The sequence below is a fragment of the Muscardinus avellanarius genome, assembly GCF_963383645.1.
Source record: "Muscardinus avellanarius genome assembly, chromosome: 8".
In the NCBI taxonomy this organism is placed as follows: domain Eukaryota; kingdom Metazoa; phylum Chordata; class Mammalia; order Rodentia; family Gliridae; genus Muscardinus; species Muscardinus avellanarius.
The window spans coordinates 113,926,434-114,070,612 of record NC_137794.1 but is presented as its reverse complement, the minus strand read 5'-3'; positions in this window follow the sequence as shown (position 1 = coordinate 114,070,612).

The following is a 144,179-nucleotide window of genomic DNA, read 5'->3' as shown; positions in this document are numbered from 1 at the left end:
GACATGTTACTGAAGGGAGGGAACCCTCAAAATAGCTGCGATCCCCAAGGATACAAATGTCAAATTCCAGAAGGGAAACCGCAGGAGCCAATGGCAGTGAAGAGGCGCGGTTCCCCGCCGGGGAGCTAAGTCAGACCTCTCGGAGACCACCTGCTCCACATGCTAAAGTGATGATGAACATACCAAATATTAGCATCAAATCCTACAGGACTATATTTGCAGTGCCGGGTCAACTGCTTCAGGGAGCAAGCTGTCCTGCTGTGACTTTATATTAATCTCTGGTTTCTGGCTGGTCACGGGGCGTCACATGCACTATAATTAGATTTTGGAAATGTGTGCAGGGAGGAGGAAATGGTATAATTAAGGTATCCTATCAGATGCCCGGCCGCATCCAACCGGAGCCCGAAACGCACACCCTCCCGACCGCTCCTCACGGTCCTTCAAGGGCAGAGGCAGCGAGCGCCGTAATGGCAGGAGCTCTGAAGCCACTGTGGCAAGGCCTGTTTAGGGGAACCTATTTTCCACACCAAGATCAATTGGGCGAGGTTGTTAGTTCAGGATGCATGTCTGGATGATTCCAGGGAAGAGACAGGCAGGGCCTCTGGAAACTTCGACTTTGCCCTTGCCTCTGGTCACCCCTGGGAGCTATAGAGGTTCGGGGGGGGGGGGGGCTAGCTTAAACAGTCACACAACAGGGACACGGGGTGGAGTCTGGGCTGGCGGAGGGAGGCATGCGCAGAGCGGGGAGGGGTGTTGGAGGGTCAGACAACACAAAGCACCTCTGGGGCAATGGACCAGCCAGGCTGGTGGCTGGCGCACTCCTGTCCTCCCAGTACTTGGGAGGATGAGACAGGAAGACTGCAGGCTCCAGGCCAGCTTAGCAACTTTGCAAGACCCTGTTTCAAAATAAGGAATTAAAAGATCTGGGGGTATAACTGGGAGGTAGTCTGCCTCTGGGTTCAATCTCCAATACCATCCCTCTCCCTGCAAAACCCAAACAAACAAAACAAAAAGCCAGGAAGTCATGTGTGGTGGCCCAGGCTTGTAATCCCAGTACTTGGAAGGTGGAGACAGGAGGGTTGCAGGTTTCTGCCAGCCTCAGCTACTTGGTAAGGCCCTCTGCAACTGAGTGAGCCTGCTGGGGGTATAGCTTGGAGGAGGTAAAAATGTCCCTGGGTTCAATCTCCAGTAAAAAAAAAAACAATGACCAGGAGACCAGGAGGAAGCTGCTTTCTGAAAAAGACACCACAGTTGAACGGCTAACTCCTGTTGATGGGCTGAGCTAAGCCAGTGCAGGCCCCAGTCCACCCCACTAGACTCAGTTCCCACAAACCCTGCGCTCTTTACCCCATCAAGAAGGACTAACCTTCAAAGAACTCTGTAGGCGATGGAAAGCAGACAGAAGGTAGAAAATAAACCTGGCGCTGCCTAAGGCCTGCCTACGTCCTGCCATGGGCCTGAGCACTCGCGGGTCCAGATGTCAGGCAAGGAAGGAGGCCGAGCCAGGCCTTGAACCAGCTTTGCAGTTGTGACACGTTAGCATTCTTCCTGCTCTTAATGCCAGCCAGAGAGGGGGTGTAAATGATGGCATCCCGCCAGCCCAGGGTACAGCCTAAAACAAGGCCTTCGGTACTTACAGAGAGCCCAAGACAAAGGGGGAAACATTGGACCAATAAATAAATAAATAAATAAATAAATAAATAAATAAATAAATAAGTAAATAAAAGAGACCCGACTCAGGGGCTAGCATCAACGGAAAAGCTGTGGGACAGAAAACCAACCAGGACAGATGATGGGAGTAGTCGCAGGATGGAGCTTGGGCTGTGGGGTCATCTTTTTGGCAAGAGAAGATGCCGTGGAGTCTTCCCGTCAGAAGGATTACTACCAGAGCCATTGCTAAGGCCTGTTCTTTTACAAAAATAAAAAATGGGCTTTGGACATGTTCTTCAGACTGTAGGGCCACGTCTCCTGCATGTGTGACTGCAACTTCTGTCGGAGTGCCCTCATCCATTCAGGAACCATTTATTAAACACTTGCGGAGAACAGTGCACAGTACGCAGGGAAGGGAAGGAAACGCTCCGAAGGTGCCTGGGAGGGCTTCCCGGTGCTGGGCCATGAGCACAGGTACCCTTCCCAGAGCGTGAGGGGAGGCCTGTGCTCCTGTTTGGGACTTCCTGACGGAGGTGGGCTGGAGGCACGCTGGGCCAGATGGGGCGGCCTCAGCTTCCAGAGCTCAGTCACTGGGAACCCCCGGCGACCGCTGAGTTGTAGGGATTTGTGGAGGAGCCACTGGAGACTGCGATACAATTTCCTGGAGAAATGGCCACGAATCCACTAAGCATAAGCCAACACCCTGCAAAAGAGGAATCGGATTCACTGACTCCAGAAAGAATTAACACTAGCATTACATTTCTCCAACTCAGAATAAAAGTTATTTTTGTTTCTAATCCACTGCACTGTCTCTTCCGACTCCAAGTAGCGTGGAATTAGAGAGGCCAAAGTTGGCAAACAAGGGCTGAGCGTGTTCGATTAGATTTGAACTTTCGAGAAGCAGTGAATTGTTTGTTAGGAGAATTGACCCCCAGTATTGCCAGGGCATTCTGTATTTTGTCTGGGAATACAGGTTAGAAGTCAGGGGGGAAATAGACATTTGAGAAAAATTCTGGCATTTGTGGGATTTGCTGCGTTTCACTGAAAGAGTCAAGAGAACAGTGTACCAGGATGCCAATGGGGTTTGGATGGGTGAGTGGCTGCCGCCCTTGAAGGAATCGGCCCCTCTTTCCGACCACATGTAGAGTTCCCAGAAGCCTTCTATTTGAAGAGATCAGACACATTTTCAGAGAGGACAATATTTCTACAATGGGGAGAAAGTGCCACCCAATAAATATGCTTCACATCTGTGGATTTGATTTAAATAAAGTATTTGTGGATGGTATTTTCTTTTTGTGTAAGTGTAGTGATGGGGATTGAACCCAGGGACATTCTACCTCTGAGTTACACCGCCAGCATGAATTTTTATTCTTTATTTGGAAACAGGGTCTCACTAGGTTGCAGAGGGCCTCACTAAGTAGCTGAGGCTGACCATGAACCCCGGGTCCTCCTGTCTCAGCCTCCCGAATGCTGGGCTTACAAGTGTTCCATGCCCGGTGCTATTTTCTTTCTTTATTTATTTTTTAATGTTCTTAAAGGGCTCTATGTAGAAAGCAAGCTTTTTGAACGGTAAGGCTGTGCAGTCCTGAAATAGGCCACCCAAAGTCACTGGGCCACCAAGATAGCCCCTGCCTGGGAGCTCGGCTGCAGTCTGCCTGGCCACAGACACAGCCCCATCCTCTCTCGCCCTGGACTTCTGCAGAGGAAGCTGGAGCCAGGCCTTTGATCACCCAGGATCTGCAGGATGAGAGGAATGACATGGACAACTTCAGGTCACAGCATAGAGGGGGGAGACAGGAGACTGGAGGATGGACTGGACCTTCCTCCTGAGCGAAGCGCTCTCTTCCTAACACCCAGAATCTTCACAGAATGAGCCTAGCAGAGGGATACCATTCAGGATGTGCTACCGCAACCCTAATAATTCTGACCTTTGTACCACACTTCACAGGGCCTAAATTAAACAGCAGAGAATCCAAGCGACGACACAAGAGAATCCAGGTCTCCCAAGAGCCAAGTTGAAGGCACCCAGAGGGACCGCACCCCCGGGGACTGTCTTGGGACACTCTGCTAGAAGCTCTGGACGAGAGAACAGCATTTGAGTTCTCCACTTAAAACTGTTTCCTGCATGCATTTGCCTGGGTGTGGCAGGCAGTAACCCTTGACAGCAGTCACAAGGCGCAGGTGAGCCGGCAGACTTTGTTAAAATGCAACCCAAGCAATCAGAACCATGTGTCTACTTCAGATTGGGAGTGCTGCAGTGTGTACATGTTCTCAGGAGATTTTATGTATTTTCTAGTAGAAACCCATATTGCCCACATTTACAGAGTGACTATGTGTCTAAATACAATCCCATAAGGACATTTTTCAAGTAGGAAAAACATTCTCATCATCATAATAATAGGATACTTTCCTTTAAGTGCTTTGATTTTATGAGAAAGGCTTAGTCTCATAATAGCTGTATGAGACCCGTTCACTTTTTCCTATATAGAATCAATACTTTATTCACCTATAAATGTAAGGTTTAAGCAATTCTTAAGTCATACTGTCAAACTGCAAGCCATTAAAACAAAACATACTCATAAACTCTAAGGAGAAACAATCTTTGTAAAATATGGTTGAACCTAGGTCTAAATAAAGTTATTTATTTGTGTATTTTGGGTACTGGGGATTGGACCCAGGGGCATTCTACCTCTGAGCTACACCCCAACCCTATTTTATTTTTTATTTTGAAACAGAGTCTCCGTAAATTGCAGAGGGCCTCACTAAGTTGCCAAGGCTGATCAGGAACCTGTGAGCTTTCTGAGTCAGCCTCCCACATGCCGGGATTATAATTCCAATGTGCGCTACCGTGCCTGAATTAAATATTGTTATTGATAAGGCTAAAACAGACACACAAAAACACAAAAACTCAAATTAATAACTAAAGAATTCACCAATAAATAAATAAACAGGTGTAGGGAAACTCTGTTATTTGAAATGCTCTTTTCATTTAAAAGCCCTGGGAAGTTCTGCAACAAAGAATCCCGTTTAATTGTATTTAATTCATCATTTCCAAAATTTACTTAAGAATATGACATTTTCTTCATGCATACCTATTACCAGCCTAAAAAAGAGTACTACTTTGAGAAATAAGAGATGATTTAAATGAATCTGGATGGGGCATTTGTCTTTTTTACCCAGACTTTCAAAAGGAAAGGAAGGCTATAAAAAAAATCCTCTGTGATCAAATTGACTCAGGCAGTCAAAAGCACGCTGCCCATTTTTCCCAGAATTGGCTCTGTAGGGCCTCCTGGCCTCCCTGGCTCCCTAGAGGAAGTGACCCTGGGCGGCCAGGGTTCCCGGAGCTTCCAGCAGGGGGCGCTGTCCCCCAGCGCAGGCTGAGCAGGACTTGCCGGTGGTTCAAGGTTAGGATGCCTCAACAATAACAAGCTATAATATCAGCCAGCCACCAGGACACCCGTAGGAAAGAACAGCCGCGGTCAAGAATGTTACCCTGAGAAAACCTGCCCTCCGAATTTTATTATTAGGTGTTATCATGCGCACATTTTCAAATAGACCTAAGAGTGTCCAGATGGAGAAAACAGATCAGATACCAAAGAATAGTCTTATCAAAATAATCATCCAATCATAGACTTACACTGGAGCCATTACAGGATTTGAAAATCTCTCTACGTAGTTGACAACTCACATATGCCAATTTTCTCTGAAGCATAGTGGAGAAAATGTGACCCTGCAAAGTTGAAAATAAACAGAAATAAATTACTTCTACTGAGATGAAGGACAAATGAAAACAATTCTTCAGAAACAATGTTTGTGCGTGGGCAAGGACATTGTTTTTTAGATGCTGCCTTTCGGGGAAGTTTACATCTGTAATCTGAATAGTTTTCCTTAACCCTCTTTCCCTTATCCTCCACATACACTTCCCCCAAATACACCAAAACAAAACCAAAAAAAGGGGCCTTAAAATACTTACAATTTGGGCTGTAAAGAACTCAAAACACTTGGTTCAAAGTGTAAGCCGAGCCATTTGCGCCAAGATAATTGGAAAGAGGACAAAAGTAGCCAGGCAAGATGAAGGATGCAGAGGAGATGTAACGACACATGAAAGTTTGGCTCTTGGGTCGGGGGCAGGATGGTGTTTCTGGAAGAGGCAGCAATCCCCACTGGGAAAGAAATCCTCAGCATGACAGGTGCTGCTGGCTAATGAACGACGGCATCTGCAGGAGCGTGGAACAGTTTATTCCCTCCCAAGGCTTACGGGAGTTTATATGTATTCCACACACACGCAGCACACGAAACATCTCATGAGTAAGACAGGCAGGCCTTTGCCATTCTTGTATCGAATGCCGTAACTCTCTCCATAAATAAAACAGACAGAGCTCTGTTCTTCACATAGTTCTGTGCTGATGATTCTGAGAATGTGATTATTTTTATCCCACATATTTTTTCTCATTAAAAATCAATGTTACAGCCAGACATGGTGGCACACGATTGTGATCCCAGTATTTAGGAGGCTGAGACAGAAGGATCACAGGTTCACAACCAGCCTCAGTTACTTAGTGAGGCCTCTGCAACTTAGTGAGGCTCTGTTTCGAAATAAAGAATAAAATAGGGCTGGGGGGGGGGGGAGGTGAAGCTTGGAGGGATAATGCCCCTGGGTTCAATCCCCAGAGAAAATAAAAAATAAAAAATCGATGTTAGATAAAGGTATTCTTCTTACATAGTTTGTGGGTTATTGACTTTTTATTTTCCCTAGGAAACTGACTATCAGAACATGGGCAAGGTACCCCATAAACTCTGTGCAGTTATGAAATGCGAGATAAATTCCATGTAACACTCGTAAGTGATATTCCTATAGGGAGTGATTGCTTGGCTTCAGCTAGTTCCCAGCCCTGTCCTTTGGGACTGGGACTTCGGCGGGCAGAGAAAAGCAGAGAACATCTAGCCCGCCGGCACACCTCACCCCAGCAAGGACCAGCAGGCCACAGGATGGCTATTTATAGCAGCTGATTATAAAGACCTGGGTGGAGCAACATAACCCCGGCTACAGGGAAGAGGCAGAGAGAGCCACAGAGCTCATCCGAAGGGCACGCGGCAGCTTCCTCGTCCCCAGCCGCTCAAACCCAGCTTGGAGAGTAAGTGTGACTCTCTGAGTCACAGTTAGAGGTAACCAAGAGCCACAGAAGATGGTCGTTTCATAGAGTCAGAGCAACATGGAATTTTCATGTAGAAAGTATCCTACATATGAACCAGGGGTGGGGGAAGCAAACTGGCAGCTCCTTAACAACAGACTCTTTCAGGAACAAAGACTGGGCGTTGTGAGACTTGCCAACTTCCACGGAGCACATGCTCCCACCAGGGCCCATGCAAGCCCCCACCATGAGGTCCCAATCGGGAAGAAAATACATGCAGATGGCTCTTGTTCCAGGTGTGCACAGGGTCTACCACAATGCGGGGTGATGCTAGTGGAGAAAAATCTAAGTCTCCAAGAAGGCTTTCAGACTCCAATACCAGGACACTCTGTTAAAACACAAAGCTAACTTGCATTAGCCTTGGACCCACAGTGGAGTTGGTTGTATTTTTTTGTTGTTGTTGTAAATGAGAATTTGTTTAAAACAGGTGTTTAAAAGGCATTCTGGTGTCTGTTAAGCCCCCCTAAGCAAAACCTATCATATGTGTGGTTGTGGGCATGGGGATTGAAGATTGAACCAGGAATGTTCCATCTCCAAGCTATACCCCAGCCCTTTTTATTTTGTTGTTTTTGTTGTTGTTTTTGTTTTAAAACAGGATCTTGCTAGGTGGCCGAGAGTCTCACTAAGTTGCTGAAGCTGGTCTAGAACTTGCAATCCTCCTGTCTTATCCTCTCAAGATTACAGGAGTGTGCCACCACACCTTGCTCAAAACTTACAATTTACGAATCGCTTAAGTTACCTTAAAAATAACTGACCCATGGCCAACCTTGCACTGTTGCTTGGTCCTTCCTATATTCTCCTGAGGGTGCTGTGTGGGGCTACGAAGGCGTGGCCAGAGCTCTGCAGCTGACCATTATTTAGTGCAGTCAGGATGGTGTGTGTGCCATGAATTTCAAGTGGCTTCTCGTCCCTCGTCCCCCTGGCCCCAGGGTCACTTCATCTGCAGCATCACATCCCCCTTAATTTGTTCTCACAGCATTAAACTCTTGAAATCAGAACCTGCTCTTAAGGAAGGAAGGACTTCAAGATGTTCTGGGCCAGGGATCTCTGGGGAGAGGAATAGAAGGGACAGCCGGGGCCACCAGAGTCCTCTCTAAGCCCTGGTCTGCTGAGCTTCCCAAGACGCCACGCTGGTCCAAGCCACCACGTGGGTTTCCACAGGCTTCTGTCCTCTCATCTCTTATTGCCATGTAAAAATGAAATTTCTCCTCATGCCTCTAGGTCATACATCTCTCACACGGCCATGGGAACTTCAAAGCATTTAAATTTCTTATGGGTTTTATGCGATTAAGTGTGTGGCCTACTGAATATTGCACAAGAGGATAGAGAAAGATGTACCGTGGGGAAAGACAGTTTAGAATAGCTCTGAGGGGAAATATCAAACAATTGGTTGGGGCCAGCAAGACTCTGGCATTCTCCTCTTTAAACTTTTAATCAAGTGTCACCAATGTCATGAGAATTTACAATAAACCACCTCCAAATGGTAAGCATTTCAGCTAAGTAAACCTGAACAAAATTCAAATTTTCAATTCATCTTTTTAACTCTTCATGTTGTTTCTGGGCTTGTTTCATTACATCAAACACAGGAGTGGATGGAAATCATTCCGTTATTTTTACTTTGTGCCTCTGAGGCTGCCCTGTACTCCTGAACACATTTTGTTCTTGGGAAAATATTAAATTCCGCAGGGTTGTGAGTATTCTGAGCATTCCAAATTAATACATTTTTTTAATTGGCTATAAGGAGCTGGGTGTGGTGGCCCAGTTTGTAATCCTAATACTTGGGAGGCTGAGACAGAGGGATCATAGGTTCATGGCCAGCCTCAGCTACTTAGTGAGCTAAGTAATTAGCTCACTAATTATAAATGAGTGAGACCATGTTTTAAAATAAGTAATAAGCCAGGTGTGGTGGTGCATGCTTGTAATCCCAGCATCTGGGAGGCTGAAACTGGAGGATTGCGGTTCGAGGACAGTCTCAGCTTCTTAGTGAGGCCCTTTGCAACTCAGTGAGACCTGTTTCAAAAATAACGTATATGTCTTCAAAACCAGCACTAGAGAAAATACTCAAAGAGATTAACTACAAAGAAGAAATAGGTAACACACATCAGAACCAGAGAAACAAGATTTTCCATCCAACAGACAACTAAGATTGGTTATCTGTGGAGATTCATTATTTATGTTAGTCTGTTACCTATCTCTAAAGGGTATTGTTTGCCTTTATTGTTGTTAATTTTTAGGATTTCTAGTTGGAATATTAATATACCTTCAGATATAGCATTTGGAAATATTTTATCCCATTCTATTAGTAACTGTTAACTCTGTTTACATTGTCTTTGGATATACAATTTTTTTTATTTTTTAGGGAGTTTGTATACTCTTCTGTTGCCTGTGCCATTGAAATCATAACCAAGAAATCACTGCCAATTTCAATGTTGTGAGGTTTTATGACCCAGATTTTCTCCTAAAAGTTTATAGTCTTAAGATTTATATTTAGGTCTTTTATCTATTTTGAGTTAATATTTGTATATGGGATTAGGTAAGGGTCCAATTTTATTCTTTTCCATGTAATTATTATTTTTAAACAATATTTAGTTAAGAGATTATTATTTCTACCACCAAATGTTCGTGGAAACCTTGTCAAAAATAACTTGACAATATAGGGAAGAATTTAGCTCTAGGCTTTTATTTAACTCCAATGGTTTATATATCTGCCTTTAGAACAGTACTACACTGTTTCAATTATTGTAGCTTTATATGGTTTGAAATCAGAAAATATATATCTTCTAGCTTTGTTCTTTTTCAAGATCGTTGTGGGTACCTAGAGTCCATATTCCATATTAGGATAGATTTTTTTTCTGAAAAATAAATATATAAATATATGATAGTTTCACCTAAAAAATAGAAAAAAATAGATTCTCTGGTAAGAAAGAAAGCAAAAAGAAATATTGAAATGTTATCTTTAAGTCATCAAAAGCTTGGTATCAGACAAAAAACTGTTATGTGAGATTATCATTTTTAATTTTGGATAAATTGCTATAATACTAGATGTCAACTACTAAGCCAAGCATAGGAGGGGGGGATAGGGAGAGAACGGGGTGGGGATCGGGTGGGGGCTGACTGGGCAATGTGTGCATGTATGTCTACAAAAGTATGTATCCCACTATGATGTACGAATACAGTGCACCAATTAAAAATAAATATGAAAAAAAAGAAAAGTAATTTTAAAAATAAAAATAAATAAAAATAAATAACGTATAAAAAATAGGGCTGGGGGTGTAGCTCAGAGGTCAAATGCCTCTGGGTTTCATCCCCACTACCACAAAAAACAAATATATAAAGAAAAGTAAATAAAAGAAAAGAAGTAATTAAAAAAAATGGGCTAGGGGTGTAGCTCAGAGATAGAATTGCCCCTATGTCAAATCCTTAGTACCTCACACACACACAAAATTGTCTACAAGGTAAAGCTGTAGACCAGTTTTGTGATTTTAAATGGTGGCATTTAGAATAACATGTAAATATGATAGGAGCTCAAAAGATTCTGCATAATCAATATGGGATACTCAAAACTCCAAGAAAGTGAAAAAAAGTCATAAAAAGGGCAAGATGGACTCTACAAAAATAAAAAATAAAGTACCTAACAATCTAAGTGCTAAGGAGTTAATGAAGATAATTATATATCAAGATTATTTTCAAAACAAACAAGAGAAACAAATCAGGACAAAAAAAAAAAAAACCCAGACATGCACTTAAAGCAGAAAAAAGAACATTAAAATTAGATAATTAGACCTAGGTGTTGGAGAAACCTCCCAGTAGCATTCTTTATTACTTTAACTGCTACCCGAAACAATGGTGGAAATACAAATATCATTCCAGTCAAGGGTCGCAGATAAAATGTGGTGGGAAGGAATAAAAGCGTACCAACTTAGCTAAAGAATGTTTTCGCAGCCTGACAGAATCGGAAGGAAGGAAGGAAAAAGAAAATACCAAGGGAGACAACTGCCATGCCGCTTCACTTCTGAGCAACCAACAACCAGAGGTCACTACCTCTGGGGACAAAAATATGCTCAAGGTAAGCTCCTGCTAGTAATGGGCTCTCGGGACACTCTATTTATTTATTATTTTTTATTTGGTGGTGCAATCTCTCTCTTTTTATACTCTCATTGGTGCATTATAGCCCCACACCATAATGTAAATCGTAGTGATGGTGACGTGCAAGGCGGCTTCCCGGCTCCCTCTCCATGTCCACTCCCCCTCCCCATACAGGATGCTGAGACTGACGCTGGCATCCTCACAGGTGCATGTCAACAGAAGCGATCCCTTTAATGATCATGGCCTCTTTCCCCTTCCTTTCCACCACCTCCCTGGCCCCACTGGAGTTCTCCTCCATTATCTGAGGTCTCTCTGGTATCTCAATCACTCCTTAGTTTCCACAGATGAGGAGAAAAAATCATACTAACCTTCACTTTCTGTGGCTGGCTGATTTCACTTACATAATGTTCTCCAATCCATCCATTTTCAGGCAAATGACATCATTTTGTTTTTCTCGATCGCTGAGAATTCCACTGTGTGTATATCCCATAATTTTGTAATCCATTCATCTGCTGATGGACACCTGGGTTGATTTCACATAGCTCTTGTGAACTGTGCTGCTATAAACAAGGATATGCGTATCTTACTATGACTTTCTGATCTCAGTCCTTTGGGAAATGCACACGGAGTGGCGTCATACGGGGGCTCCATTCCCGTTTTTCTGAGGAATCTCCACACTGATCACCATAGTGGCTGCGCTAACTTGCAATCCCAACAACAATGTATAAAAGTTCCCATTTCCCCACATCCTGGCCAGCATGTGTTGTTGTTTGACTTCTCGATGATTGCCGTTCTGAGTGGGGTTAGATGGAATCTCGGTATTGTTTGAATTTCTGTCCCCCTGGTGGCTAATGCTGTTGAACATTTCTTTCATATACTTATTGGCCATTTGTATCTCTTCTTTTGTGATGATGACACTATATTTAAAACATGAAAAATAATCCAACCCCAGAGCTGTGCCGAGTGCCTCTTCTCTCTCGTCTTTTTCAATGCAAAAAGCAAATAGCACATCTTTAAAGACTCACTGTGGGATGAATGGGTCCCAACAAAGGAACACCACTGACCATGTGTTAAAAAGAAAGGTAGAAGCTGGCAGGGACTGCTTTCTTTTTGTTAAACATTTCTGAATGCCTGACAGTTTTATGTAAATGCAATTTGTTGAACCCAGTTCTGAAGGGGGAGAAAAATTGTCAACTAATGGCTACGGGTGTTTTGTTATTGTAGCTGTTTAGCTTTATAAATCGACCACAGAATATAGAAAATCCAAATAAATAAAAAGCAGGATTAAAAGGCAACTGAGAATAGCAGGCAACTGACCTTCATAGAGAGTCAGCTGGCCAGGGACTGTGGCCACTGGGAACCCGTGGTCAACATCAGCCTAGGTTTTCAAGGTTAAAACTTTGATCAGAGTAGAGCTGAACCCCAGTTCAAAGCAGGTAAACCCATAAAGGCAGAGAGCTCTGTGTGAATCTGGGGCAAATGTAAACATACAGGCCCTGCAAATAATGCCCAGGGACTGTCCTCTGGCCCCTGTGCAGGGGGTACCACGGGAACAGTAGAACCTCAGGGCTGAGGTCTATGTGTGACAGGGAAGATGGCTTTGGAACCCTAAGTGGCTGACTATGGAGGCGTGGCTCTCTTAAACTTGATGTGGTCCTATATGCAGTGTTCTCCAACGTTGTTATGGTGATGATGGGTCAGGAGTACAACAGCCTCTAAGCCACCTCATTACTGTTCCGTCTCAGCCCTTCCCCTTCTGCAGCCACAGACAGCAGCTTGGATCATGCTCCCTCCCACTCTAAAAATCACAGATGGCTTCGGCGCTCAGCCCACAGATCCAACGAGAACTGGAAAGACATTGTACCCATCCATGGGCCTGGCTCAGCAGGTCCATGGCTCTCTGTGCTCCACGTATTAGAGTCCTAGTGGTTACGCAATACCACACTTATCCCACCCTGTACCCACCACACTGTGTCTTCTTGAACTTTCCTACAAAGATCTCAGCTACTTCTCTCACCTCCTTGCTCTGTGGTCTCAAGTACAATGACTTCTCACCTTTCTGTGCTTCTGCAGCATTTTCTTACATAGCCAGTCTATGCCAAGTTGAGATGTTCTCCAGCTGCACTGAAGCTTAGAATATGGTACATTGTATTACGGTCAGCATGAGTCTGCTTCCAGCTGGACTGCTGTCTCTTGGGGTAAGGACAATTTCTTCTTTCTGTCTGTACTCAGTAACTTATGCACAGTAAGTGCTCAGCTGGCCTTCGTTAGCCGAATAAATGACATCTTACAAGTTTTCCTTTTTTTTCTTTTTTTTCTTTTTTCTTTTTTTTTCTTTTTTTTCTTTTTTCCCTTTTTTTCTTTTTTCTTTTTTTCTTTTTTTTTATTGGTGCACTGTATTCATACATCATAGTGGGACACAAACTTTTGTAGACATACATGCACACATCGCCCAGTCAGCCCCCACCCGATCCCCACCCCATTCTCTCCCCATCCCTCCCTCCCATGCTTGGCTTAGTGGTTGACATCTAGTATTATAGCAATTTATCCAAAATTAAAAATGATAATCTCACATAACAGTTTTTTGTCTGATACCAAGCTTTTGATGACTTAAAGATAACATTTCAATATTTCTTTTTGCTTTCTTTCTTACCAGAGAATCTATTTTTTTCTATTTTTTAGGTGAAACTATCATATATTTATATATTTATTTTTCAGAAAAAAATCTATCTAATATGGAATATGGACTCTAGATACCCAAAATGATCTTGAAAAAGAACAAAGCTAGAAGATATATATTTTCTGATTTCAACCCATATAAAGCTACAATAATTGAAACAGTGTAGTACTGTTCTAAAGGCAGATATATAAACCATTGGAGTTAAATAAAAGCCTAGAGCTAAATTCTTCCCTATATTGTCAAGTTATTTTTGACAAGGTTTCCATGAACATTTGGTGGTAGAAATAATAATATTGTAACTAAATATTGTTGAAACATAATAATTACATGGAAAAGAATAAGGTTGGACCCTTACCTAATCCCATATACAAATATTAACTCAAAATAGATAAAAGACCTAAATATAAATCTTAAGACTATAAACTTTTAGGAGAAAATCTGGGTCATGAAACCTCACAACACTGAAATTGGCAGTGATTTCTTGGATATGATTTCAATGGCACAGGCAACAGAAGAGTATACAAACTCCCTAAAAAATAAAAAAAAATTGTATATCCAAAGACAATGTAAACAGAGTTAACAGTTACTAATAGAATGGGATAAAATATTTCCAATTGCTATATCTGAAGGTATATTAATATTCCAACTAGAAATCCTAAAAATTAACAACAATAAAGGCAAACAATACCATTTAGAGATAGGTAAAAGACTAACATAAGTAATGAATCTCCATAGATAACCAATCTTAGTTGACTGTTGGATGGAAACTCTTATTTCTCTGGTTCTGGTGAGTGTTACCTATTTCTTCTTTGTAGTTAATCTCTTTGAGTATTTTCTCTAGCGCTGATTTTGAAGACATAAATTCCTTCAGTTTCTGTTTGTCATGGAAGCTTCTTATTTCTTCATCAAATTTGATAGAAAGTTTTGCTGGGTAGGAAATTTTTGGCTGGAAGTTGTTTTCTTTCAGAGTTTGGAATATGTTACTCCAAGCGCTTCTGGCTCTCATGACTTGGTTTGGGAAGTCTGGAGTGATTCTAATTGGTTTGCCTCTGAATGTCACTTGGCCCTTTGTTTTTGTTGCCTTTAAGATTCTCTGCTTGGCTTCCACATTGGTCATTTTGACAATTATGTGGCGTGGGGATCCTCTTCTCTGATCCTCTCTAATGGGAGTTCTATAAGTTTCCTGTACCTGCGTATCGACCTCTTGCTCTATGTTTGGAAAATTTTCTGCTATTACTTCCTTGAAGAGATTGTTGATCCCTTTGGTTTCACTTTCTTTTCCCTCCTCTATTCCAAATATTCTTAGGTTAGCTCTCTTAAAATGGGCCCATATTTCTTCAATATCAGATTCCTGCTGTCAGATATTTTTTCCTAGATTAGAAACTATGCGTTCATTTTTGGAATGATCATCTTCTAAGAGCAAGATTCTGTTCTCCATGTGTTCTAATCGGTTGTTTGTGCTTTGAATTGAGGCCTTTACTTCATTAATTGCATCCTTTATCTCTTTTTGGCTCTCTCTGAGTTCTTTTCGAAGCACCTCTATTATTTCTACAGTTATTTTCCTGATTTGATCTTCTAGAAATCTCTGATTTTCAGTTTTATCGGGTTCTGATGTTGTGGGGTTGTGGGCATTCATTGCTCCAGTATTATTTCTCTTTCCCATGATTTCAGATGTTTGTGCCTTCTCTGGGTTCTTCCCTTGGGTCACTATGACTTCACTTAAGGTGTTCTGGATCTCGAGTCTGTAGTATCTCAGACCCCACTACTCCTTTACTGGGTTGTATCACAGAGTCTCTGACCCAGAGAGTCGATAGAGGCTGCTTTAGACTGTGGGGGGTGGCAGGTTGCACGTTCTCCTATGGTGTGATATCTCTGCCACCGCCCCTCCCCCACTGGGTCAAGTCCCAGGGAGTACAGTACTGGGATTTCTCCTCTTTGGCCTGCAATTTGACTCACTGTTCTTGAGTACGCAGATGTAGCTGTACTGGTTTTGGTGAATTCTCTGCTGCTGCCGCCAGTGGCAATATGGCGCCGCTGCCACGCCCTCGGCCATGAGGCTGGCGTATTTCTTCTTGGTTTTGATTTCTACTCTGAATCCCTGCAGCGTGTGCTGAGCTCAGCCACTGGGAGCTTTAGATTTTACCTGCAGCGAGAAATCCTGCCTGGCTGTTCCACAGCGGCTCACCTCAGCTTGCTGTAGCCGTCCGGTGAATTTACCGCTGCCGCCGGCAGTATGGCACTGCTGCCGCATCCTCGGGCATGAGGCCGGTTATCTCCTCTGTGGCTCTGAGCTCTGTTCTCAGTCTGCTTTCTCTCTGGAGCCTGGTGATTTTTTTGTTTCTGGTGATGGTGTTTTCTGGCTATGAAAGGCGCTGATTTTGTGGTAATGGAGATTGGTTGTTAGCAGGGCTCTTAAGCCCCGCTTTTCTCGGTCGCCATCTTCCCGGAAGTCCATCTTACAAGTTTTCAAGTGTGATTAGTTAAAGTTGGTGTTTCTCTATCTTGTGGACTTTGAACAGGCATAACCCTTAGAATCACTCATGGAGTTAGCAGACCTGTCCCTTAGCTGATAGACCCAGAGAAATTACGGAGATTTTTCCCAAAAAAGTCCTGCAAATACAACTTCTTTTCTGTAAGCAGGATAATCCATCAACAAGACTTGCACGAGAGAAACTTTCTGCAAAATTTACATTTCACTGTTCTTGTGCTTGTTTTTTACAAGATAAAACATTAGCACATAAAAGTTCAACTAATTTACTGGACTTTCTTGGTGAATTAGTGACAGAGCCATAGTTAGGATCCAAGATTTACTGAGTCCTAGTGTTAATCTTAGTCCATTGAATCATCCATCCTGTGGCCCCATGGAGCTAGACTCCAGGAAGAAGAACAGGGAAACAGAACTCTCTGTCACAGACACTGAGTCCAGGAGGCTCTGAATTAGTTGCTTTCCTGTAGGGGTGAGGAACCAGCCATCACCTACTCACAGTCTCTCGATAAGCTCCCCTTGATCTGAACCAAACTCCTGACAACCGGGTGAAACACAGCGATGCCAATGACTATTTTTTTGATGCTTGTTTATTTTGTACTAGGGATTGAAACCAGAAGCATTCTACCTCTGAACTATAGCCCCAGAACTTTTCATTTTATATTTTGAAATAAGATTTCACTAAACTGCTGGGAGACTTGCTAAGTTACTGAAACTGGCCTTGAACCCACAATCCTCCTGCTTCAACCTCCCAAACTAATGACTATCTTTAAATTCACCAAGGGCTGACCTTTGTAAAACTTGACTTTCCTAACATGTAAGGATCTATCTATCCTAAGCACTAGATTCCTTGAAAATTATATTTTACAGGAGAAAAAAAAATAAAACTTGCCAAGTTATGCATTGAATGTGACAACCTTCAGTATATTTCTATGTTTCTAAGAGATGTTTCCTAAATTACATTCAGATTTTCTGCATGCTAAGGAAAACAATTTGCATGCCATCAACAGAGACATGAAAATCCCAAGCTGTGGTAGAAAACTTCATAAACATAAACATTTGGTATGCCAAGTTTCATGCCTCAGTATCAAAAGAGTAAGTTACGCATGGCTCTGTGCTTCAGATGTCAGCCGGCTCAAACCGATGATGCATAATGGGTGTGGTGATCTCATTAAGGAGAAGGATGAAGACATTAGGCAGATTTGGGAATGCACAAATAACCATATGAGAAAAATAGGGGAAAATTTTGTAAGAATAGCCCTAATCAGTGTGAAATCAGTTCTCTTTTAAGCTTAACATTACACAGGAAGGCAGTGTGAATTATGCTTACATACACAGGTGTGGGGACACATCCTCGCATCTATCCTTCCTGGGAACTTCAGTGACTATGTGACATCTGGCCAGACACCAACTCTGAGCCTGGCTCCTGATTTATAAAGGTGAGAATCAGTATGCCTCCCTCAGAGCTCTTGAGCGTATTAAATGCACTGTTGTAAATGCGTACGTGAAAATCTGCTATCCTTATGGAAAGCTTTCTCTGTAGACAGGCAATCAATGCAACAACAAAACTAGCTTAAAGAGGTCCCAAATCTGCAAAGCTAAGACGATGCCAAGAAACAAGGGTATGGACGATCCATCCCGAGTGCGACGTCTTTCAACATGGCTCCACCATTTTCCACCAATTGTCAGAGGGTGACCCAATTATTTCTGTAGGCACATATGGTCAACCTCTTGAGGCAGGCTTTGGTACCTGACAGGTGTATTCCTCTGGCAAGCTCCCCATGGCCCCAGCCCAGTTGAGACCCACCTTCCTTGGGAAGTCTCACCTTCTTGCAGGTCCTGCCACCAAACCATCACAGAAAGGACAAACACTCCTTCTCTTCAGGGACAGGACTCAAGGAAGGGCCTTCTGAATTTTATTTATTTATTTATTTATTTATTTATTTATATTGTGGTATTCAGAATGGAACCCAGGGGCATTCTACCTCTAAGCTACACCCCCAGACCTATTTTTCTTCTTTAATTTGAAACAGGGTCTCACTGAGTTGCAGAGGGCCTCACTAAGTACCCGAGGCTGTCCACAAACTGATCCTCCTGTCTCAGCTTCCTAAATGCTGGGATTACAAGCATGTGCCACCACGCCCATCTCAGGAAAGACCTTCTGAAGAGAAACCAAGAGTAAGTCCCTGTTTCTGTCTCAGTGACCATTCTCTGCTAATCGCACTTTCTTCTCACTTTATTATTTCCATGTGAACTTATTCTATCATTTACTCTTTCCAGACTCTCCCTGTTTTCTGTATGGTTGGGATGTAGAATTCAACCCCCTTCCTAGCCCTCACATAAACCAGGCAGCTATCGTGGAGCTGAGGCTTTAGGAACTGTTCAAGTGCCATAAAGCCCTTCGTGAGCTCTCTCTTGCTCCAGGCCTTGGTGATGTAGAACAGAGCCCTTGCACTCTCTTTCTCTCTGCTCCCCCACCATGTCCTGAGTTCCACAGACTTGACCTGTCATAACATGGACTGAACCCCCGAAATCTCCTCAACTGTGGGCAAATAAATCTTTCTTCCTTTAAGTTGTGGTGACCAAGTTTTCGGGGTCAAATTTTTGGTAGCACAGCAGTGAGATGTTAGCTGAAACATCTTTCTCTAACTTTGATCTTCTCTTTCTCTTCTCTATTTCACTCTATATCTTCTTCCAGGGTCAATAGAGATGTAGTGACAAGGGTCCTTCCAAATATTTCAATTTCTTTTAACATCAGAAAAGAAATAGTGAGAGTCAAATATATTTTAATAAACAATATATATTGCAATATGTTAATACTTTTATCTTTATACCAATAGTCATAAAATATCATTGTTAATATATGGAAGAAAAGATTCATGGCTAATATATTGTCTCTTGGGGCCACAAAAGTCATAATATGACCCTTTCTTCTCCTTCCACTAAAACCTAATGACACTACTGCTTTACTTTACTTTTGTAGTAAAACCCAGCTCATCATTTTTCCAAAGCTTTCCCAGGTACAGACTAGGCAGCTGCCTCTTCTGTGTTCCTGTGCCGCTTTGAATGTATTCACAGCGTGGATCAGCAGTTCCTGGATTGGTGTGCTATGTGGGCCCTGGCCTATCTTACAGGGTCAGAGAACTGGAGCATGTTTCATTTGTCTACCAGTGACCACAGGGCCAGTAAGTGGCCAGTGGGTGGTAACACTGGAAAGGCTGCCCAGCCTCGGCACCCCGCAGGCAGGGACAGGTGTGTGGCCTCACACCTGAGAAGCCCCAGGTGCTGACTGACAGACAACAGGGTTCACATTTCCAAAGCAGCCATAACACATGGAGACCTACTTTTTTAAAGCCAGGTAATATTTCTTAGTTCCTCATTATTGTAGCTTGACACAGTTTAAAAGCACCACATGTCCTTCTGAATTGGAGAATGCACAAAGAAAATGTGTGTGTGATATTACTGCTGAAAAGAATCCTGAATGAGGAGTTGGAACCCTTGAACCTAAGCAAATGTCTTGATAGGTGGATAATTCAAAAGCTCCCAGTGAAAGAGGGAGGCATTCACTAAATCAGGACCCCGGTGAATGTGTGTCTGTTGGAGAAAACAGTTGCGACTTCAGAAAATTCAACTTGGAGAAAAAGAAAGTGCTGTTTTTCCCCTAGAACTTTCTGTTCTCATAGCTTCTTTTGTGGCCATAAAATTATATTCATTAACAAAGCTCCTGGGAAAGCCTCTGTCGCCCAGCAGCAGCTGGAAATAATGCTGTGGAATGAGACCAGCGCTGATCCTACAGTTTACACAGTCCCAAGGCCTCGGAAAGCTGACATATTAGGCCTCAGCCCAGGGCGGCCTTGCACCTCATGGGCCACCACTCCCACCCCAACCGGTTGTCCCCGGGAACAGAGGCCCCACCGCACCCCCTGCCCCTGCTGTCCTGGAATAATAAACCCAGCCTCAGGACACAAAGAAGTTGTCTGGCAAGACCCCCACCCAAAATAAAAAAAAGCAAAAGCAAACAAAAGAAGAGCCTCATCTCAGGTCCTCCAATGCTAGTGAAAGCCCGAGGGTTCAAAGGGCTCTCGTCTTTCTTCCAATTTTCAAACTTTATCAGCCCCTGTGTGCCCAACAGTGTTTCATTTCTTCCTCAAATGGAAGAACACAGACCTATGCTAAGTTTTGGCTGCTTGGTAGAACACGTGCAGGGTCAGCCTTCCCAGCTGAGACCGCCGGTGATGGGGATAGAATTCCCACCCACAGCCCACAGGGGACAAAACCCACTGTGCCTCCAGAGCCTTTCCTCCAGCCTCTGACTGCTCACTCCTAGCAGCTTAGCGTTCCGGTCCATCTGATACGGGCTGGGGAGGACTGGTTTGACTCGTTTGACTATTTCATTCCCAACAGAAACTCACAATCTCCAAACCTTTCAAGGTTCTGAAGAGGCCGCTGCACAGATGATGCAGGCGGCGCCTGAGATGCTGTGAACGCCAAGACAGGGCCCTGCGTGCCTAGTAATTAGGTGAAAGATTAAAATTGGGAGCTAGATCTTTTCCCTCTCTGCTAAACTCTCCATTTCACCAGCTGGCAAAGGAAAAGGTGATGCCAGGGACGACCACAGGAAACAGTTCCTCAAATGTCAGTGCTTTCTGTTAGCTTTTCCTTCTCTTTGGATCCGTTTTCACAACTGGTAAAGTTGTGGTCTGTGATGAACACCGATAAAAGCATCACCGTGCACCCTGCTTGCTCAGTCCCCACCGGAAAATGCTCTTTTACTGAGATATGACAACACACACACACACACACACACACACACACACACACACTGCAAATATATAAACCTCAAAGAGGTTATGTAAGGAAAAGCCTCTTCTCTGCCCTGAAAACCAGGGCTTTCAGCAACCTCGGTGGGATATACAGAAATCAGAGCCACGGCTCTGACACTTAACAAAGGATTGAAATTGACATGCTGGAGGTGACTAGCAGGAGACATCTTGTCCCTGGAGAAGGGCTCCACTTCATCTGTGTTTCCTGGCCCCTCACTGCTTACTCCTGGCAGGACTCCCTAGACCCAAGCACACCTAATAAACAGTAACCATGATGACAATTTCTATCTGCCCGGAGCAGGACAATGCCCTGCCTGTCTGAGGTCCTGGCAGAGCAGCACCAAGCCACAAAGGCAAGCCGCAGGTGGGAGCTGGAGGCAGAGTGTGAGGGATGGAGGGGCATCCTGCAGGGAGCCCCAAAGCCACTGCCTGCCAGCCAGGGAGGGGGACCACAGGGAAGCCGCCTCGCCTCCAGGGCTGCTGCACCAGACAAATTGGGTCTTCAGTCCGTTCAGTCATTTAATTAGACTCTCAGAAGCTGAGAAATTATTTAAGCGAGCTGTTTCACAAGGCGAAGATGCAGGCCTACAATCTTTTCTATTTAAAACATTTTTTTAATTGGGAGGAGCAAAAATAATCTGTTTTTTTAACAATTTCAAATCTGGAAAAAGTATCGAATCACTTGCATTCAGTGGTGCTGACAAGAACCGTCCTGTTTATTATGAGTCTAATTGTTTCGAGACTATTCGAAAAACTCACTTTCCTGTTAGAAATTCTCCTTGTTTACCGATGGTAGCTCAGCTCCATCAGCACAAAAGGGTGCCTGTCTTGTTCCTCCATAAAGATAAAAACATCCTGTTAGTACTTTTAAACTCTTTGACAAGAGGACAACAAAAACCCTAAACTTCTTTCTGCAACAAGCATTCTAATGAAATCTAACTGGGAAATGATGGAAATCCCAGGCTTTGGGGTTGCTTTTCTTATTCTTTTCTTTAATTGCCCATTTTCCCCTCGCACTGAGGCATTAATCCTCAAAGAATAGAAAGCAGGCTTGCCAGTAACCCAGCACAGAAGGGCATGGGAGTAGGAGGAAGGAAGCCCCTGGCCCCTTGCGGTGGGGGAGCCCCTCTGGAGCCCCTTTTGAATCCACAGCCATCTCTGCCCAGCCTGCCCTGCGGCTGCTCCGCCCGGCCTCTGGAATCCAGCCCAGAGCAGCATTGGTATTCAAATTAGGCTGCCAATCTCAGCCTGGCACAGCTCTTGGTGGACTGTCAGTACACGGCTTTGAAGAAAAGGTACCAGATCCCAAAGCCGGGGAGATCCAGCCAGATTTAAAGCTGGCCTGGAATCCACTGCATCCTCAGCACAGCATCCTCAGCACAGCATCCTCAGCTTGCTCACGGTGCGCCCGGAGGTGGGGGCTGTTTTCTTTCCTGTCGTCTTTAGTTTTATTAAAACAAGAATAACAAGAAGATAATGCATCTCCAACCGAGATTAAAAAAGAATGAGGAAGGGAGTCAAGCTACTCATTCAGAGCTGAACGCCGGTTTCTATGGGAACAAGAGCAGCTCTGTGTGGTCTGAACAACTTCCCTCTCCCTCTCCCCTCAGGACTGGTCCTCTGTCCCGGGATTGTGTGTGTGTGGCCAACTTTTTTTCAGCCTCATTCACTCTCCCTGCCCCCAGCCTAGCCCCAGCAACAGCACCCATGGCCACAGAAGCGAGAATGCAGAAGAACTCGCAGCCTCTGGGCTGAATTAAATCACAGTACAAAAGTATCCAGGCAACTGGGAGCCAGCTCGCTGCCCAGCACCCAGGGCCACCAGGTCCTCTTCACCTCCTTCCTGCCCCCTTCAAGCAACTTGTGAGCACAATTTCTTAACTCTTCTCATGCATCACACACACAATATTTAGTTTCAAGTTAAGTTTCTACATTCATAAAATGTTGTCAGGCCATAACATTGTTTAAAAAGTAATAACAGCAATCATCTAAACCATAAATGGTGGGCACTGAGGAGAGCATGCTTAAGGCCAACTTTAAGTCTTCCAAATGTTCATGTGTTTTGTTGGGTGCGTGCATGCAACAGTCTACAGGAGGGAGGGAGGGAAGGAGGAGGGAGGGGGAAGGAGGAGGGAGGGAGGGAGGGAGGAGGAGGGAGGGAGGGTCCCCAAAATTCATCCTCTGAAGGAACCGGCTCTGTGTTTAGACAGTGAGGTTGGCAACACCCAAAGTTCATCTTCTCTGTCTGACAAGGAACCTCGAATGTGGCTCTTTTTTTTCCTAATTCATTTTGACTTTTAAATTAAAAAAGGGAAATATTTATAAATCTATTAATCTCCTCGGAAACTGCCGTGCAAAACATTTTAGCTCATAAATCCTCGTCATTTTACTAGGTGTCAAGACTTTATTTTATGAAAGAAAAGGCATATTTCTTAACACCGTTCGTAAATCACCACTGAAATATTTAATGCCACCAGTTTCCTCGCCTTCAAAGATGCTCCTTTCTCTACAAGCTCAACAGAAGACTTCACAGTCGACCCTGGTCAGCCCGCTGTCACTCACAGGCAACTGCTCAGTTCCAAGGGCACTGCACCTGGTTTGTAAGTATTTATTTAGGAGATCTGCAACTCATTTTCCTTTGCAAGATGAAAATGCCTGTTTCCAAGGGAAGTTTAACCCACTTGCGAGTCACTAAGTGGCAGTCTTGCAGTTTTAAAAGGTGTCCTGGGAGATATGGAATGAAAGGAGATATTAAAGATTGAGAGCCATTTCCATCTTTGGTAAGAAATACGATTTGTTCATAAAAGTCAGAAATCATCCGTAAGTCTGCTTTCCCCATGAATAGAAGGCCTCTTTGTCACAAAGTGGGTCTGGTTTCTTGTGTTCAGCCGGCCCCTCTGTCCTGCCCAGGTGCGGGCTTTCCCAGCACTGGACATGCCACTAGGGTGAAGCATCTGACAGGAGGGAAGAGTTCTTTGGTTTCGGGTTTCAGTCCAGGATCAGTTGGCTCCTGTGTCCTGTGTTCTGGGCCTGCGATGAGACAAACATCATGGTGCGGAGGGTGTGGCCAGGCAAAGCTGCTCTCCCCTCAGCAGCCAGGAAGCAGAGAGAGAAGAGAGAGAGATGGGTGGGGACAAGAGATGATGCCCAAGGAGCCCTCCCTTCAATGAGGCCCTGTCCCGTCCCTACGGCATTCCCGGGTTTCGGCACCACTTGTCATGTTCCTAAGGCTCTGACCAGCAGAGCCTAGGGAAGAAACACGAACGCCGACTTGCTGATGAAGCTACTTCCTCTTTAATGCTTCCTTCTCCAATGCACACAGCAGGCAAATATATATCAGTCTCATAACCCCTCCCTCATCATTCCACCAACCCCAAGCTTCCCACAGCTAGGGCATGCACGTTTCTAACCCTCTCATAGGCGGGCTGGTGGTAGCACGAGGCGCTGCGTCACTGATCATCCGTAGGGCGCCTGATAGGGCTCACTACGCAGGCTCAGGGCACCGCCAGCCTCGTGAGCCTCGTGACTTGGCAACATGCCTAGGAGCCATCTTGAGCCAGCGCCCCATCCCGGTCTAGCCGAGTGGGCCCCTACAAGGTCCCACCTTCTAGGGTTGCTGCCACCTCCCACTGAGCTATGAATAATCTGTCTGTGGATTAATCCACCAAGGGCAATGTGCTCTGAGCACTGCACTGAGGACCCAGCCTTCAACCCACGAGCCAAACTGGATCAGTTCTTCCCCACAGACTCACAGGGCCACTTAAAAATGATTTTTAGCCAGGTGGGATTCACTGTAATCCCATTATTTGGGGCTGAGACAGGAGGATCACAGGTTTGAAGCCAGCCTTAGCAATTTAGTGAGACCCTCAGCAATTCAGCAAGAGCCTGTTTTCAAAATAAAATATAAAATAGGGCTGAGGGTGTAGCTCAGAGGGAGGAACAACTCTGGGTTCAATCCCTGGTACCACTCACATGCTCACAGCGGGGTTTCTGAAAGTGTTAAACCTAGTGAAAACCCCAAGGTCACTATTACATGATAGATTGTTGGTTCCCTGCCCTGTTTGTTTGTTTGTTTGTTTGTTTGTTTTTCCCTCTCTGAAACCCTCCTTAGAATAAACAAGTCGCAGAGAGCATGGTCCGAAGACCAGTGCATTTTTACTGGCAATCAGCAGTGGCTGATGAGTGATCAGGAAGGGCGCTGCTCTTCGCCCACGCCGGCTAGAAATGAGCCGGTGTTTCTGCCAGTCTTCAGTTCCAAGTCTGTTTGTTCCCCTCTCCAAGGACCCCGAAGTGGGTCACCTACTCACATCCCGACACCCCGCTGCCCTCGCGCTCTGTGCCTGTGGAGGCTGACTGGCTGGTGCAAGCAGGTGGCGCCTTCCCAGGCTTCCATGCTGGTGGGGCACATTGAGAGGGGATGCAGGCTCATCAGAGGTGTGCCAAGCGAAGGCTCTGAAGGGGGCATAGGAAGGGGGACACCACGAGGAAAGCCATTCTACATGGGATTACTCAGTGTCCCAGTTCTCTGCCTCTCTCTCCTCGGTATCCGCCTTCTGCCATGTCCAGCCTGGCTCCCCGCTGAACCTCCCTCCAGCACACTGGCTTGGTTCCCTCTGCCTGCCACATGGGCAGGGCTCCTCCGAGCTGGAAAAGTTCCCAGTGGCTCACAGCATCTTCTATTTGCCTTCTCTATTCATACCGTAAAAAATCATGTTGGAGACAGTCCTGGCTACTGTAGGCTGCCCAGAATCTGGGGTACATCCTGGAGAGCGCCCCGTGGGGCCATCGCTCTCTCTCTTGTCTCCCTCCAGCCCCAGTGGCCTGGTTCCCACCACCCATCTCGCAGTAGCAGGACCTGGCTCCTTAAGGTCCCCATGGGCAGATGTGCTGCGGTGGCCTCTTTGCTCTGCCTCCCTGTTTACCACCTGATGTGTAGCTCTCAAGTTTGCAGGACACTGGCATTTTCTGCCACGGCTCTCTCTTCCACAGTTTTATTTATTTTCCTAAATTCTGTCCTCTTCCTTCCTTCTTCTCACTTGCCCTCTGACCTCGTTTCTCCTTGCTTATTCCCAATCCTGCTTCTCCATCAGTTAACGATCCCTGTCTGTTCTCACACATCCTCAGCTTCCTTCGCATTCTAGGCCAATCACTCCTCTTCAGACCAGACACTGCTCTCCCCACACCGGTCACCAGCAAGGGCTCTCAAAGGCTAAATAGAAGCCCACAGGCTCAGGGGCATTCAAACTAAGTGGCTTACTGAAAATGACAAGGACATATGGTCTAGGAGAACATGCCTGTCTTGCTCAGCTTGGAATTTCTAGCAATGCCCTACTCATCATAGATCCTCAAGAAATTTATAGAAACCCGGAGCTTAGCGCACGCTGAAAGGTATGCGTGCATCCATTCATTAAAAAATACGCACCACGTGACTAATAAGCAAGACACAGAAACAAAATACATAAAACAGAATATCTGCATTTCCCAATCTAGTGGAGGCCAAGAAATAAAGGCAGCAGTCACTGAAGTAATGAACTAGTAATGAGCATGCTAGTATATATGTGCCTATCATCCCTATAATTGGGAGACTGAGATCGGAGGATTGCAAGTTAAGGCCAGCATCATAAATGTAGGGAGACTGTTTCAAAAAAGGGGGGATGGGTTGGGGCATCGTTCAGAAGTAGTATGCCCCTGGGTTTAATACCCAGCATAAAAATAAATAAATAAATAAATAAATATCCAAAGATTCCATCTAACTCCAGCTGGAAAAGCATTCATCAACAATACAAACAATAACCAATGATGGTGAAGACGTAGGGGAAAAGGAACTCTTAAACACCGTGGGTAGGATTCTAGATGAGTACGACGACTGTGGAGATTCCTCAGAAGACGAGGAATGGAGCTGCCGTAGGACCCGACTATGCCACTCCTGATACCTTCCAAGAGAACCCAGGTCAGAACACTAGAGTAACACGTGCAAACTCGTGCTGGTAGCAGCACAATTCAGGACAGCCAAGCTATGGAACCAAGCCAGGTACCCATCCACAGATGAACGGGTCAAGAGAACGTGGGATCTGCACACAGCGGAATCTTACCCAGCCGCAAGGAAGAACAAGCGAGGTCGTTTGCAGGAAAATCAATGGAGCGAGAGAATTTTATGCGAAATGAGATCAGCCAGCCTCTGGAAGTCAAGGCTTATATGTTCCCTCTCATAGCAGACGCGAAAGAGAAAGCAGGGAAAAAAGAACTTCAGGTAAATGAGGAGAGAGCAGTAGAACAGGGGGAGGGGCTTAGAGGAGGCCGGCAGGGGAGGGGTAAGAGGAGGATTGAGCAAGTAAGCAGTTCAGGCAATGCTGTGTCCACGCACGACGCCATTACCACCAACCTCGCTAACGTACACGGAGAGAGGAAGGAGACGGCGTGTATTACTTATGAAGAGAAATACACCAAGAGCTGTGTGTGCGCATGGTATCACTTTGAATCTCACTATGACATATAATTATAGTGCACCAATAAAAGTGTAAAAACCAAAAATAAGACAAAAATTAAAAATAAAATAATTAACTACAAATAAAATTAAAGAAAAAAGTACAAAACCCCATGGAATGGATTAGGGTAGTGGGCAGCAGGAAAATTCACCCTGGGAGGCTGAGGAGAGACGCGCGTGGACTTGAGGCAGGGTGGGTGGGAGCAGCTGAGCACTTGGGGCCACTAGAGGGACTGGGCCCCGTGGTCGGGAGGGGAGTCGAGGCAGCCGGGGAGGACAGGCTCGGGTCCAGATCCTCCTCACATTCAGCCCACACAGGGACCAGACCCTGCCCGGAAAGGGAACCTCTCTGTGCCTGTGGTGAGGGGAGAAGAGGACAGGGAGGGTGATGGTCAGCACTGAAGGCCAGGTCTGGAAGCAGTAGCCCTGGAGGCCCAGCACAGGAGACCCCCCTCTGGAGGCCCAGGCAGTGGAGGGGTGGGAGGCCCAGCACAGGGGACTCCTCCTTGGCCTCCAGAACGTGGTCATTTCCGGGAAAAAGCTATGGAGGCTTTGGAAACATTTTCTTGTCAGGATGGCAGCAAAGTCCCTGAAGGAATAGCTCCAGGGCTTCTGTATACACAGAGGCTCTTGGGGTGTGCCCTAGCGCACCCCAGAACACTTCACCGCAGCCTACATGTCCCTTCCATGGCCTCAAAAAGTAGGTACCATGGTTTCTACCTCCCCATGTCCTCACCAGCATTTATTACTGTTTGTTTCTTGGCTGCCATTTTAACTGCAATTAAGTTAGGTGGAATCTCACACAGGGCAGAATTTTACTCAGCCATAAAGAAGCATAAAATTATGTCATGTGGAGGAAAATGGGTGCAACCTGAGGATATTATGTGAAGTAATGTCTGCCAGGCTCAGAAAGTCAAGGGGTAGAGGTTTCCTCTAATATGTGGAAGCTGGGGAGAAAAAGACACTTTAGGTTGTAAATGAGGAAAGAGACCAGTAGATTGGTGGAAGGGGCTTAGGTAGGTGAAAAGGGAGGACTGAGAAAGGAAAGCATTCAGATAATGTAAGGCACATACACAGAGTTATCAATACCATCTCAGTGACATGGGGGTGTGAAGAGGGGAGGGATCCGGAGGGAGCTGTGTGCGAGCACATCCTGCCGCTCCCACCCTTATTCTGACGCTCGATCACAATGCGCCAATAAAGTATATCGTAAAAAGTAGATAAAAAGCCAGGCGCGGTGGTGCACACTTGTAAACTCAGCTTTCGGGAGAATGAGACAGGAGGATCGCGGTTAGAGGACAGCCTCAGCTACTTAGTGAGGCCCTTTGCAACTCAGTGAGACCTGTTTCAAAAATAACATATAAAAAATAGGGCTGGGGGTGTAGCTCAGAGGTAGAATGTCCCTGGGTTCCACCCCCAATACTACAAAAATAAAATAAAATAATAAAAAGCAAATAAAATTTTACAAACAAAAATTTAGCTCTCCTTTCTGGCTATCTCCTATGTCTACCATCCATAAATTAATGGGGGAAAATAAGAAAAAAAAAGACAGCAACATTTTCTTCTTGCTGAAGTAATTCGAGGCTAATCTGCTTTTATAAACATCTAAAGGACACCTGTTGCTGTCTGAATGGTCGCTCCCAGTGGTCACAGGGACCCTGCCCAGGAGCTGCAAGGCAAAGGCTTCCTCTATTTCTGGTATCCCTTTTGGTTTGATCATCCCCAGATGGATTCTTCATCATTTATCAGCCAGAATTACCAACACAAGTGTAGGCATTCCAGTTCATGCCTGCTAACAATAAAGAGGGTGACCCAAAGGGGTCCTGACAACTCTGGCTTCCCTCTGCCTGCCACAATTCCAGGACTTGGCAGGCTGAGTTGGATATGGCAGGTTCTAGGCCAGCACCATAACTTAGCGAGACCCTGTTTCAAAATTAAAAACATAGCTGGGCATGATGAAGCGTCCCTGTAATCCTAGTACTTGGGAGGTGGAGCCGGCAGGATTGCAGATTCAAGGTCAGCCTCAGCAACTTAGAGTGGTTCTCAGCAACTTTGCGAGACCCTGTTTTTAAAAATTAAAAGGACTAGGAGCATAGCTCAGAGGTAGAATGCCCCTGGGTTCAATTCCCAGAACCAATCAATCAATCAATTAATTTAATGTGGATAATGTTTGAGAGTTATGAGTGTATGCATTAGGATACATACTTGGCCATTATCACAGAAACCACTAATGAGAGTGCTTAAATCAGATAGAAGTTAAGTTCTCCCTCATAAAACAGGAATGAAACGAAGACCAGGAGGGCAGGGCCACTCTGTCCTTCTTACCCTACTATGAGCTCAGCCATTCAAAGCTGGTGAAATCCATAATCGGCAAGAAGAACAGAAGACAATGCGAAGAAAGGCCAGTCTGAACCCTCCGAGGTCACCACCTGGGAGGATCACACATCACTCGTTGTACCCCATCCCTGCTGGCCAGCACTTAGCCTTGTGATCACAGTGAGCTGCAGGGCTGCCTGGGAAATATGGTTTGCTAAACAGTAATATGCCTCGGTAAAAATTATATTCCCACCAAGTACTGTGTGCATGTATATCGCTGTCAACATGATTTACATTATGATCTGAGACTATAATGCATCAATAAAAGCACATTATAAAAAATTTATAAAAATTATATTCCTAATCCACAATAAGATGTAGAGGTAAAAATAGCTGGGCATGGTCAGGGGCACACTTGTAATCCTAGTACTTGGGAAGCTGAGACAGGAGGATTGCAAGGTCAAGGACAGACTCAGCAAGTAGTGAGACTCTCATCAAACTAATGCGATGTTGTTTCAAAATAAAAATAAAATAGGTAGATTGCCTCTGGGTTCAATCCCAAGTGCCACACACACACACACACACACACACACACACACACACACACCTAACAGCCTATATGCTTTTCCCCCATTCGCTAACATCTGATAGTAAAATGAGATTTTGCAACATTATGATGAGCTCAAGAGCCACATGTTGTTGAGCGAGGAGGGCCACACTGTCTTCCTTTGCCTCCTCCTTCAGTGTGTTAAGAACCAAGCCAAGGACCCCCAGCCAAACCCCTCTCTCCTAGACTGGAGCGAGCCCCCATTCTGTCAGGAGGATGGGACTTCATCTTCTACTATTGGTAGAAAGGAATATAAGACATGAATATAAAGGCCAAATACTGCATTACAGCATAGGACACGGTAGAAAGACAGAGGAAAAGAGAAAACAGTCAAAGCTCTGGCTTTCTAGGCTGGACCCTGCGAGGACAATGAGAATTGGGATCCTGGCCACGCCACACCCCCGATGTACTCTGGAGGCTCCGAGAAGCGGGTTTCTTTCAGGCTTTGGTGTATCTGCCTGGCATGGTTGGCGCAATAATTTAGAGGGAGGCTTTGAAGGTTAGTTCTCCGGGTCTATTCTGAGTGTTTCATGATGTGAAAGTTGAATTGAGAGTCAAGAGGTGTGTGTATGTTCCCAAGGTTGGGAGAGTGACCCCACAACATCATCTAAGATGCAAAGAGTGGGCCTGAGGAAGGATGTCTCTAGGTCCCAGGAAGACAAGCTGGGACTAAGTAAAACAGATCTGCACAGATCAAAAAACACTACCAGGGTATATTTATGTTCTTAAAAAGTGTCATGGCATTTGGGAGGCAGAGACAGGAGGATCGTGGTTCGAGGACAGCCTCAGCTAGTACTTAGTGAGGCCTTTTGCAACTCAGTGAGACCCTGTTTCAAAATAAAGAATAAAAAATAGGGCTGAGGGTATATCTTGAAAGTAGAATGCCCCTGGGTTCTATCCCCAGTACCATAAAAAAAAGAAGGTATCACAGACAGAAAATACCTTGAGAACTTTCTCCTAATAGTAGGAAAGGAAAGTGATTTTTAAAATAAATCCCTGGCCTGAACAAAAGTACACCCTGGTTCCACATAATGCATTGTACAAGGTAAATATGACCTCTTGCCAACATTTTATGAAATAAAGACATAAAGGATTTCACTCATCAATACCCCAAAGCTTATAATGAACTTGTCGCCTTGCCTAACTGAACACAAACAAAAATCCAGAAAACAAAGGAAAAAAATCTTGAAACAAGTGCAAGTAAAAATAAAGCATTTTCCCAGTGTCCTCTGACCCTGGAGTCATAGTTATGAAGCGCTCAGATAGACGTGTGTTTCTCCTTCAGAAATCCCTGCTCCTTACTTAGCACAGGCAAATTCAATGTTTCAGTCTTCGCTGTGGCAGAAATGAAATTTTACGGGTATGACTCATCTTCTGTCCCTATTGAATTTTTATTCTCTCTACTTCTCTATGAACAGCTCCAGAAAAGAAAACAATCTTTCCCTGGATCCTGGCAAATACGAAACTGAGTAATTCATCCTCCTTCCTCTCCCAACCAAACAACTGAATAACCATTCTGCCTTCCATAAGCCTCACACTTCATGGATCAACCACTCCAGGTTCCTGGGTTGACCCCATTTAAGAACCCCCTTGTTGCTCTGGTTTAAAATTCTTTCAAGATCATCCTTGATGATTTTCTAACTAACCAACCCAACAGCTCTGATAATGGCTCCCACCTTCACCTTAAAAGCATTACCTGAGACCGGCTTGGCGTTCTCTGTCTCGGAGAGCACTGACTATACTCCTAGTTCTCAACTTATCTTTGCAGTTACACTTCCTTCAGCCCCTCCATTTTCTTCCAAAGGTCTACAATGACAACCTCTGATGGCCCTGTGACAGCTTTCTAGGTCCTACTGTTTCCATGACTCACTGGGTGTATGTTTGAGAGCTGGTCTGTGTTCTTGATTTCTGAAGTGCTCAGGACGGACATGGTGCGGCCCTAGGTACGTTAGAAATGACTATACTTGATGAATTGATCTCTGAAGTGATGAAACAATTAGTGTCTGTATTTCCAGCCAAGTACCAAGGTCCCCCACTCAACCATTCGCACCCCAAACTGTCCGTGTCAGAATGAGGAGTGTCAAATTCTGTCTCAGTGCTACTTCAGTCTACGTTAAATCAAAGGGTGAGCCGTCTCGCATATTACCGTTAGTTTAGGTGTTCTTTGAGTTTTCCTGTAGTAGAGTTTGCTTACTGGGAAGTGGGTTCATGTGTTCCTTCTATTGATTGTTGAATTTCATTGTATATTCTGAATGTGAATCCTCTGTGGTTTCTATGCATTTGCAATATCTTCTTACAGTTTTTTTTTATCTTTTTAAGCTTTCCTATTACAGAAATTTTAAATTTAATATTGTTCATTTTATCAATCTTTTCACTTAAAGACTGTGCTCTGTAAGTCAGAGCTAATACTTTTTACTAGAAGGTCAGAAATTTGTTTATATTATCTTCTAAAAGTTGTTCCATTTGACTTTAGTGCACAGTGAGAAATACACCCATAATCTCACTTTTAATATATGATAATAGACAATTGTTCACTAATAGTGACTTTATACCCTTTGCTGGTTCTCCGATGCCGAGTCTTTGCGCATGTGTAGTCTGACTCTGGGCTCTCATTTCTGTCTAACTCTCCCAGCATTCAACTCCTTCTATCTGAATCACACGGTTCCTATGGCTACCGGGACATATTGAAGTCTTTCTTGTATAAGCAGCATCTTCAGCAGGAGTTCATCTGAGAGATTCTTGTATCACCTTGGATGAGGGCATGCAGTTACAGCCTTGCTGTGCCTAAAATTACCAGGTGGTCCCCAAATATTACCTACTTTTTAATTTAAGAAAGGGATGACTTGTAGGCTTTGGGACAATATAAATAGTGTATATTTTAACCCCAAAAGTAGTATGAGGGCACTACTGTGGGTACAGAACCTGAGAGAAGTTTTCTATTCATGCATAAAACAAGCCACCTAAGTTCCTTGATGGTCTGCCTTTCTTACAGATGTCTTTCTGCTTCATTGATACTGTCTACACTCACAACAGGCTTTCAAGAATCCCATTTTTATGTTTATGGTCATATATCTAACCCCTACTTGAGTCACAGTTTCTAGAAGTCATTGTTTGTGAGCCCAACTCTTCAATTAAAATAATTTTTGTAGGATACACAGTCAAGATTAAGCATTCACCAAAGGAAGACTTTCAGATACTTTAGTTCAAAGTGTTGCTAGGATTGAAATTGAGTGACTTGCTACTAACCAGGAACTTGAGGCACAGCCCCCTCATGCCCGGCTCACCCTCTGCCGGACTAGATCACTCAGCAAGGTGACCCACTAGCACCTCTAAATCAACCCAACTTCTCTTACAAAATAACGTTCTATTAATGACATCATATTCTCTCACACACACTGGTTTAAAACTTCAGTCTCAGTACAATTACTATGTATAAATGATGTGTAGATGTAGAAAAAATATATCTTTGAGTCTCCCTTTCTTGCCTCAATAGCCAATAAATTACCAAAACTTGTGTGACTTAGCCTCTGAAATGTCCAATTTTACTGCTTTCGTTCCATTCCCAAAGAGGTCACCTGCACTGAGTCAGCACTCACACGCTGACCGCACAGACCCTGTCCTACACCTGCTTCTGCTTCAACAGCCCTCTCTCACCAACCACCAGCTCAGTCTTTCTGGAGTTGGTTTAGATCCCCACATTTTTGGACCCACGTTGTTAAAGATCTCTGTGGTTTGTGATGTGGATTTAAACCCCTTCGTAATCTGATCCCCACCTCCCTTCTGTGTTTACTCTCCCCATACTGTTCTCACTTGCCATCAGCCTCACACACAGTGGATTTCAGCATCCCACAGCCCCAAAGGGAGGAGTGTGGATGATGGGGATGCAGAGCCAGCCTGCATTTAAACCTGCCTTCGTTGTTGGCACACAGTTTGGGTGAGACAATTATTCGTTCTAAGTCTCATCCAGACACATGTTTAAGATACAGCAGATGCAAATTGTGGATGGATAGAAAATGGGGTGTAAGAGAAAACAGGGAGACAAAGATGAACTCCAGGTTTGTGGCCTGAGCTACAGGAAGGGTGGAGTCACCTCTGAGCTAACAGGAGGACTGTGGGTGGGGGTGGAGCAGGACCAAGTGCTTGGTTCTGATCGTGAGAGGCTGAGTATCTGCTGATGCACATACTCCAGGTCCCAGCTCCAACACTGTCTTTTCTAAGCAGCTGCCAATCATTCAGCCTTTCATCCCGCTGAGTCCTACTTTATACCTTACAATACAATTAGGGTATCACTTCCTGGACCACCATCTGGTAATGAGAGGATTCCTTCTCATTCCTCTCCCTCCTCTCTCCAACATCTATAAGACTATTTTGCACACAATTGCTGCTCACAAATATTTTTTAAGAAAAATGTACACAGTCATTTTATTTTGTATCCTGAATATAAATAAAGCTCTTCAAACAATGATAAAAGCCACCCGCACAAACTTCTGCTACCTAACAATAAGTGGAGTCTCTGAGTAGGGCTGGTCCTAAAAGGATCTTGGAAAGGTTTAGAACTGACCTGTCCCCAAAGGCTCATGTGTTGAAGGCAAGGTCCCCAATGCAGCAAGGTTCAGAGGTGGAGTAATAAGCAACGATTGGACCATAAGGGCTATGGCCTCTTTGGTGTAGATTAAGGCATCAGTAGCTGCAGGGACTCTGGAAGGTGGGACTTGGTCTATCTTCCCCCACTCTTCTTTCTTTGCTTTCTGGCTGTCATGAGCTGAGCAGCTTTCTCTCGCCATGCCCTTCCACCATGATGCCTCTGCCTTGGAGCCAGTCAGCCATGGACTGAATCTCTCAAACCATGAGCCAAATAAATCTTTTTTTTTTTTTTTGCAGGTCTGGGGTTAAAAACCAGAGGGGGCATTCCACCCCCAAGCTACACCCCTGTCCTATTTTTTATTCTTTATTTTGAAACAGGGTCTCACTAAGTTGTGGAGGGCCTCACTAAGTAGCTGAGGCTTTCTGTGAACCGCGATCCTCCGGTCTCAGCCTCTTGAACACTGGGATTACAAGCATGTGCCACCACTCCCGGGTAAAATCTTTTCTTCTCTAAGTTGTTCTTGTCAAGTATTTTGGACACAACAAAAGTAACCTAGGACCCAGAGGAGACTTTTAGAGCAGACGTGTGAGCTTGCTCAGCATCTCTGAATGGATCTGAGATGATAGATCATTATTAGGAAGCAGTCTACTTTCAACCTCAGCGCTAAATATTCTATAGGAGCTTCTGGGCGCTCCTCAGCTGTATACCTAGACAACAGATACAGAGTAATTAAAGATAAAGTGAATTGTAAAAAACAGTATACATAAATATTATATGTGTGTGTATGTGTGTGTACAGGTATGCAAGATGTGCCTTCTAGTGCATATGTGTGAGGCCATGGAGAAATGAGAATTCCATACAAAAACCTCTGATCTGTCATCTCATTGCACCTGCATCATATACATTGCACAAAATATTTCATCAAACATCAGGCATTCCATTAATTAACTCCTGTGATTCCATTGTATTCCATTGTATTCCATTGCCTGGGTATTTGCAGTAAAGAACAAAAGAGCTTTAATTAGTTGAGGAATAGTGATCACTGGGTTGAACATCTAATAGCCACGGCATGTTAGATGGGGAAGCTGGTGCCATCCATGACGTATCTGACTCCTAAATCTGAGAGGAGCATTCTCTGCCTCTCGTCGGATTCAGGGGACTCTGTCCCATTTTTATTTGCCTGCTCCCTAACCAAATTGTTTGATTATTTAAAGATTTCTGAAAAGCAGCATGTAGACTGTAGCCCTGTTGGCCATCTTCTCAATGTCCTGAGGAGATTCTCAGGAGTGCACTAGTCTCTGGGTCCTACCCCAGACCTACTGGATGAGAATCCCTGGGAGGAAGAGCCAGGCATTGGTACCAGAGCAGCTCTGCAAAGTTCCAGGTCGGCGAGTCTACACTTGAATCCCAGCTCTGCCTCTTAACAGCAGGATGATCCACAGTGACAATGGAGCCTCTCAGAACCAGTGTCTTCATCCACACAATGAGGATTCTAATGCCTCCGGAAGTGTCCTGATGATTAGAAGTTAGGCGCACAGAGGGCTGGGTACTAGTCCCCGGCAGTCACTGCTCAGTATTGGTGTTTCTACCTGCAGGGTTGTGTTATTGCTTTAATTTTGATCACCTGAGAGTCTGTCCTTATAAGAGAGCCCTAGATGGCTGGCTGTTGCCTGTCTCTCTGTTTCCTTCTTGCCCACACGCCAGCCCGCCAGCGGTCTGCTTCCGTTTCCTCAAGCTTAGCAGAACGGTTCCCACCCGAGGACTTAGCTGCAGCCCTCCTGTCCTCACTATGGCTCCTTCTCGGCCTGGGATGTCAGCATCCTGCTGGTGTCTGCCATGGCCCAGCAGGCTCACTGGCTCACCACAGCACGCCACAGTCCCTGTGGTGCACCCGGTGACCCAATGCAGGTGCCACATTGATCCACTCCTTACCGTTGGCCTTTCTCCACCACAACACAAGTGCCACCAGCCCCAGGCTCTCGTCTGTTTTATTCTCTGCTCTGTCCCCAAGCCCTAAGATGGGAGCAGAGGAAGTAGTTAATGACTATTTGCTGACTAAACGAATCATCCTGCAAAATCAAACACGACTCTATCACTATAAATCCATATGCTCGGCTTCTAGACTCATCCTACGAATTCTGATTATAAGTCAAATCTCCTATTACAAATTCCAAGCATAAGGAATCCTTCCATAAATATTGGGACAGATTCAACCATGTTCAGCAACTCAGCCAGTCCCATCCACCAATAGCAATAATCCCACGGTGAAGGGGAAGGACACAAGCCCGCCCTTCTTTTCTTTCTTACTGTTCAGTTTCCAGGTGGCATCTTCTTCTCCCATCACCACCCCAAGTTAATACACTGGAGACATTCCTAAAGGTTCCAAAAATGACATGGGTAGTGTCCCTGCTGCATTGACAGTAGCCCCTGCTCAGGGACAGGGACACGGTAGGACCAGAATCAAGGTTTTAGGGTGCCCCGTGCCCCCACTGCCGTCAGGATCTACCTGTGACGTTCTAGGGTGGCTCAGGACACCAGGCTGTCCAAGCCCACAGCAGAATTCATCAAAAGGCATTTGATGGCAACATAATTGGGGTGCTGGGGAGACCCAAAACCCCTCTGGACATGGCAGTTTTGTTCCTCTGTAAGGATCAGGGAGACTCAGGCTCTAGGTTTGCCTGTTGCAGTTAGTGTCCCTGGGAGACTCAGCCTTCACTCTGTTTGGTGGAATTAGGTATAAAAATGTGAGCACATCTCAATCTCTCTCTCTCTTACGCGCGCACGCACACACACACACACACACACACACACACACACACTTGCTTAGTTGTAAGTGTATATTTTGGGTGAATTAAACAAGAACAGAAGTCCTTCTTTTTTTTTTTTTTTGTGTGTGTGTGTGTGGTACTAGGGGTGGAACCCAGGGGCTTTTCTACCTCCAGCTATACTCCCAGACCTATTTTATACTTTATTTGGAAACAGGGTCTCACTAAGTTGCTGAGAGCCTCACTAAGTAGTTGAGGCTGGCTTCGAACCTGTGTGATTCTCCTGTCTCAGCCTCCCAAGCGCCGAGATTACAAGCATGCACCACCACACTGGGCTAGAAGTCCTTTATCTTTACAAGCAGATTTCAGTGAGCAGGTTCCCTGGGAAGTACAGCAAGCCGGGCCTTGACACTGGGCTGGTCTCTGGGTGGATTGAGCCCCACCTAGCCCTGAAACTCTCACCGGGCACCGCACATGAGCAACTCTATGCTGTGTTGTTATGGGGATTTGTTTGGAACCTTTCTTTTTTTAATTGACTTTTTGTCAGTTTTATTCTTTAGCTGCTATTTTTCCTTGGGATACGTCAAACTTTCCCAAATGAGTCCTTTTTCTCATGTAATTTGCTTTTCTGGAAAGACTTCCTGTCTTTTCAACATGCTGTTTACCTATTTTTGTTTTATGTTTTTTTTCTTTTATGTTCTTCTTCCCTGGTTTACTATAAAACTTTCTTTTTTCTTTATTGGCTTTGTTAGTGTCTGGTTTTAAAGCATTTCTGGGATTTTAAAAGAATAAACTTGAATGTTGCGTAGAATTTAGTATTTAGTTTCATACTCATAGCAGGTGGATTTGGGACCTTTCAGTGGGAAAGAATATCCAACATTGGGCCATATACATACACGCTTTGTGCAAATGACCCTTATATGTAGTTCTGTTCCAAACAAGGAAGAGAAAGGAGCAGGAACTTAAATTCCACGTGAAGGAATGTCACCTTCAAATGGGTGTTTGTAGGTCACTGGTTGGGGAGGAGATACCAGGTGAAATGGCAGAGAGGTGTGGACCACGCGCCACCCTGGATGCAGTTGGTGCCCAGGTGTCTAGCTGACCCTAATGTCATTGCTGGCCCTAATGTACAGACAATCTTAAAAGCAGACACAGAAGCTGGTCACTGCTGAATAAACCACAGCACACACGAAAGGATCACAGAAGAAAATCCCCAACTTCTCAGCACTTAGGTAGATGCTGTACTGCCTTAGAATGCAAACTGAATCAAACTTCCTTCCTTCCTTTACCTCCTTTCCTTCTTCCTCTTTTACTTTCCTTCTTTCTTTCTTTTGTTTTTTCTTTCATTCTTTCTTTCTTTTTACATGATACTGGTACTGGGGATTGTATACCTTGAGTCCTTTTTTATTTATTTTGTTTTGTTTTGTGGTTTTTTTTTTACAGGTCTCTCTAGGTTGGTGAGGGTCTCGCTAAGTTTCTGAGGCTGTCCTCAAATCTAGAGTTCTTCTGTCTCAGCCTCCCAAGTAATGGGATCACAAGCATGCATCACTAGCCTTGGCTAAATAAGTGAATTTTTAAAATTATTTCAATGGCTAGGCGTAGTGGCATATACCTGTAATATGTTCTTAGAAGGCTGAGACAGGAGGATTGCAGGTCTGAGGACAGCCTCAGCAATTTAGTAAGACCCTCAGCAATTTAGTGAGAACTTGTTTCAAAATAAATTTTGTTTCAAAATAAATTTAAAAAAGTAAAAAAGGGGCTGAGGTATGGCTCAGAGGTAGAATGCTTCTGGGTTCAATCTCCTGTATTTTCCCCCAATGGAAGAATAAGAAAGCCAGTGTTCACCACCTAGAACTTTCCAAGGCTCATCACAAACAGTTGCCAAGCAGAATCACTATGGCGAACAGAGGCAGATCCAGCTCTGCACCAGCTAGCTGGCCCCCACGCAGTGCTTTGTGGGAAGAACACCTCCTTCCTAGGAAAGGCAGCTATGTCCGTGCTGAAGTGACCTGACCGCACAGCACAACATGGCCAAGAGAGTGAGCCTTGAAGCCCTGTTTCTGATCAGCCGGCAGTGACCACGGAGCCTGGACACCAAAGATACAAGCCAGCGTGTGTGCGTGTGCGCGTGTGTGTGTGCGTGTGCGTGTGTGTGCATGTGTGGGTGGGTGTATACACACACACGTGCTTCTAAACACATGCTAACCTCGTTCTCCAGCACATCCACCCTCTCCCAACCCACTGGCATGCCCGCCTTTAGTACCCTGCACACACGCTCCGAGTTCTGCAGAGGACGGATGCGCCCAGACCTCTGCTTGCCTGGAACTACGCTAGAGCAGCTCCGGCATGCAGCACCTCCGGGGCTCGCTGCATCAAGTCCTGTTTTCAAAAGTAACATACTCTCCACTTGTCCTTTCCAGAGGTAACCAAAACTGGCATATCGGGGCCGTAAGGACAACTCGGGACATGTTTTTTTCTTAAAAGACATGTAATTAAAGCAAAATGAAACTCTGCTTACAGAAATCGAGCTCGGTACTTGAAACTGCCTATGGACTCTTCTTCCAAGAGGGTTTCTCACAGGACAACGTGGGGAAGGTTGCTAGCGTGTAGGAAATCATTTCTAGGAAAAGACGTGTAGCTTTCAGTACTTTATTTTGGTGTTGGAATCACTTCACTGGTGACGGCTTGTGGTCGGTCAAACAAAGCAAATTATGCATGGAACTCAGTTCAACTCTACTAGCTACTGTGCGACACCTGCCGGGCCTCAGGCTCTGCGGGGGCCATTCACATCATGCTGGAATCTTCACCTTGCAGAAAGGCCCGGTGCTGGCCTGATTTGCATCCATAAAAACCAGAGGCTTACAGAGTCTAAGGACTTGCTCACAGCCACACAGCCACACAGCCACCCCAGATAGCTGGGAGTTGTGGGCCTCCCGAGCCTGCCCTACTCATGGCCCTGACCACCATGCCCTCTTGCATCTCCCCCCGACCCCAAGGACGCACCAAGACCGCAGAGAGAGAGGGGGCAGCAGAAACTTGTCTCGAAGTAGACAGAGAAAGCGGCCCTTGCCGGTTGGTTCAGGGACAGAAAGCCCCATGGGGTGCTGAACAAGCAGAAGGGAGGGATGAATCCCTACACTTTTAAGAAGTCATGCAATTGTTACAATCAAAACACCTGATGCAGCTGTGCATGGTGGCACATACTTGTAATCCCAGCATTTGAGAGGCTGAGACAGGAGGATCGTGGTTCACCGACAGCCTCAGCTTCTTAGTGAGGCCCTTTGCAACTCAGTGAGACCCTGCTTCAAAATAAAGAAGAAAAAATAGGGTAGGGGGGTGTAGCTGGAAGGTAGAATGCCTCTGGGTTCCATTCCCAGTACCGCAAAAAAACAAAACACCTGATGCTCTTCCCAGGAAGGAGGGTGCTTTCTACTGCTTTTACTGATTATCTTAGTTTGCTCAGGTTGTTATAACCAAATGGCAGAAACCGGGCAGTTTATAACCCACAGAGGTCTACTTCTCACCGTTCTGGAGGGCAAAATCCAAGATCAAGGCATTGGCGGATTCGGTATCTGGTACAGGCCTGACTTGTCACATAGAGCTTTCTGGACCAGCATCCCCAGGCAGAAGGGACAATTTTTTTTAGGGGGAATTAACCAGGTGCATTCTACCGCTGAGCTACACACTCAACCCTATTTTATTTGTTTATGTATGTATTTAAGTTTGAAACAAGGCCTCACTAAGCCGCTGAGGCCTTGCTGAGGCTGTCAGGCATCTTTTTTTTTTTTTTTCCCAGTAATGGGGATGGAACCCAGGGGAAGTCCACTCAGACCTATTTTTTATTCTTTATTTTGAAACAGGGTCTCACTGAGTTGCAAAGAGCCTCACTAAGTAGCTGAGGCTGTCCTTGAACAGTGATCCTCCTGTCTCGGCCTCCTGAGTGCTGGGATTATAAGCGTGCGCCATCACGCCCAGCTTGTCAGGCCTCTTTAATGAGCCCTCTTCGGCCTTCTGAGCTAATCATCTCCCCAAGGCCCCTCCTCCTAACACCGGCTCCCAGGGAAATAGATTTCAACATATTAATTTTGAGGAGACACGCACATTCAGACATGTCATCCGATTTTTACTTTTAGTTCTGGGAAGGAGCAGAAACATCTCTCACCCAGCAATTTGGCTGAGGCCCCTGAAGACACTCTGGGGTGGCCTGAACTCCCTGCGGCCGCGCCTCTGGGTGGTGGAACATCTCTGCTGCCGCAAAAATGCACATAACTTGGGAGCGGGAGAAGAAACGCCACGGCGAGGTGTTCACAGAACCTCCACAAGGCAAAACCATCCAGCTGTGCAAAGTAGAGAGCTTAGGTTCAGTTAAAAGAGAAAGCGCCAAGAAGGTACAAAGTCTGGTTTGAAATGATGTCAAGCCCTCACCAGCAAACTATTAACAACACTCTTTCTTATTTTTTAATACCATACAGGTACTGCTTGCAAAGCAGCCAATTGTCCGACCATAAAGCCTGATGGGGCATGTAACAATTATGTAACAGCTGCAGAGACATAACGAATATAATTTAGTATCTTCCCTGGGATATAGTAAAAGCAAGATTTAAATATATATATCAATACAGCTGATAGATAGAGCCACACTGAACAGAGACGTGTGGAGGGCTTTTGTCAGCAGAAAGCACTGATGAGCCGTGGAAGGTAAGAAGAGGATAAAGGTGAGCAATGAGGGGGAGGAGGAGAGGAGGGAGGAGGGGAGGAGGGGAGGAGGGGAGGAGGGAGGAGGGAGGAGGGGAGGAGGGAGGAGGGGAGGAGGGAGGAGGGGAGGAGGGGAGGAGGGGAGGAGGGAGGAGGGAGGAGGGAGGAGGGAGGAGGGGAGGAGGGAGAAGGGGAGGAGGGAGGAGGGGAGGAGGGAGAAGGGGAGGTGGGAGGAGGGGAGGAGGGAGGAGGGGAGGAGGGAGAAGGGAGGGGGGAGGAGGGAGGAGGGGAGGAGGGGAGGAGGGAGGAGGGGAGGAGGGAGGAGGGGAGGAGGGGAGGAGAGAGAGAAAAGGGAGGAGGGGAGGAGGAAGCGGGATGAGGGAGAGGAAATAATCTTGTTATTGGTTGTTCTTTAAATGAGAGAAGGAGGAAAAGGAGGAGAAAAGGGAGAAGAGGGGGAGGGAGAAGAGATGGGGAGAAGGAGAGGAAAAGGAGGAAGAGGTTATTGGTTATCTTTGCATGAGAAGAGGAGCAGGGAGAGTAGATGGGGAGGAGGGTGAAGAGGAGAGGGAGGAGGAGAGGAGATTGGGGAAGAAGGAGAAGAGGAGGGAGGAGGGGTGGAGGACGAGGAGAAGGAGGCCAAAAGGAAATCGAAGGTCCATTTGCTGCTGCGGGCGCGCCGCAAAGCGAGCTGACAGCAGCTAAGCGGGCTGGCCTCCTGCGCCTATTCAGGGGCAGTGGGCCCGGCCGCCTGGCCGCTGGAACCTGCCACAGCCTGTGCTGCGGGCGAGTCTGCTCTCACAGCCGGGGCTTTGTGGGTAACTCTGTCTTCATTTTCCTCCCCTCTGCTTCTCTCCCTCGCCATTCGAGGCCGCCCGCTGTCTCCTTCGCCCTCCTTTTCTCCACAGTCCACAAAGCCCCTTGGCTCAAGAATGCCTACACCTTTCCCTGAGCAGCCCTGCACACTCCTCTCCGATTTGCGTGATGGAGGCTTGGAGCCAAAGCCTCACGTCTCATGTCCGAGGTGGTGTTTCCACGGCAGAGAAACGCCCGCCCTCTGTAGCTTGTAGAGTTTCACTTGATGCTGTAGTCTACTGAGCCTTTCCTGAAGCACCAGGACACTGTAGTGAATGACAAGAGGCAGGGAAGGGCTCTCCTCAGGAGGGACATCCCACGACAGACTTCATTGCTACGAGAACTCTATGAGCCTCAGGTCCCAGTGACCTGCTCGTGGGGCACCCGACACCCAGTCTGGATCGTTCCGGAGAGAGGTGTCAGCATAGATGGCCACAGGCCACGGCAGCCTTGGGGGGAGCTCAGGAGGACTGGCGTGGCCTGCCCGGTCCGTGGGTTAGCCTTGATGTCGGCGGCTGTTGAAGTGGGCTGACCCGCTGCACTGGGCGCTCTTCAGCCAGCTGCCAGTGGACAGGAGGGCGCCGGTGCGAAGCGAGAAGCCAGCACTGACCTGGGGTCAAGGGCACGGCGTGAGGGGGGACTCTGGGGCGTATCAGGAGAAAGCATCTCTTGTTCTTTAAGAAACCTTTCAGTTGGAAGAGAGGCCATTTTCTGTTTAGGTGACTTTTTTCCATTTCAATGGCTTTTTTAAAAATTTTTTTATTGGCGCACTGTAGTCATCCATCTAGATGGAGTACAAGATGGTGGAGACACACACGCACACACCACCAATTAGCCCTACCCGATCCCTGCCCCACTCCCTGCCCTCCCTCCTCCCCATGCTTGGCTCAGTGAGTGACTGATATGTTTAAGTCCATCATGTGCTTTCGAGACGTCCCCTCTTCCCCCTCCCATCCCCTCAGATAGGTCACACTGTTTGCTCATTTATACAATCCCCTTTTTCATTTCCCCCTAGCTTTCACCTATTACGGAAAGCATCTGATTTCTTAGTTGTTTTTTGTGTGTGACAGACTAACCTTGCTTAGCATAATGCCCTCCAGTTCCATCTATTTCCCTGTAAATGATGTAACTGTGGGGTTTTTTTTGATGGCTGAGTAAAATTCCAGTTGTACATATCCCACAGTTTTTTAATCCATTCATCTGTTGATGGACATCTTGGCTGGTTCCATAGTTTGGCTATGGTGAATTGTGCATCTATGAACATGGATACACATGCATTAGTTTGGTAGTTTGGTTTCCTTTCTTCTGGGTAGATACCTAGGTGATTTTGAAGAGAGATCAACTCATCCTTCCAAACACTGATGGCAATTGACTCGTCAGAGGTGCAGGGCTCCGGAGCCAGGGGGTGAGAACCTAAACTACAGATATATATGAGAGCATACTGTGTAAACATCCTACTGACCCAGGCTTTTGGTAGGAAGCTCTCTGACAGTTGCTGGGAAGTGTAGGTGTGCGCTCACAGCCAGGTAAAGCTGGGTGGCTGCCAGCTCACGTGTCCAGTCAGTAGAAGGCCAGGCAGGGTTGGGCAGGGAAGAATAGCTGCCTTCACTAGGAACTTCAACAGCAACCTGGAACAGAAATCCAAGTACAGCAGCCCACAGCCCTGGGAAGCCTTCTCCGCACCTGCCAGCCATTGCAGGACCTTGGTCGCTCCCCTGCCCTTCTCCCAGACTGACTCTCACCTGAGCTGCCCTGGACTTCTGTTGGCCCTGGGCATCTTTTATGAGTCCTTAAGGAAAATAGAAAATTGCATTTTAGCCGGGTGTGGTGGCGCACGCTTATAATCCCCGCGCTTGGGAGACAGATAAAGGAGGAGCGTGCAGGTTCGAAGCCAGCCGTGCTGGCTTAAGAGACCCTGTTTCCAAAAATTAAAAAAAAAATAGGTCTGGGAGTGTAGCCCGGAGGTAGAAGGGCTTCCAGAAACCCCAGTACCACCAAAAAAATAAATAAATAATACATTTTATGCCTACATTGGTAACAATATATTAATTTTATCTCAGAACATTTTTATAGTTTAGAAGTTTATTTTTCCTCCTTATTTTAAGAATTTTAACCTTTTTGTGGTCCCCTATACGAGGTGCTCATCCTCCTGGGCCTTCAATGCCGGCCCTGGCTCCATCATACATCTGTGTTCTAGACATCAGAAAAGAGACTGGAAAGGGGGAGTCGGATATGATACTCACCTTCCTGGAAGACCCAAACCTACTGAACAGAGCTTAGTGTGATGACAACGGTCACTGTGAGGAGTCTTGGAAAAGTCATCTTTATTCTACATGCCAAGGGCACAGTGGGTGGGTATGGTCAGCAGCTAACAGAACCTGCCAAGATGGCCAACCCGAGCTGACCAATTCCTCTCTTAGATGGAAGAGAAACATACTGTGCATTCTGAATATCCCCCAAAAGTCTATGCTGAAAACCTGGTCCCAGTGCGGGGAGGTTTAGCGGTGGGGCATTTCTGGAGGCAGTGGGTCACTGGGATGGGCCTTGAGGACTCCATCTCCTCCTGGCCACTTCCTGTCTCTCTCTGTTTCTGGCTGCCAAGACCAAGAAAGGCTTCTCTACATTGTGTGCCCTGCTGTCATGGCTTCTTCCTTGGAGCTCTGGACTAAACCTCCAAAACGAAGCTGTGAACCCAATGAACGTTCCCTCTCCTAAGTTGTGCTTGTCAGATATTTTGGCCACAACAACAAAAAAGCTGACTTAAATGGACACTGAATAACGAAGAATTAATAAAATCTTAATTTGCTAAATGTATGATTTAAGGTTTCTTTCAAGGCATCCTATACAGAGAAAATGGGGATGGGGGGCTACCTACATGCCCTGCCCAGACTCCTGGCCTCCCAGTAGCCCACGGCTGTGGTAGGCAGGACCTGCTCCCACCATCTACTCCCCCCACTGCTGTTCTGCTGCCCCCGGTCCTCTGCCTGCTGGCTCTGGGGCTCCATCCAAATATCTTCTTGCCTGAAGCAGATCCTAACAGCCTTTGCAGCCCCCACGCCACCCTGCAGGCCAAGTGAACCTTGCTCTCACTAAACACTTGGTAAATAACCACTAGTCAGATATTTATTTCTGAACACACATAATAAGCATTAATAAAATATCTTTAAATAAGTATGCAAGTAGTGTATTTTAATTAATTATTCATGTGCTACTATCAGCCCATGGTCTCTCTAAAAGCAGCCTTGCTCTCAGATCTACAGTGTCTGAGAGTGTTTGGTACAGAGTAGGTGTTTAGTAAATGCTTAATAAATGAAAACAATTTTGAAAGCTGGAAAGACAATAATTCTCCCTGCTGAGATTTATGATGGGCCAAATGCCATTGTTCCTTCCCAGCCCTCAAACACTTGCTACAGAGAGAAGGCTGGGTGGGAGGGACCCCGACCCGTGAGCAGGAGCCCTGTGAAAGCCAGCCCACAACGCGTGCCCACGGCCTGCTCAAATAGCTGCCTTGATCAGGTTTGCAGTTCAGGGATCTTTGAAATAAAGGAGGAATATGAACAATGAACTGGGGGTTTAAATGTACTCAAAGGGAAAACCGTCTTTTTCTTTAAATTTTTTTTTATTTTTTCCTGAATAATTTTATTTGTTTATTTATTTGTTGAGGAAATGGGGATTGAATCCAGGGGCATTTTATCTCTAAACTGTACTCTCAGCCCCCCCCCCCGCCTTTTTTTTAAACAGGGTCTCACTAAGTTGCAGAGAGCCTCACTAAGTAGCTGAGGCTGGCTACGAACCTGTGATCCTCCTGTCTCAGCCTCCCAAGTACTGGGATTACAAGCTGTGCCACCATGCCTGCCATCCTGAATAATTTTAGAAGAGACCCTGCTGTCACTATACAGAGGACATAAACAAGGTTATCTTAGTTCAAGTAAAATCTGTATCTCGCAAAATGGATTTACAACCAAGACAAATAAGTACATAGCTCAATTCCCAACACACACACACAGGCACACGCACACACACACACACTCACACACAGTGCTTGACTGAATCAGTGAATTAAAATAGTAATTAACCAACCCACAAAGTGATGTGTTGCTTTTTCAAAAGAACTCAGGATTAGATTCTTTCATCAGGCTACTTTAGTATAAATTTAAGTGATTTAATTTATAAAAATCCAATTTACACATAGTTTTCAATAGAAGGTCTAATTCTTTAAAGCCACTTGTGATTCCAGGTCTATCTGTTAGCTTGACTTCACCTAGCTCTGAATGCTAATTATCGTTCAATGCCAGGACGGCAAACAGCAGGTTTCAACCACTTTCAAACTCAAGGTGGCGGACGAGGAAGCAAAGTGGTCAGAAGTGGACCTGGAATGATTGTCGGCAACAGGTACCAGAGTACATGTGCAGGGAACCCAGGGAGGAGAACACAGGGAGATTCCAAGGCTTGAAAATAAGTGACATGGTCGCTGGGTTATGAGAAAAACCCTTAGGTTGCAAACACTGGGAAAATGCACGCACAAACACTCATTTTTAAGAAAGTATTCTTAGCAATGACCTAGAGCAATCAAAGCACTGCTTACCACGCGTGACAGCACCTTGCTATGAGGTGAGTGGGGCATTCATGCTCCAGACCTGAGGAGAGCTTGCACCTCTGTCTTGGGACACCCGCTATTCTTGGAAAGCACCGCCTCGGGGCCTCCTGAACTCAGGGACACCACAGAGCAGGCACAACTCGGTGTGCTGGGCTCTCAGGCTCTTGGCTCACAGGGTGCTATTCAGAAATAAAATCCACCAAAATTCAGTAACTTGAGATTTAAGGAAGTCTCTTCTGAGTGCTTAGTCATGACCCTAACTCTCCCCTTCCCGCTCCTTGTCACCCTCCCCTCTCTCGGCTCGTGTCCCAGGCAGTGTGGTCCCTGGCCATGGCCCTCCTCTCTCCCTGCTGCTTCTCTTCCCTCCCCACTGATTGTCCAGCTGACCGCAAAGTTGAGTCTGCTGAGGTCTGTTGGGTCTGCCCGATTGCTGGGCATCTCAGGTGTCAATCCCTAGTACCACCAAATAAATAAATACAGACATGTTCAAGGCTTTCGTTCTTTCCCACTGAGTCCAGCTCATGTCTTTTTTCTCTTTTGAAATGGGGAAAGAGGATGGATGAAAAGGATGAAAAAAATAAGAATTTAATGCCAGGCTGACGTCACAAATTAAACACAGGCACTCAGGCGCCAGTAACTATCGTCCGATTCATATGCTCTTAATTCAGATTATTGATTCACGTGTTTACTTTTTATAATGTGCTTTTATAGGTGCATTATAGTCTCGCATCATAAGGTAAATCATGCTGATGGTGACCTAGACAGTGCTTGGTGCCCGCCCCCTACCTCTCCATTTCCCCCTTCCCAATACAGAGTACTGAGGCCGCCACTGGCATAGTCACACATGTGTGCAGAGTCCATGGTAGTCTATCCATTGGTGAACCTCAGTCTTCCCACTCTCCTTTCCTTAGACCACCTCCATGGCTCCACTGAGGCTTCCCCTCCATTTTCTGGAGTTAAAAAAAAAAAATCCTCACCCTTGAAGCCGATATGGTGAACATCACTGGCTTATTAGTATGAGGGTTATTGACTAGTGTATACATATTGCACTATAAAAGGCTTTGCCAAATGCCTGCCACCACCCAGTGATGAGATTGAAACTCCTTGAAGGCAAAGGTAAAATGCCTCAGACTTTCTTTTCTGCCATTCCCCTGTCGCAAGGATAGATGCCCAGGAGATGCTACAGAGATGCCACCCTGCCCACAGCTGAGGAGACAGTTCCATAAAGAACAAGATAAAGGAAACTCGTGGTGCTCAGCTGAAAGGAGACAGCATTAAAGAGGAAGATAGTTCTGTTATTCAATAGTCAGTGGATAGATCTGTTGTTGTTCTGTTTTGATTTTCCTTTTAATTGGGGGAGAGGAGTACTGGAGATTGAACCCAGGAATATTCTACCTCTGAGCTATATCCCCAACCCTTTTTTATTTTATTTTTATTTTGAAACAGGTTCTTGCTAAATTGCAAAAGGTCTCCCTAAATTGCTAAGGCTGACCTCAAACCTGTGATCCTCCTGTCTCAGCTTCCCAAGTAATGGGATTCCAGGCCCAGCTCAATGACATGTTTTGGGTTGAGGACTGACGCGGGCAGCTGAAGCAACATGTTAAACAAGAGCCGCTGGAAGGAATCAGGATCACTCACTACGTAAGGCCACCATGTTTCACGTTCAAAGCGAAAAATATTTTAAGAAAAAGAGGACCACTATTCATCATTAGTGTATCTCACACACACAGAGATGCATGGTCTTTCAACAGGAAATCTTATAATCCAATGGAGTCACTGCACATTAAAGTTGGAAAAGACTTAGAAAGTCACTAAAGGAAGAAAATACATTCTTTGGAACAAGCGGTGTTTCTTCTTTAAAAAATTAATTTTGTTAATCCTGAGAAGTACCAAGAAAAAAACATCTTACAGTCAAACAAACTTGATATACACTTCTGCAAATTAACATGCATATTGACACCTTAATGAGAATTGTTCTGTGAGCAAACATGGCTTAAATTAACATTTCAAATATATTTGTCCAATGATCTTCTCCGTGTTTATTTGTTTGATTGTTTTGGGTAGCATGCTCATTGCAGACAGAAACAGGTATCTAGTTTCATTTTCCAAAAGATAAAAAATAGGTTAAGTATGCCTTCAAGGCCATATAATCACTTAGAAGCAGGACTAAAATAGTGATGGAGACCAGGCATGGCAGCACACACTTTTAATCCCAGTACTTGGGAGGCTGAGGTAGGAGGATTGCAGGGTTTGAGGCCAGCCTCAGCAACTCAGCAAGATTCTCGGCAAACTAGTGAGATCTTGCTTCAAAATAAAAAAAATAAAAAGTCCTAAGGTATCTAAGAAGTAGAATGCCTGTAGGTTTAAGCCCCAGTACCACAAAAATTAAAAATAGTCATGGAGGAGTAATAACAAAAGTAGTAACTGTGGCAGCAGTAATAGTAGTAATAACATAATCAGATATAATAATAGGAAGTAATAGTGGTAGCCATGGTAGTCACAACAGCAGCAATGGTAACGATCCCCATTCTTTGAGTACCTTCTGTTAGGTTCATTATAAGAGTTCAAAAACCAAATTTGTTTACCAGTCTCCCCAGACAGCAGGAAGCTCAATGAAGGTAATTTTCACCATTGTACCCTCAACACTTTAGCTGGGTGCCTGACGTAAAATAGACTGAATAGCTTCATAAATATTTATTGACTGTTGAATGAATAAATGGTTATGCACAGTAAATTTCAAGACTAAAAAGAACTGCCCCCATGTGCCAGAGTGTTTCTTTATTATCTTGAATCAACAAATCCCTTTCTAGCTTTTTATCTTTCTCTTCCCTTAAAGGTAGAAATGAACAGTGCAGTCTATGTTCAGAACAGCTCTGTAGACGTTCTCGAATTCCAGGAAACAAAACTGCGAATGAAGGCTCCTCATTTCAATGAGAAAAGACACATTACAGCCATTTTGAAAATTGCCTCAAGGTATGAACACGCACAGAAGTCAGGTTCGAGCAGAGCCTTGCTGTTCACCAGGGTCCCACACTTAAAATATCCTCACTGCAAAATTATTCTGTTAACAGTAATCCAAAAGAGGGTAACAGCAGGTGTTGGCAACCAGGAAGGAAACTGGTCTGCAAAATGATGGGCATTACCTGTAATAAAGGAAGTTAAGATTTTTAATGGGCCTACCTGGAGCCACTTAAAACTCGCTGTTTAACAAAAGGAAAGATAAACAAAAGGAGAAATGATGGATATTTTTGAACAAGAAATTCTCCTCCATAAAATTCTCATCTTTGATTTTACCACATTCTTTGACCCCAGTGCTGCTTTCCCTTCAGTTTAAAGATGTTTATTTCAAGGAGGTGAGATTTTATTTTTAGCCTACAGGAAAAGTGATAGGATGGCTGTCTTCAAATAGCTGGAGAACTCTCATCAGAAGGAGGGAACAAGTGCCCTTACTCTTGTACCTCCGTTGGCAAGATCTAAGATCAGTGAGAAGCAACGGAGAGGCACATGGCCTGTGAATAGAGAAGGATTTTCTCATAACAAGACCTAGCCAGAGTGGTCAGTTGCCTGGAAAAGTGGAATTGGATTCCCACCACTGGAAGAGGTGGGGCCACTAAACTTCCAAATGACAGTCGACTTCCAAATGTCCTTTAACCTCTGGGAGTCTCCAGCTCTGTGGGCCAGGGAAGAGCTTCATGTCCCAGCTATTTCAGCCCTCATGCAGAGCATCTGTTGAGTGTGTTTCAAAGAAGTATTGGTCCCAATCAAATCACTGGGTCGTATGGTCCCAACCAAGCACACAGGTAAATACTAACCTCTTCCTCATGGTACAAGAGGAGTAGGAAGGCAAGAACTAGCATTCCACTGAGATTCTCCTCCCTCGCCTCATCCTGTGCCCAGAACACACCTGAGCTAGGAGAAGGACGCCAGCAGTGCCATTACACAAAACCTGGAGAGTCCCCAGGAGCAAGTGAGGACTTGGGCAAGTGCGAATTCAATGCAATGTGGACTCCCTTAGCTGTGTGCAACTCCACTTAAACGTGATATGAAGAAATCTGACCAACCGACAAGACCAAGACAGGCAACCAGACCAGAAACAGCAAAAATGGCTCGAAAGAGGATCAGATCATCAAACAGTCCATAAATACGCAAAATGGCCTCAGCCAATTAGTCATCACAGAATTGCAAATTAAAACCACAAGGTCCTACTCTATGGCCACCACGAGCTCGCAAAGCCCCTGTCAAGAGTGACTGGCATTCCAAGAGAAGCCACTGAAACGATGATTATGGACGCTGGTCCAGAAGACACCAGGGAGCTGCTGGCGCTAGGTGAAGGGACTATGAGGGCTGAATGCGCTAAGTGCACGAGCTCCCAGAGCTTAGAGACTGCAGATCATTTCCATGGGTAAGGCTGTCTTCCTGAGGGTATTCTCTCTTGAACAAGAATGTCAGATATTGATTGTCATTTTTAATCTATTACCACAGGTCCTTTACCTCCTGAGTATAGTTCAGAATAGAATAGAGACAGAGTTCCTATTAAAACTCACTATAGCCAGATGTAGTTGTACACAACTGTAAGTCCAGTACTGAGACAGGAGGACCCCAGGTTCCAGGTCAGCACTTGGTAACTTAGCAAGAATGTATTTTAAAATAAAAAAGAAATTAAAAGGGTTGGGTATAGTTCAATGGTAGAACACCCCTTGATTCAATCCCCAGTACTACACACACACACACACACACACACACACACACACACACACACTCAATATATTGAATTTATAAAACACTTATAAATTTAAAAAATTACCATAATTGCCTATTCCAGTTACAACTTGTTCAACACCACGTCCTGTGTTTTATTTAGCAGTCTATACTAGAGCTGCCAAACTGGTTTGTCCATCCTGGGGTCCAAATCTTGAAATAATTTTTCACTGAGTTCTATTTCTGTAACAAAATTTAGAGAGGCTTCTTTGGAAAAGACAGAAAAACCCTGAAAACTCTTAATCCAACAGATGAAATGAGAACTATGGACATTATTCTGAGCAGTTCAATGAAACCCCATTTTATCCATGTGTATCGACATATACGTGTGCATCTAGATACACGCCTATCTGTGTATCCGTCTATCATGGTTCTTGTGCAAATGGCAAATCCCAGTTCTCCAGGCAAGTCTCCCTGTGACTTGTCCAGAGAGCATCCTAGGAGGAATCGCTCATCCAGTCTGCAGCTCATTCTTCCCTGCCTGGCTCTGCCTCACACACCTGCCAGCTCGCAGTGGACAGGGCTGACTTCTTCTTTATATAGAAGAAGGAGAGTTTTCAGCCCTCCTGGAAGAACCACTTATAGATCAGACTTTTCTGCACATTTCAGGATTTTTCTTTTCCTGGAGCGCTGGCATTGGGAGATCACAGTGTCCTCTCTTTGAGCCCAGGCGTTAGCTTGTCCTCCACTTTTGAGTGCTAAAATATTCATTGCTCTGAAAAGCAGAATAGGGCCTCTCCGCTGAGCATCCCTTCCAAAGAGTGCAGAAACCTTCTCAGGTTCAAGGCCAGCCTCAGCAACTTAGTGAGGCCCTCAGCAACTTAGCAAGACTGAATCTCAAAATATTATAAGCAAAAGGGCTGGGGATGTAGCCTGGAGGTAGAATGCCTCAGGTTCTGTTCTCAGTACCAAAATCAACCAAACAACAATAAAAACTCGAAAAACAGAGAATGCAAAGGCCATAATTCTCTTAACATCCCTTGCCTGGGTTACCTGCTATTTCCCTTCTAATGTCCCTCCCTAGGAATTTGCTGCTTTTCTCTACACCAGATCACGGGGCACACCTATCTATGGTAAACAGTGTGCCTGGACCAGGACAAAGCTCTGTGTGCTCTGAGCTTCATTTTCCTTCACAGCCCTGGGCCTGCCTTCTTGTTTTTCTGGATTTTGATTTCTTTGAGAGTAGTCTTCTTACTCATCTGAAATAGTCTTCCAGCAAGTTTTGCTTGTGTTTTCTATCAATATCTTGTCAATGAAATTCTTTAAATTTTTACCTGAGTAAATACTTTCAGCATCTTGAATTTTGCCATTTTAATGTCATTTTGACTTCAACCCCTCTCCACTGTGACCTCCTTGGCCATGGCTAGTACTCTGAATAAATGAACCCACATCTCTAGAACTGGTCATTTACCTACACATCCCACCCAAGTTATGAGACCACTTGAATGTAACCAAAGGGCTGTCGTGATGGAGTTGCAGGGTCAGATCATCCTTTCACAGGAAATAATTAAAAAACACATGTATTTTTACAAAAACTAAAAATAGCAGAAAATAGCTCGAAGTCTACCCTTGAAAGATGGAAACATCAACAGGTGAGATTCACAAACATGCATCTATTTGCACAAAGTGTGCTCTGTGGGACCGAGAACCACAACCTTATTAGCTAAAAGTGTCGTAGGAAAGACCAGACCCTCTGCCAAGATGGGAGGAAGCCCAGAACAAGAGGGAGAGAAAGGAGAATAAACCCTCGACAAACACACACACACACACACACACACACAGCAGCTGGAATCTTAAATAATAGAGCAATGATTTCAGTTTGGAGTCTGCGTGCAGACAAGCTAACTGCCTCCAAGAACAAAAGTCAACACTCTTCAGCAGAATAGAACAGTATCCATCCTCTTTTTAACATATTATTATGTCCCAACTATAATTAAAAGTCATTCAACATATGAAGGAACAGAAAAACTTGACCATAACTCAAGAGAAAATAATCTTTTTCAAAAAAACTTCAAGATAACTTAGATGTTGTAATTAGCAGACAAGACTTTAAAGCAATTATCATAAATATATTTGGAGACTCAAAGGAAAGTATTCTTGTAATGAATTAACATATGGGTAATCCCAAAAGAGAAATAGAAACTTTCTAAAGCAAATTCTAGAGCTGAAATATATAACTGAAATGAAAATTTCATGGGCTTGGCTTACAAGATTGAATGCATTCAAAGAGATAGGTATCATTTAATCTGCAGATCTTCAAGAAGAGAAAGCCAATAAACCTAAACAGTGCTTCAGACATCTGCTGAGCAATGACAGGCATACATACACACATACACCCAGGAGGAGAGAACGGAGAAGGAGGCAGAGGAAATGAAAAAAGAAAGAATGATTGAAAACTTCCCAAATTTGGTAAAAGACTTAACCAAAAGTCCTATTCAGGCTGAATAAAGCACTTGTAGAGATGTAGAGGTCAAGAGGTTAGGATTTACAATAAGCCTTCAAAATAATGGGGATATTTAGGTTAAAAAAGAAAAATAAATCTGGCTATCGTGGTATATGCTTGTAATCCCAGTATTTGGGAAACAGAGACCAGAGGTTTGTGGATTTGAGGCCAGCCTCAGCTACTTAGTGAGACTCTGTGCAACTTAGTGAAAGCCTGTTTCAAAATACAGAATAAAAAACACAGCTGAGGGTGTGGATCTGGGTTCAACCCCTAGTATCCCCCTTCCAAAAAAAGAAAGAAAAGAAAAATAAAGAAAAACAATCAGTTTGTCTTACACTTAAAACTGATTTGTAATGCTTCTCAATTATTCACAACCTTGGTTTCAAAATGGGTGTTTTGTTTGTCTTTCTGTTCAGAATTGAACACAAAGCACAGGTGTGTACACACTGCTGGCCGGCGATGTCATTCTGCCCCACACAGGAACCTCTGCGTTAGGTGGGCTTCCTTCTGGGCCAGCCCTGCAGGACGTGCAAGGTCCACTACCCTCAGCCCTGCTCTCTGGAGAGCAGCCTTTCCTGGCTACATCAAACAGTGCTATTGACTTCTTTATCTCAAAACAAAATACTACATTGTACTGTGGTTTTTTTTGCTCCTGCCTGGAGAATAGCTATTTATTTCTTAATAAAATAGTACAGTGTGTTTTCTCTGTGCTTATTTGAGACTCAACTGAGACATAAGAACAATGAAATAAAAAATTAAATACAGGATTTAATGAGCTGAACTGGGTAAAATGAATATTCTCTTTAAATCTGCAACATAATTTCTTCCTAATATATTTTTTTCAGGAAAAAGGTCTGTCATGCAGTCGGTCATAATATAAAACAGTTCATATACATAAAATTCCCTAAACTACCAAAAGCACGTTAGAAATGAATGTAAAAATAGATTCTCTGAAGTTAAAACCAATAGCTACTTTAACTAACAGTATTCAGTGTGATTCAATAAACATGTATTGGGAACCTGCATGGGGCCAGTGTAAGGTCATTGTAGTTATTATAAGATGGTTTATAGCATAGTCAATATAATGTGATTTTATCTACATGTCTTTTTAAATGTTATACAGAGTCATAAAAATATTGGCACAATTCAAAAGAACCTCCAAAAAGGAAAATAAGCAATTATCCAGTATATTTTCACAAAGTGCAGACATAAACTTCAGCTGCCTCAGAGACTAGCCCTAAGTTACACATTTAATTGGTGGGACTCTTCACCCGCTCGTGGGCTAAGGCAGAGGAACTGGCATTGGCAGATGAGCTGCCAGCCTGATTTGCCGTGGTTTTCGCTAATTTTTCATTTCCTTCCCGGATTCCAGTCATAACCTTTCCGATGCATGTAAACAAAGAAAATATCTTAGGAAGAAAACGAGGAATCAAAATTGTAGCCGTATTACATGAGAGTAAATTAGGTGGAGCAGTTAAATGCTGGGGTTAAATTCTAATTTGATTTAATGGAAATCTGTTTAATTAAACAAGGAACAGGTTGGAAAGAGTGAGACCTGTATAATCTGCCAAAAGTTCAGGTTGCTGGACTGAGAGCCTTTGGGGTGCACCTCCTCATCTGGACCCCACCAAGCAGCTCCCACCCAAACGGATGCTTCTTATCTTATGGTTGTAGTTTGTTTGTCTTTTGTTTTTGTTTTTCTGGTACTGGGGATGAATTGAACCCAGGGTGTTCTACCTCTGAGCTACACCCCCAGAACTTTTTATTCTGGGTTTTGAAACAGGGTCTCACCAGGTTGCTGAGTGTCGCGCTATGTTGCTGAATCTGGCTTCAAACCTTCAACCCCAGTCTAAGCACTGGGATTAACTACAGTATGCACCCCCCCCCCACCACCTACGTGGCTTGTCTTCATTGTTAATAAGAGATGTCAAATGTTTATAAACTTCAGACCAGCCCTTGAGCATCTGAGCTCAGAGTGCCTTCAACCCCCATACAAGTGACGGCTGTCTGGACAATGACAGGAACCACTAATCAGGCGTGGAGAAGCAGAGGAAGCTTTGAAGGAAAGGAAATCTAAGCGAAGAAGGAAAAAATTAGCAGGAATTAGCTGCACCTGTGAAGGAAAGAATATATCAGGCCAATGGAACAACATATACAAAGTCATGAAAGCAAAGGACGGCAAGTACAACATGAGACACCGCTCATGCTGGCTGGAGCGCGGCGCGGGGTGCGGAGTCTGGGACACCTCGCAGGACGAGGCCATGGAGTGCACACAGGGACACCGGAGCGCCGTCATCAGTCCAGGGTGTGACTCGACTTGTACTTTCAAAAGAACATTCTGGCTCTGACATTGAGTGGGGAATGAAGATCAAGTCTGGGTCCAGGGGGACGCTCCATCCCCTCAAGAAGCCCAGTGCGATTGGAATGAGGATCACAACATGGTGACCTTGGAAGTGGCCCAGAAGTCGGAATTAGGAAGCGACGTGGCAAGTGGGGATGAGAAGGTCAGCGCAGTCAGGTCCCATCCAGGGTTTTAGGCCAGGATGGGTGTCAGAAGGGCGGGCCCCTCGCTGACCACAGGAAGGCCAGGTCTGTGGGAGAGAACGGGTTGAGTTCAGGCTGGCTCACCAGCGATGAATGCCCAGGACAGCAAAGCAGGTGTTCATCAAAACACGGTGTTCGGGTCTGAATATCCAGAGGTGTTATCAAAGGCAGCAGGTCGAGGTTATCCAAGGAACCTGAGGTAAGTGAGGCCCGAGAAGGAACCCAGCGGAAATGAGTTACCACTAAGAATTAGGCAAAAGAGAAAGAAGACATAAAGGAAATCGACACAGACCAGCCCCCAGAAACTAAGAAAATTGTGTCATGGGCCCCAAAAGAGGGACTATGAAGAAGGAGGGCCCTTGCCCGTGTCGGTTCCTACAACCACATGGAGTGAGCTGATCACAATACCCAGCATTCCCTCCAAGATGCTAATGAAACCTCAAACAGCAATCAGCGGAGGATAAAGCCCCGCTCTCCCAATCTGCTCATCAGTATCCTTTCAATCAAATCCGTGAAGGGCACAATTAGGAGAACGTCGAGATGCACTGTCACTGCAGCACCCTCTTCTTTATTTTTGCGTATATTTTACTGGTGCATTGTAATTATGCATCACAGCGAGGTTGAGAGACACGGGAACGTGCAAGACACAGCTCTTGGAGTGTTGTCCTCTGGGCCCCACCCCGCTCCCTCCCCTCCCCTGTACACGTAACCGAGATCGGTGCCCTCCTCTGTACACGGGTCCAAGGTTTTCACAGGAATCTGGTCCATCCCTGAAGAGCCCTCGTCACATGGTGTTTGTGATATTTCCCAGCCCAGCCTCTGCTTCTATCGTGAAATAATGGAGACTAATTTGGCATGTCTTGTTCTTTTGACCTCCTCCTCCACCTTGGTGATTGCCCCTTTCTTGGTCAGTAAACTGGAAGCTGGGAGAGGGATTTACTGTAAATATTGCATGCTCTGTGAACACGCCCTTCCCAGAGTTCCCCAAGCTTCCAGCGCTGAGAGCTCGGTGGCCCACGGCAGAGCTCTGCAGGTGGGACATGGCCTTACCCCCGTCCTGTGTGCACAGGCGAAGGCGTGCAGGGGCAGGAGGGCAGGGCAGGGACTCAGAGCCTGGGGGGGCTGAAACCCCAGCCTCCTAGCTGCTGTCTGACCCTGTGGGTTATGGATCCTTAAAGCACTGCTTTGCCCTTTTATCAAATGAAGATGATAAAGCCTCCCTCCCACGGTCAGCAGGAGGCCTAAATGACCCGTGTGTTGTTTCATGTAGGGCTGGCACAGGACAGGGTTTGCAAACCCCTCCCTTTCCCCCCAATCCTGGCACCGCCAGACAGACCACACAATCCCGAGGGCGGAGGCAGAGGGAGTCTCTCGGTCCCTGTGACCCTCCGGTCTTAATATGAAGATTAAACTCATGTGTGTATTTGAGATGCACTCAGGTAAGTAGAGAGGAGAGCGAAGGTTGGCAAAGATGATAATACGTCTGGAGCCACGGGGAGGGATGGGAGCAGAGACCCAGTGCATGGAGGGCTGAAGGCTTGCACTCGTTGAAGGACCAGTGTTAGATTGCAGGATCGGAGCAGGATTCTGGCAGGGCTCTGCGTGCGACCAAGGTAAGAAGTGCGCAGGTGCAGAAGAGACGGGCGCCATCTGAACTGCTGCAAATGAAGGGAAAGAGTGAATTGCCAGTCTGCACATCAAGGCCCATGGGGGAAACAGCTGGGACTCTAGAGCTTTGTCAAGTCACCGAACACCCCTGGATTCTGATTACAAAAGCAGCACTAACATTTATTATGTTAACATTTTATCTATTAAATATCTATACCGTGGGTTCAACGGCTCGTAAAGTAAGATCCCTACCACCCAGAAGCTTACAAATGGAGGTGGGTAAACAAGAAGTATCCAGTTGGGTGTGGTGGCGCATGACTATAATCCAGGACTTGGGAGGCTGAAACAGGAGGATCACAGATTCAAGCCCCAACAACTTAGTGAGGTCCTCAATAACTTACTGAGACTTTGTTTCAAAATAAAAAATAAAATAGGTCTGGGGGTATCACTCAGAGATAGAATTCCTCTGGGTTTAATCCCTAATAGCACAAAAAAAATTTTTAAAAAGAAGCATCCACAAATATCACAACATGCTGCACAGGAAAGGTCACTGGCGGGAGGTGACCCGGGAACAGGGCTGCGAGGGAGGTCGCCAGTGTTGGCCAGGCAGTGTGAATCCTGGCTCTATTTCTCACCATCTAGGGAACCTGGAGAGAATCGGCCTCTCGACCCAAGTTCCTTGGAAACAGAGACAGGATGTGAGGTCTTTCACGTCGCCACGCATGGGTAAGAGCGGTCAGCGTGGTTCTTGTTATTGATGCCTCGGCTAATCCACTTCATCCCTGAACATTAGTCCTCTCATCTAGAAAGCTGGAAGATTGGGCAAAAATTGCTAAAGCCCCCATCGATCCCACAAGCCTATCAAAGATGTAAGCGGAGCGAGACCTCACTCAGAACAGGCAGAGCATCCCCGCCAGTCGCGACCCGACACCATCTCACAGTTAAGGGGCTTTGCTTCAGGACTCAGCCACAAGATGGCTGGCTGTGAGGAGCACATTGTTTTAATGGGAGTGAGTGGTTCAGAAAGAACCGGCAGATAAAGCTGGAAATGGAGGTGGTAAGTTAACTAAGAAATACTTTAAATTAATAGAATTTATCCTGTAGGAAATACAGAGCTACTGAAGACTTTAGACAAAGAAATAATAAATACTGCTAACGTATCCAGATTTCTCTGTTTGTAGCATGCAGGAAGAAAAGTGGCCAGAGATACAGATTCTAGAGTAAACTTAGTAGGAAGCAATTGGAATCCTCTGGACCAACAAGAATAAAGGTTTGAGAAAGGCATGGTGGGGGGCGGGGGGGTTAAAGGCTATGGCAAACGCCCAGCCCTCAGCGCTATGGGGAGGCCTGAGCCAGCCAGCCGGCCAGTGCTTCTGGGCCTGCTACCCGGGCCTGCGTGGCTTATGTGGGGAACCTTCGTCTACATATTGGAAAAAGACTGGGTGCCTTTGAATCTGGCTAATGGGTGACAGATAACAATAGGTATTTCTTTGTTCTGATTCTTTTCCTGTCTTAAAATAAACCATGATCGACTAGGCACAGCTGCACTTGCCCAAAGAAATAGCAGTCTTTGACTTCAAAGGGAAACAGCTGAGAAGGGAAAAACAAACAAAATTGGAAGATCTGAGATTTCAGCCGCGTGAGAAGCATTTCTTACCCGCAACCGCTTCCCGTCTCATTTGAAAGCCTCCACGGCCGCCCGCAGCTCAGGCGGGGAAAGGACCAGGAGGCGGCGGGGCTGGGCAGCCGTGGGCAGCGGCTCCTTCTCTCATGACTCCTCTTTCTCTTGACGAAAGCAAACACCGTTGCCATTCTAATATCTCCGAAAGGAAACACTGGGGGGGGGGGGGGAGTGGCATAATGTGTGGGAACGTTGAAGATGGAGACACTTGAAGGTCATGGGCTTTATGGAGAAGGTCACGGGTGCTTCTTTTCAAAGGTCAACAGGAAAGATAAAAGATTCAGCTCCTGGCCGTCTCTGGCTGTAGAGTAATAAGATGAGGCAAACATCAATAGATTCCTGGACAGCTTTCTATGGGGAGTGTAAGCCTCGATGTTATCTGATATTTGGGTTGTAGGAACTCAGTGCATCACGCAGGAGTCGAAACCCAGGCAGAAAATCCGAGCTGCAGATCTGATTGGTACCATCCACTGCTATCCATCCACCGGGCTCTTTGTGCAACAGTGGGAAGATGAACTACAATTTGGATGTTTTAGTTCCTCGCATGAAAGAGGGAGACGGCAGGAAGGTCAAGGGTGTGTGGGGTTGGCTGGAGAGAAGGGTGACCAGACACGGCCGGGGGCCTTCTTAGTGCCTCACCACATGGGCACACGGCGGATGGGGCCAAGAACACCCAGCAGGCAGCACCCTCTCCTGGCCTCCTTCTGCAGCCTCCTCCTGTCTCTATCTAGTTTGTTGTTGATGCAAAGAATTCAGGCTTCTGGGATCCAAAAGCCACTGACAGCACCGCCTCCGGACACCAGCCAAACCCTGCTGTTCCTGTTTGGAGGAGCTCTCTCGTCCGCTCTTCCTGGGGAGGCTCCCTAGCAGGTTTCCATCTACCAAGTCCCCTCCTCTGGAACCGTACAGCCTAATTTTGGCATTTATCATGAATTGTCTTCTTGTGTCGCATTTGGTTTCGTTGTTTTGTAATTTAACATTTTTCAATATCTGAGAGTGGAAAGATGATGGCTGGTAGATTCAGGCCCACCACCACACTCCTGTCTGAATGCAGGGTCATGAAAGGTATTCATTGTCTCCCACTTCTTTCTAGAACCTTCTTCTCAGCACCATTACCCAGAATGCTCAGGGGCCTGTGCAGTGATTCCCCACCCAGGATGTACATCGGAATCACCCCAGGAGCTCTTAAAGCCAGACATGGTAGTACAAGCCAGTAATCCCAGTATATGGGAGGCTGCGACAGGAAGATCTCAGGTTGGAGACAAGCCTCAGCAACTTACCAAGATACTGTTTAAAAATATTTTTTTTTTCAGTACGGGGAATTGAACCCAGGGGCATCCTACCTTTGAGCTACACCCTCAGCCTTTTTTTTTTTATTATTCTGTATTTTTAAGCAGGCCTCACTAAGTTGCAGAGGGTCTCAGTAGCTGAGGCTGTCCAAAAATCCAGATCCTCCTGTTTTTTTTTTTTTTTTTTTTTTTTTTTTAAGGGCTGAGGTTATAGCTCAGAAGGAGAACGCCCCTTCCAAATGATCCTCTCAATTCCTGGGGAAAAAAATTAAATTCACATCTCCAGTCTCAGAAATCAGAAATCCTCGTTTTATTAGCCCAATGATGGACCTAGCCACTGATATTTCTTTATATTTTCCACATAGCAGGGCATAGTGGCGCACGCCTGTAATCCCAGTACTTGAGAGGCTGAGACAGGAGGATCACAGGTTCAAGGACGGCCTCAGCAACTTAGCAAAGCCCTCAGCAACTTAGTGAGACCTTGTTTCAAAATGAAAAAACAAAATAGTGCTGGGGATAGCAGCCATTGGGTTCAAACCCCAGAACCACATACATATTTTTAAAAATGAATTCCCCGGGCCATGCTAATGTACATCCAGAGTTTAGAGAAAGCCTGGCACAGTCCACCCTCTGTGCTGCTGTGAGGAGGGGGAACTGCTGCTTCTGCTACAGTCCGCAGAGACCAGAAATGCAAGCGTTAGTATGTCTCTGGCCTTGGGAGACCTGGGCTTAGCAATGCCCCGTGGTGTCTGAGTGACTCAGAGATTATCTTCTGGCTACTAAAGGATTTCCAGCCCCTCCTCCACCATCACCACCAACCGCTTCCTTTCAAAAGCGACTCCTCAAAGCATCTGTCCAGCGCTTCGAAGGGGGCACACTCCACTGCCAGCACATGGCGCCATCACGGACTTCAAGAGGTCCTGGGAAGAGGCAAAACTACAGATCTGAAGGGGAATTTCTCATGAGGTGAAATCTTCGAGGCATGTGGCGGGCTCCTCTGATGTGAACTCTTCAAAAGAGGAAAGTGTTCAATCTCCCCCTGGCAGAGAGCGAGGAGCTGCCAGAAACCCAGAGAGAGGCAGAAAAACGCTCTTTGTGATGGAGAAACTGATAAATTACCAGTGAGAATGGGCCCAACTCTTTCATTCTTAGATGGGGAAAATAAAAATCCTAAGGCTATTAATGGAACAGTGGCCCAAAAGAAGTGACGCAGAAATATGCGGGAGGAGGGGAAAGAATAGTCACATGAAATACAGTCCTTCTAAAAGCTTTGAAGATGGATTTCCCCCTCGTGGGGGTGGGGTTGAGGTTAAAGGGACAGCAACTGCAGAGTTAGACTAAAAAGCTTTCCATTAACACTGCTCGTAAATTTCGACACTTCATCTGAGGACAAATTAAGGTTACTCGAAAAATAAGAATAACCAGGGTCATTTCCAGTGTACATTTTTTAAATTAAAAATAAAAAGAAGCTATGTCTGTTCCCCAAGGGTGGCTTCATTCTGCTCTCCAAGTTTGATTCTTGGAAAATAAGCAAGTGTAATTATGGTTCCTTTCAGCAGTTCCGAGAAATTACTGCCCTGCCACATAAAGCAATCCCTGGTTTCCTTCCGGTGCTCCACTCTGGATTCAAATGCATGTGCTAAGTCTTGATCCGCCTTCTGTCCCACCTGACTGACCAGGAAATAAATCTGCAGAGAGCGCCACCAAAAATTACATGATATTTCTAGAGACACGTCGGGCATATTCACCAAGCAACAGTGTACGAGGCTGGAAGATGGGGAAATACAAAGTTTCACACAAGGGCAGAGAAAGTGTGAATATTGGCCTCACATCTACTGTCTGCACACATTCTCCCTCTCCTAAATCTACATCATAGCAGCTACACTCCCTATCTTGGAAAGCCACCCAAAGATATTGATCATAAATATTAGCTACTAACACCTACAACCCCCAAACATTTTGACAATTCCTCTGTAGAATAAGGAAATTGGGTGCTTAGAACTCTTTCTCAGTCATCAGATGTTTAGATTCTGGGCATCTCTTCCTGATTTGTGATAATAAACATGTAATCATGGCTCAGCCACCAGGACATAGCATTCTGAGCCAGGAAGAATTGTGTTTGGTCCTATCTCTTATCATTGAGTGGCAGTACCATCTTAGGCAAGTTATTTAGCCTTACTGAGGCTCAGTTGACTCATCTTAAAAATGAAGATCTCGGTCGATTCATCTCTAAAATGAAGATAAAGCTGGGCACAGTGGTACACAACTAGAATCCCTGTTCTTGGGAAGGTGAGACAGAGGGATCAAAGGTTTGAAGCTAGCCTCAGAAACTTAGGCCCTCAACAACTTAGAAAGACCCTATTTCAAAGCAAGAAACAAAAAAGACTGGGGTATAACTTTGATGTAGAATGCTAGACATCACTAGAGAAAGAAAGAAAGAAAGAAGAAAGAAAGAAGGAAAGAAAGAAAGAAAGAAAGAAATCTATGTTCCATTAGTTCAACTCAATAACATTGAGTGACACTCAGTGTTATTTGTTGACACTTGTACATTTGTGCCAAAAAAGGAGGTCTAGAATATGTACAGAATAAATATATCAATTCTGATGAGGACTGACCAGAAAGAAGGCAAATAAAATTTTTTTCACACTCTTCAGCAAATAATAATTGTTCAGCTAATGTTGGCCATAGCAGTTATTATCTAATTTAAAGAAAGAAATTAAAAAGTATACACTGCACTGGTTATATGATAGGCATTTTAGCTGCCTAAAAGGAGTAATTTTGACCCAGTAATTTTTAGCAAATTCATTGAGCTTTTTCTGGCTGCCTACCCCAGATCAGTAGAATTCCTTTTACATGCTGAGATCTTTGCAGCCTTGCGATCACGTGAGATCATCAGTGTTAGCAGTGAACCACACAAGCAATGGCTGCCATTTTACCCAGCTCACTCATCATCACCTTCATCTGAGGCTGGAACATGAGCATGTGTGCAGAGGTGGGGCTTGACCCTCTTCCTTCTGCAGAGAAGGCGGCCTGAAGACACCTCGAGGCCGGTCCTCACACTTATCCCAGCACTTCCTGCTCCTTCAACAATTGTGCTTGGATCAGAAAGATGTGATTCCCACACAGGTGCAGTGTCAGTGGTGGCAGTGGGAATGATTGAAAGCCCCAGAAAAGCGAAGGAGTCAGGATAAGAAAGGCGAGACATTGCTAATCCCAAACCCTCAAACTCTATTTCCAGGGATCCTAGGTGACCGATGGTTCGAGGCTCCTCGGCGGGCCTCCTATGCTTGTGATCTACCAGGTGATCGGCTGCAGATATAAAGCTGCTGAGCCTGGTCACCGCCGAAAGCTTGCAAGGTAAAATGGAGCTCTATCGAGAACACCGTAGCGGTTCACAAGATATGTGATGGGAGAGACGGGCACATCAGCACGGGAGGAGGGCGCAAGAGCGATGGAGAATGAACAGGTCAAGTCCACTGCGGAGATCCAGGGAGAAGACAGAGGCCCTGCCCGCAGACCATTGCACCTGGACGGTAGAGGGATCGACATGGCGAGAGGTCAAGAACTAGAATCACTGGGACCACAGGGTTTCCCTAGGGCTGCAGTCTGTGTTGCCAAAAATTAGATGACTTAAAGGAGCAGAAATCTCTCCTCCTCAGCCGCAGCGGGTAGAAGTCAAAGCCAGCTGTCAGTGGTCCGCACTCTCCCTGAACGCTGTAGGGAAGGTACTCGCCCAGCTAGGGCGGCTGCTGGCGGTCCATGGCTCCCAGTGCATCACTCTCTAACCACAGCTCCAACCCGTAAAGAGAAATATTGAGAAGCAACGGCACCGCGAGTGTCAGCCTCGGGCACAGCGACAAAATGCCTGAGAGCGACAGCTTCATGGGTAAAAGCCTCACTTTGGCTCAGGGTTTCAGCGGTTTTGGTTCATGGTCGCTTTCCCCTTGCTGGGTGCTTGTGGTCAGGCGGGAGGAACGTCCTGAGGGAGGATGTGGTGGGGCATAGCTGCTCAGTTCAGGATGGCCAGGAAGGGGACAGACAGGGAGAGAGGGGTGGGGCTAAGACAGAGCCATCAAGGGCACAGCATGACCGACTTCCTCACTCTGGTCCCTGCTTCTGATTCCACCACCTCCCAGCAGTGACATCTGTTGTGGACCAAGCCTTGGACACACAAACTTTAGAGAGGAAGATTTATCACACAAACCAGAGCAGTAATCATCTGATAATGCACATTGTGTTAGAGAAAATATTGAATATTCAAAGTTAAGATAAGTGGGTCATGGTGATTCCTGAAATCATAGTACTTGGGAGGCTGGCACAGGAAGATCACAGACTTGAGGCCAGCACCATCAACTTAGCAAGACACTCAACAACTTAGAAAGGCCTTGTTTAAAAAAAATTAATAAAACGGTTGGGGGTAGCTAGGCCTGGTGGTGCATGCTTGTAATCCCAGTACTTGGGAAGCTGAGACAGGAGAATCGCAGGTTCATGGCCAGCCTCACCAACTTGTGAGACCTTTCACAACTCAGTGAGAGACTGTTTCAAAATAAAGAATAAAATAGGGCTGAGGGTATAGCTCAGAGGTAGAATCCCCAGTAACACACACACACACACACACACACACACACACACACACACACGGCTGAGGTATAGTTCAGAAGTAGAATGCTCCTGGGTTCAATCCCTAATATAAAATAAATAAAAATAATTTCAATAATATTAAGATGTCAATATACTTAGAGGGAAAATGGAGGGGGTAGAGAATGATCAAGGAAACCTAAATGATTATCTTCCAATTGCAAAAAATAAAAATAAACCTAGGCTACCTACAATTTTAAAAATAAAATAGTAGTTGTATAGGATTTAATATGTGGAGGTAAATACCAAAAGAATTACCTAAAATAGCAGAAGTGGGCAGTTCTGGGTCAGGGAAGGAAAAGGTCAAGGAATGTTGGTTTTTAAATTTCAAATGTTTTAGTAATGTTTGGCTTTTCAAACTATATCCCCGTGTAATCTCATAAAACTTAAATTTAAAAAGAAGAGAAAATGATAGTTTTATGCCCCGGAGAGAAGGAGAAGTTGACCTTCACAGGACCCCATCCTGGAGCGCATCTGCCTGCTAGGTGGGTGTGAGGCCACCCAAGGGTATGAGCTTTGGTCCAGGGAACTCGAGCTGACCTCCAAGCCAGGAGGCAGGCACCTCAGAGTTGGAGAGGGAGCCTCCCATCGCCATGCCTGTCGCCTGTCCTGGACACGGCTCCCAGTACCTGTGGCTGGTCGCAGGTGACTCACATTTGAGGACAGCGGATTCCCAGGGAGCCGTATGGGGAGACACTGTGTTTCTGTCACAGGTAGGAGCACCTGGGCAGCAGTTTGCTTGGAGTAACTTACGCTCACCATAGCTATGGGGATCAATCTCCAGAAAACAGAACTGAAGACAAAGGGATTTAGAAGAAATGAAGATAACATTTACCACTACAAATTACCAAAAAAGGGCACATTTCCATAAAGCCACAAAAGACACATGTTTGGAGTCGCAGAGCGCCCCTGGTTATTGATCCCAAATGCCTGCCAAGTGCTTCGTATCCATCACCGCGGGGTCCCCAGCGGCCCTGTGTGATCTGTAACTTCCTGTCTATTTTGTAGATGAGATGTTTAGATGCAGAGAGATGGAGGTGAAACTTGAGAACACACATGCTGGCCGGCCTTCCTGCGGGTCTTGAAATGCAATCTCTACCTAGAAACTCACAAAAATACACTGTTACGAAGCCCCCAGATCAATCCCTGGGCCTCGTCTGGGCTGCAGTCTCCGTTTAGGGTACATTATTAAACTAGGTTAACAGTAATTATTGGTATTGTAAATATGCTGGCCTATAAAAATCTTAATGTTTTTTGGAGGGATAAATGAGAAATTTCCTGTAAGTAATCTGGCAGATAGCAGAGTTCCAACAAATGTTTAAGAAGTCTGATACCTTGGAAAGTCTATGGACTTTGAAGTTTGACAGGCCTAAATTCAAGGTCTGTCTCATATCTTGAATGGCAGTGAGTATTGAGGATGTTAACTGCCTTATAAGATAATTCTGAAAATCAAAATTATATATATATATATATATATATATATATATATATATATATAGCTTTTAGCATAAGCTTTGGAACACAATTGTGCTCAAAATAACGCTAATTTTCTCTCCTCTCTCATAATCTAAAGGACCCGCTATATTTCTATATTTGATTTTCTTCTCTTTTGTCTTTGCTTGGGCTATTTTTCTCTTGTGCCAAGCACCATTTTTCCTCTCTGATGAATTCTTTTATTGATCCAGTTTGTAATATAGAAACTTTTGTTTTTTGAACTCTCTGCCTTTCTGCCTTGCAGAGGAAAAGAAGAAATTTCTTAAAATACCACCACATTTCCCACAGACTGTTCACGTTTTTGTAAGTTAATTCAGTTGAGGTTTTTTCCCTCTAATGAAAGTTGTGTAGTTGGACTTTTCTAAAATGGAGTGTCCATGTGATGCTTGACTTGAGTTCTTATTTTGACTGGCCATCAAACTTAATCGTACAATCATTATCATACAGTGCTTCATCTGTGACTGTCCCCACACTGGTCATAGCCATTACCAAGCGCAATACCATGGGTGGTGACAGTAAGTCTTGAATTTTCCAAGACAGTTTTAATATTGCGTAATTTTCTTCTTTTCAACAACTGGAGGTTATTAAATGTATAACTAAATGGAATTTAATTTTTATGCTTTTCTATGACTTTTCATATAAATCACCCATCTCATTTTTGTGCTGAGAAATTATTTTATACTATTTTTATATGTAGATTCATTCATATTAGAGTCTTAAAGGGGCATAAAATTAGATAATGATTACTTGACATGTAATGAATCTCCTTAATTGAAATGAATAAAATTACATAAAATTGGAACTGTTGTAGAAAATTCGGGACATATGGCCATAATAAATAATAGTTCCTTTCCTTTGGGTACTAGGAAGTAGTCATTATAATGATCTCACATTAATTAGAGAAACTTACTAGGAGCAAAATTATAGTTCAACTCCACTGTGCAGAGAAAGTCCCTCCACTGGCCATCAAACAGAGAGTTTAACAAAAAATCGTTAGCATTAATGGTATAAGCGTTTGAGTAAGTTAATCCAGTACAGGCTACTCAGGACTCATAAGACCCAGGAGAAGGGTACCTAGAGTACATCTTCTCACAGCCATACTTAGTAGTCTTATTTAACTCAAATAATCAAAATGTTGTTGTTTTTTGTTGTTGTTGTTGTTTGGGGGTTTTTTGGTTTTGTTTTTTTTTTTTTTTGGTGGTGGTACTGGGGTTCCTGGAAACCCTTCTATCTGCGGGCTACACTCCCAGACCTATTTTATATTTTTATTTGGAAACAGGGTCTCTTAAGCCAGCGCGGCTGGCTTCAAACCTGTGCGATCCTCCTGTCTCCGCCTCCCAAGTGCCGGGATTACAAGTGTGCGCCACCACGCCCGGCTTCAAAAATGTAAGTTCTTAAAGACCATGCACTGGTAGAAATAGATTGCAAGGCAGAGAAGGCTGGGCTGGCAGGCAGGTTAATGAGAAGTGTCACAGAAACATGAGAACTCCCATCTCCATTATACTTTTCAACCAACTATCTTCCTATCTGCCAAAAATTAGATTCTGGTACTTTTAGCACATTTTCACTTTTTCTTTCTCTCTTTTTTTAATAGTACTGGAGACTGAATGAAGGGGCATTCTATCTCTGAGCTGTACTTCCAGCCCTTTTTACTTTTTTTCTGAAACAGGATCTCACTAACTCGTTAAGAGTCTTGCTAAGCTGCTGAAGCTGGCCTCAAAAAATATGATCCTCCTGTTCCTGCCTCCCAAGTACTGGGATGTAGATATGCATCACCACACTCTGCTCTTTTCTTTCCTATTTTTTTTAAGAAACAGGATCTTGCTGTGTTGTCCAGGCTGACCTCAAACACCTGGGTTCAAGCGATACTCCTGCCTCAACTTCAGTCGTGATGGACTGAAGATGTGTGCCCCCATGCCAAGAAGTTCTCCTTTCTAATTAGCGCATGTCAGGTGCGTGCCACAGGCTAGTGTGTGTGTCATCCACCTACTCTAGTTATCTACGCAGGAAGAACCTTTCCTCACGGTGTTCCATGCTGAACCCCAGCACTTGGCACTGAGGGTGTCCCATGTGGCGGGCACTGTGGTCCACTGTCGCACACTCGGGAGTTCTCTGGGGTCAACCAGTTCTCTGGGGCAGAAATGCTTAAATCCTTCCACCACCACCAATTGTAAGGTACTAGCAGTTCAATTATTGGCTCTTGAAATTACCACAAATGGGTTTCAGCATATGATAATTACATGACTTAATTCTTGAAATAACCAGGTGGGTCACTATTACTGTCTAATAAGGGGTATGCTATATAACTATTTTGGAAGAAACTGTTTCTCAGCACAATATGAAAGTGGCCTTCTCTATAACATTTGTTCTTACACACCATGTGACATTATTCTCTGCTGCACTCACAGAACCATCTTGTGAGCAGAGTTTAACTGAGCACCTAGAACATCCCAATGTTTCATTGAGCTTCCGTGATACAGAGGTAAGGAAGGAGACACTGTCTCTCCCCTTTGGAGCTTACATCTAGTCAGAGGTCTGCCCAGGAAATGTGCCTTGTGATGTAGTTGGAGGAACCAGGACATCAAACCAAATCAGTGATCTGAGAGGTCTTTCTGTTCTGTTTCCAAGGAAGAGCTGGCCCCAGGACCCTAAAACTTGGTGTGCATCCTGTCAACCAAGGAGGCTCACCAAGCCACACTCTTAAAGTTCTACCCAGGTATTTTTATCCTTTAGCTCTCGAGCAGGGATGGACTTTTAAATAGTAACAATCTCCACCGGTAATTCTATACAAGGACAGCTATGACCTAGGTGTTTCTGATTCTTTGCTGTCAGAAAATGCATGCATTCTATCCATCCATGCATCTCCCAGTTGGTCCTCAACACCTAGAGACTCTGGCTGACATCCAGGCACTAGAATACTTCTAGCATCGACTCTGACTTCCTTTACACTCATCTTTTTCGTTTTTAATTTTAGAGCAACTTTCCAAATTAGTTGAGCTTAATCTTTTAGTAACCTTAGAACCATTTCATATTTTCACAGGCTTCCAATTCTCAAAAACTCAAGCTCATAACTTAGGCTAACTGCATTTTCCCCTGAGCTCTGAAACTTTCAAAAGAGTGTGATGTAGGTTTCCTTCTTCATTAGTGCAGGTAGTAGAAACTGTGCAAAATAGCTCCAGTCAAAATATCATCCTATAAACAACTTGCCAGAGACTGTAAGTGCTCCCCACAGAATTCCATCACAACACTGCCATAGCAATAGCATTTCATCCCAGACCACGCTGTGTATTTATTCAGATAACACAACGCTGAATGTCACCCACAACGGCGACATCTGGTGACTCCTGTAAGTTGATATATTTCTACTCGTTTAGTGCTGACAGCTTGAGAAATGGAGCAATACACTAGCTCCTAAAAGTACAAAATGAGTGACATATTATCTTCATAGAATCTCAGCAAGCCCATCCCTCTCAATTTACTAATGAGGAAACCAAGAGGAAGGGAGGTTAATTGACTTAATTGATACATTAAGGACAGGATGGAACCAACACCAGAATGTTTAGTCTCTCTCTGCTCAAAGCCCTTCCCCCCAGAGAGATCATTAAACCACATTTTTATGATGTAACATACTGCAATTTATGTATGAGTCCAAATTAGGATCAGAAAGAATCTCTTTCATTCACAAAATAAGTTATATGCAAAATGTGTAACCTATTACAGTTATATATTGCCACCCAGGCAATAATCAAGTAAAAATAGAATTTTTGATAAAAATAAAAATCAAGTAAAAGTTTTAAATCTACTTTAAACTAGTGGCAGTACTTTGGGATTATACAGAGGCATTTTCCCACCAAAATCTACTTCCATCTTTCAGATCTTAAAAATGAAGAAAAGTTGCCACCCTTTGAGCTTTGAGCTTAAAATATTCACATGGAATGAATCAAATCAAAGAGCTATGTACACAATGCTGGCAAAGAGGAAAGGAGAGAAAGTCAAAGACAATGATGAAGGAAGAGGAAGGGGAAGAAGATAAAAATATGGAAAGAATAGAAAGAAAGGAAGGAAAGAGGAAGAAAGAGAAGGAGGGAGGGAGGGAGAGAGAGGAAGGAAGGAAAGAAAGGTAGAAAAATAAAGAAGAAAAGGATAGAAGAAAGGAAGAAGAGAGGGAAGAAAGAAAGGCCAAGTAGACCTGAAAATTTTTACTCCGATCTTACTGAAGATATAACAATGTATACTGAAAATATATACTAATATATATGCTAAAATTATATACTACTATCTACTAAAATATTGGCCTATCTAAAAGGTTAAGATAAGCCTCAAGGACTTTAATTCCTACAGTGAGGTCTTCTGTGACGCTTCCTTAGGGAAGTACCATCAGATGTTCGGTTCATTTCACTAGCGAACCTTTCCCTTAAAGCTGTGCACACCAAGCTGTACGTGGCTTCTCATGTTTTGCCTTGACACAGATTGTACCAGCGAGGGACTGAGAGTGCAAGCACAGGTGTTCTGAAATCTGTGATGAGCAATCTGCTTACTGTTCTTATGTGAAATGATAAATTCATCAATAGTTTTAGACAACATATAACACGCACCCATGTACCCAACACTAAACATTCTCAAATTCAGTTAGCTTATGTTTGCTTCAGATTCCTTCTGAGATAATAAAATATTTCAGATAGACTTCCATCTCTCTGTACTCCCCCAAGACATTGTTTCTCCCTCTTTCTAGAGGTAATGCATATTCTGATTTTTATGGGGTTTTCTCCTTATGTATTTTAATTCATGAAACATGAAACATGGTAATATTTTGCATTATTAAACATTTTATGCACATAATATTATATGTATGTGCATTACCACAACTTGCATTTTTCTCTCAATATTATTTTTCAGAGTTTTCTCCATGTTGATAAATGTTGCTCTAATAACTTGTATAATATTCCACACTAGAACTCTGGGAACACATTCTTTACTCGTAAAGGGAGACTACTAAGCAGCAAATATGCTTTCTCATGTTTTTCAGGAAGTTTCTGTTCCTTGATGCCTTAAAATTCTTCTATAAAAGCACTGAGGCTCATTGCTTCTTGATTATGTCTTATATCTTTGTTAGTGTATATTATGGTTTGAATTTGTTATGTTCCTCCAGAAACTCCTGTGTTAAGCCTGCTCTTCAGTGTAGCAAGGTTCAGAGGTGGGGCATGACCAGAGGAAGTGAGTCACGGGGTCATGACCTTGAGGGTTCTATCTCTCCTCTCCCTGACACACTCCTTCTCCTTCTCTCTCTCTCCCTCCCCCTTCCTTCATCTCTCTCTCCTTTCAGCTGCTATGAGCTGAGCAACTTTCTTTCACCACATCCTGCTGTCAACAATGTTTCTGTAGTGGAGCCAGCTCACCATGGACTGAGCCTCTAAAGCACGAGCCAAGTAAACCTCTTCTCTAAGTTGTTCTTATCAGGTATTTTGGTAACAGCAACAAAAAAAGCTGACTAACACAGCACATGCGCTTTGACTCTTTGTTATCTATTGCTTGCTATAGGGTGAGCATCTGTATTTAATCACAATTTATCTTCGAGTAGTATTATAGCACTTTATGTTAAATATTAGAACTTTATGAATAGCTTACTTCCGTTTCCTCCTTTTATGCCATTGTTCTATTTTGTCATGTTTAACTTCTCCATATTTCATAAATGAGTTTGTCATCTTCTTATGGATACATACGCACATACGTGTTATATATGATATGCCTATCTTATAAATATTACTTCTGTCGTCTTTGTCGTCTCATGGAGGTCAGCTGTTGGCTCTAATTAAATCTTCCCTCAGTTTGGCAACCTACTACCAGCTATGCTGGGAGCGCAAAAAACGAAATAAAAAATGTCATAAATTAAAGCTTTTACTTTCTGGAAATTCAGTTGGTAAACATTTTCCAGCACACTCTATAGCTCCCCACCCTTTCCCCACAAAATATGGAGTTTTTTCTTTATGCTACTTTCTGCTATCCAGGATTTTATCCTGTGGACACTAACTATCTTAATCTATCTGGACCCTGGCCTCATTTTCTATTTTTACTTTTAACATTTACTTACCTTTTTTTTTTTTTTTTTGGTGGTACTGGGGTTCCAGGAAACCCTTCTACCTGTGGGCCACACTCCCAGACCTATTATATATATATATATATATATATATATATATATATATATATTTTTTTTTTTTTTTTTTTTTGGGGGGAAACAGGGTTTCTTAAGCCAGCACGGCTGACTTCGAACCTGCGCGATCCTCCTGTCTCCACCTCCCAAGTGCAGGGATTACAAGCTTGCGTCATCACGCCCAGCTAACATTTACTTACCTTTTAAAAATATTTTTTAAAATAGAAAAAGTTTAATATTTACCCAACTATTGCCATTTCTAGTGTTCTTTGTTATTTCTGTTGACTTTGTGGATATAGATTTCTGCCATCATTTTATTTTTACTGGAGGGTCTTCCCTAATATTACTTGTGAATCAGAGCTGGTGGTGCATGCCTGTAATCTCAGTACTCAGAAGGCTGAGACAGGAGGATGGCAGGTTTGAGGCCAGCCTCAGAAATTCAACAAAACAATTCAGCAGCTTAACAAGATTCTGTTTCAAAATGCAAAGTAAAGGTCTTGGGGTTTCACTTAGAGGTAGAATTCTCCTCAGTACAATCCTTAGCACCAATCCAAAACTAAAAGAAAACCAAACATTTCTAATGTTGATTCAGCTTTTGGCTACCTGCAAAAGACTTTTTTTTTTTTAACCTTATTTTGAAAATCATTCTGCCCAGCACAGAAATCTAGATCTACAGATTTGTTTGTCTCCATTGTCTCCATTCAGTAATTTATTTATTTTTTTAAATTTTTTATTGAACATAAATGGTGTACATTTAAACTATACTTGATGCCCTCTCCCCCCTCCCGCCCCTGTTTTCCCTTCCCCCTCCCACCAATGATTGTCCAGGGTAACCATGCCATATTCATAATTTTACACATATTCGGATGTGGACCCTCGTTAATAAAGTTCAGCCTTCCTCCTCCTCTATCTTTCCATTCTAGCTTTGCTGGTATTTCCCCTCCATTATCTGGAGTACCACTGGTATCCTCTACATTCCCTAGTTTGGGCATATTAGAGGGAACATATGTCCCTTCTCCTTCTGTGCTTGGCTGGTCTCATTAACATAATGCTCTCCAGGACTTTCCATCTTCTTGCAAATTTAAAGACATAGCTTCATTGTCTTGATTGTCTTGGGGTCGCATTGTTTCTAGCAAGGAAATTCAGTTTGTTCTTATCAGTGTTCCTCTTACATGATATGTTTTCTTCTCCTTCCAATATTTTTTCTTATCACTCTTAACAATTTAATGCCTTGTTGTAGTTTTTCTCCCATTTGTTCTCTTTGGGATGCGCTGAGATCTTATATCTGTGGGTTTATAATTTGAAAATCCTCAGTCTTTATTGTTCCAAATAGTCTCTGCTCTCTCCTTATGAGGCAGACAGGCAGAAATGTGCAGATGGGGAGAGAGGATGGTCCTGATGAACGAGATGGGGACAGCTGAATGGGGCTTGCTGAGGGGAAATACGGAATTCGGAGCCTAGCTGCCGTTAGAGAACCTCCCTGCAGGACTTCACTGAGGCACCAGCGGGGAAGGTTTCCAACCTGAGAACCGTGCAGAAGCAGTAACCTATGGCACAAAAGGACATAGTGACCCCCCCACCCCAAAGGTATATGCATTAGGGGAAAAACTGTTTTAATAGGAAAAAAATTGTTAAATTTAATTTTTAAGTTAAATTTCAATTTTTTCTTTTTTTAACATGGGACATATGAGAGAGTCTATTGCAGATTATGCAGCATGATTCCCCAGGACGTCTTTTTCCAATTGCATAACACTGATTTCAGAAATTTATAAAGACTAGACTTTATTTCACTACAGAGCCTGAGGAAAAAGATTAAGATTAAAAAAAAATGCTTGGGTGAATTATGTATAGCTCTTTTAGTCAAGGTAAATATTATACAACTTGAAGATTTTTTTAATTTTTAAATTTTTAGCAGTTAAAATCGTTTTACTTTCCTATCTAGCCCATCAATGGATTTACCTCCCCATGTGAATTGTATTTCTCCTACTGCATTACTGGAACTTTTTCATTGGATGTCATAAGACTGAATTCGACTCTGTTAGATGCTGTATAATTTATAATTTAATTCCATGCTGAATAAAGCCTGCCACGAGGAGATTCCATGCTATCCTCCACTCCAGAAATGAACGGCTTCTGACTTCATCGTCCGACCTGGTCCGCTCCAGAATGCAGTCAGCATGGAACCACAGGGCTCTTTTTCCTCTGAAACACACCTTCATAATCTTTTACCCATCTGCCTCCACTTCCCTAAAGCAAGCTCTTATATTCCCCTATGTGTGCTTCCCATTTGAATCTCTTCCCTCTGAAGAAGCAAGGACTGAGCAAGGGACTGCCACCCAGTCACGCAGGGATGGCCGCGTGGTAACTAACTCTCTCGTTCGGGGACCCTAGTTAAACTGAACATATTTTGTGCCACCTGACCATGTCCCGAGCTCCACGGCTCACTGATGCTCTACTTAATGCTTTATTCTGAATCGTGTCTGCTGCTACATCTTCAAGTTCACTGGCCTTCGCTTCCACGGATTCCGCTCAGTCGTTGATTCTACCCAGTATACTTTTCATCTCCAACATTTGTGTGTTATGAAAAGTTCAATGTCAGTCTTTTTTTTATATTTTCCATATCTCTAATTAGCATGCTTAATCTTTCTTCTACTTTTTAAATATATGTAACATGATTATAATAATTGCTTTACCTCCCTATCTAGCCTATCAATTGATTTACTTCCCCATGGGAACTGTATTTTTCCTGCTTCTTTGCATTATTGGAACTTTTTTATTGGATGCCAGAAGACTGTGAATTTGACTCTGTTGGATACTGTATAATTTTTCTGTTCCTACAAATCACTTGGGCTTTGTGCCAAGGCATGATTATTTGGCAACACTTCGACTCTTTAGAGCCTTGTTTTTAAGCTTTGTGCAGCAGGAACTGAGCATTTTTAGTCTAATCTCTCTGAATGCTCCATTCAGTGCCCTGTGACTTGTGAGGTCTTCTAGTCAGCCTGTAGTGAGCAACATATTCTCGACCTGCACGAGCTCCGAGGATCGGCCTCTTCTCCTTTCATGTGGCTCTTCTCTCTCCTCAGCATGGTTTTCTCAAATGCACGTGCCGATCAGCACTTGGAAGAAGACCGGAGAGGAATCTGTTGTTATCTCTGTACATTTTCTACATGCAACTTCCTGCAACCCAGGGTTCTATCTTTCTCAGCAACCACAGTCCTTTATTTCCTAATATCTAGTACTGAAAACCCATTGTTTTACATCTTTTTGCTCAGATTTTTTAGTTCTCTCAGGAGAAAAAAAAATGGGTCCACCTTACTCCATCTTGGCCAAACATGGCCGCATCATTGTTACCACAAACTGACCGAGTTTTCTGGTTTGGTAAATGGGCCCTTGCACTTGAAATAAGAGTCCTATTTATGTGCTAGCACACTAGATTTCTAACCATTCAAGCCTCAGGTTTGATGCCAGGCCACACAGTCATTAGGGTGACCCCATGAAGACCTTAGGACTTGGTGAGCCCTTCTAGAGCTGTGTGGCTGGCAGCTTCAGCCTGATTCTTATTTTGAATTTATTTGCAGAGGATAAGTTTTTCTACAGAGGATTAATTACTCATGTACATTATTTAAGAATCAAATAGCTACATAAACATAACTTATATACTATATACATATACATTCATATACCAAGACTTAAAATGTTAAAAACATTTGCTTACTCGCCAAAATGTGCAGATGGAAAATGTGTCGATCCATACCTTGGTAGTACCAGTAAACATAGCACTATATTAAAAACAGTATTGTGAGCAGGGCGTGGTGGCGCACGCTTGTAATCCCAGCATTTGGGAGGCTGAGACCAGAGGATCGCAGTTCCCGGACGGCCTCAGCTACTTAGTGAGGCCCTCTGCCACTCAGTGAGACCCTGTTTCAAAAAAAAAGAATAAAAAAAAAAAATAGGGCAGGTTGTGTAGCTCAGAGGTCGAATGCCCCTGGGTTCCATCCCCATACCTGCAAAATTAAATAAAATAAATAAAAACAGCACTGTGTTATTGGTGAATGTAAAATATTTAATTTCCAAAAAAAGGTACTTATGACTCAGATTACTTTCTTTTCCTCTTTATTATATAAACTTCCAAGGCCAACCATGGGTTTTTGGAGAGGAAGCTATGTCAGCTTCATTTAGTGTCCATACGTTCTGGACTCCAGTTAGTGTATTCTAGTAAGGAACCTCTCCTCCAAAAAGTAACTACTTTTTCAACCTACCAAGGTGGAGAGCTGATCTGAGAAGGCTGAAGTATGCAATTACAGATGTATTTGACCCCAGGAACCTTGCTGAAAGTCCCAGTTTGATATAATCAGCCTAAAGCATAGGGTTTAGCTTGTTGTGACCAAAATTTCTGCTACCCAAACAGCAGACTAAATGAGTTTCTTTACCTCTTTCTCTTCTTTTTTCTCTAGTCTTCCCCGGTTAAAAAAAAAAAATTGTCTGACACAGTGCATTCCCAAGTGTTTTTAAACTGGTCCTGTCTACTCAGAGCATGTATGGAATAGATTTTAAAATTTTGTAACCCATTTATCTCCACCCAGACCCTATTTAAATACACTCTGCTGTCTGAATACTTTCATGGGTTCTTAGCATTTAAGAATTTTTCAAAGCTCTTCATACACACAGGACATGCACACACAGTCACAGGACATGCACACAGTCACAGGACATGCACACACAGTCACAGGACATGCACACACAGTCACAGGACATGCACACAGTCACAGGACATGCACACACAGTCACAGGACATGCACACAGTCACAGGACATGCACACAATCACAGGACATGCACACACAATCACAGGACATGCACACACAGTCACAGGACATGCACAGGGTCACAGGACATGCACACACAGTCACAGGACATGCACACAGTCACAGGACATGCACACAGAGTGTTCTAAAATTGTTTAATACAAACAGCAACATTCCTTATGTCCCTTTTTCCTATCGTCTAGGAAACTCTTAATAACCACCTTTGCTAAATCTTTTTATATTTACTTCTATATTTATAAATTACATGTTTTTATTGCTATGTTTTATTGTAAATATCCTTTAATTCTAGCCAATGCAAGTGATTTTCTATCATGAGGGGAGTTAGTTCTTCTCTTGCACCACCAGCATGCATAGCTTCAGGAAAACCAAGCTTTTCTATACTTCCTCAGACAGGATCTTTTCAAATCAATACTCTAAAGAATCCACAAAAATTGCCTTCCCAGTATTTGTATGACACAGTAGTCCTGACCAACCCTTCCTCACATTTGTACTTTCACCCCATTCTCTCAATATAGATGTGTTAATACAAGCAGATCCTGATAAAATAATCCCATCATTACATCTATGTGAATGCTAATTGCATAATATTAAGATGATCCATTTAATCCTCATACTTTTTTTTCTTTCCTTTTATTTGTGTGTGTATATGTGGTACTAGGGATTGAACACACACACACACACACACACACACACACACACACACACATATATATATATATATATATATATATATATATATATATATATATATCCACAATTCTATTTTAGCTTTCATTTTGAAGCAGGGTCTTGCCAAGTTGCTGAGCCTGGTCTCCAACATGTGTTCCTCTTTTCTCAGCCTCCCAAATACTGTAATTACAGGTATGTGCCACCGAGCCCAAATCTTAATCATACTTTTTATTTTTTTCTTTTGGTACTGGGAATGGAACCCAGGGACATTCTACCTCTGAGGTACACTCCAGCCCTATTTTAATATTTTATTTTGAAACAGGGTCTCATTACATTAAGGAGGGCCTCACTAAATTGCTGAGGCTAGCGGAAAACCTGATCCTCTTGTCTCAGTCTCCCAAGTGATGTCAGAAGCCTTCTTAATCATCAGCTTTGAGGTCACCGAGGTTCAGCTTGGGAGGGGCACAAACTGTCCACTCAAAGAAGATTTGTTTGCATGCAGATAGATCTCCAAGAACCAGATGGGACCAATAAAAGCCAGGACCCTGACATAAACAGAGATCCTGAAAACTTGCTTGTTTAGTTTGTTTGCTTGTTTGTTTTGTGGTACTGGAGTTGGAATCCAGGGGCTTTCTACCTCCGGGCTATACTCCCAGACCTATTTTTATACTTTATTTGGAAACAGGGTCTCACTAAGTTGCTGAGAGCCTCACTAAGTAGCTGAGGCTGGCTTTGAACCTGTGCGATCCTCCTGTCTCAGCCTCCCAAGTGTGGGGATTACAAGCGTGCACCACCATGCCTGGCGAAAACTTCCTTGTTTAACCTTTTCTTCCCTGATTCATCTGTGACTCCCTTGATGTTTTCCCCTGACTCATTCCATGACTGCTTTGTTGTCTCATGTGATTAATAATTTTTACAATGTTTTGGTTAAATCCATTAATATAAGAAAGACACTGGTGGAAGGAAAGTTAGAAGAACTATCTATCAGCTGCCCTCTTTCCATATAGTAATAATTTTCTCTAAAAATCATTATGACGCCATTGTTGTTCATGGGAGAGACTTCTAATCAATTCATCAACATCAACATCATCTGTGACACCTCGACAGTTGACAATTATCATAAAGTTCACCTGAAAAAAAACATAAAAGGAGAAAGAGAGGTGGAACTCGATTTCCAGGAAATCTCTCCCCTCTCCCAGAGAAGATATGAATCTTCCTCATCTTTATAAGCCTATCTTTGCCCCTCATTTTTTCCCCATGTCTACAATCTCTCAGCCCCTAACAGGAAGAGGAGTTGGTTTGCAAGTCTACCTTCCACATCTCTTCTTGGCCAAAAATAAATTCTCCTTCTCTCCTCAATTGGTTCTCAGTCTTGTTATTAGTGTCACAAAGCCTAGAGGGAAAAGGACCCTTTGGGGACCAAAACATTGGTAACAGGCTTTTCAAAACCAACAGGTATCCCTAAAGTGTAAGTGTCTGTGTCAGTTCATTGAAAAACATTTTTTAATTCAATGATTTGTGTGTGTGTGTGTGTGTGTGTGTGTGTGTGTGTGTGTGTGTGGTACTGGGGGTGGAACCCAGAGGCTTTCTACCTCCGGGCTAGACTCCCAGACCTATTTTATACTTTATTTGGAAACAGGGTCTCACTAAGTTGCTGAGAGCCTCACTAAGTAGCTCAGGCTGGCTACGAACCTGTGTGATCCTCCTGTCTCAGCCTCCCAAGTGCAGGGATTATAAGCATGTGCCACCACGCCCGCTCAATGATTTTTTAAATACTTTTATTGGTGCATTATAATTATACATCATACTTAGACATATTTAATCAACTGTTTCCTTCCTCATTCCTCTTTCTTCTGCTCACCACCTCCCTCCTCAAACCCCTTCCATTATTTTTCTGATCTCTCCTCATTTACCTGAATTCTCTTCTTTTCCTCTTTTCTTTCTAGTGTTGTCAGTGATTTTTATCTTTTCTCTTGGACTGGTTAGATTGTCCCCTGAAAGACCCTCCCTTCAGAGGTTACAAGACTGGAATCTGCCACCATTCTGAAAGTCAAGTCAGGGCAAAGGCCTGGGACCTTGCACGTTCCCCAGACTCATTCCCACTCATTTCCACTCAGTCCTCCTGTCCTCGATAGTGTCTGAGCTCTCTTCTTGGACAGACATCCTGAGAGTCCAGACACCTCTGTGTAGCCTTTCCAAAGCATACCTTTTCTCCAGCTTTCCATGATCATGGAGAAGAAATTTGAGGATAATGTCACTGTCTAAAAACCTTTCAGCCAATCCTAACTTTCTCCCACCTGGCTTCTTTTCTCAGAAGTTGCTATTGTCGCTAAGCCCTGAGACTCCGGTGACTCTGCGTTGACCCAGCCTGTCTTGACTGCAGGCGTAGAAGTCAGCGTTCCTCCCGTCACTCATCTATTTACTTCCAGATTCCAACACTGAGTACTTGTTGCCTTTGTCTATATGACCTGTGTGCTTATGCTTAGTCAATTTAGTGGGGATTCAAGATGTATCCAAAGTAAGTAGTCAACCTAGCATCTTTACCTTGAAGTCCTCACATGGGCACTTTTATTTATCTCCATGGTAGTTTGCAAAAGCATCCACGTCCTTCACTCTTCTTTGCATCTTTGCTGTCTTTTAATGTGACTTTGCAGCTCTGGTCGTCAGAAAGTATAGTCTATTCCCCTCCTTTAACATCAAGACTGGTCCTGTGATTTGCTTTGGCCAGTAAGTTGAATGGAAAGGACAGCAAGTGTTCCAAGCCTAGGCTTTAATGCTTTTGTGATTTCATTACTTCTCTTAGAAGCCTGTCCAGTCGCCATGTGGACAAGGCCAGCCCAGCTTGCTGGAAAGGCCCTGAAAGGCAGAGATGAGCCATTTCAGCTGCCGCCGTCCCAGACCAGCTGCCTCTGATCACAGAGTGAGCTGTGTGTGTGAATCCAGCAGAAAATAGAACACCCTGGCTGAACAGAGCACAGATCTCCCATCCACTGTATTGTGAGCCAAACAGTTGCTATTTAATCCAGTGTTTTAGTTTTTAGGGCAGATTGTTACACAGCAAAGGCTAACTGGCACCTTTACTGAAGAAAATGATTTCAAAGATTCAGACAGGCTCTCTCTTCAGAGGCACTAGCAAAGATCCTCCCCAACTCAGAAATGGAAAGATCTGTAAAAAAAAAGTTAGCTTAAACTCTCTCTGGATTTCGAATTTAAACAACACTTGCATAAATAATAAATGGGTGGTTTTGAACTTTATATTGTTCATATTACAAAACTACACTCTCCTAAAGATAGGAAATCGATTTCATCGTCAGTGCTTACGCAGCAAGAGACCATTTATCCTGACACTTGATACCTGCTGGCTCCAGTTCTTGATTACCCCTGAGGCTGCAGAGCATGTCTGTGGCGATCGTGAGCCACCGTGTGCAACCGGGCTCCTTAAACTGCAGGCGGGGGTCAGATGTGGTCCTGTGCATCATCCGATCCTCACCATAAGCAAAGGAGTGACACCTCCTACATTAATTTCTGTTCACTTCTTACCAGCACTAAAATAAATTTACTCAGTGCAAGGTTGTCCTTTTTAGATATTGCCAGATTTCCTCAAGTCAAAAACACTGAATAAGCTATGAGTGAAAAGCACAGCAAACATGGCAAGCATTTTTGATAACACCATCTCACCAGCCCACATCAGGAGGTGCCGCTTGAGGCCAGACCACATATTCTACTTGTGCAGGTTTTCCCAGAGTGAAAGAGAGCACTGGATGGTGCAGAGAAGCCTCCATCCCAGATGTGGTCTAGAGCGGACACCTGCGGCTGTGGAGGGATGCTCCCGTTTTAAACCACAAAAGACGTGCCATAGTGTCTTCAGAGGTGGATAGATCATCTCATCTGGGAGACATATCAGCTCTAGCTAGAAGAAGAGAAAAGGAAACTTTAACCATAACAATGCAAACTGCTCATTTCCTGAAACTTAGAAACTTCTAGTTACCCTGTGAGATAACTATAATTGAAGAAACAATATGGAAAATTGACTATCCAAGGCTTTCCATAAGGATTCTTTGATTTTTTTTTAAGACACAAGTCATTACCTTCCCTAGTGAAATCTAAAAATGTGTTAGTTAGATGGCATTAACAAGCATCTCTAAACCTCTACAAACACAATGGCAAGAGATTCCATTTTGATTCTCTAGCTGTGCCCATCAACAAAGGCCTTTTGCAACCAACGCATAAAACTGAATTGAAGATTTTGATGGGACTCTCCATATGAATTATTGGTGGAAGGAGAAAGAAGACTTTATTGCAATTCAAAATGCAGAGATCAAGTATATGAAATCAGCAAAACTATCTCAAAAAATCAGAATGTACCAGGTTTCTGTACCTTATTCGATAGACCTCGTAACTCCATCACTTTCAAACATCAGAAGTTAAGAAGCATACATGGCACAGACTCAACGACACTGCCTTGCAATGGTGCTTCCTCAACTACACGTGCCTCTTACAACCTTCCAATAAATATTTATTGAACTGTGTTGTGGATTCAAGAGCAGAAAGGTAGACATAGTCCTTGACTTCACAGAGTCTACAAGGTAGTGAGGGCTGAAAATAGGTGATGTGATGTTCGGAAATCGTGCAGGGAGCACGCCTGTGCCCATGAGCAGGGAGGGAAGGTGCTCAACATGCGCAAGGAGGGGTCCTCAGTGGAAGGACATCTAAGCTTTAATGTGAGGAATGAGCAGGCAGTCTCTCCCGGATACCAACTGAGCAGGAAGAGAAGACAGGGCTGTATGAACTGTACATACACGTACTCAGGGATGAGACATCACAGCGCTTTGAAAGAACTAAATGCGTGTCTATCTGTTTCCAGAACTGACATGAAGTAAGAAAGGCTGTAGATGCAATCAAGGAACAAATGAGACAAATATTTGTAAGCCACATTGAGGAATTTGAACTTAATACTGGTAACAACAAAAGAAATTGTCTACTGTCTACCTATCCATCTCTCCGTCTATTGCCTACCTGTACGTTCTGTGAAAGCTTAGAAATTGTTGGCTTTGCAATTATATCCCCCAGGCTAAGAATAGTACCTGATACATCCAGACATCCAATAAATCTTTGCTGAATGAGACAATTCTGTGTATTTAGCTGAGAATAGTCTGACTAGACTTATGTTTCAGAAAAAAAAAATACTTGCCTGGCGTGGTGGTGTACACTTGTAATCCCAGCATTTGGGAGGCAGAGACTGGAAAATCAGGGTTTAAGAACAGCCTCAGCTACTTAGTAAGGGCCTTTGAAATTCAGTGAGACCCCGTTTCAAATATAAAAAAGACTAAAAAAAAACATGGCTGGGGTGTAGCTTGGAGGTACAATACCCGCTGGTTCCATCCCTGGTTAAAAAAAAAAAAAAAAAAAAAAAAACTCCAGCTGCAGGTGGGGACATGAACAGAGCAGGGTGACCAGCTTGGAGATGAACCTATGTGTAGATAAGGGGATGGTGGTGGGAATGAATCCATAAACATCCTAGAGGCACTGTATACTCCTCTTTCCATATCTGATCAGAACAACAGACAAAAAATATCAGTATATATTGATCTGGACACTTTTATTAGCAAATCCACCCAGTGAAAATATAGAGACTGTTGGATTCAATGACTGCAAAGTGTACATTCTGTTTAGGCATAAAAGGAACATTTGCAAAAATTGGCTACATCCTACCTTATAAAGCAAATCTCAAAAATTCACAGGATTAAAATCATACAAAGTCTGTGCTCTCATGACAAAACAATTTTAAGTTAAAAATCAAAAGTATAAAGATACCAAGAAAATCCACCGAGTTTTGTACATTTAGAAAAATGATAAGTAACTCATTTGTCCAAAAATATGAAGTACAAATTAAATAATTATATTCAATTTATTGCTAATGAAAATACTATATACAAAATCTATTAATCAAAAACTCAGTGTATCATCTCACCAATGAGGTCAAAGCCTTCATGATCCAATCACTTCCCCAATGCCCTTCCTCTGAGCATTGCTTCATTGAGAACCAAGCCTTCAAAGAGAGAGTCTTTACAAAACCTTCCTAGCCAAACCATAACAGGGCCTAAGGCAATGTTCAGCTCCTGGATCTGGGTTGGGTCAAGGTTACAAACATATTTACTTTATGATCATTTACTTAGCTTCACATTTTTGTTTTATAATCTTTTTGTATGTAAGTTTTATTTTCATAGTAAAAGGGTTTAAACCTTTCTATCTTTTGGAAAAACAAGTAGAGATGATGGTTATCTAAGTACAGTAGAAGAGAAAGAAAGAAAACAAGCAAAATAGATAGATAGCAAAGAACTGAAATTGGTCTGCCTATGAAAAAGATGAAACCCTGAACCTCAGTGCTTTAATTGAGAAAGAAATTTGAGGACCAGACATTTGAGGTCTACTGACTTGACTTGGGAATTATGTGGAATAATTCTTTTTTTTTATAGTTTTAGGACTTGAACCCAGGAGCATTCTACCTCTGAGCCACACTTTCACCCCTGCTCAATTTTATTTCTTATATCAAAACAGGGTCTCATAAAGTTGCAATGTTCCTGCCTCACTAAACTGCTTAGGCTGGCTTTGAGCCTGTAATCCTCCTTTCTTTGCCTCCCAAGTACTGGAATTACAGGTGTTGGTCACCATGCTCACTATCCATGGAATATTTCGAGCAGAGATATCTACTTAGCAATTGGACACCTGTACCGTGCTCTGAGTGAGAAGCCTAACCTGGAGATAGGAGATCTGTGGGTCATCAGGGTAATAGGAAGGTCACTGAGGAGTGGAGGTGATGGACATAAACAAGAAGATGTTTCAGTCAACGTTGTCACTGCTGTAACCAAAACACCTGGTGATCACAACTTAGAGAAAGAAAGATTTATTTGCTTACAGTTCTAGAGATTTCAGGGGATGCAGTCCACTTTAGGCCAGAGTTCAGGGCATGTCAGCAAGAAGCAGAGGAAGAGCTGAGGAGGGACTCTGCTCTCTCACATCATGGAATTTAGGAGCAGAGAGCTAGAGCAAGGGGAGGAAGGAATATAAAGATATTTCAAGTGAAGACATCTACTTGACAGTTGAGTACCTGTATCTTGCTCTAAGTGAGAGGCCTAAACTGGAGACCAGAGACCTATGAGTTATCAAGGTAGTGAGAAGTATGAGTTAAAGACATAAGTGAAAAGGTATCTCAGTCAACATTATCACCGATGTAACCCAAAATGCTTGATGACCACACTTAGATGAAGAAAGATTTGTTTGCTCACAGCTCTAGATTTCAGAGGATGCTGTCCATGTTAGGCTAGAGCCCAAGGCATGGTGGCAGGAAGAAGACTACACATTTATATATTTTCTAAGGCCACACACCAGGAACATCTCCTTAGTAACCAAGCCCCACCTCAAAATAGTTGCTTGTCTACCATGCATGTGAGGTTTGGGGGACATTCTAAATAACAAAATCTAAGGTGGAACTCTATGTGTGCCAGGTACAAGAAATGCCAATGGCACTTCCTGACTTGCAGGTAGAAAACCGGGAGGCAGTGGCCCCATGGAACCCAACAGAAGGAGGTGAAATGATCAATAGTGTGGGTAGCACTGTTAATAAAAAAGAAAAGAGAAGCACCCTTTGCTTTAGCAGGGAGGAGGCTATACTAGAGGCACTTAAGAGATCAGCTGCCCTGGAACTGGGGAAATTGGCCACGAGGAAGATGAAGGCCCAGGGATGCCGGAACTAGAAACAGAGCAGATGCTGGAAACCATACTGCTACTTTGCGGTAAGAGGACAGAGGGACCTGGGTCAATGGCTAGAGGGTACTTTGAGGTAGCAGGAGGGTTATGCTCGAAGATGGATGAGACTAGAGCAGGTTTAAATGATGCTAAAGGAAATTTTAAAAACAAGAAAAGCGATAAAGGTTTGATCAAGGGCTCTGAGAAGATAAGAAGAACCATCCCTAGACAGAGAGAAGCTTGTCTTCATCTACTGGAAGGGAGAGAGGTGCAAAGGGGAGGGAGGGAAGGGAAGTCTGTCCCTAAGGTGACAAGAAGGTCAGGACTTCCTGCTAGCAGGCAGGTAGAGATAGCAAGGCAAGCTCGAGATCCTGTAGGCCTGGGGCCCAACTTTACCAGTCGTTTATGACACTGAATGGGTTATAGTTCAAATAGTTTTGTGTGAATCTGCTACACTTTGATCTTCCATTTTTCAAGGTATTATTTCCAAATAACGTGTCTCCGAATTACATGTTTATTTTTGTCTTATGGGAGAGTATTTGGTTCTAGCTACAAATGAGGACCACTTGAATGATGACAGGGTACAGAACTTCACACCACATGAAAATGATTATGTTTGTGGATAGTGACCCTAGCCACACTATAAAGAAAAATATTTCATTAGATTGCTACAATGCCCCTTCCACGGAAACACATAAAAATGATGTCTGTGAAAAGAGCTAGTGCTTTAAAGTCAGACCTAAGTTTAAATCCAATACTGACCATGTGACAGTGTGCATTAATACTGCTATGGTTTGGATTTGGAGTGTCCTCCAGGCCTCAAGTAGACAGGGCAGCCATGATGGAGGTGAGGTTTGGTTGCTGAGAATGGTCCCTGAAGGGTGGCCTTGAGGACTAAATATGGCCACTCCTCCTCTCGCTCTTTCTCTCTTTTCGGCTTCATAATGTGAGAGCAGAACCCTTGAGCTCTTCTCTTTCAGTTCCCGCTGCCATGCCCTGAACTCTGCAGACTTCACCCAGTCTAACATGGACTGAACCCCCGAAATATCCAGAAATGTGAGCAGATAAGTCTTCCTTCCTCTAAGCTGCGGTCATCAGGTATTTTAGATTACAACAGTGAGGGTGCTAACTAAAACATATCTATTTGATCCTGGGCTTCCCAATATCCAAAAATGCAGCATAAAATCTCCTTTTCCAAGTGTCTATGAATAGTAAACTTAATACCAAGTCTTGAACATGATCAGTGTAAAGTAACGGTGGCCCCCATAGGTGAGTTGTTCTTATCCACATTCATGCATTGCTATTACTCCACCCTCACCATGCCAGACATCTAGTTTTTTTATGGTGTTTTTCTTTTCTTTTTCTTTTTTTTTTTTTTTTTAGTACTGGGGACTAAACCCTGGGGCATTTTAACTCTGACCTATACCCCCCAGTCCTCTTTTTTATTCTTTATTTTGAAACAGGTTCTCACTATGTCTCAGAGGGCCTCAAGAGTAGTTGAGGCTAGCCATGTACCTTTGATCCTCCTGTCTCAGCCTCCTAAGTCCTGGAATTATGAACGTTACCACCATAGCTGGCTAGACATCTAGACTTAACTGTTGGCTATTTCAGTAACTTGCTATGTGACTCTTAGGAAGATTCTGTAGGCATTTTTAATGCTTTCAAAATAAATAAAGCTAATAGGGCTGGGTTGTAGCTCAAAGGTAGAATGCCCCTGGGTTCAATCCCTAGAACCAGGAAGAAAAAAAAAATGTTCTTGTGGCACTAAGGTCATAAAACAGAAGGCTACAGATGTGTCTTGACAGGAATTTTTGACAGGTATATGACTCACCATTTTAAAATGTGAAATTATGTCAGTGTGGCAAGAAATTAAAGCTCAGTATTCTGACAAGATGTTTTCATGGGCTAATTTAATAAAAGATGAATCTTACTGGCTATCATTTATTTACTTAATGAAACACCCTAATTAGTTAATAAAACCTAGTGAATTTTTTCAAAAAATAAATAAAGCTGTTTTGAGTAGAAAAATTCTAATAATTTCCTAAGGTATAAAATTTGGTATTGATTTTCAATTAGTATTCTTTAATATTTAATCAGATATTACTAATTTTAACAATATCATGCCTGTCTAAAATTTTTTTACTATAAACCCAATATAAATTTCTCTTTATTACTACTTTTTATACATATAATAATACGATACAATTACTTTTAAAACTAACTTATAAAAGTGGGAAAATCTGCTAAAAGTGAGTACTCTCATAAATAAAATAAAAGGAAAAACAATATTCTCCCCAACCTGAAGGACTAAATGTGTGCTTTAATAGATTACTTTTGGAAGGATCAGGCACATCTTTAAACTGAAGTATGTATTCCTAAATGTGAGGTAATTATTCATTTGAATCTGTTTACCTGGTCAGGAATGTTGGCAAACTGCTCAACATCAAGATTGATCTGTGTTCTCAGGACAGTGTCTGTGCAGATAAAGGTTGAATATTCCAGAAGCCATGATATCTTCATTGTAAATGTTAATAAAATAAAAATATCTAAATATGTGTATATATGTTTTATTTTATGAATGCATTTGACACACTGGGGGAAATTCAAGTTGCTGAAACACATATTTAGTAAGACACATACACACACACACACACACACACACACACACCCTTTATGCACATAAAAAAAATTCTACATTCACTCAAAAGTATCAATATGAATTTACCCTAACAAGACATTGCTATATCTGAAATACGCAAGTGATAGGGAATAAGATTTAAATGAACTGTCACTTTTTATATTGCATAAATTAAGGAGTTGTATTCTAATTTCAAGTAAAAAGTAATTGACAAATGAATCCATATAAATAATATCATAGCAGCTTAAAGTGGCTTATTAGAAAAATGGTACAGGGATGAATACACCACAGTTACTGCAGAATTTCATAACTTGAAAAACCATTTCCACTCATTGGGGTTTCAGGACTTGTCTATTTCTATCAGAGTCAGTCCATAGTTTAAGCAATTACTACATGTGACGCACTTTGCTGAAGATCTGCAGACATTAAAGCATTTGATCCTTATACTAATCTGTGAGATTAGTGTTATTAGGCTCTTTTTCCTATGAGGAGACTGAAGCCCAGGGAGCTTAAGTGTTCTTGCCAAAGTCACATCATTCAAAGAGTGGACTTCGGATGTGATCTCAGTCATTACAGTCCACACCCTCTCCGCCTCTCCTTATACTTTGCACTTTAGGGGAAATTCCGTACAGTACTGAGAGTTCAAAAATATATATTACTGTGATCGGTTTTTCCCCTGGGAATTTAAATTCTGATTAGCCACTTACTCTAACACATTATCAAGAACTCTATTTTGTGCCAACCAGCACTTTATGTACCTAAATCTTGCCAAAAGCAATCACCGAAGACAGCAGGAAGTAAAAATAAATGGGAAGAATCATACAATCTTCAACTCAGTAAAAATATTGGAGGAACCAAAGTGAATTAACCATTTGATGGACCAATTACATCCATTCCAGTGGCTTAGGACACAACCCCGTGAGGACAGGAGCCCGAGATTTTGTCTTTATTGCATATACTCTACAAAACCCCACAAAATGAGGTTTATCCATCTTTTAATAATGAATAATGTGATGGAATTAGTCTAACCCACAGTCTCTTAACCATATATACCTAAGTAAAAAGCTTAGGGTGCACCTTGACTCAGAAGCTTCCACATGCCCGCAGGACTCACTTTCTCACCTCCTGCTCTCAGATCCACTTTCTCCCTGAGACCCTCCTCAGACAGTGAAGACAAGAAGCCTTCTACTGCGTCTCACACCTACCCAAGTCAAAGTTCACAGAACAAGAGGGACAACCTCCATTTCTTAGCCCGCTGCAACCAAAGTTCCAAGAGTCAGTGTGATGGAGCATCATAGATTGCCCACCTTCCCAGGGCCAGTTATTATGGGTTGAAAATTGCTCTGTGTTGACTGGCTCAGGTCTGGTCACATATGTCCCCCCTGGAGCCCACTGAGGTCACATGGAGGGGTTCCTGGAGGAGTTGAATTTCACATGCAAATCCAAATCTGTCACTGAAGACTGTGGAAGAGACAGTGAAGAAGACCAATGGATTCCCAGCTGGACCCAGGCATGTGAGTGTGGCCTACTGTTTTAGTCCACGTCTCCATCACTCTAACCAAAATGTTTAATACACAACAAAAGTTTATTTGTCCCATAGTTTCAGGGATACAGTCCAGAGTTGGCTGTCTCCAAGGCAGACATGGTGGTACGGCATGGGGTGCAAGAGCTGAGCTCAACTCAGCAGAAAGATGAGAAGCAACAAGGGACAGGTAGAGTCCCCAAGGCCACACCTGTGACCTACATCCTTCATCCAGGCCCCACCTGCCAACGTTACCACTCAGCAAACCCATCCAAATCATTAATCCCTCAGAGCACTTATCCACGGATTAGATGAGCCCTGATTACTTATTTACCAGTTAATTATTTATTTCACCTCTGAACATTTTTGCACTGCTGACACGGGAACCTTTCCACGGGACAGTCTATGTTTACAACATAACACCTACTAAGTCTCTACTGTATCTTGAAGGTCTTCGAGCCTCGGGTTACCTCTGGTTCTTGGTCTAGCTGCAGCCTCACAGCAATACACTGTGGGCCAAAGCTGCCTGTGATAATCTTAGGAACACTTGTCCACAGTGATTGCTCTACCTCATATTACAGCCTGTCCCGAGACCGTACCTGGTGACAGATGGTCTCCTTCCCAGCCTCTGAGTCTTGGCAGCTATTGGAGGAGAGCACGGAACTGTATCATGGCGGTTATGACAGAGGACTCCCTGTCCTCTGTGGTGGGTAAGGCAAGAGTGTAAGAATTATTTAATCTTAGTTTTCCAGGCAGAAAGAATTAATGGGGGAAATGTGAGTGTGTGAGGGTTGGGTATACAGAGGGAGAAGAAAGAGGAAAATGAAAATAAGTAGGTTAACTTCATTTCACAGCCAGGATGCCCCCAGTCTTTCCACTGTGGGGAAGAGGAGAACCAGCCTGACCATGCAAGCCGACTAGAGTACTATCAAAGAGGAAATTATGTTCTGGAAGTAAAAACAACTATGAGCAAGCTAATTAGCTTTATTTTCTCCAGTGCTCCCTAGATGAACAAGTTACAGGTAAAAATAAGGAGGCTGGAGACTGAGTCCAACCTGTCAGCTCTGAATTGCGAATTTTTATTCTCTGACTAAAATCGAGAGACATCAGGGTCTTTTTTTCCATCTACTATTTGCTAAAACGTTTAAAGAGACTGTGGCCTTCCAAGTCTTCCTGTTCTAAAGAGGAAATCTTTTTAAAATATAAAGAAGAAAAACACATGCTTCCACCCTGAGGAATGCCGCCTGATAATTGCACTGGAGAAGCTTCTCTTTGTTCTATTATTAGTAACTTTTAAACAAATATAAACATCAAATGTTTTAATCAGTTATTTCTACTGCATGGAAATGGAAAGCAAATTCTTCCAACAAAATTTGTGATATGCTTATTTAAAACAACAAAAGAGTACCATAGGAGACCCCCCAAGCCCTCTAGAATGCAAATTTGGTGGGCAAATACATCCAATAATATATATTACATGGCTAAATGTTTATGGCTATTATACCTAGATATTGTACACATAAATTTAGACCTTCAAGCATCATTTATACCAGAAGTAATTAGAATAAAAAGTGTACTGCCAAAATCCCACTGCCAGAAGTATTCCTCAGTGGGTAGGCTAAACACAAAATATGTAATTTTGCTTTCCCATAAATAAAACCCCAACGTAAGAAGGTACTAAAAGATAGAGATTATGTAAACAAGCTATCTGTGTTGATTCTTTCTGAAACAGAAATGTCTTTATTGACAAATTTTAATAGAGTTGCTACTTTAGATGTACAAAGATTCAGATGAAACAGTTAACCAGATTTGCCAAACCCTGAGACATATTTTGACAAATGCTTTGAGGGCCATTCCAGATGAGGTGTTCTTGCGCTTGCTTGCCTCCCCAAAGACCTTTTCCCCATTTCACAGATCATATTAATGGACTCCCATAACTGTTAACTCAATGCGGCCTGCCTCCACCCGCAGAGCCTTCGTGAAGCTGAGGGCCTCCTTGGCCTCCCAAGGCTCTGGGGCTGCCAAGCACCTGGGCACTTCCCATCTCCTACTGCCCGCTCTCCCGGCCCTGCCCTCCATCATACAGGGAGCCTTCACTTTGAAAGGATTCAGGACGATTGTTTTAATAAGCTAAGTTTGTAGTAGGGACCCCATGTAATCTTAAAAATCAAAACTGGGTTTCACATTTTCTAGTGAAGTGGCCCACAGCTCTTTGACCTGGTCTCCGTGTTAATAAATATAAAACTAAGTTACGGAGTTTCCTGGTTCTCTGGGTTGATCACGGGCCTTCTGGCCTCCGAAATGACATGAGATGAGCCCACAACAATAAATTCTCTCTTCTCCTCTTCTCTTCTCTTTCTTCTCTTCTCTCTCCTCTCTCTATCTCTCTATCTCTCCTTTTTCTTCTCTTTACCTCTCTCCTCTCAATCTATCAATCTCTCTCTACTTTTCTCTCTCTCTCTCTTTCTCTCTCTCTCTCTCTCTCTCTCTCTCTCTCTCTCTCTCCTCTATCTAGATGCACATGTATCTGTACATACAAATGTACATGTGGATACAGGTGTGGACCCTGTCGTTTCGCTTCTCTGGAGAGCCCTGCTCTTGCACTTGGGCGCGAAGCCTTTGTCTGGCATCAGCTTGGAGCGCCGTCACTTGGCTGATCGATCTACACTTCTTTAGATCTTTCTCTGGCTCTGTCCTCTGTGACCTTTTAATTCGCTAGCCTTCAACCGCATTAAACAGTCTCAGTGTCCAGAAACACTAGCCTTGGTGCAGCTCTCTGCCACTCATTAAACAGCAGAAATCCACCTGGCTCCCACCCGGTACTGCTCTGCAGACTCCTGCCCAAGCTTCAGATGGATGGACATAGTGGGTTTGGTTTAATCATTTCCCTTCCCATATTTTCATAAAAGTAACCATCATTCCTTGAGTGACAGACATTGCTCTAAGCACGTCATGTAAACTAACACAATGGATCTTCACTCTGACACCACAAGGTAAGTCCATCGCATCTCCATTTCACAGGTGCAGACACTGAGGTGATGAGGCGGGAAGTGGCCTGCCCACGTTGATACAGCTATGAGGACAAAGCCAGACCCAGTGCAGTCTCATCACAGGGGGAGCTTACCCAGGACACCACAGCCCCCAGCCGGGGCGATCTAGACAACCAGGAAAGTAGGACCAAGAAGGTCCAGGCAGGCGAGACGGCCAGGAAGGGCAGGGCTGGCGCTCAGTCCCCTTTACCTACTTGCTGCTTTCTGCACAGTTCTTGTCATGGTCCTCACTGGGCGCTGTGCATCCTGTCTGCACTTCAGTCTGCTGGTCTCGAGCTTTGGGTGGGTTCATGTGGTCGAGGACAGTCACAGTGACAGCTCTCATGAGCACACCTAGATTCAGGTGAAAACCCGGGATATAGAAACAGGCAGTGTCTTGACTTAGCCCACAGTGCAGAATGGTCACTAGTGTTTGGCAGAGAAATGTGGAAATGCTGACAGTGTGGATTTTAAAAAGCAATTTTCTGTGGTTCAACCAAACTTTGGATGTGCTCATCCGAGGAGTAGCGGCTGCTGCCAACCACAGACCATACACATCCTCTCTGCTTCTTGAGTGTGTAAAGAGACAGAATGTAGTGAGGTGCAGGACGCGCCCCAGGTGCTGGACCTCTGCTCTGCAGTACGTGCACAGGACGAGCTCAGCATATCACAGCCCATCGAGACACAACCACACCGCGTCCATCGAAATGTAAGGCTAAAACCGAAATGAGAAGCACCATCCTCGGGTAAAAGCTAAGACTGGAGAAGGAAGTCTCATCTAGAAGTCAAGCTGATTAATGGGCGGCATGAACTGTAGCTCAGCTTTGGGAGACTCGGTAGTTAACAAGTGTCAGTGTTTATTGGTGGGAACAAAGTTATGGAGACAGGACATAAGATAGAATCAGAAAGAAGAATTTAGAGTGAAACAGGAACTTAAACAGTGCCCATAAATCAGAGAAATAAACTAAGAAGAAACATCACAAGAAGCTCAAGCAACCCCATTAATAGGGAATGAATGACTCGAAGGCAGAATAATTGAGTTATCCCAGAGAGGAAATCACACGTGAAGACGATTCTCTAACACTGCCTTGCCTGAGAGAGTGAAAGTCATGAGGAAGCCTTGGACAGGTGGAAAATAAAGACTCATAGCAGATATGAGCAACAGGACAGCAGGGAATGTAATAGGCAGCCATGCCCCACCTGGTCAAAGACTCCTGCCACCTCTGTTGGTCCTTGAGGAGGAGAGAGGGAAGCACTGGTCAGCATCTCACAGAAATCTCCCCCAACCTCGGTATGTGCCCAACCTCGAAAGAATATACTAAAGTGGTAACAACTATGCACTTTTCATTAAAATAAATATTAATTATGGTACAATAAAATATTTAAATTCATAATATGTGTGTCTAATAGTGATACAGATGATGGTCATTATTAATTCAGTGAAACTTTTTAAATTTGAACTGTTTTAAAATGCTATTTCATAGCTTCTGGATAATAAAATAATGACAGTTAAAAAGTATCCACTGGCAGAATTCCATATGAGCCTCGCTATCCGCACAGAGGCCGCACCTTTTCTTCGCAGTGTGAATATTCCCTGGGAACCATGGTTTAAGCCCTTTCACGAAGGCTTTGTATGAAGGTAAACATGGTTCCAAATATGTTGGCTTTAACAGCTGTTCCAAATGATCAAAACCTAATTGCACCAAATCATACATTTGTTCAATCATGTACTATTTATTCATAGATTTTTTTTTGAAGTGGCAGAATCGCCACCAGTTCTGAGGTTGTTTGGATACTGGCATGTAGTGGCCACTATATTCTCTGAAGGCACAAATTTCTCCTTTACAGAGAATCTACAGAAATGGGGATTCTCTGAGGTGGTGAATTGCCTTCAGATCTTTCAGCACCTAGAGGTTTGCCTAATGAGAGTGCTTAGAAAACCAAAGGAAAGATGTTTGGAGGACGATAAAATATTCAAGACGGCAAACTAGCTACACGTGGGAGGGAGTAGCCGTCACCACAGAACTGGGTCTTTGCTCCAGGTCCCTGCAGAAAGTGAGAGCTTCAGGAGGCCTACCTCCACCAGCACCCAGCCTCGGTCCAGAGCATCCCCGGCCAGCTCCCGGTGCTCCCCGCTGCTCCACCTCCACCAGCACCCAGCCTCGGTCCAGAGCATCCCCGGCCAGCTCCCGGTGCTCCCCGCTGCTCCACCTCCACCAGCACCCAGCCTCGGTCCAGAGCATCCCCGGCCAGCTCCCGGTGCTCCCCGCTGCTCCACCTCCACCAGCACCCAGCCTCGGTCCAGAGCATCCCCGGCCAGCTCCCGGTGCTCCCCGCTGCTCCACCTCCACCAGCACCCAGCCTCGGTCCAGAGCATCCCCGGCCAGCTCCCGGTGCTCCCCGCTGCTCCACCTCCACCAGCACCCAGCCTCGGTCCAGAGCATCCCCGGCCAGCTCCCGGTGCTCCCCGCTGCTCCACCTCCACCAGCACCCAGCCTCGGTCCAGAGCATCCCCGGCCAGCTCCCGGTGCTCCCCGCTGCTCCACCTCCACCAGCACCCAGCCTCGGTCCAGAGCATCCCCGGCCAGCTCCCGGTGCTCCCCGCTGCTCCCGGAAGCCTCGGCTTCCCATTAAGATCTGGAAGCGCCGTACCGTTTAGGCTCCCTGTACAGCTAAATGAGGTTTCGGCTCCCTGTTGCCCTGGTCATGTTCTGTGCGGAGCAGATACTGGGCCCTGGCTCAGGGAGGAACAGGGCCATAAATCATTAAGTGTCAGAGCCTTTTCAAGTTAAATCCCTTGACTCTCAAACCCATCACTCACGGAAGGCTCAGGGAGCGTCAATTATGGAAATGCCTTCCAGTCAAGATTAGAACTGCATTTGGTTATGCATTTACTTTCCGGTCCGCAATTGCAATGACTCTATTTCAGGAACCAGTTTACAGTGTACTATTTGCTACATTTTTCTAATAGAAAAGGAATTTCAAAAATAAACAGAAGCTACATATGTATATTTTGGCGGAATTGCACCTAGGATGAATCAGTCAAAAGAAATAATTAAAACTGATGTCAAAACTGAGAAGGAACCTGATTCATGTAGAATTCCTACCCAGGATGAAGAGATGCGGGAGAAAGGAACCTGCTGCCCAGTGTTTTGTCAGCTTCTTCCAAAGTCTGTTCCCAGCCTTTTAAGTCCATGCGACCTAATCCTGCAGCCGGCGGTGTGCCTCATAAACCCGCCCTATAATGAGCATTTTATTTAAGCCATTTCTGGAGATTAAAACGGAGCTCATTTCCTTCTACTTTTCATCGACGTTACTTTTAATCGCTCCATCCTATAAGCGTAATTGCTATTTTGCTCGTCCCCAGCAGCTAACCTAAGCCTTCTTTAAGCATTTCTTAGTAATTTTCCTTTAGTTATTTACTACGTTTTTCTCTTTAGTCAGCTAAATGAAACTTTAAGGATATTTCTTGGGTGAATATAACTTTTCAGATAAGACATTTACTTTTTGTGTTACAAGTGAACACACTTTATTTTGGATTCCCCCTCTTCTTGGGACGTCAAATGGGTGACAGGTGTTCGATGCTAGTCATTAGTAATGATTTTTTTTTTAATCTGGGGTAAAACACTCAACATTGCATTTGATACAAAAACAAGTGAGTACTTGGTGCATTCACCACCATTTTCCTCCATCTCGACAGATCTGGCTTTTGACCAAGGCTATCACAGTTCCGCTTTAGCATGGACCCACACTAGGGCCGTTATCTACTTCACCTGCTTGTCTGACACAATTCCGCGATTTCAAAAACACACCAGAACAGGTAACCTGACAGGCAGCAGCAGGAGCAGCATTATAAAATAAATAAGTAAATATACTTAAAGCATCCGCAGGAGGAATGCCCTAGGTGAGATGATTGCAACCAAAGACGGGACTTCAGAGAGTAATCTAGTATCTATGTATTGCCTTTGACAAAATCGTAGCACAGGCGATAAGCAGGCCAGAATTTGTCTTAATAACCCAGCAATATAAGATGCTACTTTAAAAGCCAATCCTGCCAGCTGCAGTGGTGCATGCCTATAATCCCAGTACTTGGTAAGCAGAGACAAGAGGATCACAGGTTCAAGACCAGCCTCGGCACCTTAGCGAGATCCTGTTTCAAAATACAAGATGGGGGTTTCAAAATATTTATTTATTTCAAAATCAAATAAGCTCAGCCCAGCCAGGCGTGGTGGTGCACACTTGTAATCCCAGCATTTGGTCGGTTGAGACAGGAGGATCGTGGTTTGCGGACAGCCTCAGCTACTACTTAGTGAGGCCCTCTTCAACTCAGTGAGCCCCTGTTTCAAAATAAAGAATAAAAAAATCAGCTGGAGGTGTAGCTCAGAGGTAGAGTGCCCCTGGGTTCAATCTCCAGTACCGCAAATACATATATATATATATATATATATATATATATATATATATATATATATTCAGAGATAGAATGCTCCTAGGTTCAATCCCTAGTATCAAAAAATAATTTTAAAAGAGTAAAGTAAAATAAAATGAAAGCAAGCTTCCTCCTTCTAGAAAGGACTACAGAAACAACTTCATGTTTCGGGCCTCATCCCTCCCACTGCACAGAGATATTTAGTTCATAAAATGCATGTCTTCATAGTAGCTATAATCAGGTTGTTGCCATTGTTGATAATAACAAATGAGAAGATATATTCAATACCCACTTTACAGATAGGAGCACCAAGGCCCAAGATAAGAAAATTAAGCACAGTCCAACCCACGTCAGAATCCAGAGTCCAGCGCCTTGACTGCCTACTGAGCCACGATGGCAGCAGAGCATGGACGGTTTCCTAAAGGAAACGATGGTGGTAAGAGTTGTCAGTCCCGATTGAATAATTTTATATACATCCTGCCTTGAAAATTCCTTAAAAATGTATTTATATTCAGAATGGACATAAAATCAATGCTTTAGCCTCGCTATAGTTTGTAAGGGAGAAAGCAGCAGTAGAATTAGAAATGCTGTTAACTTCCAAATGGTGCTTTTTGTTGTTTTACGTTTGACATAACTGACCAAATGGGACATGTTCACTTTTAATGTGGTTTTATTTATTTTTCTTACACTATTTCTTTAGCACTTTCTCTTCTCACATGACACGTTAATACATTATTCAGAGTTTTTATGTCTCCCTGCACTGCCGGCATGATTTCTCGGGTATCGAGCTGCTCTATTTATGACCAAATGGCCAAAATGTTTTTATTATTCATTTTAGGGGGCATTTTTATTCAAAAAGCTACTGGGAACTTTAACCCCCTAAATCCCAAATTGTGTTTCCATGTTCCAACAATTGTCTAGATTCTGGCCCTGACTAAAAACAGTCTGCCTCCTTCTGGAAGGTGGTCTCTGCTTGGACACCAGTCCTGAGTGTAGGGGCCAGAACAGCTCTACTATGGATAACAGACACCCCTGTAATCTGTGGGGCTTCCAGTTCCAATTCTACAAAGCCAGCTTTTGTTTCTTTACAGTTCCTTTTCCTCCTAGATCTTAACTCCCTAGGAAAACATTATAGGCTTCTGTTACCCTCATTTGGTCCCTAATTTCCATTACTTGAGGAAGCAGCATCTCATTGCCTGGACTGCCTATAGGTTCCAGAGTGGACCCAGGAAGACAGAAGCGGGAGACTCCACTCCCAGCCCTCAGCAGCATTCCTCCACCTGCAGCTGCAAAGCCTCCACCCACCGCACCTCCAACATAGCACAATCCTTTCAGCAGGAAGGTAAAATCATATAGCATAATCACAGGATGTGAGGGCAGGAAGGGCCCTGAAGATGGCCAGCCTTTTCATCTTACATGAGGAAACATGTTAGTTTGCAAAGGCCACAAAAGAGACCTGGGATTTGTCTTGAACCCACAATCCCTGGGACCCTGGGATGCAACCTTCCAACCCCTGTCTCTAGGACAATTTCTCAAAATTGCACACATAGACCTAGATATGCATGTGTGCCCTGTGTTCCAAGTCCTTGCCCAGTCCCCCGGGGTGGCGGCCACTCACCTCAGTTTACCCTGTGCCTGATTGGAGACCCCACCACACACAGATGACACATGGACCACCTGGCCGCCTCGTGCTCACCTGGTCTCTTCTGAAAGCCTGTTCCCTCTGCACCATTCTTCCCACTGTTGAAAACCCCCAGAGAAGGATGAGGAACGAGGGATGACAGGGTGTGATGGAAACAGCAGCGGAGATTTCCTTTCTCCATCTATTTTTTCCTGCCTTGGCTAATTAATTTTCTATATTGCATATCCTCACACCTATCAATTGCAGTCAGTCATTCCTACTCGTCAGGAAGATCTAGGTGCAGCCACTCTCCGAACAGCCCAGGGGGCATACAAGAATAGGTGTCAGAGCAGAAAATAATTAATTTGGTGACATATGATAAGTGAGGCGGGGATTCCACGACAGCCAGGTTCTGGAGTGGTGATGGATACGTCTGTCTCTAAGACAGCTGTGCTGTCTTTTCCTCTCCTTTCCTTCTTTCTGCCCTCATTCCTTTATTCATCCTTCCTTCCCTCTCTCCTTTCTTCCTTTTTTATCTTTTCTTTCCTCAGCCTTTTCCTTTATTCCTTTCTACTCCCTTCACCCATCATCCCTTCCTTCCTTCCCTCCTTTTCTGTCTTACTTTGCTTTTCAGGAAGTAATCAGCCAACAAACCTTTAGCATCTCACAGATCTTTACAAGAAAGATGTCACTCAACCATCAATCATTCACTTACTTACGCATCCAGCAAATGATGTATCGGACACTTACGACGTTTTCCTGGGCACCGGAATGAATAGCAAGGCTACAGAAATCAATAGCACCCAGGTTCTACCTCCCAGCTGGCTCTTGAATTTGTTAGATGCAGCTCTTTTTACAGATCTACAGTGAGACAAGCCTCGTGTCAAAGTCACCTCCTAATCGTGTCTGATAAACCTTCTTCTTCTCCTCCTCCTCTCCTCCTCCCCTTCCTCCTCCTCCTCCTCCTCCTCCTCCTCCTCCTCCTCCTCCTCCTCCTCCTCCTCCTCCTCCTCCTTCTTCTTCTTCTTCTTCTTCTTCTTCTTCTTCTTCCCTTCTCCTCCTTCTTCTTCTCCTTCTCCTTCTCCTTCTTCTTCTCCTTCTTCTGATATTAGATATTGAACTCAAGGGCATTCTACCACTGAGATATACCCCAAGTCTTTGTTATTTCATTTTGAGATAGGATCTTGTCAAGTTGCTGAGGCTGACCTTAAATCTATGGTCCTTCTCGCTCAGCCTCTCAAGTACTTGGTTACAGGCATACATCACTGCTTCTTTCCCAGAAGAGCAAAGGCTGATAGCCAGAGAGTTGCATACTCAGGAATCCACATGTGGAGAATCTCTACAACCTGAAAGTCCCAGAGGACAGTTAAGGCTCAGACTACAAGGGAAAGAGTTAACTCAGAATTCAGGGGGAAACCACATGAAATTATCCACTTCTTTCCAAAGTTTGGGCACTATTTCAATGGGGGTGAGTTTTAAATGAATCCATTATTTTCCCATAATAAAAAACAACTAACAATCATTAACCACTTATTTTTGTAAGTATTTATTATGCAGGAACCCATGTAAATGTCATATCAGTCATATGAGTTGAGATCAAATGATTGACTACCCCTGTTATAAACTGAATTTTGTCTCCCCAAAATTCACATGCTGAAGTGTTAAACCCCACTGTGACTATACTTGGAAATAGAGCCTTTAGGGAATAATCAAATTTAAGTGGAGTCGTGAGTGAGAGGTAATCTTATAGAACTAGTGTTATTATAAGACAACTCTTTCTACAGAGAGAGAGAGAGAGAGAGAGAGAGAGAGAGAGAGAGAGAGAGAGAGAGAGAGAGACACCATGTGAGAACATAACAGGAAGATAACCATTGATAAGTCAGGAACAGAGTGTCTCCAGAAGCTAACCCTAATATCTTCTTGGTCTTGGACTTCCAGCTTCCAGAACTGGGAGAAAATAAGTTTCTGCTTTTTAAGCTGTCTATTCTATGGTCAGGTGACAGAACAGTTAGAGTCTGCTAAAGGCACTGTATAGCTTGCAGCTGGACACCTTCTCTTTATATGCTCACAAAGCAAAGAGCGACATAGTTCCAGTCTCTTTCCTTTTCTTGTTAAAGACACTAATCCCATTCTGAGGACCCATCTTCATGATTTCATGCAAACCTAATCATGCCCCAAAGGCCTTATCTCCAAGTACCTTCACAGTGAGGGTTAGGACATCAACACATAAATTTAGGGGAGACAAAGTTAGATTGATAGCAATGTTCTGTATAAATTTCTTTTGAAAATGCAATTTTTGCTTAAATTTTTTTTTAACTTTCCTCTGAGACTTTTGCTGGGAATATAGGTGGCTGAGGCAGGAGGATTGAAAGTTCAAGGCCAGCCTGGGCACCTTAGAGAAACATGTCTCAAAATAAAGCTAAATAAATAAGAAGCAGAGATAGAGCGCTGACTTACCAGGTACAAGGTCCTAGGTTAGATCCGCAACCCAACACACACACACACACACACACACACACACACACACACACTTGGAAACATCAGAAAAATGGCAGAACAAAAAGATTCAGTTCTTATGCTCCCACAGGAACACTGATTTTGGCAACCAGACACTAACAAGAATTTCTAATGGGAGCCCCAAAGTCTGTAAAATAGGTTTTAGCACCATAAGGGAGAAAAAAAATCTGAGATGAGTGAATCATTACAAGGGTTAGGAGGGTAAGTTTTCCTTTACCTCATCACTTTTTCTACAAAGGAGCAAAAATATTAAAATCTTTATACTGAAAAAGTTACACATTGATACAATTAAAGAAGACACAACAATTCAAAAGATATTCCATGTTCATGGATACAAAGAAATAATAGTGTTAAAATATCTATACTGCCTAGAATGATCTACTAATTCATTGCAGTGTTGATTAAGATTTAAATGGTATTTTCACAGAAAGCATAGTTCTAAAATTTATATAGAACGACAAAAAAAAAAAAAAAGCCATGGGAATCTCAAGCCAAAAGTACAGAGCTGGAGGCATCAGACTTTCTGATTTCAAATTATAATACAAAGTACAAACAATACGGTACTAACATAAAAGAACAGATGCACAGAGAAGCTGAACAGAATAGAAAACCCAGAAATAAATCCTTGTAAATATGGTCTACTGACTTTCAACAAGACTGCCAAGATGGCACAATGAGGAAAGGGTAGTCTCTTCCATAAATGGTGTTGGGGAAACTAGATAGCTACACTGAAAAGAGTGAAATTAGATAAAATCTCTAGAAGAAAACATAGGGAAAAGATCCTTAGTATTGCTCTTGGCCATATTTTTTATATGACACCAAAATCACAGACAACAAAAGCAAAAATAAACAATTAGAGCTACACCAAACTAAAAACATTCTGCACAGCAAAGGAAACAACCAATAAAATGAAAAAGCAATTTGTAGAGTGGAAGAAAATATTTACAAACCATATATCTGATGAGGGTTAATAGATAAAATATACAAGTAATCCATATAACTGAATAACAACAATAACAACAAAAGTTTTTAAAAATAAACAAAAGACCTAAATCGATGTCCTCAAAAGAAGATATACAAAGTGGTAACAGGTACATAAAAAGGGGCTTTTATCATAAGGAAAATGTAAACTTAAAATTCGATGCATATCACCTCATACCTATTTGAATGATTATTTTTAAAAATTAAAAAATAAGTGTTGTCAGCCAGGCGTGGTGGTACACGCTTGTAATCCCCGCGCTTGGGAGGCGAAGACAGGAGGATCACACAGGTTTGAAGCCAGCTGTGCTGGCTTATGAGATCCTGTTTCAAAATATAAAATAGGTCTGAGAGTGTAGCTCGGAGGTAAAAGGGCTTCCAGGAACCCCAGTACCACCAAAAAAAAAAAAAAAGTGTTGTCAAGGATGTGGAGAAAAGGGAACCCTTGCACAATCTTGGTATACCACTGGGAGAAATGTAAATTATTATAGCCATAATGGGCAATATATGGAAGTTTTATAAAAAGTAGCCAATTAATTATTCTGTGCTTGCAGACCCCATCAAAAGAAAATAGTCATTTATAATTTTCATTTATGCAATCATTTTGTGTTAATGCAATCCCATCAAGAAAGTTAAATCATTCTAACACAATTTTACACTTCTATGTTCATTGCAACACTAATCACAATAGCCAAGATACAGGAACAATCTTTTATGTTTGTCATTTGAGAATGGACAAAGAAAATATGGTATCCATATTTTCCATAATATCCATACAATAAAATAGTATTCATCCTTATTGTTACAGCTAACATTCCCAGTTCTGTGACCCAAAATACCTAATGACCACAACTTAGAGGAAGGAAGATCTCTTTGCTCACAGTTCTGGAGATTTCAGAGGCTGAAGTCCATGTTATGCTCTATTACTTCTGTGGAGCTCAGGGCAGGGAGGCAGGAAGGAAGCAGAAAGAGAAGAGTGCAAGGGCTCTTCTCACACATCATGGAGGCCAGAAGCAGAGAAAACATTTGAGAAAAAAGCCCATGGGATATTTATATATAGCCGCCAAGACCATAACCTTAAAGATACAACCCCTCCATTCACACCCTACCTGCCTACTTTACCACTCAATAAATCTATTAATCCATTAATAATCCATAAATTCATTAATCATAGGATAAATCATATCCACTCACCTAACTTCATTGTTGAGAATAGCATCCTCATAATTCAATCCTTTCACTTCTAAACATCAATACATGAGATCTTCAGGAAACACTCTGTATCCAAACCACAACACTTACAAAAGGAAGAAATTCAAGATTACGAAATCTTGAAGATACACTGTATAGCATAGAGCCTATAGTTAGTAAGACTTATTTTATACTTAAGATTTTCTAGAAGAATGGGTCTTATGTTAAGTGTTTTTATCATTTAAAAGAACAAACAACAAAAGCCATAAAACAATAATAATAATAATGGCAATAAAGGGTACAGGAGGAGGTAGTAGGGGTAATTTGAGAGGTAATGAATATGTTTATGACCTTGATTGTGGTAATGGTTTCACAGATGTATATTTATTCAAACTCATAAAGTTGTATATATTAGATATATACAGCTTTTCACATATCAATCATAACTCAAAAAGTAGTTTAAAATATTTTTCTTCAGTTTTAAGATAAAATTTAGAAATGTTTTTGTTAATTCCTATTTGTCTTTAGGGGAAAGTTTAATTTCTATTTATTTCCTAGTAGAAGTTCATTACAGTAATGCATTCAAGTCTTTAATAGGAACCTCACTATCTATTACTATCTATTACTATCTATAAAATACAAACCAGGTAAGAAATTGTGAGTTCATGACCCTTCACCTGTAACTGAATTGAAGAGCTCCCTGTCTGAATGGACAGATGCTTCTGCCACTGGCTTACCTGTGATTGCATACATGCATATCAGGAGGGAGTAACTACTCAACTGTGGAGACATGATAAATTTCTGTAACTGCACATGACAATCATTAGAGAAACAGAACCACAAAATCTTTACAAGCCTGAAACATGGTAATAGAAACCTCTAGTAAACAAGATTTATGACATTTATCATTTTTTTCTGGACTTGAATGATTTTTTGGTGAAGAACTAGGCAATATGACCAAAACATAAAGGTTTTGCTGTTTAGCCAAAGTGCTCAAGTCTCAGGACCTAAGACTCTGAGGTCTCCAGCACCCTCAGCTACTGGACCTGTCTTTAAATTCCTCCTGCCCTTCTTGTCTCCAAAGTACAATAAAAGAGGGCGAGTCTTTAGCAAAATGTTGGAATCTGAGATCCCAAGCATATTTTATAACAAAAAAATAAAGTTTTAAATCCTAGCCATGAACACATGCTTACTAAACAATGCTGCATTTGACACTTCTTTAAGAATGTGAAAGCTCTGAGAATTTATGCAATTACAGCATCCTAGTATGGATTTTGTAAAAAAAAAAAAGAAGTAACAACAATGCAGAGACTCCTCCTTCTGTCTCTATAGAGACAAAAGCAATCTTTGTTTTATTTTAGTGCTGCCAACCAGTGAGGGTTTCTCTACGTTTTGTCTTATTCAACACTGAGTGTATGGCTCTGCCAAGAAGGAGATGCAAAACCAGGAGATTAACTCAGTTTTGCATTTCTGTGTTTCAAAGATACAATTTCCATTCATTATGTAATTTTTGTCCTGCATCCAGATACCTGCATTTCACCTAATTCAAACACATGTCAAAGATCGGTCTTCACATACACTGCAGAGGTTTCCTCTCACCCCATAGATTCTTCTTTAGGAACTCCCTAAACTGTGAAAATTAAAGTTTAAGCAAAGTCTCCATTAAAAGGACACACCTCTCAGAGTTTATAAGCATGTCATAAAAAACTTGGAACTGAATGAAGCCAGAGCCATTCCCTATAAAAGTGTCATGATTTGGAAACAGTCTGCAAGATCCATACCGTGTTTTCACAGGCTTCCGTCAGTCCTACAGTTATGCAAGTCCCTCTGTCATGGTTGGGATCTTAAACGTCCCTGAAGACCATGTGGTTAAATCCTGGTCATGAGCCTGGGTGCTTTGAGGAGGTGGTGGAACTTTTAGGAGGGAGGGCCTAGGGGAGGAAGTTAGGTCATTGGGTGTGTGCCTTTGAAGGACATATCAGGACCCAGTCCCTCACTCTCTCTTTCTGATTCTCAGTTACCATGACGAGAGTCTCCTCTGCCATTCCCTCCATCCACCATGATGTCCTGTGCTGCCACAGAACCAAGCTGCACAGTCAAGTGACCACGAACCACAACCTCTGAGGCCGGGAGACAAAAGATGCCTCTCCTCCTTTAAGTTGTTTATCTTAGGTGTTTTGTCACAATGACAAAAATGTGACTCACCTACCCACTCTACAACCTGGAGCCCAGGATCCAGGGCTGCAGAAATTCTCTCTGGGTTGACTCTGAGGGATAATTTGTCAAAATCGATCTCAGTGTGGACAAACATGCCTTGTGTGCCCTACAGAAAGAGATAACGACTTGTGTGGAAATCTTCCAAAGCAAGCAATGGTCCGGTCTAAAACTGCAGAAACCTTCTTATTATTTCTGTTTGTTTTTGTTTCTGGGAATTGAACCCAAGGCCACAGGCATGCTAAGGAAGTGCTCTACCACAGAGCTGTATCTTCAGCCTATATAGCAGAAACTATCTTCCTTTCTTCTTTTCTTTTTCTGTTTTGTTTTATTTTGGTACCGGGGATTGAACTCACAGGCATTCTACCTTCAAGATACACCCCTATCCCTTTTTATTCATTTTTGAAACAGGGTCTCCCTAAGTTGCTGAAGGTCATGCTCAGCTGCTGAGGCTGGCCTCGGAACTGTGATCCTCCTGTCTCAGCCTCTCAGGTCCAGGCATGTGCCACCACATCTGGCTTGCAGAAACTTTCCTAACAAGGTTATGTGAAACAGAGTCTCAGTACCTGAAATAAATAATCACATACGCTTCACTCTAGCTTCAGCTCTGGTTTCCTCTTGCTGTATAACTTTGGCAACTTGCCAGAGAATACAAGCTTCAAGTAAATCCTGTGACACGTAAACGAGTGTGAGGGGAGATAGTGAGGAAAGGAAGAGTCGTGGTGATAGATACACGGCCTTTGGTTACCTCCGGAGGTCCAGGACTTGAAGCCTGAACAAAGCCACAGAAAGAGGTGTGGGCCAGAGTCGTCTGGGCTGGCTGGAGCCCCTAGTTCATGGTGGGAAAGAGAGAAAATAAAAATAAATAATAGAAATCTGGAGGGATGCAAGGAAAAGGAAATGATATTTATTGACCTCTCCCTCAGTCACAGCCCCTGACTAGTGGGTGCTCCTCACATGTACCCTATGAGCGGCAGGGATGTCCCCCTTTAACAGTCAGGAAGCTGAGGTCTTCTCTACTACAGAGCCTAAGTGATCTATGAGGAGTCCACCTGCACCTGGGGTGCATCTGAACTTAGTCTTCCTTCCCTAACTTAGAGAGGGACGTGTGATGAGGCTGGGGTCTTGTGCACCCTGGGGTCTGGCTCCATGGCCTGGCCCAATGCAGATGCTGTGAGCACCAGAGATGTTCTTCTGATCAGAGGGCACCACAAATCAGCATGACTTGGAGGTCGTGATCCCCCCTGCTGACTGCCACCAGGGACAGGGGTTCCGGGAGGATTGCAATGAGACTGCAGGCAAGAGTAGACAGTTCTTCCATGTCAAAGGGATTTTCAGTGCATGGAAAGAACACAGCAACCCAAATCCTTGGGCGACCCGGTGGATTTGTCAACGGGGAACATGTTCTGAAGACTGAGAGATGGTAGAAAAGGGCTGTCCCTCAAGACAAGACTGAAGCTGGAGCTGAAATTGGCTGGTGTCCAGGGTCCCTGTCATCTGGCCACACCCAGGGCTGCCAACATCAGGACCTTTGCCCGAAGCAGGCAGGGCACCTTTCCAGATGAGTCTCAATGAACCTAAAGTCAGCACCGCTTCCCTGAAGACTCGGAATGGAGCTGCTTTCTATGCCAAAGCCCTAAAGACAATTCAAGGGAGTCGAGATGTTCACTCGGATACGCAGGTAGAACTTGGAAAAAACTGGCTGAACCACTTGGTTGAACAGAAGTATTTCTGGCTGTTCCTCTTACCAGAGGTATTCAGAAATCATTGCTCATCCTGAAACTGGAACAAGACATTTCAGAGCATTGGCAACACAGTCTTTTCAGTTATCTGTTTAACTTTAAAAGCAGGGGTAAATGAATGCTTTGACCTAGACTCAAACACCCACTTCCAGGCCCCTGAGTGTCAGCTCCGGGGCGCTCGGCACTCTGCACTCACCGGCTTGCCCACATCGGTGGCTGGATGTCTTGCACTGTGTTCTGACATGTTGTCCCATACAAAGTCACCCCTGCCCTTCTATATGGTCACAGAGCACAGCCAGAGGTAGGCTATGGGAATGGGTGTGTGACCAGGCCTGGCAGGGCAAGCCTTTCTGTCTCACTGTCTCATGTCATGGACCAAGAGGTGGCACAAGTCCCTGGCAGAGCTGGAGCCATTGCCTGGACTTCTTACATAAATCTAAAGGTTCTATTATTTTCCTCCTTCCTTTGAGTTCACTGAGCTTAGAGAACATGACCCTGGGCCATGGTGGAGAAAGTCCCTGCAGAGTGGGCTAGGAGTAGCGGCAGAGTGAAGAGCAGATGGTAACGGGAAACCCGGAGAAAACCTGAATAGACTCTTTACGTGCTTTCAGTTGGCTTTAAACATCACTAATTGTGGATGCCATGTAGCTGAGCAATATATTATTAGTCTCCCACTAGCTTTGCTGTGGGTCACACCTCTGACACATGAATCAGGACGGTAACTGTTGCCTGGGTTACTTTACAGGAATACAAAGTCTGCTTTTGTTGAAACCACTGACTCTACTTGATACTGCGCAGGTGTCAGATAGGTGACCTTCTGACATCAGGAAGCCAAAACCTCCATCCTCCAACCTGCTGTCACCTCCATTTTCTGCACGCATCTATGAAGGTCCATGAAGGCTGATTTCATGTGCACAAACCACTGATTACGTCAACTCCAGTCATCTTTTCCGTCCACAAAATTGCCCTACTTCTTGATCCTAAATATCCCCAATCCCTGTCCAAAGGGAGGTGAATTTGAGACCGATTCTCCTGTCTCTCTGCTGATCATCTTGCAAATAAACTGTCCCTCTTGTGTGAAATTTGCCATTTTAGTGATTGGCGCACCATGCCACTGGCAAAATGGGCCCAATCCCTAGGAGATGAACCCTCCTTCCTGGAATCTGGCTCTAGCTGCTGGGGTTCTGCGGCTCCTCCTTCATCCCCATGAGTCATCAGCTTTCTCCTCCACCCAAAAATGGGGCATATTCTCTTTCCTGCTCCAGCTAAGTTAACTTGGAACCACAGAACCGGCCACCTTCCCCCTGTATTCTTAACTCCTTCCAGATGCTGCTTGCCTAAAGGGCTGGGACTTCAAATGCAGAAGGAAACAGAATACTTTGACCAGTGACAGAACTTGTTCAAATGTGGAACAACTATCAAGGCTGAGTTCAAGAAGACTCAGATCAGAAAGTTTGAGGGACGGACATGCCAGGTACTATAAGTCCATTCAGGTGGCGACCGGAAGTGACCAGATGCCTAGTGATGGAGCCTGGCTAAAACCTGAGTTCTCAGAGATGGTCAGAGTGTGACGGTCAGAGTGATGACTGACACACCCAGAGCACAGATTGTTGTCCAGTATGCTAGCCAGCAACAGCTCCTGAGCCCTCCAGGATTGGTCTTCACATGTACCCTCCTCCTCAGCCTCTGCCAGGTGGCACATCCATGCCATCCCTCCTGTGGATGAGCACCAGGGGTCTGAACCCTTAGAGACGTGGCCCATGAAAAATCTAGGTGCAATGCAACCTTGAAACTAAGATGGAGATAAATTCACTAATATAATGTTGTCCACTTACAGATGTACTCGAAATCCCACCCCGGCTGTTGGTTTCGGTCAGCAGTATCCCAGCAGGAAGCTTGCTGGGATACTTTTTTAAGAATGATGACAACAGTGAACACAGGTTTTTTAAGGTGGCCCCCCAGGACTGACTGAGAGGGTTTCTACAGAGGAAACTTACAGTGATTAAACTGCCATACCAGAGCACCCAGAGGAGGTGGGCATGTGGGGCGCTAAGCATGAAAGCTGGGAAAATATATACCTTTAAAACCTTTCAATGTGCTCTTGAGTTTCTTCAAACCCTTCCAGCTTCTGGTGCCGCTGAGGTCTCTACTTCAACATGGTGACTGCCGGTGCCTTGTCTGGACAGAGGACAGCATGGATACCCAAATGCAGGGGCAGCCCTCGACTCCAGATACAGGGCAGCCAAGACACAGCAAGGGGGCAAAGTAGAGACTACACATGGCTAGTCTGAATTTGGTGGGGGGTCCTGCATTTTATATTTCAAGATATGAAAATGTATTATTTGTTAGATACATACGTTTTAAGGATCCTAATGTTGACTACTCTGAAATTGGGGGTAAACTACTTTGGTTAAGAGTTAAAATGGCATGGTATCTGCCATTCTGCTGTTTTAAAGTAAGAATCTTTTTAAATACTTGGATGAGCTTAACAGAGGATAGCTTCTCTTTGTATGGGGATGCTGTTCAGGAGCAGAGCATATAAGTCAGGGGACAGACAGCTGTAGAGAGACCATGCTTGACGCTCAGGCAATGACCTGGGACTCCACAATGACACCTGGGACTCGAGAGCCCTTCATCTTCCCGGTTGATGAGCCAGCCTAGAGTGTCTCCAAGCTATCTGCAGCTGTCACGCCTACCCTGGGCTCTAAAAATAGACTGCAGTGGCTGCTGGAGACACAACTGCATTCACCCAAGATGTGTGGTGTGTTGGCAGCTTGGAAAAGAGCATGGTAATCCTCAGATGCAAAAGTCTTCCTAATAAAATAATGCAGCCAACAGCGGTGTTACAGTTCTGCATTAGCTCCTGAGCTGTTGGGTACCCATCCAAGTCATGGGTCTTACTCCGTTTGGAGGGTCACATTTTTCCAAGAGGAGCCCCATCTTTACTGCATCTAGAAAGTGGCCCCACCCTGCCGAGCCCTAGCCTGACTCACTACTCAGATACCCACCTGGGCTGTGGAGAAGGCCCTCTGGTGTTTATTTCTAATATTAGAAACTGAGTCATGTTCTATTTTAAAGAGCCTATGTCATGCATCAAAGAAACCAAACCTCCCTGTTTGAAATCTAAAGGTAGATAGACAATAAGATCTCACTGTATTAAAATTTTAGGACAGCAAAATCGATAATAACCTATGCTCACATGGAATCAGAATGCAGTACCATGAACGGCCAGCCAAGCCCCCTTCTATTTATCTGGTCAAGACCAAATGACAGCTGGAATCTGGGAAGAAAAGTGTCTTAAAATATTTCCTGTGAAATGAAGCCTTCAAGCAGCAGCATGGTATCACCAGAGAACTCGCTAGAAACGTTGGTCCACGGCACCGCCACCTCTAGTCCCGTTTAGTGAGGTCATCAGCTGGCATGTGTATTCATACACATGATTGTATGTACCTTCAAGTTTCAGAAGCACTGGACAGGAAGGAGACTGTTTGCAAGACTGTGGGTTGTGATTTATTTATTGGTAATTTGGTTCATTCAGATCTTAAGAGCAGCTGGGCATGGTGGCGCATGCTTGTAATCTCAGTACTTGGAGGCTGAGACAGGAGGTCACAGATCTGTTGCCAGGCTCAGCTACTTAGTGAGGCCCTCTGCAACTTAGTGAGAATATGTTTCAAAATAAAGACTAAAAAATAGGTCTGGGGTGTAGCTCAGAGGTAGAATGCTCCTGGATTCAGTCCCCAGTACCAAAGGGGGAAAAAAAATCTTAAAGGAATTCTATTTGATGTAAGGATGCCAAAGAGGCAGAGCCTATTCTGATTTATGCCACTGAAATCTAAATCACCTCTTAATTCTAAAAGCAACAATCAAACATAACAATGGTCTTAATTTCCTTTCTTGGTAAGGCACATTCTTATTTCTATTTTTATTTATTAGTTTATTTATTTTGATTCTGGGGACTGAACTCAGAGGCATTCTACCTCCAAGTTATACCCCCTGTTTTATTTTGGAACAGTTTCACTGGGTTGCTGAGGCTAGTCTCAAACTTGTAATCCTCCTGTCTCAGTCTTCTAAGTAAAAGACTACTGGTGCGGGTCACCGTGCCCAGCTAGCAAAGCACTTTTACTGTACAATATCTTTATTCACTGGCGACCACAACCTGTTAGAAAATAGCACACAACACACAATTACTATCTCAATCGTATTCGTTACTGGGTCTTCTGACGCCTTCCAATCAACAGTGTTTCTAGTCTCCCAAAATGGTTGCCTATCCTTGATTTTGCTGCTTAGACCTGGTTTTGTTGTTTGAATAAGGATGTCTTATCTGTCCCCTGCTAGCCATTGAGCCTGGTGTCCCCAAGATAAGGAGAGCACCAGAACTCTAGCGGAAGAGGAACTACAAATTCTTCTTCAGGTCATATTTATTTACATTTCCTGCCATTTAGACAGTGCAAATTTAAGCATTTATCTGCCTTCCTGACGTGTAACCTTGAGAAGAAATAATTTCAGCAAAGGAAAAAATATCTATTGTCCATGGTTCTGATGGGTTTTTTTCTTCCCTTTAAAGAGTTACTTTCAGCAGTTTGTTATAACTTTGTCTTCTGTCTAATATTAACACCCTTGACTTTTCTCTAAGTTGCAAAACTCAAGGAGTAATTTTCCTGAGTGGCAAAATTTTTGTAAAACCTATATCTTTCTCTTGTATCTATTTATATATCAATGTATATAGTTTAGTGTTTTCTTTATTTAAAAAAAAAAGCCTTGTGCACATGAGCCTGCCGTAAATATCTATTTCAGCGCAGTGAAAGGCTGGGATGTTATGTCATTTTCTCCACTACATGTAGCCACATTAGTCTTTCTTTAAAAAAGAGAGCTCCACATATTTAGACAAATTTTGCTGCACTCTGAATGATATGTGTGCTTTTTATGTTTATGAAACCACCATCCAGCAAAAATAGCAGCCTAATATTTTGACATGAAGGTCATTTGAAAGTTTTACTGCCTGTGAGCATGATCCATTCTGTTGACAAAAGGCTCTCCAAGGAATCTTTATGGGCCCCAGCCTGCACGACTTTCCCTGAGCCTGGCATTTCCGTCCCCTCCCTCTTCACCTCCTCCCACCAGACTAATTATCAGCTCATTAAGGCTGTCCTAATGAATTATGTTACAGCATTGAGAAAGGGTTTGCGACAAATGTCGATGTCAGGGGGGATGGGATGAGAAGTGAAAAGAAGCGGGAGGGGCAGTCACAACTCCATCTGCAAGAAGCAAGAGCTGGGTGACCCGCCCCATCTCCATGCATGCACCCACATCATCAAAACTTCAGCTGGAAGGAAGCTCTGTAGAAAGATGCCCTGAGACGGGCAGGTTTCCCCGTGCCCCCGGGCTTTATTGATGCAGAAATCTTCTAGAAGCTGATGAGGTGCACACACCCTCTGTTCCGGTGTCCAAGTGTATCTGCACAGGGCTACAGGAAGGAAAGGTCTTGTAGGCAGCCCCCCAAGGACTCTGGACCAAGCAGAGAGGACACAGGTTTCCTGCAACGGTGACCAGACACCTGCAGAGAAAACACCGTCAGCACAGACCTAGTGCTTGAACACACACATACAATTACAATTTTATTCTTTTAAGCATCCCAGAAAACACAGTCGGAAGACCCCTGTTTTTCTTCCACCTTAAGGACACAGAAACCATCACTACCCAGAACAAAGATGGCCTTTTATGCCTCGCTTGTCCCCGGCCCGGCATTAGCAATAACAAAATGATACAGACAGCAGCTCCAAACTAAATCAGATCCTACAGCCCAGCCAACAAACTGAATTACCACAGAGGAAAGTGCAGCCTTATGTTTTTAAATGCCACTTGCATCTTAAAGGACTTGGTTTTTATTTTTCTCCTGCATTCAGGATTGTGTCACTGATATCGACCATCATGGTATTATTTTCTTATTTCAATAATAGCCCCGATCTCAAGCCTTCTATTTACTGAATCTCAAGAAAGAGACATCAACCTTATAAATAAAATCACATGACAAGCGTCTGACTTCTTTTTCTGTGGCTTATAATTATACTGTGTTGCTTTTCTTTATATAGCTTCCCAAAGCAAGATGACGCAGAGGCAAGTGCCAAGTGCTGCAGCCACACACAGGGCTACTTCAGCCTCTGATTAGAGACAATCACCCGGAGCCAGAAGCACGGAGCTAATTAATTACCATATTTGGCAAAGAGTTCTCCGAAATCAAAGAAACAATAGAGATGATGAATATTACTCTGTCTGTGCACATCTGAAAGTTTCTGTTGCTGTTAAACAGTGCTTTTCTACCCCAACATCATAGCAAAATTTCACATTAGAGATAAACGGGTTAATTTCACCAGTCACGTACATTTTGATGGTGCCGTCACCTGAAACACTTGTAAACCTATGCTGAGCTCTGAGTTGGCATTTCCATGCAGATTCCCCAAATGTTTAAGCAGCGCAGGCAATTTTAATCACGTCTCTCAAAGATAAGTCTCAGACAACCCAGCAGGGAAGTGTTTCTAGGCTAAGGGCCATGAACCGCAAGACATCTCATTTGTAAACTTTCAGCCTCCTTTATGCACCTAGGAGACACTACACCATCCAGTTTTCTATCATACCTGTTACTTCTTTATTCTTTTTATTTGTTTTCTCTGATAACATCCTATGTAATTTAAGACATTACAGACTGATGAGAGAGGAAGCATACTCTATGTGTGGAGAAAGAAATATCCAAATGTTGGGCCAAGAGAAGACAGGGAATACACACATGTACCAGCATGCAGTCTCATCACTTTAGCAATATAGAAGTTCGTCCATCTGGTGTTGGGAGAACTTCTTTTCCTGGAAATAGCCAAATGATAAGCAGACATCCAACCACATGCTTCAGAGTTTTGGCTTTGGGGTGGTTTGCTTGTTTTGTTTTGTTTTTTGAGCTCAAGGTTGAACCTAGGGGCATTCAACCTCTGACCTACACACCCAACCCCTTTTTTCTTTTTTTATTTTGAAACAGGGTCTTACTAAATTGCTGAGGCTGGCATCGAAAACCTGATCCTCCTGTCTCATCTTCCAAAGTACTGGGATGACAGATACTTACTACCACCCCCAGCTTCAAAAAGTTTTAGTGCAGGTAGATAATGTAAAATCAAAAACTCCAAGGTGTTCTAAAATCAGAAACTTACTAAGCACCCGCCTGATGCCATACATGGGAAACCCCACATCGTGAAACTTTGTCTCATGTACAAGATTATTTTAAAATATTGTATGAAATTCCAAAAAAAAAAAGTTGTATAAAATTACTTCTGGGCTAAGTATGTGCAGTGTATATAAAAATAAGTAAATTTCCTGTTTAGACTTGGGTCCCATTTTCCAAGATATCTCATCAGGTGATATGTAAATATCCCAAAGTCCAAATCCCAGACACTTCCAGTCCTAAGCATTTAGGATAAAGGATACTCAAACTGCTCAGACTTTCCTAAGAAAATGAACTAGATAATAATACCTTTACCACACTAAGAGACATCTGTGTGCTGGACAGGAGGCACAGCTAGGATTCATTTAATTCTTACAAATGCTTAAAATGCAGGCATTGTTGTTATTTTGCAGATGGAGAACTGAGGCTCAGGAAAGCCAAGACTGCTGAGTCTCAGTCATGAGTCACAGGGGGCGATGTTGAACTAGGACCACTGGTTCTAGGGCCCTTTGGGTGCAAGTTAATGTCACAGAACAAGAGCTCCACCTTGGATGACGTACAGCAGACCCCCAGAGCTGGCTCCTCTTGCTTGTCCCCATCTCCTCCTCCCCAGGCCCCCGACAGCTACCATTCCACACTCTGACTCTGTGAGTGACCTTGAGGTTCCTCCTATAAACAGGTTCATGCAGGACTGGCCTTCCTGAGACCAGCTCATTTCGCTTCACATAGGGTCCTCAGAGTCTACCCATGCCTGCATGTCGCAGAATCCCATTTCCTTTGCGGCCGGCTAACATGCTCTTGTGCATAAATACACTGCAGTTTCCTTATCCATGAATTTGTCAGTGGATACGTGGGTTGTTTCCACATCTTGTATTCTATGAATAATGCCAATTTGAACATAGAAGTGCTAATATCTCTTCGGGGTTCTGATTTCAGTTCTTTTGGATAAATATATAAAAGTCGATTGCTGGATCTTTCCGTCACTTTAGTTTTAATGGTGTGGAAAGGCCAGGGTGGCTGAGCCACCTTGCTGTTCCACCAACATGACACAAGGAACCCGTCTTTCCACATCCTGCTCGGCACTGCTGTTCTTCATCTTGTTGTTTGCTCTGCTCTGTTTTGAGAGCAGCTGTCCTGATAAGTGTGAGATAATATCTCATTGTCCAGGTTGCTACACTGCTTGGATTGGACCAGATATTCCATAGCTCGTTTCCCAGCCCTGCACACAGGTTAAATAGCAGACTAGATATAGTAGGTGGGGGACCGTGTGTGAAAACCCGGATTGTGCCAGGCACTGGTTTAGATAGATATGCTTGCGGTTGTTGACCTGCAGAAAGGTTAGACTTGGTAAAGGAAAATCAGAGCGAGGGTTCACCGAGGACAACAACCCCGGCCCTCCTGGGAGGGGCAGGAGGTTCTGGGACATGGATAGAGGAGCAGAGTGGGCAGGCGGCCCGTCTGCCTGGTGCAAGAAGGAGGGCGTGGGGGTCAGCATCTCCGTAGATACAGGCATGTAATGCTTCCCTTTCTTGCTCACCCATCCCTCAGTGGACCTGGGAATTCCCCAGCGCCCCATACAGGCTGAGAGGGCTTGGGAAGGGGTGAGGGCTTGGTTGGGGCTCTGCCCAGATCTTCCAAGCCAAGCCCAGCCTGTACTCTCCTCTGCTGGGAGCGGCCAGCTGGTTTCCCAGGCCCTGGGCTGACACCTGTACAGGCTCTGTGTGGAGCAGAAGATGCTGGGGTTTTCCATTTAGCTATTTCCCTTCACGCACAGGCAGGACAAAACCCTGTTGGAGAGAAGGGAGCAGCCCACCTAGCCATCCCGGTCCCTCCGAGGCCCTGGAGAGGGGACAAGCTGCCTCTGCCGCCTGACAGCAGCTGCCCCATATCTCCCGGGGCCATCACGCATCCCACCTATCAGCAAGGCAGGCAGCCAGGGAGATACATTTAGATAAAGCAGCAGCAATCCCGATAACAAGCCCCTCAAATGTCAGGCGGCACAAAGGACAGCATTGATTGCAGCCGGCCATCCCCTCTCTGTGCAGCCCCTTTTCTCCTCTCCTCTTTCACTCTGCAAAGCCGCTGGCTGCATAATCCGCCCTGGAAGGAAAGGCCATTGTTCCTGGACACATCTTGTGCTGTTTGCTAAATGGAATTTCGCCGTTTCTCCAAAGTCCTCATTCTTTCGTTCCGCCCCTCTGAGCTGTTTCTCTGCCCAGATCCTCCAAGCCAAGCCCGGCCTGTACCCTCCTCTGCTGGGAGCAGCCAGCCGGTTTCCCAGGCCCTGGGCCGACACCTGTACATGCTCTGTGTGGAGCAGAAGATGCTGGGAGAAAACTTGGGATGTAGGGGCGGGCTGGACCAAGGCCCCGGCCTCAGCTGCACTCTGGCTGGACACCAAGTGTCCGAGAGACGCTTAGTGCCCGTAAACCTGCCCTCCCTCTCCAATGAGTAGAACCATGCGTCTGTGCAATGAGCTACCTTCCACGTCCTTTTAGAGAAATATAAAAGGATATGAAGGGGAAACAAGACTGGGTACCAACGGCAGGCCAGCCCTGATGCATCACCCACCTGGGAAGTCTCAGGTCTTCTTGTACCTCCAGGCCTGTTGCTGCTGTCGATGTTGATGGTGGTGGTGGTGGTGGTGATGGTGGTAGTACTGAGGGTTGAACCCATCCTCACATCTGAGCTACATCCTCCAGCTCTTTCCACTCTTGTATTTTGAAACAGTTCTCATTGAGCTGCTGAGGCTCGCACTAAGTTGCTGAACCTGAATCCTCCTATCTCAGCCTTCCAAGTACTGGGATTAGAGGCACGCGCCACCATGCCCAGCTAGAGCATTCCTTTACATGGCCGAAGATGTGGACAAGGACACACATGCAAATACCCCAGAGGGAGAAGCGTCAACTTCTACAACAGTGCTTTGTTTTGTTTAATTTCCAGCAGAAAGTAATTAACAGCAGAAAGTTAATGTGGTGTTATTCCAGAATCATTCTGTGAAAAGAGCCACCGCCCATACCGAATGCTGTCCATTTGCTCCCAGTTTATGTGGACTGCTCACACATCACCGTCAAGTGACATCGCTCTCACACTTATCTGGCAGGGGAGGTACCATGTCCATGAAGGTGGTTTTCCCACCTTCATGTACTCCAGATGTGCTGATTCCTGTGATTTCCCAAAATGTGGGAAACTTGGCTGCATAATTGTGGTAGTGGGGGACTGCGTTTTCCCCTTTAAAAAATGATGTCATTTCCTAGTGACATCATGATATCCAAGGAGAGAAAAAATGATGATACATTTTATTATTTTGCTTTTGCTAGCTACTGGCAAATAATAGAACATTATGTCTATTCTGGTCCACTAAGCTTAAAATAGTTGCTTTGGAGCAAAAGCAGGAATTAAACATCAGAAAAATGACTTTGGAAGATTACAATCTAACGAGTAGTCCACTCTAAAGAAAAGAAATAAATAAAAGCCAGAGCACAGGACAAGCAAATCAGAATATAATTTATTTCAATATTTTAATAACAGCAACCTGACACAAGGAAAGTAAACTTGGGGAGGCAGAAAACCTACCTCCCAGAGATGTCCACATCCTAGCCCCAAAACTCTGTGAAGATGTCAGGCTACCTGGCACAGGAGTTCAGGTTGCAGATGGAATGATGGTTGCTAACCAGTTGCCCAGGGGAGGAAGATTATCACAGAGGCCTTAACGGTGGAAGAGTATGTCAAAGTACCTTGGTGGGAGGAAAGAGAGACCCCCACCCACTGATGCTGGTGGTGTCACACCATGAGCCTCGAGGAGCTGGTAAGACAGGAGAGAAGATCTTCCTCTGGGATCTGCAGGAGCAGACACCCAACACCCTGACATTAGCCCCAGAGACCCATGTTGCGACTCTAACTCACAAGACCGTAAGATAATGCATTCACCTGTGGCGATTTGTTATAGCACCACCGGAAACTAACACAGAAGAAATAAGAAGAAAAGAACTGTAACTTACTGGACACTTAATGTGCCCAACCCTGAGCTAAGCGGTCCTCTCCCAGTCTCTCAGCCCCACCACCCTCCAATGAGCTGGGCACTGTTATTTGTTTCACTGGGTGAGTAAGCTGGAGCCTGGCAGGACTGAAAGGTCTGATGTCAAAGCCTTACTCTCACCCACTTGTGTGGTTCCCAGGGTCCCTGAAGGCTTCTGCTATAGTAAAGAATAAACACTGTAAAGCAGTTGCGGAATTATGGCACCTGCTGAATCAGTCGTTACTCAGAGTTCAAATTTACAGCTGAAATCAGGAGCTGGTGAGCACATCTCTGAGTTACTGAAAAGCCATGTCAACCATCTTCGACATACAATGCTGAAGATTTCCTAGAGGAGTTTGTGGGATTGCATGGCGTGCGGCATTTGTAGAGAATTCCCTCCAACCAGATGCTTTATTTCTAATGGGCGAGGAAAAGTCTCTCCCTAATGACACCACATCACTACAGGCCACAGAAATCAAAGGTGACATTTATAATGGAATGCTGTCTATAATATAAAAGGTGGTGACTGCTCCCCATAGAGCCACAAGAAGTCAAGAACTTGAGCCCTACAGTACTCCCATTTGGGAAGGAGCTGGAAGATTCTGAAAGAACCATCTTTTTAAGAAGGTTAACTCTTGAAAATCAGGTATAGTGGTACACACCGGCTATCCTAGTATTTGGGAGGCTGAGATAGGTGGATTGCCGATTGGAGGCCCTCCTTAGCAACTTAGGAAGACCATCAGTAACTAGGCGAGACCCTGTTTCAACTTAGCAAGACCCCTGCGTGTCTGCTATCCCAGTACTTGGGAGGCTAAGACAGGAGGATCACAATTCTGAAGCCAGTTTTAGCCACTTAGCAAAACCCTCAGCAACTTAGTGGGAACCTGTTTCAAAATAAAAAGTGCTAGGAGTGTAGTTCAGAGGTAGAATGCTCCTGGATTCAATCCCCAGTATCAAAAAAAAAAAAGAAAGAAAAGAAAAAATAAAAAGGAGAGCAAATGTATGCTCATCAAAATCCTTCAGAAAAATATCCAAGAACATAGTAGTAAGATGTGTTAACTCTTTAAAGAAAATAAAGTGTAAGAGGTACATTCTGCAATGGCAGACAGACAGACCAACAGACATACTGACCTCGAAAAATGATGTGTATTTCCTTGAGAAGTCTTGCTGCTGGAAATAACTTCCTGAGAAAGAAACACATATTTCAGTTTCTCCAGCATGTGGCCATGACACTCGTTCTCACTAAAGGACGGTAGGCAGAAGGCACGTGTGTCTCTTCTGGGCTGAATTAAGAGGCTAATGCTTCTCCCCTGCCCAGTCCCTTCCCCTTCACAATGGCCATGGAAGCCACACATAGAGGACCATAGAACCATAGCAGAGAACACAATGAGAAATTACTACATGAGAAATCAATTTAATTGTGTTAAGCCATGGAAATTTCAGAGTTCATCTGTTACTTATAGTGGCCTTATCATAACTAAAACATACATTGAAAAGGTCGAGAGAAACACACATTGCAGTTTTCATTGTTGTTTTCTTTTGTTTTGTTTTTGGCTCCTTAAGCAGTGCTCAGAGCATCTGGGAGTGGAAGCTGAGAGCCATTTCCACACGTGGTATGCAACATTAAAGAATTCTTCATAAGAGTTATCACACGGCCTTTTGCCAAAGCTATGAAGGTCGCCCATCTTTAAAGCTCACAGCTGTGTCCGCTGGCCTGGAATTGATTCTGATACAGAAAGGATTGTAAAGGCGCATATCATAGGATTCACCCTAAGAGTCAATATTGATTTTGCAAGACCTTTTCAGGGGAAGAACATCTTGCTCACCGGAGAAACCTTCTAAAAACGGCTCAGAATCCTCCTAATTCCAACTCAGAAATATGCTACAAAAAAGGCTTGGTTTTGCTGGTATTTGCAACATATGGATTGGGAGAAAATAATAATTCTTCAAGGGGTCTTTATATAGATAAGCCAAGCTTTAGAATATTGTGGGGAGGAGGGGATGTTTGAGGAGTTATCATTGCACCAAAATACCCTCCAACAATTGTGAGCCTTAAGAGATGAGGAGGGCGGTCAAGGATGCTCTGCAGCTCCCTATCAAGGTCAAGGACCTTGATCACTGGGCTCGTTATCTATTTTTATTTTTTTCTGAGACTGGGGATTGAACCCAGGGGCCTTCTACCTCCAATCTATACCCCCATCCATTTATAATTTTCATTTTGAGATGGAATCTTGCTACGTTGCTGCGGATGGCCTCAAACCTTTGATTCCTCTGTCTCAGCCTACCCAGTCCCAAGGTCACAGGTGAGTACTGAGATTTAAAAGCCTAAGTAGGCTTCTCCACAACCCTCAGATGGAATCCTGTTTCCAAGTACATATCCGCTCTCCCCACACTGGAAGGCTGGCCTCCTTCCCCTGGGGAAGCAATGGCTGCCCCTTGCTTCTGCCCAACAGTAGCTACAGAGGGAACTGTCAGCTTCACTGTCAGCAGATCCTGGCTCTGCTGCTCCTTCAACAGACTGTGACACAGACTTGTCCCTGCTGTGCTGTTCTCAGATCCTCTCTTGGCCCTCTCAAGACATACGAGGGAGTCAGGAAGCTCTCCCATAAAAGTCTCTATCAAGAATTTCAGCTCCTCCAGCTCCACACCACATTCCCCGGTCATGCTGTTCTTTTACCTGGATTCCTGGGCCCCTGGCCATCACTATTAGTTATCATTACCATAGTTACCTCTACCATTGCCATAACCTATTGCTAATAGGTTGATTTGTATAAAATTGTCATTTTTCTTTTTACCAAAAATAGGCAATTATGAACAATTCCCTATGATTTGACATAATCAAATGCATGACATGCAGGTTGTTTATTTACAAACTAGGAAGACAAATACAATACTCAAATTATGATAGTCACAGATCACTAAGTTCCTGCTATGTCTTGGGCACTACATTAAGTGCATTTTCCTGCAGGGAGTCGCTGTGCCCTGCCTCCTTCACAGTAACCATCTGCACACAAGAGTATGTCATAAATCTTGACATGGATGCAAAATATCTGATCATATTTTTTTTTTTGCAGTACTGGGAATTGAACCCAGGGACATTCTACCTCTGAACTACACCCCCAGACCTATTTTTTTATTTTTTACTTTGAAACAGGGTCTCACTAAGTTGAGGAGGGCATCATTAAGTAGCTGAAGCTGGCTGCAAATCTGCGATCCTCCTGTCTCAGCCTCCCAAGTCCTGGAATTACACGTGTGCACCACCACACCCAGCTTCTGATCACACATTTTATAATACAGATTATCTCTTAAAAACTAATAAATTACCACTATAAAAAGACTGGACCCTGAATATTCAATTATGTAAAAAATGCAGATAAATATAATGCGACCTTGGTGTATCCAAGAAATAGTACAATTTCACATAATGTCACATTTGTGGCATTGACTCTGCGGGAAGCTCATCGAGGCCTCTAGTTGCTCCGTGCAAAACTGAAGACCAGTTTCTTGCTACTGAAGGGAACTGCTCTTGTGGCCCAAACCATCCTGGCAGGTTCACAGTCCTGATGGACAGAAATGCATTGCAACTCTTTTCCCTGACATAAAATATAAGAGTTTATAATGTTTGAGCACATGTGAAGTCTAGACTGTAAAACTGTTATAAGTAAGTATGTGTTATACTCCCATCCTCGTCTCGGTATATAATGTTTTTCTTGCTCAACACGGTCCATTTGCCTTGTTCTGATGCCACTTGGGGTATTCTCTTATTCTGTGAATTGTGATATTGAGTATGATCAGGAGCAAACCTTAGAAAATAAGACAAGAACAACAACCAAAAACCGGGTGTTTGCTTGTTGTGAGCTCTGCGAACGGAGCCTAGGCATGTCAAGAATCCCAAATCCCACCTGTCCTTCCAGTTATGGTTTGAATATCAAATGTCCCTCAAGAAAGCTTGTGTGTTGACAATTCAGAACGTGTGGAGGTAAAAGCACTGAATGAGAGCTCTAACCTTGTCAGGGAATTGATCCATTAGGTGGATAATTTGAATGGATTCACTGGCTGGTAGCAGTATGAACATGAGGAGCAGCTAGAGGAGAAGGTCACTGGGTGCGCGGCCTGGGCCACTCTTTTGGTCTCTGATATCTTCATCTCTTTCTGCTTCCCAGCTTGCATGAGCTGAATGGCTTTCCCCCACACACCCCCACACCTGCCACCATGATGTTTCTGCCTTAGAATCTGCCAACTATGGACTGAACCTCCGAAACCACGAGCCAAATAAAACTTTCCTCCTCTAAGATTTTCTGTCAGGTGTTTTGGTCACAGAAATGAACATTTCTGTCTAATACACTTCCTCATTAAGGTACATCCAGTCTTATGAAAGTGTGAACTCTCATATCTGAATAATAAATGAGAAAAGCATGCTATCTTCCTCATACAAAATTTCTAGATTTTAGAAGTGGATGATCCATCATATTTTGAAGAGATCTTTGCTTTTTAAGAAAAAACATTTTAATTATTCTTTTAATAACAGTCCACCAATCTGCCTGTGTTTAAAGTTGGCAGGTCCAGAGTGAGAGGTGAGAGCCCCCAGCTTACCCTTCAGTGAACACACACAGGCTCCCTGGGGACCTGAGTACTGAATCCTGTTGGCATCAAGCCCCACTGAACCACTCCTTCATCCAGCTGAACCTGTGCCCCTAGAACCTGACCATGACACGCTTGACCCTTCTTCCTTGAGTTTACACACCCTCTCTGGGAACTGTAGCAGGTGGCAAAGGAAAAGAACGTGTGTGTGTCTGTGTCTGTGTGTGTGTGTGTGTGTGTGTGTCTGTGTGTGTGTCTGTGTGTGTGTGTCTGAGAGAGAGAGAGAGAGAGAGAGAAGAGGGGAGAGAGAGGAAATTATACTGAGGATTGAACCACCCATGGACATTCTACCGTTAAGCCACATTTCCAGACCTATTTTTATTTTTATTATATTTTATTTTTAAACACAGTCTCCCTAAGGAAGGCTGACCTTGAACCTGTGATCCTATCTTAGCATCCCAAGTACTGGAATTAGAGACATGCACCAGTATGCCCAGCTCATAATTTCTTTTACCATGTGCTGACTTCAAGAAGACTTCACCCCAGTAAGTTGTTGACTTGAAGACATGCAACATTGAAAGCAGGGACCAGAGCCCTGAGAACAGGTGTCAGCCTGGAATAAGAAAAACTCACAGGAAGTTCCCTCAGTTTTAATTTCTGTGCCCTTACTGTCCTGAGGGAGCAAGAGAAAGGAGAAAAGTAAGTATTATTCAGATTTAGTCACAATCAATTTTTATCACTGGGTGGAAAAGAACAAAAAGCCAAGGATCTATTAAAGTGCCCTGACTTAAAGAAAACTTGTAATTAGCATTCGGTTCTATAATGAGACTGCGGTGGTCTGATAATACCACTCTAGCCCCAGTGAGACGGCTTCCCATTTTAAATCCTACTTCAAGAAGATTAATGCCAGTCACCATTGAAATCATTTGGACCAGGCTTAAACTTGGAATTCAGTATGGATAAGTCCTGCCAAAGAGGGCATATGCTTTTCTTCAAGGAAAAACATCCCTTTTGTGTTTGGTCCCTGGAGGTTATGTCTTCAGTGCACCTTTCTCTAACCTCCAAAGCCTCATGCCCCATCGAGGTCTACCTCTGAAGGCCAGTTCTCAAAAGTTTCTCCTACAGGTACCCTATTCCAGAATGGGAGCCATGGGCATCACTGTGATTCAGCTCTTCCTTCAGTCAGCAGCTTTCTGGGCCTCACATTTGAAGGCCAGGGAGCCTTCAGTCAGAGGGCGCAGGAGGCTGGTCCTGCTGAGTAGTAGCACAGAGCTTGCTGGCTGGAAGGCAGGGCTGCAGGGTCTCAGTTCTGTTAGCAGGGGCATGTGCACTGTGTTGAGCAGGCAACTTTCCCTGGATAATAATTCCTGCATTCACGGACTGTCTCAGTGCTAAATGGAGCATCATGCAGGCAGCGTGAGTCCACTTTGGAGAAGATGAGCTTTTGATTCAGTGAAAGAATACCTTGTTCAATGAAAGAATACCAGCTTGCCACAGAATGATGTGCTGATCTTATAAAAGACATCGAAAAATTTTAAGCTTTGTTTAACCTAGGAATAAACACTACTTATTTTAGCATCTGGCTCCATTCTTCATAAACTATGTGATTTAGGCATATTATTTACCTTTACTAAAAAGCCATTTTCTTACCTAGAAGATGGAGCAAATAATATAATTACAATATTAATAGAGCCATTAGGTGACTTAATTGAAATAATTTTGGTAAGATACTTAGCATAACATCCAACATATATTAGACATTAAGACAATATTGATTTAATATTTATTCATCCATTCCTCTATTTTCTTAACAAATGGATAAGAATTAAAGTTAAAATATGTAGAGTTTCTAGCTATTTCACTGCTATCATCCAAAACACCTGACCACCACAACTTAGATGAAGGAAGATTCATTTGCTCACAGTTCCAGAGATTTCATGGACTGAGTCTATGTTAGGCCATGTAACAGCTGCAGAGCTCAGGGCATAGCAGTGTGTGTGAGAGAAAGAGAGAGAGAGACAGAGAGAGACAGAGAGAGACAGAGACAGAGATGTGTGTGTGTGTGTGAGAGAGAGAGAGAGAGAGAGAGAGAGAGAGAGAGAGAGAAAGAGAGAGAGCGAGAGAGCACAAAGGCTCTACTCTCACATCATGGAGGCCAGAAGCAAGAGAGAGCAAGCAGGGAGATTCAAGGACACAAACACGCCCCAAGGCTCTAGTGACCTGCCTCCTCCAGGCACACCCCACCTGTCTAGGCTACCACCCAACAAATCTATTACTATGGATTTATCCACTGATAAAATTACAACCATCATGATTTAATTTCATCAGCTCTGAATATTAACACATGCCCTCTTTCAGGGAGGGGACATTCTGTATCTATCCATAACACTAGCTAACTACTGAGCATGTAGTAGAAGCTGGACAGTTTATCTCATGTCCCCTTTCCTTCCACAATCACCAAGGTGCCTCCTGCCATGTTTAATGTTACTGCTGCAATTTCTCTGTATCAAGTGAATTCCCTGCAAGAAGAAATGGGACACAGAAAGGGAGGGAGGGAAATCTGAGAATCTTGTGTCTGCTTTAATTGATTTACTTCAGGTCAAACTCAAGGAGCAAGGACCTAAGTGGAAGTCCATTTAGCTGACTTGGAAAGCGCCGCTCTTGACCTCCGAGAACTGAGAGGTTTGCGAACTCATCTGAGTTTCCGAGTCTTTCGCCAGATAGGAAAATTCTCGGCTGCTTTTAAATGCCTTCAAATCGAATTAATTTCCTAAATGGAAAATTGAAGTAATTAGGTTATAGATTGAGTGACATTTTCAAAGGTGAAAAGCAGGGAAATTTTTATATCCTTTATTAAATAGTTATTAAGTGTATTAAGCAATATGGAGTAATTACTTTTATTCCCCCAAATGTGATTATTCTTTCTTTTTTTTTTTTTTTTTTTTTTTTTTTTGCACCAAGACAAGCTCAATCTCACAAGGATCCAGTAGACCATAACTGCTCACGAAAAGCCCAGGGTCACATCACTACAGTCCTGCATGGGCCCTCCATGGTGAGGGCCAGGTGAGAGACCTGGCAACAACTCAGAAAACAGCATAGGAATTTGGCTCCCAAGGTGGCATTCAGCTTTCTGCATGCACCTGAACGCGCCCTTCCATGCATGGTTCATTTTATTTACCCAACTTGTCCAGCAAGAAAATTCACTCATTGATTCAGGACTGGTTTATGAAGTACCATACTCTGATCTAAAGTCTCTGAGCCTAAGATAGTGTGTATGTCAGCTTTTCCTTACTATAATGAAATACCCAAGATAAGCAACTTAAAAAATAGAAGAGGTTTGTTTTAGTTCACAGTCTCAGAGATTTAAGTTCATGATTGCTTGACCCTATTGCTTTGGGTCTGTGACCAGGCTATACTTCACGGTAAGGTACAAGTTATGAGATAAACCTGCCCACCTCATGGCAGGTAGGAAACAAAAAGGAGAGAGAGAGGAAGGGCTGGGGTCCCATAGCCCCTTTCTGAGGCATACCCATGATGACATGGCTTTGTTCCATCAGACTCCACCTTTTCAAGATTCCCCCACCTCCCAGCGGCACCCCAGGATGGCAACAAAGCCTTTATTACATGGTTCTTTGCAGGACATTTCAGGTCCAAACATAGAAAGCAGTGGGGAATGGTTCAATGAAGACATAGTGTCATTTTGTCTCTCAGCAGACAGAGATGGGGTCAAGCCCACGGAGGAACAATGATTTCTAAAAACGACTTGTGTGTCTCTTCCTCGGTTATCTGTGTGTTCTCTTAGTGGGAACTTCCCTGATGAAAACTTCTGCATGGCTTCCTTCCTCACGGGGTCAGAGTCCTGGTCCTTGCCCTCCCCCTTCTCAGACTCGCCTCCTGCCACCTCCTCCTACTCGGTTGCTTAGATGTCTCCTGCTCCAGGGTCCTAGAACCTCGAGGCTACCTTAGGGCCTTTGCACATGCCGATTCTCTTACCTAGAATGCTCTTCCCTGCTAGCTGCCTGCCTGACGCCTTATCCTCCTACCCATGTGTTTACTAAAACAGCACTTCTCAGCAGACTTTTCCTTTTCTCCATAGCAATGACCTCTCAACTTTCTAATGTGTTTTTCTTAAACCTCTTGTTTTCTGGTTTCCCTCCTAGAATGCAAATCCCCAAAACGCTGGGGTCGGGAATGAGCAAGGGGTTTGTGGGTAGAGCACCAGGTACAGGGCTCAAGCTTGCCTCTGGAATACTGATTCTGAGCCCACGAGTAGGGCGTCCCACGTCTCCTGAAGCAGAGCTGTGGCTTCACCCAGCCACTTCCTGACTGCAAGCCTCTGCTTTTACATTTGAAAAACAAGTGACTACGAAGATTATAGAGTTGACGCACTTAAACACCCGACACAAATCAGCGCTCAATGAATGGCAGCCATTTTATTTTTTAAATGGCTTATTTCTAAATACCAGCCCCACCTCTAACTCCATGTTCTTGACTTTTCTGGCTCCCTGGACACTCTGTGGCTTCCAGGTCAGTGCCCATGTGCTCGCTCGCCACCAGACCCCTTCTGGGCCCTGTGGGGTGCCACCTTCAAAGCACTCCTTCTTCTGTCTTTCAATCAGGGACTCTCTCCAAGGAGCAGTGACCCAGAGGACATTAAGCGCTATCTAGAGATGTTTTATGTTGTCATTCCTAGGAAAATGCTATTAGCTTTTAGTGGGCAGAGGCCAATAGTGTTGCTAAATATCCCATTGGGCACAGAATGGCCTCATAAGATGGAATCATTTGACTCCAAATAACAAACACAGCACAGCTACAACCCTGCCGTACCTACACCAGGCCTAATAATGTCCTCAACCTGTGCCATCTGTCCTCACCCACCCGCTCATTCCTGATGGGCTCGGCATGGTTCGCCATACTCCCCAAGGACTCTGGCAGGCCTCCCCACACTCAGTGGTTAAGTGTCTGAGCAAGTGAGTCTTTGCCGAAGCAGAATTTAACACACACAGCTTTATCAAACAGTTCTTACCGATATCCCACTGGCCAACGTGCCAGAGACTGGGGGTCCAGTGGACATTCTCTATATCTTGCCCTTAGGTCGCCACGTGCCATTGAAACCCCTTGCATTCTGAGGGAAGAAGTTAAAATAACCAGTAAGACTTCTTGCAGTGGTTCTCAAATGCCACAGGAAGGTTTTAGTTGAGTACAAGAACACAACATATTTTGATCTAATCAGTATCTGGAGCCAGAGGTGGAAGAATGTTAGAGGGTGCTGGTGTACTGACCAGGACATGGGATTTCACAGTCCAGGCCGCACTGCTAGGACCCGGCTCCCCTGAGCCATCTCCGTGGCTCTCCTGCACCAGAGTAAGGCTGGCCCGCCGTGGAGCTGCCGTGCACTGGCACCTCTGCATGGTGGAGGCCTCTCTGCAGTACTGGACAGTGACACCATTCATCCCGGCTCAGCTTTTTTTCTTTCAGTTTACCTCAAATTGTCAATATTTTTCTCCTCTAAAGAAATATGTCATTACTACACATGGAGAAAATAAGGTGTCCAAAAGAACTTGGGAACTGAAGAGCCTCATGAGACTGAACCCCAGAAGACTCAATATGGAATGGATACAGCCAGCCATCAGAAAAGAAGCCAGTCCAATGAAATGGTCTGGGGGTGAGCTGACTAGGTGGCTTACATGGCCAGTGTTTGTTACAGTTAGATATAAAATGTTCCCTAAAGAGCTCAGTCATTAATATTCAGGGTTGACACAGTTGAGTCATGAGGGCTGTAATGCCAGCAGTGGAAAAATCCATTATAATGCTTCACCTGGGTGGTGCCTGGGAGGTCAGTGGGGTGCAGCTGGAGGAGGTGGTCCCTGAAGTGCAGCCTTGGGGATTACATAAATGGCGCCTCCTTCCCCTGCTTGCCCTCTTGTCTCTGCCCTTCGTGATGTGAGAAGCGCAGCCCATGTGCTCCCCTCCATGTCCTGTGCCATGCCCTGAAGATCATGGTCCCCAGCCTCACATAGACTGAACTTGAAACTGTGAGAAAATAAACCTTCTTTCCTCTAAGTTACATGGTCAGTCATTTATATGATAGCTGCAAGACGCTGGCTGGAACGGTGTTCTCTGTAACAAAAGGCATGCAGTGTGTGGCTTAAGCAACACAAGGTTTTTTCCATAGCTCTGGAAGCCAGGAAGTCCAGGCGACAGAGCCTATCTGGATTTCCTGACTGAGAGCACTCTCCCTGGTTTATAGTCTTCTGTGTCTTCACAGGTGGAGAAAAGAAATTTCTAGTCTCTTTCTTTTCTTGTAAAGGCACTAATCACATCATGAGGTTCATCTTCATAACCTCTTCTAAACCTAATTATCTCCCAAAAGCTCCACTTCCAAACACCAGCAGGTTTCGGGTTAGGACTTCAGCATAGTCATTTGAAAGGGGCTATTTCAGTGCGTGCAGACTGAACCTTGTCTGATAGCGTTTATCAGCAGCAGCAGAATGTGTTTTTTTGTAGAAAGGGGAGGCATCGCTATCCGCCTGTCCCATCACCTTCTAGAAGCCTCTGAGCCCTGGCTTTCTGCTGGCTGGCTGCCTCTGTCCAGTTCCATCTCACCCTCATCTCTCAGAGCTGTCCCTCTCCAAAGCCTGTTGCCCTGCCCATCATCCAGAAGTCCCCGACATCCGCATTACTCTCTGTGGCCTCTGGGAAGGTTTGGCACAGGACACGCACATGGTCAACGTTCATTTAACTTTGAAAGTTTCCTTTCATCTCTACCTAAATAAACCCGCCGTTCTCTTAGTACAGTTTATCATAGTTAAATCTTAGTGGGAAAGTCCTTTGACTTAAGTTTAAATTAATGTGTTCCTGATTAAGAAATCATTAACCCTGAAAAGAGCATCTGATACTTTAGGGTGTGTGTGTGTGTGTGTGTGTGTGTGTGTGTGGTACCGGGGGTGGAACCCAGGGGCTTTTCTACCTCTGAGCTATATTCCCAGACCTATTTTATACTTAATTTGGAAAAAGGGTCTCACTAAGTTGCTGAGAGCCTAAGTAGTTGAGGCTGGATTCGAACCTGTGCAGTCCTCCTGTGTCATCCTCCCAAGATCTGAAATTACAAGTGTGCACCATTACGCCCAGCATCTGATACTTTCATAAGGTCCATGTTAACCAAAAAAAAATTAACAATTTGTAAGTTTATGGATGTTCAACTGCAGGACACAATAAAGAGGAAAAAATCAGGCTGCTGTTGACCAGGAATCAGCCTCCAAGTAGCTGCTTCTCCCAGATCTTTGTATTTCCCAGCCTAGACTTCTACTCCCAAGACCAAAGACTCTTGAGAGTTCTGCATGTAACTTCTCAACCTTCTTAGCCAACTTGATCCATTGTGGCTCTGTTCTGTCCAGCACTCTCTCCCATTCAACCCTTCCAATTCAGACACACTAGGATAAGACACGAGCTCAGGAAGGTGTGGTGTTGCACACCTATAATCCCAGGACTTGGGAGGCTGACACAGGAGGCTAGCAAGCTCAAGGCCAATCTTAGCAACTTAGCAAGATGCTGTCTCAAAGTAAAAAGAGCTGAGAGTGTGGCTTGGAGGTAGAATGTCCCAAGTATCCAAAGCAAAAAAATAAAAAGACAGAAAACTAAACATCCCAGCTAGCCCTCATCCTATTGCATGACCCCTCTGCAGTGACCTGGGGTAGTTTATGTGGTTGATACACATTTGTGTATATTACATCAGCAAGGAGACAGTGCTGTGACATCCTCTCTCAGAAAGAAGGACTCCTGAGTGCCGTGTGGGCACCCAGGGGAGGCAGGCTTACTCTGCTTTAAGCTGCCACCCGCCACCACAGCTGGGTGCTGCAGTCAGTGGGTATTGATAGAAGCATCTTTTTAATATTCCCATGTACTCACCTGCCTACTGCCTCTAGTTTAATGGCTTTCCTAAAAGAAACACAAAAGAAAACCAATGGATGCTTTAAAAAGAGGTGGCAATTCTAATCCCAGTGTTTGGGAGGCTGAGACAGGATTATTGCAGGATTGAGGCCAGTGGGTAGTGACTTATCAAGACTCTATTTCAAAATAGAAAATAAAAGGCTGGGAGTGTAGCTCAGAAGTAGCATGCCCCTGGGTTTAATTCCCAGTGTCACACACACACACACACACACACACACACACACACACACACAGTGAATGATATGAGAACAGATGGGAAACAGAAATCAGAATTTGTACCCACTTGCAGTGCTATGATGACACTTGCTTGTCATTGCCACCGATGTCTTGGACAACAGAAGCCCCAGCACCCTCTGCCCACTCTGTGCTCCTCTGCCAGCTACACCGGCTTCCAGGCAGAGAGCAGACCCCACCACCCGCCAAGGAAACGGGCGTCTCTCCTTGCTGCTCCTTAAAAAGCGAGTCCTCAAGAAGGTGGAAATCAATCCCACAGCACGAGCAGCAGAGTCAGTTCTACAGGAAGCCCCCAAACAGCGACCGTGTCCAAGAAAATGGCTTTATTGTTGGCGACTTGGTAGCAGATAAAATTCTATGGTTTGAATCTTGACAGTAGAATAATACAAAGGAAATTAATTGCTGGTGGTGGAGACCTGTTTCTAATCCTCCCTGCCTTTGAAAACAAGCACTTGAAAGCAGCACCCTGAGGGAGCTGAGACCTTAGGCACAACCTTTCTGGCATCGGCATCGGCGCTAGTTGAGCCAGAGTTCCTGCGTGCAGCTGGGGTCCGTGGTGAAGTGTTCCATAAGAAGACGCAGGGAAGCACTGGGGAATGTCCCAGCACCCCTCAACTGCCCGTGGCAAGTGTCCTCACACCCAGGAGTCCCAGGAGTAAGGCTTCACCCCAAGTACCCGCCCCAAGGGCACGCCACGGCCCTCCGCATCCCCCCGAGTCCCTTCGAGCTGGGCTGAGTGTCAGGCCTGTCGTTCCAGGCAGCACAGACACCCTGCGGTGAGGCCACCAGCCACAGCATCTCCGAGATGTCAGATACCAGCAGCCCAATTCATCAGGAAACTAGAAATGTGACTGACGTCGGTCCACATCAGAGGCAGGCAGAGCCCACACAGCTCTGGCAAAGGTGGCAGGACCGTTTTCACAGATAGCCCAGTGCGTTTTGAATTGGGAAGAAAGAGCAGGCCTGATTTCGGAGAGAACTGCTACCAAATGTTCTCAGACCTAACACTCAGCCCACCCCTGGTGACTTCACGCCTCAGCCCCACGGCAGATGCCCCACTGGGAATCTCCAAGGCTCTAACCAACGGAACAGCTTTCTTAAGGAAGCAACTAGATCTGAGCATATTTCCTGAGGTGTTTTTATAGCCCTGCGATGTCACAAAATTCAAATAGCAAGAATGGGGTCAATTAAACAAATGTTTATAGACCACCCACCCTGCCAGGGAGGGAGGGACAGCAGGCTTGTGGCGATGGAAGAAACGTGTCACTCGGGTCCTTCACATTCTCACAATTAAATGGAAATGTAGGAATAATTACACAAAGACAGACGCTGTGGAGCACAGAACAAAGACCGAGTGTCGGGTGAAGCAGGATTGCCGTGGGTTCAAAGAGGCGAGCTGCAGCCTTGGGTCCAGGGGCCCAGAAAGGCTCTTAGCAAGGGCCTCGAAGGACAAAACCAGGTAGGACCCCAAAAGCAGCACTGGTGAACCAGGCAGTGAGTCCCAGCCTGCAGGAACCGCACAAAGACAGACCTGTCCACCCACTCCTGAGTTTATTCACTGTTCTGCTGGCACGTGAGGTGCTGTGCTAGGTAGATGCTGAAGGAGACCCATGAACAAAAGCTCCCCTAGAGCCACAGCCTAGCGCTGGGATGGGAGAGCTCGGCGAGGCGCTCAGCGAGCAGCACCGGACGGCGAGTGTCTCTGCGGGCCCCTGGGCGCAGGCCGGGCACGTGCCCAACAGCAACGTTCAGACTCACTTGGACACAGGGAGGGTCCCGTGGAGGGAGGAGCAGGCCCAGGCCAACAGGGCACTGGCCTTGCATGCTTGCAGAAGGTCGGTGCGGCTGGATGGAGGAGGGGACAGCAGAGTGGCCCCAGATGAGAACAGAGGGGACGTAGCAACGCTGAGCTACACGAGCCAGGTGCAAGGTTCACCCTCACCAGAGGTGACTTGAGACCCGGGAAAGCTCCAAGGTGGTGCTCAGATTCCTATTCATCCTCTCTTCTCTCTTCTCTTTCTCTCTCTCTCTCTCTCTCTCTCTCTCTCTCTCTCTCTCTCCTCTCTCCCTCTCTCTTCTTTTCTTCCTTCTCTTCTTTCTTTACATTTTTATTTACTTGTTTTAAAGATGGTACTGGGTGCCAGGCATAGTGGCACGAGCCTATAACCCTAGCATTTGGGAGTCTGAGGGAGAAGGCTCACAAGATCGAGGCCAGCCTCAGCAACCAACAAGATCCTCAACAAATTAGCAAGACCTTGTTTCAAAATAAAAAATAAAAAAAGGGTTGGGATTATAACTTGAAGGTAGAATGCCCCTGGATTCAATCCAGAAGAAAAAGAAGGAGAAGGAGAAGAAGAAGAGGAGGAGAAGGAGAAGGAGAAGGGGAGGAGAGGAGGAGGAGGAGGAGGAGGAGGAGGAGGAGGAGGAGGAGGAAGAGGAGAAAGGAAAAGAAAAGAAAAGAAAAGAAAAGAGAAAAGAAAAGAAAAGAAAAGAAAAGAAAAGAAAAGAAAAGTGCTAGACACTATGGTCAGGAGAGAAGGAGAGGGCACAGGAAAGGATACTGTGGCCTGGCAAGTATGGACAAAGTCTCTCACAGAGGAAGCGCTGGTCGGGTGGGAGAAGCAGACGGTCGGGGATGGGGTAGACCTGACAGGAGCCCCGAGAGAACTCCAAGAGTTTTCCCTGAAAGAATGGGAGGGTATAGTTTCTGAAATAAGAATTCCTGTGAAAAGCAAATTTAGGAAGAAAATTCTATTTTGGCCAAATTAAATTTAAGATTGTCCTAAGAATTTCTTGTAAAATATCAAGTAGGATCACACACACACACACACACACACACACACACACACACCTTGTTATGAAAAAATTAAAAACAACTATAAAGCAAATGGAAGAGACTGTAGAGTGTGCTTTATGTCTTAAAACATAAAATATAAAATACAGGAATATTACAATAGATGAAGCCAAAATTTGTCACAATTCAAAAAACCTCAAATATGTCACAATTCAGAATCACTTCTGATAAAAAGGGAAAAAATAATTAACCATAAGAAACACACACAGCAAAAAAAAAACACAAGTTAAACAAGAATAAAAATATTTTTTACCCAACAGAGTGGAAAACAATGAAAAATATCCAAAACGCCCAATGTTTAGGCAAATGTAGGAAAACCAATGCGCTCGTGCTCATCGTTGGCAGGCCTCATACCAAAGATTGAACCCAGGGGCGCGCTACCTCTGAGCTACCATTTTTAGCTCTACCCTTAGCTCTGTTTTTTTTTTTTAAATATGACCCTCTAAGATGTTGAGAGCCCTCACTAAATTGCTGAGGCTGGCCTTGAACCTAGAGTCCTCCTGGCTCAGCCTCCCATCTCATGAACTTTTTTTTTTGGTACTGGAAATGGAACCTAGAGGCATTCTACCTCTGAGCTATACCCTCAGCCCTATTCTTTATTCTTTATTTTAAAACAGGGTCTCACTGAGTTGCAAACGGCCTCACTAAGTAGCAGAGGCTGTCCTCAAACCGCAATCCTCCTGTCTCAGCCTCCCAAGCACTGGGATTGCAAGCGTGCACCACCACGCCCAGCTCATGAACTCTTGATTGAAGTGTAAATAGTATAATATCATGAGGCAGTGGTGATAGAAGCCATTGGACGGAGCAATTCCATCTGAAAATATTCACTTCCGCCCACTCCTCACCCAGCCCCACTCATCCCATCCACGTTGAGATGTGCTGATCAGGCGCCCAGACCCCCTCTACAGACCTGGTTGCATATGATTCTGCACTTGGGAAACTTTGTTAGAACAACAGAAGGCCACTCCTTTATAAAGTGGCATCGATGCTACTTACAATAACTGGTGCCGATGGCACTGCAGACTTTAAAACCATGTGCACACATCTGGAACCAGAGACCTAACCGTGCACGCCGGAGTCTAGACCTTAAGGAAGCTTAGCTCCACCAAGAGGCAGTCAGCCCACAGCAACTCATGCCCAACTCTTCCCAAACCATGGGAACTTCGCGGAGCCTGGAGACCTGCAGGGGTCTCGGAGTTTGTAGAGGGCTGCAAAGTGCACCTAGAACTGCCTCGGCCTAAGTCAGATCCAGGAGCAGCAAACAAGATCGGCGCAGGCCGTCACAGCCTCCTTCAACAGTCCTTGGCTGAGCTGGCCCTGGGCCGGGATTGCACAAGCCTGTTCTCTGAACTCATGTTCCTAAGCTCAGCAAGAGCCATATGATTAGCCCCTGTTAAAAATAGTTACCGATTATTAGGTAGTAAGCCAAGCACTTGGCATTTATTACAGGATTTCATTCTAACAGCCCTCTGAGACAGGGCACTTCTAATGTCCCCATTTTATAGATGATTTCACAGATGAGGAGCTAGGACTCAGGCTAAGAAACATGCTCACGGCTCTCAGGGGCTGGAGCTGGGGTCTGAGCGCAAGTGGTGTTCTGCTGGATACCCATGCGTCCTACCACGGTGTCTACCACGCGGGTTCTTCACTCCGCCAGTGTCACAGAACTATGTGAAAACACGGTCATACGTCTTTCCCAGAACCGGTGCACAGTGTGCTTTCAACAACAAGATAGGCCACTGTCTCTAACCCTCCATGAAAGAACATCAGAAAAAAAGAAACCCACATGCTAGGGGGACGTCTGGGACCGCCCATTCCTCAGCCTGTCCATCCGGTCCCCTCATGCAAGGGGGCCTCCGAGCCACTTCACCAAGCAGGAGTCGTGAGTCTTCAAGCATCGTCCAGCCTGAGGGCTGCCGGAGGAGGAGGAGCCACAGAGAGTCCAGGGACGCATCAGAGACGGCGCCACCGTGTGACCTGGGCGTGGGGCAGTCTCTCTGGGCTGAACAAGCGGGATAACAATTCCTGCCCTGATGGTTTTCACAGGCTAACTGGAAATAATTGGGGAAAACCATCTTGAACTCTGGGTTCTTTGCATATTAGTGCTTAATTATAATACATCGCTTGTCCACACAAGTGCTTGAGCCCTGGAGAGGAGTCCTCCTCTCTATCCCTTAACGATGCAGACCTCCACTTGGGTTCCATCATCGCTTTTATCAATACAGGGGAGGGAAAATGGTGATGTTTAGCTTCTTCTTAAAATTTTTTTATTGGTACACAGTAGTGTACATCTTAATGGAGTACAAGATGACAAAGGTGTACACGCACATCACTCATTTGGCCCTTCTCCAAACCCCCCCCCATTTTTTAATTAAGTGGATTTTTAGATAGAAAAATAACAAGCCATTTGAAATCGTGATTTTCTCTCTCCTTTTAGATTCTCCCATGTGAGATTGCTCGTTTCTTGGAAGAGACTTTGTTGTGTGGTCTGGTGAGATACCTTGAACTCGCAGTCCATTCTGGCATCTTCTACCAGCATCTTTGAATTTCGGGTGGTAAATTTGTTATGTGTCATAGAAGCCATGCACTGCCACAGGATCACAGCACACAGGGCCACGTGCCTGCCCCCGCCCCCTTCCTATCAAACGCGAGGTTGGCAAAGGGCACCCTCTTCACGTTTGTGATGAGGCACCCAGTGTCCTCATTTGCAGTTTAAACAGAACCACAGCTCTGATGACTGCAGAGAAGTGCCCCTAGCAGCAGCCAGGACTCTGCCTAATGGAATCTGGCCACACTCCACTCGGCTGGTCCCAAATATCTACGTGTACCTGGACTTCTGTGGCCAGTGACCCATCGAGAAAGGACCGTGTGGTCCCTCACTCCCAGCTTTCCCTCCCCTCCCTGTCCAATTACTTTTAAGTAAAAGGAAACTATTATCCTATAAAGTCTCTACAGTGCACATGTGCTTAGCATCTTCAAGCTGTTATAAAAATCATCCAATTAATCACTTGACATACGCCCCAGAACTAAACGCAGGAAACACTGCAGAGCTGCCCTTCCCAACTCAAAGCCCCAGGCAGAGCCTAATGAAGAAGCCCTGGCCTCTGCGATGGCCCCGGGCTCGGCCGCCAAGATCCTGACCCCGCCAGCCCCCTCTCGCCTCACCCCGCCGGCCAGTCTTCCCCGCGCAGCTTCTGGGAAGGCGCTGAAGGACAGACTCCAGCGGACTACTCAAGATTCAAGGATGCCTGAAGGTCGGAGCCTGAGCACACAGCCACAGAGGGAAGAGCAACGCAGAAATAATAAGATGTGTCGTCCCCAGGATAACGAGATGAGTCAGAGCAGAGGAGCTTCCAGGAATAGACTCCCGATTCCTGGCTCCCGTCACCAGTCACACCAGCACTGGGAGACTTCCGGAGGGCGCGGTGACCTCACACGCGTTCTGAGCCCAACACTATTTGTCTTGAATGCTTTCCCAGCTCCTCTCGAGCTGTGATGAACTGGACTTTCAGTCTGCTTTCTCTTTTTCAATTATGAAAATCGACAACAGGAAATCAGTGTTAAAACCCTACTTAGAAAGCCGTGTTTATGAATTTGCAACTTTTCTTGGGGCTACTAGACATGTACCTGGAGTGCCAGGGGCCTTCCTTTCTGCACAGATTGCTAAGAACATCAAGAGTGATCTGGAAAGTTGTGCATTGTGCTGGCTAACCAGCAAATGCTACTAAAGAGCAACCGCTGTGGTGTCCCACACAGGACAGAGAAAGGCCCTGGGGCTCAGAGGAAGAACACACACGGAGCTCGTGTGTAAAAGTCGGGAGAGAAGCAGGTAGAGCGGGCGCCAGGGCTGCATTGGTAATGACAGGCCAGGCGAGTTGATGCTTGATGAAATATTAGAATTTCTTCCCCGTAAGGCTCTCCACACTGAGAGACATGGTCATGAGTGAGAAGCATGGTCCCCAGATCCACCCCCGTCTTTCTCTGCCTAGGATGGGCCTCGAGGTGCAGAAGAAGCGGTGGTCAAGAAAGCATGTTGGTTTGGGAAGCAAAGGAGAAAGGTAAGTCTATGAGGCTAAGACTCCCGTGGATTTAGGGGAATAAGTAAGTGGCAAAGCCCCCTGCGCCAGGGAAGAGGGCGGCCGACCCGCTCACAGTGACCTCCTGGGTGGCGGGACGGTCAGCAAGCATGCTAATGACGGGCAAGCTCCCCACGCCAGACCCAGCAGACATCCAAAGCAACTTTGGAGCCAGGAGGAGTGGCATGCACCTGCAATCCCGGTGTCTGGGAGGCTGAGACAGGGGGCGTGCTGGCTTAAAGCCAACCTCAGCAACTTAGTGAACCGGTTTCAAAAATAAAAATAAAAAGGGAGGGCTGGGTGTAGCTTGGAGGGAGAATGCCTCTGGGTTGAATGCCCAGTGCCTAAATAAATAAAGTAATTAGGATAAAGATGAAAAACTCACCTAACCAAAAACTTTGAGGAAATGTACTATTGACACAGCTCAGCATTATAAACGAATTAGAGGCTCTGTCACTATCTCACACTAACAAGAGTCACTGCACATGCACTGACGCTATTTCAAATGCATAAGATAAAAATAATGAATCCCACCAGAAAGATATCTAAGGGGATCTTAGCTGTGCTTGGCCCATCTAGGAAATCCCACAGGTGCTTGCAAAGTGCTGACGAGAACTCTGACGACCTCATCCACGTGAAACCCAGCACCCGCCAAGTTTCCGTATTAGTTTCCTAACTTCACTGTTACAGGTCGCTCAAAGAGAAACCCCAGACTAGCCCCAGTGAGTTATTATAAATTGCTGATTAACATAGTATAAACCCATGAGTCTCCCCATAAACAGAATATGGCGCCTCTCCCACTCCTGTGCTCCAGTGGATACAAAGACAATGGAACAACAGCACCAACAATAAAATTGACAACAGTGATACACAGGTCACTATATGCCAAGAATTGTGTACTAGTCAGGGCTCTGCAGAGAAAAAGAGTCAACAGATTTATACATATATACATACACATGTACATACACATATACGTACAAGCATGCACACACATGCACATAAATGCATATGTGCACGCATAACATACATACACATATACATAATGCATACATACATAGATATACATGTATACACATATGCACATGCATAAACATGTGCATACATACACACACACATATACACACATACATACACACATACTGAAACACTGAAAGAGAGACAGAGACTGAGGAGATTTCTTGGAAGAATTGTTCACAGTATTTGCTGGCAGAGTGCCACCCTGTGCCGTCTGCAGGCTGGAGGAGCAGGCAGGAGTGGGTGGCATCATCCAGGGTGGGTCGGAAGCCCTGGGCCCTGCTCCATGCAAAGCCTGGGTGGATTAGGTGAGGCCCAGCCACGTGAGGAGGCTGGGCCTTCTTAGCTACTCATTCAGATGCTGATCTCTTCTGGAAATGCCCTCACAGACCCACCCAAAAAACTGCTTAACAGGTACCTGGGCAGCCGGTAGCCCAGTCAGGGTTGCATACTATTAGCCACCACACGCTGTTTTGAAACCAAGGAAAACCCAGACTCACACAGCCTCACCCAGACCTCCACTTCATACATGGACAATACTCATGGGCATTGTAGACTCCGACCAGCTCTACACAAAGGAGCCAATTCGCCTCTATGAAATCAGACATATTCTAAGTTAATTTGACAGTGGAAATTTATTCCTGCATAACTTGTATTAGCAGTGGTTTGGGTAATGCAGAGGTAGACGCATTTTCAATTCTTCCATTCCACACGTTCATTGTGTGCCTTGGTTTTGTTTTTGTTTTTGTTTTTGTTTTTGCCAAACACAAACTGAACAAATGTTTAAAAATGAGAGAGGGATAAAATAATAGAGAAGTAATCATTCAGGTAGACTCGAAGCCAAAAATATAAAACGATGAAGTATGCCATGTCATCTTACTTTCATAAGAACCTGGAGAGCGGGGCAGAAATAAACTTGTCAAAGATCATAAGGCCCCGTGCTGCCAGGGCCAGCCCAAGTCCCTGTGGGGACTACAGCTGAGCCACGGAGGGGCTACAGAATTCTGGGAACCCCTATCTTTCAAATTAAAACTTATTTTACTTATCTTTAAAGACTTTACATGATGGTGATCTGCATCAAATACAAAGGGAATTTGTTCAGCTGGAAGGAAAAACCTTTCTGTCTGAATGATTAAATGCTAGCATGCGGGCACCGAAGGAAGCTGTAGTCCTAAGTCTCTACCAATATCCCTGCTTGCTGGCTTTACTAAGCGGATGCCTCGAGTAGCTGGAGGCAGGGGCCTGAGCTAGCACGCCTCTGGAACTTCCTTCCAGAACTTAACTGTGACTTCGAGGGACGAGGGACTGCAGTTATAATAAGAAGCGTGTGTGTGTGTGTGTGTGTGTGTGTGTGTGTGAACATGGAGAAAGAAAATGACCTGCAAAGATCAGCCAAATATTAAATGTCAAAGCCAAGAAGCAACTCCTCCTTTCTTTTTACTCAGGGAACACAGAATAGGAAAAAAGGAAACATTAGATTATAAATATCATACAGCTTTCATTAATATATCAGGTAAAATTTGTACACTTTATTGTGTCTATTCCCCCCAGTCACAGTAATTTTCATTTCCCCAAAGCAATAATCAAGAAAGTTAAATTACAGCAGGAACCTAAATGTCAGAACCCCTTAAACAATGTCAATGCCCTTTGCTTTTTCATTTCAATCTTCCTTCTTGTTCAAATTCCAACCCTTAAGGACAACCATCCAGGTGCTGCTCTGGCTCAAATACCACGTCCTGGAGACGGCCCTGCTGCCGAGATGTGACCCATTGGGGAAACTGAGGACTGGCCCTGGTCAGCGTACAAGCATGGAGGAGAGACAAGGTCGATGCCCTACCCTGGCAAATGCCACCAGACTCTAGCCTGCAACACGCCAGACCTATTGTTCTGGGTTTTCATCTTGGAAGAGGATTAGACTTGAGGGTAGCAATGGATGTTATTCTTCATATAGTTAAACATAAAATGTCCCCTAAAGAGCTCGTTTATTAATATTTTAAGCTGATGTCATTGAGTCATGAATATTGCAATCCCAGCAGTGGATAAGTCCAGTGTAGTGGATTAACCTGGGTGGTGACCCAGGCTGGTGCAGCCTTGGGGATTCTATAGATGGCTCCTCCTCTTCCTGCTCTCACTTGCTTCTGGCCTCCATGATGTGAGGAGCACAGCCCATGTGCACTCCCTCCATCTGTCCACCTTCCACCACCGTGCGCTGGTATCCACGGTCCCGGCCTCACACGGACTGAATCTGAAAAAGTAAAAAAAAAAGTCTTCATTCCACTAAGTTACATGGTTGGTCTTTTAGATTATAGCTGCAAGAATGGTGAGCAGAATGGTCCCTTCTGGCATGATGATAAACAAACCAACAAACCACTCAGGTTTTGTGGGATGAGATACACACATATGCACATGCATTCACACACACTCTTCATAGAAAATACCCACTATCTTTTCTTCAATTTTTTTGTGGTTCTGGGGGTGGAATTTAGGAGCATTCTATCTCTAAGATACACACTCAGCCCTATTTCTATTATTTTATTTTGAAACAGTGGCTCATTAAGTTGCTGGGGTTGGTCTCAAACCTGTGATGCTCCTATTTCAGTCTCCCAAGTACTGGGATTACAAGTGTATGCCACCATGCCAGGTCTCTATTAGCTTTAAAGACTAATCAGTGATTTGAGCATTGAGTCTCCATGCCATTCATTAAA